At 34.9% G+C, this 144,179-nt stretch overlaps 1 protein-coding gene across 1 annotated transcript; it reads right to left on the reverse strand.

Moving 5' to 3' along the window:
* Positions 1–13,200: 13,200 nt before the first annotated feature.
* On the reverse strand, positions 13,201–97,382 carry LOC128992670 (mucin-3A-like). The gene is made up of 6 exons (XM_054416368.1): positions 97,355–97,382; positions 50,796–50,857; positions 33,088–33,119; positions 24,657–24,861; positions 20,579–20,697; positions 13,201–18,546 (listed from the first exon to the last, which is right to left on the reverse strand). The coding sequence occupies exons 2-6, from the start codon at positions 50,836–50,838 to the stop codon at positions 13,870–13,872; spliced, it is 5,076 nt and encodes a 1,691-aa protein (XP_054272343.1). The 5' UTR covers positions 50,839–50,857; positions 97,355–97,382; the 3' UTR covers positions 13,201–13,869.
* Between the last annotated feature and the right edge of the window lie 46,797 nt (positions 97,383–144,179).

Here is a 144,179-nt window from a genome sequence, read left to right on the forward strand (position 1 = left end):
TTGTGAAGGCTCATTTTGATGTAGATCATTTGACCCTGCTAACACAATGACAAAATCCTCCTTGCCGAAATTGTTGATCATACTCATCCCATCTCGAACAACATGTTTAAGTTTAGCTCCCGGCTTGGTATAGACAAAAATTTCAAAATCTTCCTCTAAATGTTTTAGATACTTGCCAAAATCCTTGCCTTGACTGTCAGCTAATAAAGTAAGGCGCCTTTTATTCCTTGGAAAATCAGAAGATCGATTTAACAGTTTTTTATTAGATTTAGCAGATGAAGTTGAAGGAGGTTCAGCTGATTTGTGAACTTGAGCCCGAACCTCGACTCTTACGCCATCACAAGGTGGTACACGGATTTCTTCAGCAAGAGCGGAGAATCTGTTTGTGGTAATAACTGGTTGTACATCTTGAGGATTTACTATGGGTTTTTTAACTGTGTTCTTTGGAAGTGCAAACTCTGTATTCCCAGATATTGATCCACTCTTATTCATTCCTTGATATAGAGAGTTACTCTCACATTGTAATATATTTATTACGGCATCTTTATCCTTTAAGTCTGCATGCATTTTTAACTGAACTTGTTTCAGGTTTTCAATTTGAAGTTTTAATAATTTTATATCTTCTTCTGCCTTTTCTTCCAAGTGTAATGAAACTTCAAAATTTTCCCTCCTTTGGGCTTTTTCTTTTTCCAGTAGTTTTACTAACATTTTATTTTCCTCAGTTAGCTCAAAAATATGTTTCTTCAAATCGTTATTGACGGTAGTTGATGCATCCAATCTATTTAAAGTACTCGTTATATCTGGTATTAAATCCACTATAGCTTCATTACCATACTTTTCTGCTACAACTGAAAGTGTCCCACGAAGGTTAATGGCAAGACCCACCACATCATCGTTTACCAATTCACCTCTAAGGCTTTCAAGACCATTTTCAGCTTCACGTAATAAATTCTCGCGACCACGACGAGTAATTGGCTTGGACATATTTTACTTCCTTCAATACTCTCAATGCAAGTTAGCAGTACAGCACTGTCATGCGGGTTAGTCTACAGTTGCGTTGAAGGCATCACCAGACATGACCTAGTTGCGGTGGTTGCTCGTAGATAGTGTGGGCTGCCGCGTATTGCAATTTTGTAGATGTCCCACGCAATTTCCCCTTGTTCAGTCCTTTCCCAACGTGGGTTGCAATCCTGCAATCTCAGTGAGCATGCGCGTACTTTCAAGCGTGACTTAACGAGCGTGTCTTTATAAACCCTGGATTTTCTTGCTAACCTAGCTTAAGAGTCAACTGAAAAACTAGCTATATAAATTAAGTTAATTGGTCAGAAATAAAGTTTATGCACTGGACAATAAGTTCCTTTTCTCAACAAGAAGATATTATAGCACTTGCTGGAAAATATGGCGTATAACTGTCAAACTACTTGAAAACTTTAAGAACAGTAATTTAGTGAACTCTCAAGGTAGACCAGTTCTACCAACCAGTCTGAATCTGATATCATATCAAATTCATTCAACAAATCGACATTCGATATGATCGATATGAAACCATTGTAGTGTGGTGAAAAGTGTTTTACTGTAAACCACATTTTTAATAGATATAAATTAACTTAAAAATCAAGATGTGTACTTTGTTTGATGTAGTTTTTAAGATCTAGGTTTCTCTGCAACTAAAGAAACAGTAATACTAATACTAATAATGGGCGTTTTTTATTTGTCCATAATATCAATGCTAAAGGAACAATTATTTTCAATCGAGTTTCGTCTATGATTACAATAAGTAATAAGTTGTTTATTGCCACAAAAACGTTTACATTATTCTGGTTTCCCCAGATGAAACAATTGACATTGTCAATTATACACATTAAGAAAAATAATAAAAACTGGTGCCTTGTAGGGACATAAGTCCCTAAAAAGCTCAAACGTAAAACAAATTATTGGAATATTTAAACAAACTGAGAATAAAATTATCTATGAGTCATGATAGATATCAGTCTAAAAAACAGTTTGTTGTTTGTCTTCGTTTGCTTTTGTTGATGTAATTTTCAATAAATAGTTTGAATGAACCCAGAGGTTTAACTCTGCTAAAGGCAGCAAACATGTTTGTGAATTAATATTGGTTTACTAAGGTAGCTTTGGTCTTTTGGTTAAGGATAATAAAAAGGCTTCCCTGATTGAAATATTGGAAATTGTCTTCTCTTCATCAAATATACATATAAAAAAAGCTTTGTTGACAAAAGCTTAGTTCTTGGTCAAAAACGCTAAATTAGCACCCCGACCCAGTTATTATTTCTAAGTTTATGCTCCTTTTATAATGGTTTGACAAAATGATTGTAAAGTAAAGGCACCCCGACCAAACCTAACACTAGTTTTTTTTCTGATCAACATTTTTAAAACTACTATTAGCCTAGTGTAAGTGTATGTGGTGGTATTCCTCCTAAAGGTGCGATTGACTTTACATATTCTATCAAAAAGGCCTAATCAACGCCTGATTACTAACTATTTTGAGACTGGTTAGGTTTCCATCACCTAGTTAGCGAAGCCAATCACGAAATGACTTTTTTCAGCTATTCTAAGTTAAATTCCTTTCATTGGAGCCATCTCCTATACACAAGTTTGCAAATTACACGATAAAACAATTTATTTCAACTATCTAAGACGTGAATAAAAAGTCTAAATTATTATAGGTAACGTTATTCCAGGTTTTATATAGTATTCAGTGCATTGCAAAATTGACTGGCAGATGAGTAATCCAAATGTAATATTGCTTACTGATAAATCACGATCAGCTGTATTGAAGTAAACAAAAATCAGGCTTCTTAATGCTATTCTTATGGAGAACATTTTACGTTATAGCAAATTTTGTGTTAACATTTTGGAGATTTCACTATTTTTCCCGCCGTCACGGGATCGAGACGAGACCTTTAATTTGAGCCCTCTCCCGTCTCCCGTCGTTCTATGACTTCCCAGTCGCCCACAATTTTGACACAAAGAATTGGCTTACGTAATCTATAAGTATAAAAGAGGATGTTTGTATATATATTTGTTTGGCAGTGATAAACTCAGACACCGCTGAACCGATTGCCACGAAACTTGGTACATACGTGTAGAATTTCATGGAATAGGTTTACACCATCAATACACAATCAATTTCGTGATCCGTCCAATCGGCTCCGCCCCAGTGGCTCTGGAGTTTCCCATGTTAACCTTATGAGAAATGGAATTATTGAATCTTAACAGCTGTTTCAATTAAACAAGTCGGTTCTGTTCTATGATGTTCAATAGCATTAAAGTTACAAGGATTACCAACAGGGCGCAGCACTATTATTTCTTTTACATTTATGACAACAGCTAATTTGCAACCAAAAGGTGAGTGAGCGTAGCGAACAAACTTCAACCTGGAGGCGAGTTAACATAGCGAACGAGCGAACCTGAAGGCAAGTGAGCGTAGCGAACGAGCTAACCTGAAGGCAAGTGAGCGCAGCGAACGAGCTCCAACCTAAAGGTGAGTGAGCGTAGCGAACGAACTTCAACCAGGACGTGATTGAGCCATGCGAACGAGATCATCTTGAAAATTAAGAAGTTAAACGGGGCAAAGCCCGCGGGATTATAAATAGTCAAAGGCAAGACAACGTCTGCCGGGTTCAGCTAGTTAATATATAGATAGAATAGATAGATAGATAGATAGATAGCCTACACTAACAACAACAAAAATTACTTTTATATTTTTATTTTATTTTTTGCCAAAGAATTGCCTACTGCCCGGGGTGCGTGGAGGGGCCAGGCGGAACAGTTATCACTAGTTTTCCAAAGTTGTTTGCGCAAAGCGTGTAGCAACTAGTCTTCCACCTTTTGATGTAAACTTTCTTTGATCTTTACCGACTATCAGTGGGAAACCAAAATTAAGTGGAATACAGAAAATAGCTTTGTTTTGTAGAAAAAGCAACTAGTTTCCTCGACTAGTGGAAAACTTAGTGGAAGACTTTGGTGTAAACACGGCTTTAATTCATAAAAAGTCATCGATAGAATAGTAAGTTATGGATTTGATTGTTTGAACTCCTTCAATCAATAAAGGTGGTTCATTATTGATTGCTGATTAACTCTTGAAATGAAAAATAAGTTTTGGAACAACTGAAATTGGAGCTACAACTGATGATCCTAAACTAAGGGTAGATCCCTTCAATCCCTTCACAAAATGGTTCATCTTGCAAATCTGTAATTTTCTAATTAGAAATTATCATAACTGTGCATGTGGCTGTTGAAATTAGAAAACTATATAAATATAAAATATGCATTAACAAACGATAACTGTAAACATAGAACAGTCAGTGGACATAAATATCTAGGCATCTGGCTTGGCAAAATCTATGAAGTGTTTTGAGACAATATTTCCTACCCATGTATGGAATGGCAAAGCAACTGCTAGATACCAAGGTCTCTTTGACAATGATCCCTTTGCTGAGGACACACTTCTAGCTGGTGAAGAGCTTATGTCATTGCCGAAAATCGCAAAACTAAGTGGTGTGATCTTGTGGAGAGTTTAGATATGCAGGTGAACAGTAGACAGGCCTGGAAGTTCCTCAAGAATATAAATGGAGATGCGACAAAACTAAAAGACAACTTTACAACAGTTACTGCCGATCAAGTTGCTACCAACCTTCTTTTTAATGGCAAAACCTATGGAAGGAAATACCGGGAGCCTTGTGCGTGATGTGGCAAGTGAGAATCACTTCCTGGAAGAACCATTCACCATGTCCGGGCTAACTGCAGTCATTACCAGCTTAAAGACTAATAGAGCTCCAGGTATTGACGAGATCAGAGTCGAACAACTAAAGAACCTAGGTAAAAATACCATGCAATGGTTGTTGAGTTTCATGAACATGTGCGTAAGCCAAATGCATATACGAAAGGCATGGAGGAAAGCTCGTGTGGCTGCACTGCTCAAACCTGGGAAAGATTCAAACGATCCTAAGAACTTTCGACCTGTTTCTCGCTTAAGCCACACATATTAAATATTAGAACGTCTGATACTCAATCGAATCGGCGATTTTCTGGAACAAAAGATCATTCCACAACAGGCAGGCTTTCGATCAGGCAAGTCTTGTTGTAGCCAAGTTTTAAACCTGACCCAGCACATTGAGGATGGGTTTGAGAGAAAACAGATCACGGGTGTAGATTTAACAGATTTACGGTACCGTAAACCATCGAAGACTCTTGGGAAAAGTGTACAGTATTGCCAAAGACTATCAGCTGACTTCAATGATAGGCACTTTTCTTCATAACAGGCGGTTTTTCGTGTCCCTTAAAGGCAAGAAAAGTAGATGGAGGAATCAAAGAAATGGATTGCCTCAGGGTAGTGTCTTAGCCCCAGCTCTTTATAACATATACACTAACGACCAACTGTTGCCAAACACTACACGTCAGTATATATATGCCGATGATACGGCGGTGGCGGCACAAGGTAGGAGTTTTGAAGAGGTGGAACAGAAGCTGACTATGACTCTAAATTAACTTTCCCAGTAATATGACGCAAATCACCACAAGCCGAACCCTGCTAAGACCCAAGTTTGTGCCTTTCAACTAAACAATAGAGAAGCAGGCCGTGAGTTGAATTTGAGGTGGCGGGGAGACCGTCTTCAGCATTGTCCTACACCCAAATATCTTGGTGTCATACTGGACCGCACACTGACATTTAAGGCGCATTGTATTGCGACAAGAGGTAAAGTCTCAGCGAGGAATTAATATCATCAGGAAGCTCACCAGCAGATGCTGGGGTGCTAACCCTAATGTCCTCAGAACCTCAGCTTTAGCGCTCAGTGTGTCGGCTGCAAAGTACACTGCACCAGTATGGAATGCATCGTCACATGCAAAAAAGGTTGACATTGCAGTCAATGACATGGCTCGGATTGTAACTGGGTGTTTGAAACCAACCCTGTTGTCTGATATCAATCAATTTAAAGCAGTACACAAACAAATGATAGGATACATAGGGATCGCCCCTCCATCAATCCGACGTGATGTCGCTGCCGACGCAGAAAGGACTAAGCAAGAGACAGACTCTCGTCAATGTATCAAGAAATAAGTCCATATGTTTTATTTATAACATCTGTCAGATGACTGTTTATATTATTATGTTTTGTTTACTTTTTAGTTTAGTCTGATTTGTGAGTTCAATAAATTGGTTTTATAATTATGTTTCAATATACTAAACTGGCGACGAGGATAGTTGGATAATGATGGATCTCAATAAGCCTGATAGTTTTGACCCCCATACGAATCCTGCAAGTGTCGCACAGCGTTGGGGTACGTGGATTAAGCAATTTGAGAGGTATGCTTTAGCTGCAGACATTACCAATGATGTAAGGAAAACTGCACTACTACTTAATCTAGCTGGTGAGGAGGTGGCTTACATTTTTGACAGTTTACCACAACCTAATGAAATAACGTACAAAAATGTTATAAAACTATTAACTGACTATTTCGCTCCTACCAAAAATGTCCTTTTTGAAATATTTAATTTTAGGAAGTGTCATCAAGCAGAAGCAGAATCGCTTAACTCTTTCTATTCTCGGCTAAGAACATTAGCTGTGAACTGTGAATTCAAAGACTTGGATAGGGAATTAATTATGCAAATTTTGATTGGATGTAGGAGTGATGAGTTAAGAAATAAAATCTTGAAAGAACCTACTATCAAACTTCAGGATGTTGTTATTGCAGCTAACTCAAGTGAATTATTTCAAACTCAAAGTAAGGAACTTTCTTTTAGTAGCTCAAGTTTTGCTAATGCACATAAAATTGACCATTCAAACAAGAAATTTGCATTTAACAACAATCCAGCTCACTCTGATACACCTAATGTTTGTCTTGGTTGTGGACTAAGACATTTTAGAAGGGATTGTCCCCATCTTCAGACTATTTGTAATATTTGCAAGAAAATCGGGCATCTAGCACGAGTTTGTAAGGAGGGAGACCACGCCCCAAAGAATATTTAAACCAAAAACACGGATCAAAGGGACAACGGGCTCATGAAGTTTTGTCAGAGGAAACCAATTGTGAACTAGATGAAACGTTTCCACCTCAATCAAGTAACGAAACAACTCAGTACGTCCAGGAAGTTAATTGCTCTAAAGTTCCAGAACTGTGTGTACAACTGTCAACATTGCACAACATTCTAATGGAAGTTGATACTGGTGCAGGTGTTTCTATCATAGGAGGGGAACTATGGAATAAAATTTCTCGTAAAAACTGCAAACTGCAACCTTCTCCCTGGAAACTCAAGGCGGATTACAGTGGTAAATCTGTAAGTGTTTTAGGTCAGACTAATGTTTATGTGAAATACGGTAAGTTCAATGGATTCCTTCCGTTAGTCATAACTGAAGGTAATAGAAATAGTTTATTGGGGCGTAACTGGTTAAAAAGTCTTAATATTGAAGTAAACGGGGTACTTTCACTCAACTGCCATGAATCTGATGTTCTAAATAAGCCCAGCTGGATGTTCAACATCTGAAAAGTGAATTTTCTGATGTATTTTCAAATTCTTTAGGGTGTTATAAAGGGCCTCCAATCGAACTGAAAATCGACCAGAATCATAACCCAATTCACTTAAGAGTGCGCCCTTTACCTTATGCATTGCATGCCCCAGTAGAAGAAGAGCTGAATAAGTTAGTTAATCAGGGAGTGTTAGAACCTGTTCAGGTATCGGATTGGGCCACGCCAATAGTTGTTTCAGTAAAAAGCAATGGTAAAATACGTATTTGCGGTGATTATAAGGCAACGTTAAACAAAGCTATCCAAGATCATCTGTACCCTATTCCCCCCAATCTCTCAGCTCTTAGCCAAATTAAACCAAGGGAAATATTTTGCTAAGTTAGATTTAGCCCAAGCTTATCAACAATTGGTTGTTGATGAGAAGTCGGTGCCAGCTCAGACACTGATCACACACAAGGGTGCTTTTAAACCAAAAAGACTACGATTCGGTATTAGCTCAGCTCCATCTATATAGGCTATTTCCAAATTTTATTGATGGTTTGCTTTCGGGCTTAGACAATGTAATACCTTACTTTGATGATATTTTGGTTAAAACAGGAACAATACATAAATTGATTACCACATTAAGACAAGTATTCTCTCGTTTTAGAGATGCAGGAATCACACTCCAAAGCGAAAAGTGTTCTTTGTTATCTACATCAGTGGACTTCTTGGGATTTGTTGTGAGCTCTGACGGAATTCGTCCTAACCCGGACAAAGTCAAATCAATCCAAGATGCTCCTAAGCCGACTAACAAGGAGCAACTGCAGGCATTTTTAGGGTTACTCAATTTCTATCACTGTTTCTTACCCAACAAAGCCAATGTTGCAGAACCTTTACATCGCTTATTGGACAAAAATATTAAATGGCGGTGGGAGGAAAAACATAAACTTGCTTTCAATGCTTCAAAGAAGCTCCTTTCTTCTGATAGTATACTGGCTCATTACAATCCCTCCAATCCCTCACTACTAACTTGTGATGCATCTCCTTATGGTATTGGTTGTGTGCTTAGTCAGGTTCGAGGGGAAAAGGAAGTTCCAATTGCGTTTTATTCCAGGACAATGAGTCAGTAGAACGAAGATATGCTCAAGTAGATAGGGAAGCACTTTTCCATCATTGGAGGATTAAGAAATTTCAAATACATGATGCACGGATTGGCCGATGAAATAGTCGCCTCAAAATAATCGCTCGGGTGCGCCTAGCCTAACCGTACAAAAACACTTTGATATACTAAATTGTTTGTTTTTTAAGCTCTTTAAAAAGATCTAGAGAGAAACTGTGAAACTCTGTGTTTTGGGGGTCAAAAATGAGTAAAACCAATTTATACCCCATAAGACCCCGTTCCCATGCTGGTTCGGGAACTGATTCAAGTTTATCCCGCATTTATCCGGACATATTAAAAAGTAAATTGGTCCTGGGCCTAGGTCTTTCCGTGCCACTCACGGTAATAGTTACTTCCCTATAGGGAAATTTATTAAAAAACCTCTTTGGTTCAAGGTGTGTTTATAATCAGCTGTTACATTTATTTTATTTCTTTTCTTTTGTTGATATTTAAGATCTTTGTTGTTATATTTCGTTGCCAAACATAATTCTGAAATCCCGTAATATTGAAAGAGCCCATTTAAAAAAAAAAATCCCCGGAAATTTTTTATAACACGGACAAATAGCAGCTACAAAACAAACTCCTACTCTGGCTACTCCCCGAATGCCACGGAACTCCTACAGAAGTTGGTAGCCCTGGCTCCAACCACTAACTTGTCATGGCAACGCTCGCTAGTGCTTGACGCTGCAGAGAGGTGTTCACCGAAACTACATGGCACTCCTATAGCGATGGATGCCCAGAATATATGCTAACCGCAGCGCTGCTGTCGATCTATATTTAATTATTTTGTCTATTGCTATAGTTTCTATCTAGTTTCTGGCTAAATGTCCACTTTGACCACACCTGTTACAATAAATTAAAATTTCCAATTCTGCACTTATTTGGGGAGCAAGCTGGTCTAGTCGTTAGAGCGAGGGACTTCGGTTCCTAAAAGGTCGCGGGTTCAAATCCCGCCATACCACCAATGGATTTTATCTGGACTGGGACGGTGGCGAAGTCCTGTAATCCAGCTACTAGGAGGTTACGAATTGTGGATATTTATAGGCATGCACTGTGGATACGGTACTCCCTAGTGGGGATTAATGTCCGCACTAGTTAGTAGTCAAGAGTCAAGAGTCAAGAGTATTTATTCCATTGATCTATAGCAATACAGAAATAGGAACAGTCAAATATTCTTACTAAATGCTAATACATTTATGTCTTTACATATTTATGTCCTGGGGTATAAATTGGTTTTACTCATTTTTGACCCCCAAAACACAGAGTTTCACAGTTTCTCTCTAGATCTTTTTAAAGAGCTTAAAAAACAAACAATTTAGTATATCAAAGTGTTTTTGTACGGTTAGGCTAGGCGCACCCGAGCGATTATTTTGAGGCTACTATTTCATCGGCCAATCCGTGCATCATGTATTTGAATGGAAGCGCGCACACAGGCGATCTTAAAATCTGGGTTTTGCTACAGATTCGTAGGCGAGGCGATTGTCGCCCGAAAATCTGTAACGTACAGATTGTTATCAGTCCACGCACATGGTCGTCTAAAAAATCGGCCAGTCGCTTTTTGTTCTCCACAGGAGTCAGTGAACTTCAGTGTGAGTTGTGTTGTTTTCTTTGCTAAAAAAGGCCACAGCTGTTATAATAAAAACTTAAACTTCCAACAGACATTCTATAGTAATTAAAGGACTTTTTACTGTCATCACGTAAAGTGTATAGTTTATAAAACTGTTGATTTAAAAGTCACTGACTTACTATTGGATGAACCCAATATTTAAGTTTTCTTCTTTTTTTCTTTGATCTAATTAGAATAGCACAAACAAAGGTTAATTCAACAAAGTCCATTTTAGGATAGCTTAAACGCACTAAAAAAAATCCATTTCTCGACTAAAAAATCGCCACGTGTGGGCCTAGACATAAATCAAGGGCGATTTATTTTTGCGATCGAAAAATCGACTGTGTGCGCCAGGCCTTATTGGTAATGGAGAAAATTTAGAAAAATGTAAAATTAAAATTCCCATGTTATTCTTATGGAGAATATTGTAAGATGTAGTTTGCTTGTTTATGGATATATTTTGATCAAACTTGGTAAACTTATTTATTTTATACTAAGCTATTAATATTTTATAAAAAAACACGCTTTATTAGTTTCCCTGTAGCAGCAAACCTAGGTACTCGTTAAACTTAACGTTATTTAAATAGATTTAAAATAAAGATTTGAAAGTAAATTTAGGTAGATGGAAATTCGCTTAGGCGGCAGGTTTGCTGCGGCGGGGGTATTGTTTATGACTGGAGGACAGTGAGATGCTATCCTTACAAAACTGAAGTTAGCGTGTAACAATAAACCGGGCGGCACCAGAGTTGTTATTGTCCTCCGGGTACTAATTTATTACTTAAGAATAGTGTGTTTGAGATGGTCTCTTCAGGCTGTAAACAAGCATTTGAGTTTATAAAGAGTAAGCTAGATAATAAAGATATAAAGATATAAAGAGATATAAAGATAGATATAAAGAGTAAGTAAGATGATCCAAAGTTGCCATTACAATCAACTACAGATATAATAGCTCAGGTTCAGACTAAGGGCTATAGGTTGTGTACTAAGCCAAGTCCAGAGGGATGGTTTAGAAAAACCAAGATGCTATTGCTTCCAGAACCTTTCTGTATTGTATCTAAGGCAGAGTTATAGGTTGTTCAATCATTGATAAGGAAGTTCTTGCAATTATATTTATGAAGTCAAAAGATTCAATACACTGATTGATACACTGGAAAGGAAAGTTTACACTATTGTCAGACCATAAATCATCTACTTCATGTGAGTTTTCTGAATTTTTAAAGAATAGTAAATTAAACATACTTTAGCATCCATTGTTAAAGTAAAGGATTAGAAAAGGATTCAGTCAAACAAGTATAGAAAAAATAAAATATCCTCTTTTGAGTAGTAAAAATGTTGAATTGTCATTAAACAGGTTTTTATACCCTTATAAATATTCTATTAATAGTAGTACAAATAAAACTTCTGCTAAACACGGAGGAGTTACAGAGAATACACGCTTATGGGATAAGCCTTCATCTCTGGTAAGCTGTGCCGAAAACATACTTGCATAGGGACGTGCAAGGGAAGGTAGAGTGCAAGCACTATGTGGACATTCCTATCACACAGGCATAGGGTATTGCTCTATCGTGAATGTTGAAGTACATGAGGGCAAGGAAGGAGGTGTTGGACTTTGCCCTGGACACCAGCACTAGTGCTAGACACCGCTTAAAAGTACCATTGAGTGTTTGATCCTCTGTGCTTTACTTCCCTGCCGTAAACCAAAGAACTGAAACCCAGAGATCATGGAAAGCAAAGAATTCATTCACAATAGGAGTTAAGACAGCACAAATTTAATGCAGATTTTAAAAAGAAAATCTGGTTCTATGATATGCTAATTTCAATATATCTGGGTATATTAATGAACAGAATTTCCATGTATGGGGGGTGGATGACAGACCTCACATCGTTAAGGCGATACCATTTTTGGGAAAAAATATAATACTTACCAATTTATAGTCCAGTCCAGGTAACACTAAACAAAATCACCAAACAAACTACCAAATTCTGTAGGAGGTCCAAGGTGAAAGCAAGATTAAAGTAGTTGTGGTATTTTAAAATTAAAAATAGAAAACTAAAATTGGATGACTTTTAAGTTACTTATTTCAAAACATGCCCCCTTAAGGGGGGGGGGGGTGCACTTGCCTAAAATCAAATTATAGGAAATGGATTTAATATTTAAATTTAATAATATTATGTATTAGCTACCCTCCTTCGTCTACAGTATACTATTTTTATTTGGTAGCTTTATTAGTTACCAAAGCATGTGAATATTAACTTTAAAACACCATATTTGCAAACATATATCCCGAACCTCCCAGAGATTCGTTATTCGTTATGTATTGCACCTCGCTGTTCCAAATCCTGCGGGCATCCATGTTTAAAAGGAAGTAGATATATGGAATATTTGTCAACAGCTTCTTCAACTGTAGACAATAGACAATATTCTTATTTGCATATTGGTAGAGAGAATTTTTACCACTCTACAATGTATTTGACTTAAATTGACCCATTTTACGTACTTTAATTGGAGGTTGAAAGCTATTGCTGTCCATGCCAGCTGTCATTGTCATTTAGGGACCAAGCACGTTTTTGCGGCCCTAGTGCCGAAAATCAGCTTAACCGGACTACACTCGGCTGAAATGACATCTCTTTAACCGGAAATTTTTTATCACCACATTGGTTTAACCGGACTAGATCGGCCGGAAGTGGGCGGTACTGAAATTACTGTTCTCGTGGGAAGGATTTGAGACCAATGATCACGTGTCTAAATACAATGCTCTCCTAAATTTAAGTCAAATACTGTATACAGAATGCATTTAAACGGTCCCTTTTAAAGAGTTTTCGGGGACGTCGGTTTAACCGGAAAAACCATTATTCGGACTGGCCTCGGTCCCGAGGAGTCCGGATAAGATACATACTGTGCAGCATATTGATTTATAATTTGATAACAGGAAAAATAATAAAAACAAGAGGTTTTACTTGTATTTATAATAATTACATATTTATATTACATAACACTTCATTTCACTCGTTCGACATTCATACAACTTAAAAATTATTAAATAGACAATGGCATTTAAAATAACAGCTTTCTTTACCGGGACATCATAAATTAACCAAACATAAGCACTAAGTGGGTTACGGTTTGTAACAACTCAATAATTGGCTTACCTATATTATCTAGGTTTACTTTCAATGCTTTTGTCATAAGAAATCATTGTGAACAAAGTACAAATGTGCGCAAGTGGTGTTACTCGCTAACAAGAGACTTTGTCAAACCATCTCGTTGTTCAAATACTGAGTAAAGGAGCATTTCTAGCTCAGACAAATATACAAATCACTTCATGTATAAGTAGGATAGGTACACAAACAATAAAATAATAATAAGGGAACTTTATGACCATTGCGAGCGGGAGCTTGGTAACAAATACTAACATAAATATTCACAGTTTCATTATTTACAATTAGGATATTACATGATCAGTAAAACTTCATCGTTGAAGTTCCAGTAATCAGGGAATATCCAAGACTTGATGATTGTTGTTGACTAGCCTGACCTTGGAGAGATTGGCTTACTTGGATCGTTCCGACTCATCTCCCATCGACGCCTCAGGCCCGAGGTGAGCAAATATTGTACCAATGAGGAGATACAATGTTCTTACCCCCATCTGGCAGCGAGGTGATACAAGGATTTGAGCAGTTCAACGGCGCGAGCGTCAGGATCCGAACCAAAGCTAGATGCTGATGGATTTTGTGGAAACAGATTTGGAGATCTTAAAAACTGAGGCTCAGGTTTGTTTGAAGCATCATTACTTGTGATTGTTTTAACATCAGGGTCCGTTCCTCTGTAGGATTTTGGATTTCTTGACCGAGAAGTGGTACTACTTTGTGTTGTAGTTGTTGAAGAACCTCTAGACCTGGTTCGTGTTCTTCCAGATTTTTTTGTTGTGCTCTTCTTATCCTCGTATTGAGTACTTTCTGTAATCCCTGCTGTTGTAGGTTCAGGTGCAGTTGTCTTCAGCAATGCTTGTATCAGCTGGTTCCTTGAGTCTTCAAAAGATTTATTTTCTTTTCCGTTGCGATCAGCCACTAACAGAAGAACAAGCCTTCTTACTGTGGTATTAGATTCAGCTTGGTTCATTACATTCATTAGCATATTAGCACTGGTTTCATTCAATTTGCCAAAGATTTCTTCTGCTTTTTTCTCGAGCATTTCTTCTTTGGCCGTTTCAAGAGTTACGTTTGGTGGTAAAAGGGTAGATGCAAAGGTGGAGAAGTCTTGGGGAGAAGATGCAAAGTTTTCATTGTTAAGAATAGTATTTATCAAACTCTCCGGGGTAGTAATATCTGCGTTACTAGAGGGTCTTGCATTCCACTGCCAGGAATTACGAAGTGATCCTCGGGGAGGAATAACATCTGGTAAATCTGGTTTGAGAGAAGAACTGGGATGATAAGTTGTAGCTCGTATTATTGATCTCGTACTTCCAGATGCTTGCAGTGGATGTTCAGTTGTTGAAACCACGTCATTAGATACAAGACTTAATCCCTCGTTTATTGACACTGGGTTAATATTGATATCTGGGGAGTATGTAGTTGAACGTTGAACATTTTGTATTTCAGGTGTGGAGTAACGAATAGTTTTGGTTCTTTCAAGTGTTACACCATTTCCTAAGTTTACATTTTGAAATGTTATTTCCTTGTTTGGTCTCCTCCTAAAGCTTGATATGTCAGATCGATCAGCAGTTGATGGTGGACCAAATCGAACGGACCCTCTACTTTTCATAGTTGTAGTCTTCTGAGTTGTAGTTGTTGGTTCTACCGGTCTGATACTATTTTCATTTACGTTTTGAACTTTCGAGGCAACACTATTCTTTGTATCAAATTCGTGCTTTGCCCCTAAGATTCTTACGTAGTTATCCCTTGATACAAATGACTGACTTCCAGACGCAATGAGTACCTTTTCTTGATCCGTTCCTCTTCCATATATTTCTTCTTCTGTTTGTATAAGAAACGGCTTGTGTTCTATTGAATCTGAACTTAAATGGTCACCATGATTATGTGAAGGGTCATTGCAGTCATTATGGTCCTCAACTAGTGCATTGATATCTTGAGCAGGAACAATACCCAACTGTTCAGGAATAGACTCTATATCAATTTGGTTTGAAGCAGCAGTCGAAACATTTTTGTTGGTAAAATACTCACTTTGCGCTTCATCCAATGTAGTGTCAAACGACGAGCCTTCTGTCACAAAAGTTGTTTCGGTTATAGGTCTTCCCGTTACAGTATTGGATACATCAGATCCATATGGTTGGTATTCTGAAACTACAGAGTTATTATGGAATCCCCCATATCTACCCCACCTACTTTTGTCCTCTTCAATCTCCACTGTTGGTAAATATGAATCTTCTGTAACAGAATCAAAAGTAACATTATTATTGTTACTCAAAAGGTAGTTTATATCAACAGCTAAAGAGGTAGGATTAGCAGTTGAGAAAGCTTGGCCTTCAGAATTTTCTTCTGCTCCTGCTTTTACACTAGCATCGGTTGATTGTCCCGTTGTGTAGTTTTCACGAGCAAGGCTATTGATTTCTTTTATATCTAAAGAGTTTATTTGAGATTGCTGATTTAGAACAGGTAGTTGGTTATTTGTAATTATCCTGGGACCACGATTTGATGCATCAGAAAAGTCTAGGACTTCGTCTTCATTTTCTTCTAAATTTTGTGTTAGATCAGAACCACTTGCACTCGTAGGTTCTGTAGGACGAACCTCTGATAAAATCCTTCTAAAAGAATCAGGATCTTCTAGATATGCTGACAAAGCTCTACTAAAAACCTGCGCCAACTCTCTAAGGTCAGTGGAATCTCTTAATTTTAACTCATCAGGAAGATCATCTACATTTGAAGAAAGCGGGATAAAAGGCTTTTTAGTTGACGACAATGGCTGAACAATACCACGACTTTGTTGAATGTCCAAATCATTTTGAACATCCTCTTTGAGACCTTCATTTTTCTCTGTCAATGCTTCTTTACCAGCATCTAGGTCATATATATCATCCCCAGTACAAGGCATGTCGTCACCATGTGAATGTTTCTTTTCCGTGTCATTAAAAAGAGAGGCGTACGAATCTTTTGTAGCTTTTGTCAACACTGTCGAGATATCTTTGACAGCATCATCAGTATCAACAGTGGATTTAACATTATCAATTTCAGTCTCATTATCTGGGCTACCAGAATGGGATCTCAGCAAAATTTCATCTGATATTTTTGAAACTTGTTTAGGGTGTGTTTTTAATATATCTCTTACTTTACTGTCTGATTCCTCAGAGCCAGTAGATGAGAAATTATAAAAATCTTCTGTGGATTGTGGAGGAAAAGTGTCTTCAGCGTTATATGCTGGTGTTGTACCTGAGTCTGCCTCTGATGTAGCATAATACAGAGCCAGTGTATGAAGTGCATTAGGTCCAGAAGAATCAGGAATCATCAATTTGCTTCTTGTCCCTTTATTTGTGTTAGAAGGTAGTAAATTGATCTCAGCTGGATCAATGTTACTAAAACTTGCCAGTTTATCTAGGCGGGAATCATTGTTGCTGTTTGGAACAGATGATGTTGTTTGTTTTGGTTCCAATCTAGTAACTAGTTTTTGGGAGGGAAATTGATCTGGACGATCTGGTATCGTTGGTGAATATGGTGAAGTCGATGACAACGTAGAGAAAGTAGAAATGCTTTCTTTTGTATTGGCAACAGAAGTAGGCGTATTTGAAGTAGAGTAGCTGCTTGTGGAAAATTGTTCATGTATGTTTTCATCCAATCCAAAATGCACATTTTCAACTTTGTTGCGACTATCTATTATCGGGCTAAAGCTCGCTAGAGTTGAAGAAGACTCAGTTGGCTGGGTTGCAGATTCCTGAGAAGTTTTTGATCGTTCTAGCTCTACGTATGAAAATGACTTACTCGGTTTAAATTTTGCAGTAAATACAGGCTTTTGAGTGGTACTTGTAAATCGACGTTGTTTTTGCCTTTGTCTAGGGCTGGCTGTTGTTTCTTGTATTGAGGGCAACGTCGTAGGTGACGAAAACCTATTTACTGAGGATTCAACCACTAGGCTTTTTGATGTTGTAGCAGTTCTATTTCTATTAAATTGAACATAAGTCTTACTATTCTGATAAATGTTTGCTTGAGCCTGAAGCCTTCCATTCTGCCTTGTTGTTGGACTTTGCTCTGGAGGTATAAGGTCAGGACTCGGTCTAATGAAATTCTTCTGTGGCACAAATGAGGGCGACACAGAATTCACGTCCATACTTTGAGGTGAACTAAACTCAGATTGGCTTGGTGTACTAGGGGTGTTAATAGGAACGCCGGAGGGTGTTTGTTTTGAAGTAGCCACATTTTTTGTAGTTGAAGTTTGCTTATTGGATCTGAAAAAGTTATTTCTACCTGAACTTTGCCTTAAATTACTATTTTGAGACGATGTGGGCAAAAGACGACCAATTGGTCTGAAATTTCTTGGTGGTGAAGGTTCTGAGTTTGATTTAGTAGAAGAGCCAGGATTGGATTGAAATGAACCTTCAGAAGACAAAGAAGAAACTGTGCTTGTTGGGAAGCTAAAAGAGTTCTCTGAAACAGTACTACTGGATAAAAGGTTAATACTTGTTTGAGGTTGTGGAGCCTTTGAGCTTAATTGAAGATCGTTGTCATTTGTCTGATAATTTGGTTGATTTCGCTGCTCAGTGGAGCCACTTTGTAACTGGGAACTTGGTGTGAAATAGTTTTCCTGATAAAACTGCCTTCCAAATTTGCTACCTCTGCTGCTGGCGAAAGAGGCTGTTTCAGACAGTATCTGTTGCTCGTTTTCTTCGTCAACTGGCTTGTTGGGCCTCGTGTCCTGTGAGTTCTTGTACTGCAGCTGATTTACATTTTTGGCTTCAAAATGGATATTCTCTACTTCAGGAACTGGAGTCACAAGTTGCTTTATTTGCTGTGAGGCCTGTTGCTTTCTTGCACTCTGTCTATTTTTGTAGTTGAGCTTAGCAGTTTCAAAGAATGGTGCATCAATATGAGTGTCTGGCTTCGGTGATGAACTCTCAATCTCTCTCTGAGTGGCCAACGTCTCTCCCTGCTGATCCCCCTTGTTGACCGCCCGTCCCAGCGCCTCCGCCCTCTGCTTGTAGACTCTTTGATCCGCAGCCAACTGCTCTGCGCTCTCCTCGTATAATTCCACCGACTTGCCGCAGTCCACTCGGAACCACCAGTCACAGATTAAATGAGACTGTCGAAAGATTGTCCCGTTTGGACACAAAAACGAGATCTTCCGCCCCCCATCACAAATGTGGAACACCTGCAATCATATGCACAATATGTTAATTCCAAAACAATCAAATAACCAAGGAAACTTTTATATTGGGCTAGCGTTGTGCATGAAAATGTAAATGTGTGCAAAGGAAAATTAAAGCAGCTGATAGAAGTGGTTTATGTTTCAACCATTGACTTTTGTAAACTAAAGAAGACATCCTATCTTTATCGACCAAAAAGGGATAAAAACTAACTTATAGCTTTTATTATTTATACAACCAGACATGCTATCTCCAATCCCCATATTCAAGTTGTCGCCAGTTTTTAATCAAAATCGTCGCAGTTGATGTGAGCCACTGACAGATTGTGCTGATCTGAATTACTAATTTCTGTCGAATATACAATCTTTTGTTCCAACTCAAACTCACGAAACGACTCAATGTGATCTATAGTAACTGTTATGACCCATAAGCAATAGAAAATAAGGTAAGAAACAAAAATTTTTGACGCTATAGCCCATTCTGTGACTGGCTCACAAAACTTTTCCTTTTTTTTATAAAATTTGGTGACAGCTTCTGGTCCATATAGATAGAGTTTCTACTTCAGTTTTCAACAGTCAATGCTTACAGGTAGATATACTAAAGTCAGGTGTTTATAACATAAGGCCATTCTCATTTTTGGTTGCCCAGGATGTCCTATGCCATCATTGTATTTACAAATAAGAGTGTTATATCTCTTCTAGCAGGGTGGTAGGGAGTGAAAATACTATTTTTTTAAATAAAGGTATTTTTTTATATAAAGTAACTTTGGTGTTATTATTATTATTATTATCATTTAAGATGGGGACGCCACCTACCGTAGTACCGGTACCGTAGTTATTTAAGCGCACACAACCAAAAAGACAGTACGCTGTACCAGTTTGTAAGCTGACAGAAAGTGGTTGTAGATTAATAAGATAACCAGAGAACAATTCTGATGGATAAACAAGTTCTTGGTAAGGGGAAAAGCTGTAAAGGCTTACAATCAACAAAAACGTGTATATTTGAAGTAAATGTATTAACAATGAAATTTAAAGTTTGCAGGTATGAATAATAACAAATACCTATAGAGGACGTGTTATATTATTATTAAGCTTGTCCGCTGGTTCACACTTCAATAAATATCCTTCTGAGGATTTAACAGCACCGCTTATAGAATGTTTATACTTTCGCCATCATTGAAGTGTTTGAAAGAGTGGTGGTGGTACAATGTGGTCACTATACCATGAAATACGGATTTGCACAGTTCACATTGCATTCTCTCCCTCAACAACAAGGTACATTGAGTGACGCGAGGTGAATCTGTCAAAGGTCCAATCATGTTGTCGACGATCTGACCAGTCAACAGGGGGATTGCTGTCAATGGCAAGACAACCTGGTGATTCGGTTTGTCGATTTACCTAAACAGCATTCTCCTTTTGTCTGAAAAATGTTAAGGTGGATACAATCGCAATACTGTTCCTTTAGTTGGAACCAAGGGCTAGGATACACAAATATCAAGAAGTTGCAGTTGTACAGGCACTGTTTTCATCACTCCATGATTTTAAAAACGTGAGTCAATTTTATAAAACTGATGAAAACTCAATGTTGAAACAAAACCAAATAACAAACCATAATAAATGCAATGTCTGAATTCAGTATTGCGATACCGTAGCTTTATTGTTATTGCTGCATGATTAAAAGACAAGCTAGTATTTTTGTGTTTGAAGTAAATACTCTAACCAAACAAACTGAATGATGCGGGGGCATGCTACTGCCCCACCTACTTTTTGTTTTTGGGATTGTTTTTTACATTACTTTAGGATAGACCTAGGGTTGCGGCATTATCACTTAGATAAAATCCATAGGTGATTTGATTGGATTTGAACCAGGGACCGAAGTCCCGCTCTCTACCACTAGACCAGCTTGCGCCCTCAATTGCCACACCTACCCACACCTACTAGTGATGTGAGCTACTGGGGGGGGGGGGGGGGGGTTTGGTGTTTGCTGGCTTTTGTGATGTTGATTTTTCATCATCGATGTGTTCATGTGTTCAAATACCTGGCAGTCAGTGTCCAAATCAGCGTAGTAGCCTGGCTTCTTGACGGCTCTGCAGCTGAATGCAGTAGTCGGGATGCTTGGTAAGACTGGAAAGTCCACTCCTGGTCTTCCCATCACCCCTGAAGAACACAAACACACTTTAAATAAGCGTCGTCCAGTAACTAAGTACGGTAGTCAAAATTATATTTCGTAGAACCATATAGAGAAGCAAACTCAGTATCTATTTGATTCTGTTCTGTTTAAAAACTAGACTAATCCGTTAGGGAGGAAGGGGTTGTATTAAAAGATGGCTCAGCTTTGAATCCTAGAGGTTGAAACCTATCTATCTAAATCTATAAAAGAGGAAGTATGTATATATATATATATATATACCGATATTTTGATTTGATTTGATTTGATTCCTTAGAATTTCCTTTTTACATTGATATATAATACTAAAGTATTTTTTTGGCTATCCCTAAAATATGAACATAAGTATGAAAGCAATGGTGAGTGTTAGAATGTAATCACCTTTTCTTTTCATAGATTTTCCGAAACACATTTTTCAAACCTTGGGGACACATATTTAAAAAAAACTTTAATCCGATTTAATCCGAATTACCATTTGAATTCAAGTGACTACAATTTACTTTGTGTCTTGTTTTCGCAATCACGATTGATAAAAAAAGGCACAAGGGTAATCCCTGACTATCGCCGGTTTAAATTTAGTAAATGCATGCTTTTCACACGGACAGCTGTATGTTACGTGCTTAGGTGTTGGTAGGCCCAAAACTTATATATTTATACACCTAATGAAAAAACAAAAAATCATTGTTTATCCCCTGGCATTTCAGTAAAATAAAATATTCAATTTTTTTTATCGGTATATTTTTTATTATATTTTGTAAACAACAGATTACCATTTGAAATAATAGTTGTTAAGCGCAGCAATGTGCGCTAGTAATGTATAAACAAATCATTATAGGTTCCAATTTTGTAACGTTTTATTTGGATTTGGTTTCACTATTGTTCCAATCGCCTTTAATTTCCAAATGTTCAAGTGCTAGAGACTGCATTTGAGCAGTTAATGTTTTTCTCGTTTACATATATATTGGCGATGTCTGCCTGTTTTTCCTTTATGATTAAATTATGAATCCGATTATGAATTTTGGTGAGTTTCTTTATATACAGTATACTTGGGATGGGATGGTTTATGTCTTTTCCAGATCTTTAGAGCCCTGCCCCATGGGCTTCATAAGTTTCAATACTAAACAAATAGCACAACTGTTAATTTACTGTTAATTTTTGGAATGAATATCTATATATTAATAGGTAAGCATGTTTCTTTAAAACCTTTTTTTCAGCTCTTGTGCATTGCAGGAAAATCTACGCATACTGTTAGAAAGATATTTGCCTGTAGATGTGCAGAATCCTTTAAAAATTTAAATAGGCTCAAAAATAAGCAGAAAAATTAATTTAAAATAAAAAAAAATAACATGAGCCTTATGGATGAGCTATGTTGGTGACGAAATTTTAACAAAGTATAACAGAAAATCAAAACAAATGGATGAAATTCCAATCACATGTTTTATTTACAGCGTGGGGTGAAAATAAAGAGGTTTGCACATTACATACTTTTGGTCGAGTTTTCGACCACGGGGTGAGCTCTAGTTATAAGGAACAGATGTAGCTTTGACTTTAGAAAAGTATTGGATTAATATGCTAACTCCGCTCAATACCTATTGCAAGCAGACATCTGCAACTGCATTGTACTCCTAGCTACAAAGTCACTCAATTGGAGACAAAATTCAGAAATTAAACTTTCCATCTCAGTACAAAAACTTATACAACCAATCGATTAGTTAAATTGCTTAGTCCGATAGAAAATAAAATAATAAAGTGGGAAAGCATGTGCTTAGTTTAGTAATGGAGTAATAGCACCTGCAATACTTTGTGACAGTATAACTCTGCCTGAGTGTCATGGTGGTTGCGTTGCTAAATGTGTAGGTACTCTGTAATAATACACTGTTGGCAACTCTGTGCTGGCAGTGGCTGGGTAGAATTCTCTAACTGGTAATCCTGAACATGGCTGTGCAATCGTAAACTTGGTTTCATGGTTATCATAACTTTGGCTAACAATAAAATCAATTTATGGCACTGATTTACATCATCTAAATTTATACTTAATAGGCCAAAGATAATATGAATTGTTGTCCGAAGCCTCAAAGGTGGCTCCGCCCCTGGTGTCGATGGTATCCCTTGACAACATTTCCTATCTTAAATTTCCATTACTGTATATTTTTAACAACAGTATTCTTCAAAATTGACGAATAGATCTTTTAATAAACATTGTCTAAATCGAGGAGATTTATTTACATTTTCTCAGTACTCAGTAGAGTCTTACTGTCCAGGTAAAAGTCTGGACCACGCCGGTTAACTTTTTAACGCATTGCAGTAGGAAAACCAAACTCGGCACATTAGGCTATAATGTTAGGTTATATACATCGATGGGTCCGATCTCAAAGAGCTCGCTCCGCTCAAATACTTAATCTTAAAATACAAGTAAGCATCAACATTAATCACATCGCAATAAGCCATTTATGATTAGTACTCCGTTGAACATTGTGCACGTTCCTCGACAAGGCTGACCTCTGAGACTAAACGTGGCCTAAACTAAAAAATGGTTTCGCCACTTTGTCATCAAAGCATTTTGTTTGGTTTTAAAATTTTCGATGTTTTGAAGGCTATATCATAGATAAAACATAGTATGTTTAACCTATGGTTATATTTCAAAAAGTGTTTTCGTATGCAGCTCTAGACAAAAGAAAAATTTAAACCTGTCCGTAGGCCTTTTTAGTAGTCGTGTGTCCGTAAATTCTTTTTGTCTATGGTAGAACGTGTTCATTGCATTTCTATAGGTACTCCGTTCACAAAATTTAGGTGGTTTTAGAAGAAAAATCTATCCCCTCCACTTGAATCTACCTTAAAAATAATAGCTAAACAGTTGAGGTTTGCCAAAACCTTAATCAGCTGTACCAAAAGAAAGTAGAGGGGGGACTTCCCCTCAAACCACCTAATTTTTGTGAACCTCAAATAAAAACTGTCTTAAGACAGTATTTCACCAGACTGTTATCATGCAGGAACCAGATATAGCTATCCAGCACTTATGTCATTTACTCGTATAACTCCCAGTTTTTCCTGGAAGACTTCAGTCGTCACTTTCACACCCTTTGTACAACAATGGTGCCTTTCCCAAAATTAGAGCCAATACTCTCTTGATATTCCCGGTCTTCCGGACATCCTACACTTCTTGCCTGTCTTCGATAGGTTTTAATATAAAATTTGCATACTTCAAATTTAAGTGTTTTACTGTTCGTTTATTGGTATGGTACGAACGAAAACAATAAATTATCATTCCAATGAATAAATTGCAAACTGGAGTTTAAGTTTTAGGTTACATTCTACAATGTGTAATTTATTCTATGGTTACTATTTACAGCTTTGTTATAAAAGCAGTTTGCAAATTGATCGTTATATTTGGTAAAAAAAAAAAAAACAAGAAGTAAATAGTAAACACGGAAAACGCTGTACTCCTACTGGACATAAACTTGCCTCTAGAGCTATCTTCAGCTAACCTTGAAAAGTAGTTCTCGTAAAATTATATGTAAATTAAATAGAAAATAAATCTGACAAATAAAAATAATTTCAGTAGAAATCTTGCCAGGCAAATAGAAATTCGCATAGTTTGCAGGTTTGCTGTGATCGGGATATTTTTGGTCTAATTTTTTAATAAATATTTTTCAACAACTATACTATCGATTCAAGAAAGATTCAGAATACGTGCCGGACGCAAATGTCTACTGCAGACTACGTCAGTAGCATTTTTATGTAAGGAACTTAAATACGTTGAAGGGACCTCTAAAATTTTAGTAGATATGTCGGGAATCGAACTCGGTCCTCTGGTACCGAAGCCTGACGAAAATACCAACTAGGCTTAAAACACGTTCAATTTTTATTTATGAAGCACAAGATTATCTCTCTCTCACCCTCTTGGCACTACCCAATTAGGCAGGTAACGAATACAGTTTTATTCACTCACCCTGATACTCCTGGTATTCCGTGTTGTCCTCGATGTCCTCGCCTCCAGTGATCAGCTTCCTCTGCACCCTCCGACCCTCAGAAGCCGCCGGTTCCTGGTCCTGCTCCTGGTCTTGTTCCTCCAGAGACTCCTGGAATGTCGCGGCACCCATCTCCCTGGCCACTGCAGCTATCGTTTCGCTCGTCGGCAACGACAGACGAAGCTTCTGTAAAATCATGAAACAATCAATGAGATAGACTTCATATCATTCACTGGTTTGTCACCATAAAAAAACTGTTTTAGGCCGAAGTTCTCCTAATTATTCAGCGTTTATCTCCAAAAGTAGGCTATACTTAATCTATGACCATACTTAATTTAAATTCTTAATTCACTGTTTGGGTTTATTTGCGCGATTGGTATTTTCACATTTTGTAAGGAAAAGGCCCCACTGAACTTTGACGAATGTACCTTAATGTTTCGTTAAATGGGGTTATTAGTCCATCGACAAACTCGATCTGGGTTACAGATTCGATCTCACTTGAAATAGAACTTGTAATATATTCTTTTACATAACTTGTCTGTTTGAGCTTTGAATGGAAGTACCTCAACCACCACCAACACCTGTGAATAAACAATTATTATACCTTTTAATCTACACATCAATTAGTCTTGTAGAAACAAACTAGTCACATTAATTGCGCTTAGGGCTCGTCGTTCTTGGTCCATTCATCTTGATCCTTTGCAAATGAAGTCAATAATAAAAAAATCAAAGGTTGATTACTTAGATTGCGGGTTTAATTTCCCATGACGACGAAGTTTGCTTAAACAAAACTATAATATAATTAATTTGTATGACGTGTAATTTAAAGATAGATGTACATTAGACTTTCTTGTACTAAATTAGGCTACACTGTGGAGATTTGCTTCTCTCCTACAGTTTTCATACCACGTGGAGGGAAATCGTTTGTTATGAAGGTTGTTTTCCAGATGACCAGACATGAACGCATTATAGTTTCACACATTTCTTCCCGTGACCCAAATATGGTGCGTCCGTGTTGAGCTGATGATATGCTCAGTGTTTCATCTTGACTTCAATATTTCGGCAGAAAATGATCTAATATTTTTTTATTTGGATTTTTTAAACATTAAATCTTTGTTGGTGTAAAGTGGTTCTTAGTTAAACACGAAAATCTCACCAGTTTTTTCTTTTAGTAAATTTCCCTATATTGAAGTAGCTATTACCGTAGGTGGTACGGTAAGACTTAGAAGGGCCGTAACCTAGACTCGGGACCGATATCCTTTTTCATTTTGATGTCCCTAAAGGCCAAAAACTCTATTCGTTCAAATATTTATATATTTTGGGTTTCAGCAGTTCTTTTTGCATGAACAATAACTCTCCAGTTCATTATTTCATTTAACATTTTGTTTATATCAAGTCACAAAGATTAGCCCAACTTAACAGTTTGCTTCATTCAGCTGAATTCTCGGGCATAGCCGTTGTACGTTTGTTTACGCTATTCAATGATGGGAAGGAATTGAAAAAAAAAACTATATAAAAATTTACTAAAAACCAAGACTGAAGTCAGAATATTTTACAATTAATTAATTACCTGGTTTAGTATAAACGAGAGCTCACCCCGTGGTCTTAAACTCGACCAAAAGTATGTATTGTGCAAACGTCTCTATTTTCACCCCATGCTGTAAATAAAACATGTGATTTGAAATTTATTGGAATTTATTTATTATTATTTATTGAGCAACCCACAAGACCCATGTTAATTTTTTTAATTTTAAATAATTTGTCGTGTTTATTTTTGAGCCTATTTTAATTTATAAAGGAATTCTGCACATCTAATGGAAAATATATTTCATTTGGTGCCAACCGCGTGTAATTCGGTGCAGTAATATGGCCAGGCTAGCTGTCATAAATTTTGTAAGTTTTTTAGTATTTAAGATAATCAAATTTATGGAATTTTGCAAAATATAACTACTGTACAGTAGAATTTTTAGATATGATGTTAATCCCTAAGTTGGTGCCGAGGCGTGACCGAAACGAGTTTTCAAGTTCAATACAAACGATTCAGCAGATATTGACACAAAAACGTATGAGATGCCAATGATGTACAAATCACAAACGTGTTCGAGAAATCAATCCAGAATTAGATTGACTATTGTGCTTTTATTTAGTATTCAAACCGATGGTACCGAATTTAAATTTTTGCCAAGACGTGATATTTCAATTTGTTAAACAACGTTTTAGCCAAAGCGGAACCACTCCTCAAGACAAGCTCAGATTCCCGATACTTTCTTGACGTTTAGTAGTAAGACCAGGGACAAGGGTTCCTACAAGGGTTCCTTTACAAGCAACCTTTAAAGATACCAATGGGGTTGATAGACATAAAATAAATATAAAATTAAGAGCGGTCCTAAGGCCAATCAGTTCCCACGAAAAATGAAGACGAAGATGAACGAATTAAGAAAAGATTAGGTCAGTAGGGCGTTGTGCAAGGGCCGTCAGGCTCCGGCGGGGCTGGGCCTGAGAATCCGGAAGGATCAAAACATCTCGGCTAAGACAATGCCTCTATAGACCGGCGGATGTTTTGAAACCAATCATTACGTGTCTATCCAACGCTACTTCTGGATCTACTTGGAATATGTTGCTTGTATACGTCTATACGGATTGCTTGCTGCACTCGTTTAAATTTTGGTTTAGATCATTATTTTTTCTGAGCTGACATTTGTTGGTAATTCCGTCCGTGGCCGCTAAGATCATGTTTTGTTTACAATTCGTCTCTCGGTATTTCAGTTATTATTATTAAAGTTTTGGCTGCCTCTTTTATTTTGCATTTGCCCATCCACATGGGCCTCTGCGCGTATCTAGCAAAACAACGGGGAGCCGTTACAGTACAAGGGTGAACTGTACTGATGTTATAGTTTTAGGCTTATAGGTTATATTAGTATTATAGGCATACTGTATGTTAGCCAAAAAAAATTAACTTGGTCCTGTTTAAAATTTCAAAGTGGCGTTCGTTTTATATTTTAGAAATCAAATTACTAAATGATGACTTAGTGACAATAGTCAGGAACGTCTTTATTTATAAATTTAAATTCCCTATCAAACGACGTAAAGTTTAAAAGGTTCGAGTGAAAAATAGCCGAAATATAATGATTTTATTTGTAAAATGATTTGCAACATGACTAACACATTTTACAACTAAAAATCGTAATATTTCAGCTATTTTCCACTCTCAATATATTAAAACTTCGTGTCCATTTGATAGGAAATTTACAGAATTTACCGAAACTTACAATATTTGATTTATAATGAAAGAATAAAACTAGAGATAACGTGATGGGAAAGGTATTATGACTACGTATCAATCATATACTTTAACACACTCCAATACAGTGCTGACATTTAGGCAGCTTGCAATAGATTATCGTGAATTAAGATAATCACGGTTCTTCAACATACGTGTGACCTTTTCTATGTCGATAGTCAACTTTGAACTGTAAGGTATGTTTTGTTGGAGAGGAATAATTAATCGCTGATTTTGTTTTGTAAACCTGTATAGAGCACCTGTATCGAGTAATTTCTCGATCGATTTAATCTAGATGATTGAATACAAAAATGTTTGACAATAATAATACATGACACAATTTTTTTCTTGATTTGATAAACAAATTTATTATTATAAGCAACTTCTGCACGTTTTGCCAAGGATTGATAGAATAAATTGTTGGCCAATAATGCTTATTTTAATATCAGTACTACACTAATCTAATAATTGGCCTTTGTCATGGAAATTCGCTGTTTCTGCAAGATTTATGGAAGAACAGTCCAATTTTTATTTTTGCGCTACTTTATATGCCGGTTTATTTTCTTGGCAGATATTATCTCTCGCTTCAACGTTCTTCTAGAAGGATACCTTTGATTTTCATATAAAGTGTGTTTTCTCATGAAAAAATGTTTTATTGCATTATACGGATAGCTTTTCTGGTCGTTTTGTATAAAAATAGTGCGTACTAATTCCTATTTGAATTTGTTTGCATAATAATTCTGAAGAAGTTAAATGGGTTCCATGGTTTTATCAAAAAAGAAAGGTCTCAATATTTCATATTTTGGAGAAACAAAATAATGTCTAACTAAACACAATATGAATGTACCTTATTATTATCACACAGATAAAGAATTTTTCAGAACATTTTTCATCTATGTATGTTTTATACAAATGCACTAATCCTATTCTAACTCATGAGAAGTTTAGTGATGACAAAGAGACGACGGCCTCGACTAAATCTTTGCGCTTGAAATTAACATTCACAAACGTGACTGGTCAATCAAGCTGACCTCTCGATGACATTTGAGTGACCGTTGTCACATGACCTTGGACCGATGTCCATACGTAAATCCGCACAGTAGATTAGTACATAAATACGCACAATACGTAAATACGTACATTGTATGAATACGCACTGTTAATTTTGATTGTTCACCATTTTAATTGACCACATCGTGCATCTTGACATTCAGGTTCATAAACTCATTATATTAATGCTTAGAATGTGTGTTTGGTCTTTACATAAATACGTTTAACACTTACTGTTACAATTTATTGTCATGCCATACTATTCATCACAGCTTGCATCTTAAAGCAATTTTTCAGATTCATACACTCATTCTCAATATTTCTTAGAATGTGTGTTTGCCTCGTACCTTTTCTCTTATATTGTATAACTGTAATATACCACTGTCTGAAGAATCGGTATACAATTTTTCTCCGTCTTTACTGGTCTTCAGATGAACAACACACTATAGTTTGTCAAGTCACCGATCATCAGACTATCGTTTTTCCACTCCAAATAATTTCTCATTCGTAAAGTAGTAGAGTAACTGGTAATAAGAAATCTTATCGTAACGTGTGTGATTTTTTCCTTTTTCATTTTACTAGCTTATTCGTTTCCTTCACTCCAACCGTGTGGTGAGCTATCCATCAAGATACTTTGCGTTCAGTATACATACAAACCCTACATAATAAACTGTCCTAACTTTGAGCAAAATAATTACGAGAGTCGTTATTAATTCATTGAAAACTCATATTGGAAATGATTTTATTAATGCTTCTATTGTAATACCTTTCTCTCTAACTCATAACTCTTCCTACATTTATAACAAATTCTCATGAACTTAGCACCATGAAAAAAGTCGTTCCAATTTAAAGTGTAAAACAGTTATGAGTACACGAACCGAACTAAGGCACATATAAAATATATTGTGCTGGTTTAAAATTCCGTATAGTATCTTTATAATAATTAATTTCACTATCTAAAATAATAGATGAAAGCATGGCAGAAGATGGGAGTTCAGAGTTGGTTCCCGATACTAGATTGCATTCCATTTTCGTTAAGTAATCACGTGCCATTAATACATTTTACGTTGCACCTTTCCCACAACTTCTGAATATTAAATTACCTGACTTGTTAAAGACTATCTCAAATCCCAAGGATTTGGAACGAACCCTTCTTCAACTGGTCATTTTCTCCTGAGCGCACAACATTGTTGAGTAACCTCTTACAAATCTTCTCTGGCCGTCAGTTGTTCGTATTATTCGCCTTCCGCTTTGATAACAGCTGTTCAACCTTTCCCTCAGTTGTTCTATATAATCGTCAGCACTTTGGAGCCCTGTTCACCGCAGAGGCATTAGACAGTTAATGATACGAATGGGCCTTTAGAACTCTCGTAGTGATGGAGAGTTGTTTTAAAAGTGAAGTAGAACGAGTAGAACAGGAGGAACACATTACAGTTACTAAGTAGCAGTTACAAAATTGGCTTGATGAAACTTTTAACCACTAACTTTAACTGCCATGTAATTAAATAGAATATTTTCGTGGCATGAAATTTACTAAATATTATGGACCCGCGTTCATTTACGTACATTTCGAGGAAATTAAAATATTATTAAGTGATCCATGTTAGGGGCATTATATATTCTTGAAAGTCTGTAACGATTGCGTTAATTACAGCACCTATATTGGAAATGTATTCATTAAACCCCGTTCTATATGTTGTTCAAAGGTTTATTGCAGACATTTTCCATAACGATTGTAAAAAACAATACACGACGTTTCGGGATCTCGAATCTGACCCCGTCCTCAGATGAAAAAAACTTAACTAACACATTACAACTAACAATACACAAATGCCCAACCTAAGTTGGAATACACTACAGAAGGTAGCAGTCAAAAATATGCACTGTATAGCAGTCAAGTCATGATACAACATGCAAATAATAACCAATCACAAAACACTATAATCTAAAAATGTGTAACGTAAAAAGCTCACACAATGGAACACTAATGATTATAGTGATTATAGTGTTATAGATTATAGTGTTTTGTGATTGGTTATTATTTGCATATTGTATCATGACTTGACTGCTATACAGTGCATATTTTTGACTGCTACCTTCTGTAGTGTATTCCAACTTAGGTTGGGCATTTGTGTATTGTTAGTTGTAATGTGTTAGTTAAGTTTTTTCACCTGAGGACGGGATCAGATTCCAGATCCCGAAACGTTGTGTATTGTTTTTTACAATCGTGATGGAAAATGTCCGCAATAAACCTTTGAACAACATTAACTCACCATCACCAACAATGAACTTCGAACAAAGAACCGTTCTATATATTTTTTATATGTTAAGGTGTTAAGGCGAAAATTATTGAAGCTTGGCGGTTCCGGGCCCATTAATGGTCAACGAAAGCTGGGTCTAGTTTTGAACCAAAACAAAGCTACTGACTTTTCTCAAATTCGAACCGGCAACCTTGTGATTACAAGACGAGCACTATGTTCACCTAGAAATCCTAGAATGTTTCACTATGTTCCCTTAGAATGTTTGTTGAGTATTCAACAACAATCCATTCCACTAAAACAATTCAATTATGCTTCTAATAACAGGTAACAAGATTGTATTCCCCAGTAAGGGAAAGATGCGTTATAATGGCAGCATGCTAATGATTGTATAACGCAATGTGTAAGAGTGAGTGAGAGAGAGAGACTGATAAATGGGTCAGTTCTCATCGATAAGCGATATGTTGGCCTCGAGATCGCTGCCTCAGCCTCATCGATAGGTCAGCTTTGACTGCAACTATACAGCTTTAGTAACAGGCTCAAATTGGATTAAATGTTGGTAAATCATATACATTACAGGACTTAATTGTTTTAAGAGTTAAATCTGAGACTTAAAACTAAATTACAACTGTTTTACAAAAAAATAACTAAACTTTTCAGAAAAAGGTATAGGAAAATAAAATTTACACTGTAAAATTTACAGTGTAAATATTTAATATTGAGCTAGGAGGTTTGGGTAGGTTCATGCATATTCAATTCCAGCATCCCTCTAAACTTAGTCTACCTATAAATAAAAAAAATAGTTTGAGCCATCAGGGAGTTTCAATTTTGAAGAATTTTCAAGGGTAATTAAAATTATTATTAAATTATTTAACATTTTCGAACCAATAAACCACATTGAAAATTGTTCAATTAACTGGAATGTTTTTCAATTGTGAGGTACAGGTTTAATGTGTGTTTTTTTAGTTTTTTTTCTGGAATTGAATTTTGGCTCTCCCTAAAAGTGGACAAGAAATAACTCGTGTTAATGTTTTATTAAAATATCTTTTGAAAAAGTTCTTTTGTGATTGGCTCCTTTGGTATCATTTCCCATCCTATTTCCAATGTTTATACCACCAATTTACATCTATTATATTATATTCAGAGACATGTCTAGCTCAGTAGCTCAGAAAGCAAGCTTCATTGTGCATCTAATTGGAACCATGAAACATATACATGTACACTAAGATAATATGTTGCTCATCAAAGAGACTTTAATGACTGGTGTGACAGATTGAAATCTCTATTTTTACACTTGCAGAATCACTATAAATATATCGAATATTGTTAGAAGACGTTTTATTTACGTTATAACTTAAAGGAATTTACTTTTTAGGGGCTCTACGTGCAATTTCAACTAACATTATCAGTTTAAGTATACTGTTTCCACCTAAACTAGTATATTTAGGTTTCATTGTTTAAGTAATTCATGCTAACCACATCGCAGAAGTAGGGTATGAGTTATGACACGCTAGTTAAGTAGGCTTCAACCGCATACAATAGCTTGGGGTAATTGTGAGAATCGAAGTGTGCAACTCTTACAGAGTAGATAAATATGAGTCTTACACAGAACGTTAGTAAATAACACTGCCATAGCTTAGTTTCCTCGCAATTTTTATTGTTGTAACGGGTAAAATATGCAATTAACCAATTTAAAGGTTTCCTTTGAAAGGTTACGGTCAAGAGTAGTTAGTGTCGTTAAAACGGTACATCCAATAGCGATTGTCTATCATCGGTATGTGCTAACTGGGTAATTGATTGCTAATTGGTAATTGTAGTACTCACCTTCACTCCGGCCAGGGACGACGTCCATAGACCTGAAACAAGGATGGGAGTGGTTAGCACATGCAGAGATTGCTGGTCAAATCAGTAGCATAACAGTGAGCTTTACTGAGGGTGAAATATTGCTCCAACCCACAAATTATAAAATTATAGCATGCCATGTTGTCTATTGTTTACAATGAAGCCAAAATTAAGATGATTTATTTTTTGACGAAATCAACTACAATATTGTACTGTTTAAAATGGAATAAATTACTATTCATTGACTATATATGTAATTAATTTACTTTTTATGTTAATTTTTCAAAGCTTGACTCCTAATGTGTACTTTATTTAGTATTATGTTTTAATGCAATTCATTATCTACATGGATAAGGTTTTGTAGCCGAGTGGTTGACTGTACTTGCATTCACATCTGAAATTCTCTAACTTGATTCCAAGCGAGATCGATGCTGGGCCGGATTTCATTCTTTGGACTAATATTAGCGATGCTATCTAACAAAACGTATAGTGAACCGTTCCTCTACACTAAAACGAATAAAATACCAAAGGGGTAGATAAACAAGAACACATACGAGAAGTCAGAGTAATCTACTATAGTGCTTCAATTTAGTATTTAGTTGGAAATTTTGAATAATTAGTTATAGTACAATTTATTGATAGCAGATTATTAATAGTTTTTACAACAATTTGTTTGGCGCGCGGCGTGAGACGAGCGAGGATTCCCAATGCTTTCTCTTTATGTAAGCGCGGCGCGGGTGAGACAATGCTGCTGCGTGAGACCCTGATTTACACAACTCCTCGGTTATTGGCCACTGCGGTTGTTTCTTGCAATTGAGCCTCTGCGCGTGCGTATTCAACGCCGCATTAGAACAAGCATGACAGTACAGCTAAACACATTGTTGTGTTAAGCTATCTAGCTATCTAGAGATGCATTACCTGTTAAAGTTGTAGTCAGTTTAAGAATACAAATGAACGCCGATGGCGGAGACATCAACAGGGTGCGCTGTTTTGAGTTACCGTACTGATTTCAAGTATGACAACTATTTTAAGCCAAACTGAAAAGACTTATTGTGAGCTATTTTACACACTTATGTAAGATCAACTATAACACCCCGTTATTCAATTAATTATGTTCTGTAAAACAAAATAGCCTCAGGTGACCCACACTACCGGGATGTCTACTTCAGTACTCAAAGGTTAATATTATTAACTATATTGTTATTAGCTAATATTAATTTGGGGTCTGCCTATAGACTGACTATTGAATTTGATTGTTGCATATACACAAACTAAGTAATAAATCTCCTAAAGGTGCATTTTATGTTAGCTAGCAGGTACTGGTTGGGAGTTTATTTTGGCCATACAACGCATGGATTATGTTATTATTGTAATATGGTGTTTTGTAGAGGGAGATCGTCAACAGATACAGTTCTCCTTGACCTGTCATTTTCAGTTTTGATATGTTAGCTAAAGATGCGTTCCAGACTACGGGGTCACGGCATTATTACACATCGAATAACCATATACAGTGTGTAAATTAAGTATTGAAACAAATCTTTATCTTTTAAACCGAAATAGATAGAAATATTCTGTTTGTGGCATTGATTGTTAACAAAGGATCCGTAATTCTTTACATAAAAAATGTTTTTTAACCCCTTTAACAGGGTGGGGTGACTTTTTTCCAAATAACAACCCCTATTGAGTGACCTCTCATTTTGAAGGGTTTGTCAAGACATAAGCAATGGTGCAAACCTGAAATCGACATGTCACCCCTAGTGAAAATGGCAGATATTAAAAATTTGGACTATGTGTAAAGTACCCATTTCACAAATTAAAGTTTTTAAATACCTACCATTTTGGCTCATACAACTAGAACTCATTTTGTCACAGTGCGTATGTGTGGACAATATTACTAGAATACTAAGTAATTCAGATGTCAAGCTTGAAACCCCACAACGTAATTTTAATCTTTGTTGAAATATTGAAGTGTGTAGTTCTTTTCATAATATTTTACAAGGTGTCCTCCAGAAACCAAGATATCTTCACAAGGTTATCTTCAGCAACGGGAACAGATATCTCACGAGATCTCCAGCGGCTGAAGGGCGCAGGAGGTAACTCTTCATAAGTACGCAGAAAGGAGGTCTATTCCAAGGTGTAATGAGAGGTCTACACCTTCACACAATGTAGTGTGACCATATTGCTCTGTATGTCGCATCCTTGTACCTTGTAAACACTGTGACACTATTTCCTGACAATTACAGTTATGCGGTGTCGTTCAAGTTTTTATGCTCCGCAGTCGAAGAGAAAGAAATGTGCCAAGGCTGATCTGTTCTGTGAACTTGCGTTTTTGTGTCTAGATTGGCTGAACAAATGTTTATTTCTAGGATGTATATTAAATGGTTAAACAGGACTATAGATATACTGTTGACGGTAGAGGGATGAATTCATTAATATTCTAGGGAAAATTACGTTTTGGGACGAAAATTCCGTTTTTATCGTAGCGACAATTTACCAATTTGAGTAAACAAAAGACTTGTAACATGTGTTTATACAATCCACAGTATAATATCAAACTACAATGTACAGTACAAAGGGAAAAAACGTCAGTTCTTATTATTGAGCAAAGATTAGCCTACACTGATGATTACTCGATGTGGGGGGGGGGGGGAAATAGTTCTAATCAAATGCTAATTATTTTACTTGGCTCTCCTCATTATTCAACAAAGCTTTCCTCGAAGTACTGAGACAATTGTTGGCAAACTTTGGTTTAACAGTACATTTCATTATGTTATACTTATTATGTAAATTTGAATTTAAACCAAAAATGTAACAGCGCATTTCATAATATTATAATTTTTAAGTAAATTAGAAGCCAAACCAAAAATTTCAATCAGCTGTTTTATTTTAAACAACCTGTCAAAACACTGTTCATACACAACACTGTAGGTGGACTGATCTCTAATAGAGATCGATGGTGGATTGTCAGGTTAAAATTGCCATCAAAATAAATTGAAATTCGACAGACACTAAAATAATAAAAGCCAAAATTAGTTGCAAATCAAATGTGAGTTTCCTTCATATTATTACTTTGACAATCGAAATAAACTATAGCGAGTTATGAATTGGTTCCCCGGTACTATGTATTTTAATCTACAAGAAGAACACAAGGTCAGTCTCGTGGACTCTCGTGTTTTTTTGTGTTTGAAAATATTCATTCAGCTGGAAAAGTAAACCAACAAACAAGAAAACTGTGCTTCAGAGATACGCAGATGAAGAGGGAAAGCTGGAGCCCGATACGCTAGAAAAACGTAAATGGTGAAAATAATCCGTGTTGATGTTGAGAACGATCGCTCTGGCATTGACACCTTCAGAGAACATCTCATGGAACGTGGTATGGAGTTCCTCATGGTCGACGGCGCATGACTGGGAGTTCTCGTGGATAAAAACTCAGTCAAAACATTCTGTACTAGCAAAATCGCATGCCAATGTATGATTTTGTGTTTTAAATCTAGTTCACAAAGGTAAAAGTTTTAAGTATTTCTAGAAACAAAAAACATCACAATATATTGTTGTTTTCTAAAACGTTTTGTAACCTTTATTTAGTAAAAAAATTGTTTGAGTCTCATGTGTTATGAAGCAACAGTAAAGTAACTTGTTCACAATTATTTTTTTTATTTCAGGGGAAATTAAAGCTTGTTGGTATATTTTGCTATCAGCAAAAGTTTTGAAAATTCAAATTGTCATCAGATTACTCTGTTCTGGTTTGATTCGGAACTTATTACCGGACTATATTGAAGCTACACTGTGAATTCAAAGTAAAATTTTAATACAGTATTTTAAAGTCGATCCTCATTTGATATCCAAATCTTATTTATTTAAAAGAATTGGTTTTTCTTTTCCAAGTTCGTTTGGCTCTTCTACCCGACCGACTTTAATGATTGAGGCCTCAAATTGAAGTTATGCACGCACTGATTTCATATCAATCATCGGCATATATTTATCTAAAGTATTTACTCGACCAAAAACATACATTTAATTTATGTTCGAATTCTTACTTCAATTTAAGATGTATTTCACCAATTATAATTATATAATCCCATAAATGTTGGTCTACGAACCTTCAGTGAAATACCGGCTTTCATTTAAGCTATTAGTTATTCAAATCGGACGAGTTTTAAGCAAACGCAAGGTGAACAACCAACTATTTAACAAATCAATAACTCCAGATTGTCTGCATGTTTGCTGTGGTGGGGTTATTTTTATATGTTTTAGACTCGAAATAATCCGTAAATTATAGGCTTTAATTTGAGCTATTGATAGTTAATAGTCCAAAATATACAAATCTTTGTAAATAATGCTGTTACGACTATAACAATAGTCGAAAGGTAAATAAACACCATGGATTGCAAAGGTAAATAAAGAGTATAAAACACAACTGTGCTGAAAGAATCATGGAGACTATGTTCAATCACCTAAGAAGACTCAAAGAATGGAAGAGTATGCAGCGAACCTGTCTCGTTCATCGGTGGTGACAGGGTTTTCTGTAAAACCGAAAGTATTGTCAACCGCAGTTTTGCCAGCACAACAGTAGTACCAACTACAGTAGTAACAAACACCACGACTCTCAGAATCTCTCCACGATGTTCAGTAGCAGTATGGTAGTGGGGGTGGGTTACTACGAGCGGATAAGGGTACTAAGGTCAAAGGCGACATAGCTGTGACAAGAGAAACTCCTGGTAATAGCTACCAGGAAGTTGATACCCAACACTATTGTTTATACATTACTTCATTGTTCGAGATGAACATTGGGTATTGTTTTGAAGAATCCTAAGGTGTGGCTGTTAAAGATATAATGATTTGGTTAAGCCGCACAATGCGAGATTGCAGTGATGAGTGTGGTCAGTTTTCTCTTGCCTACTTTGTGGTGAGATGACACAAGTGCTATGCCTGAAACATCTGCTTTGTTGTAAAGTGCATTGCGTAAGTTGCAAAGATGGAGCTCTTCGTTGATAACCTTAAATTGGTAAATGAAAGACAATATGTCAAGAGCTTACTAATAAATGATCAAAATTAGATATTCAAGAGCTATAACGCAAGAGCTATAACTAACAAAAATACCTGAAAACCTATTGGAACCTACCTAAGAATCTAATGTTACTATACAAGAAGACCTCCTCAGTTTATCCCATGAGCAGGATTTTCATGGTTGTGGTATATGCAAGACGTACCCACTTGAATAAACGTTTCAATTGCCCTCAATTTTGATTAAATCAATGCAAATCAACTCCAATTTCCCCCCTATTAGTTACACCAGCTTTACCCAGACATCATGGAAACTATCCCATAAACTTATAAAACTGTGCCGAATCAAATGGCGCAGTGAACTTATTATTTATTAGATTCGACATTCACGGACTCATAAATATCGGATAAGGTTAGCGGCACGGAACTTAAGACGACGGATGAGTCATGAGGACTCCCACAGTCCGTCACTAGGTCGTGGCTGAGCAAGGACAATCAGCTGATCGACAATACTTCACCAATCAGATGTTTTCTGTCACAGTGATACCGGAAGTGAACCTCAATGGTGCCATCCGGTCGCTGCCTCAGGCTTGTTGGGGCCCTGAAGAATCTTAGATTTACGACTCGCTCGGATGGTTGGAGTCGTGGTTGATGCGGTTGTGATAAGCTCTTCTGTTTATGCAACTTGCATTGCAAGAAAACATTCTCTTGTGTGTGTCAGGTCATGTTGTTTGTGAGTTGATACCGTCTTCAGCTAACCACCAAAGATCACTCAAGTTGTGAAAACCCCGTTGATGTTGGTACAAGGCGAAGGCATTAATTTATCTGAAATTAAATGGAAACCTACAATAAATAAAAAGAAGACATCCCTTTTTAAAACGTCAATTCCAAGCTATGAAACTTCAGTTCACTCATTCTATAAAGCCAGTTTACAAGATGAAACCATCAACAGACAATCTTAACGATGTGATTCGTCGTCTGTCCTTCTCATTTTAATCCTCAATTTATGTAAGTGTCAAAATGTTATATTTTGTACTGAAAATTAATATACGTGGTAAATACACGCATCAAAATATACGTAGCTGAATATATTAGCAAATAATATCAGGAGCCAAGTCTTTAATGTAGAGTTCTCAGTTACGATTCGTCTAATCAACAATCACACTAAAGTATTGGATCCGTTTGTAGATCAGCATCCGAAGGATCTTCAATGCAGATCACAAAGCAAGTGAATGGACAGTGTATCCTTGAGCTTGGCTGATGAGCCACCTTCACTACTACTTGACTACTTCAGTAACTCAGACAGAACACAGGACTGGTCTTCCCCAGTGGCGAAACCCTTCAGAATCTGGTTCTCTACTGACCTGCTTGCAAACCAGGATTGATACAACTCCTTTTACCTCACTTCGAAGGTTTCCAGTATTACAACAATGACTCTATTATGTGAGTAAGCGTGATTTGGCTGTATGGGATATCTCGATCGGTTTAGTTTCAAATAACTACCGAAAAAGAGTGGTGTGTCATTGGTAAGTTCTATGACACCAATGAGATTTCTTAGGGTTACTGTTCATTTATGAAAATTAGCATGGAAATATTCCTGAATTGCGACGGCTTTTGTTGTATAACCTTTTAATAAATATGTAAGCCATACAATAACAATTTTGAAATTTACTTTTTGAAAATACATTATCAAAGAGATTATACTACAATCACACAACAATAAAGTAAATAAGCGTGCACAATAAGTTTTAAAATACAGTATACATGATTTTAAGTACTGTAGTGACGTAGATACATATTTCCATATTTCCAAAGACTGTCCCTATTTAATCCAGCTGATCAGTTAATTATTTGTTGTTGTTTTTATTTTTTGTTTATGTGAAGTTATTCAGTAAAAAATATACACTACACAGTCAACATTATGTGCACAATTTAATTGTATTAAATTAGTCAAAGTACATAATATTGGCGACGAGGAAAACAAAATGACTGAAGAACAGACATTACAGAAACTAATCAAAGCAAGAACGGTGGTCAAAGGCCAATTTACACGAGCAAACAGATTATTAAAAGGCAACCCAACGGCGACAGAACTAAATGTAAAGCTCAAAACTGTTACCGAATACTGGACAAAGTACAAACAAATACAAGATGAAATAGATTCACACACAGTTTTGGATGGAAGTCAAATTAGATTGGGGTGAAATACAAAGTCTAGAAATTAATCAGACATCAATTCTAGGAAACATGTTGAGCGACTTTAGTGATGTATTCGATGGAAAAATTGGAGTCATACCTGATCATTTAGGACAATTAAGGGTCATGGATGACGCAAAACCGATATTTGTGAAGCCAAGACAATTGCCATATTCGCTCTAGGAGTGAAGTTGAAAAGGAACTCAAGAGACTAGAAGAATGTGGAATAATAACCAAAGTAGATCACTCAGACTGTGGCACCCCCATCGTGCCTGTTGTCAAGCCAAATGGTCAAGTGCGCATTTGTGCTGATTACAAAGTCACAGTGAACGAATTGATCAACGATGAAAACTATCCTATTCCTAGAATTGAGGACATTTACACCCAAATGAATGGAGGCAAACTATTTTGCACATTGGACATTTCTAATGCCTACCTTCATATGAGGATGGATGAAGAAAGTGCTCATATGCAAACACTTAGCACGCATAAAGGGATGTACAAAGTAAATCGCTTAATGTTTGGAGTCAAAGTAGCACCTTCCCTTTGGCAGCAGTTTATGGACAAAACCTTACAGGGGATTCCTGGTGTACAATGCTTTTTCGATGACATCATTATTCAAGGTAGACAGAAGAAGAGTTACTAACCAGACTACGGACTGTACTAGGGCGAATGAGATCCAAAAACTTAAGACTAAACAGAGACAAGTGCAAATTCTTTCAAACAAGTATCCAATATTTGGGACACACCATTGATGCTCAGGGACTACACAAAACAAAGGAAAAAATTTCTGCCATCATGAACAGCAAACAGCCAGAAAATGTAAATGAATTGAGAAAGTTCCTGGGATTGGCTAACTACTATAATCAGTTCATTAAAAGTTTGGCCACAATCCTTTACCCACTTAATGAACTGCTACGGAATGGGAAAAAGTATATATGGACAACTAAATGTGAAGAGAGTTTCCAGAAAGTCAAATCAGAGATAACTAGTACCAATGTATTTGTTCACTATGATCCAGATCTTCCCTTAGTACTTGCAACAGACGCGTCACCGGTGGGCCTTGGAGCCATTCTCTCTCACAGATACAGTGATGGAACTGAAAGGCCTATAAGTTTTGCTTCACGTACTCTGACTAAATGTGAACAAAAATACAGTCAGATTGACAAAGAAGCAACAGGTATATACTGGGGCCTCAAAAAGTTTTTCTCCTATTGTTACGGACGTAAGTTCATTCTAGTGACTGATCACAAACCGTTAGTATCAATATTTCATCCACAACAACAAGACTTTGCCATCAATCTCAGCAACGAGGCAGTTCAATTACGCACACTTCTTATCCGGATTCAACTATCAAATCGAATACAGGAAAACTACAGACCATGCGAATGTTGATTTTTATCACGACTGTACACACTTCAATCAATCATGTGGATGACTGTAGTCTATTTCAAAACAGCCAGCTGGACTCGTTTCTAGTAGACAGTCAAATCATATCACTAGAAAAATTGCTGAAGACAAGTTACAATCAGTGCTAAGTGCCCTTCAGACAGGGGAGTCTGTTGAACATCTGGGTTTTCATGACAATGAATTGACGCTGCAAGATGGATGTATATTTAAGGGTAATAGGGTAACAATACCAGAAGTTCTTCACCATGCTGTGCTTCAAGAACTACACGTTGGACATCTAGGTATGGATAAAATGAAAGCTCTTGCTAGAAGCTATTGCACATGGAGAAACATCGACAAGGACATTGAACAACTGGTACGCACCTGTAAACAATGCCGCTTAAAACAAAACCAACCTGCTAAAGAACCCAATCATCCATGGCTGACTCCTCAAGGTCCTTGGGAAAGAGTACACATAGACTTTGCTGGCCCAATGCAAGGACAATGGTATTTAATTATTGTAGACGCATTCACCAAATGGATTGAACATTGAAGTGATCCCAACTAAAAACACGTCTACAGAATGGTGTATCAGGGAACTTCGGAAAACTTTTGCTACATTCGGTCTACCTTTAGTTCTAGTATCAGACAATGGGAGTCAGTTTACTTCTAGCACATTCCGTCAGTTCTTGTCTGCTAATGGTGTGGTGCACAAAACTACTGCGCCGTACCATCCTTCCTCGAACGGGCAAGCCGAACGATATGTTCAAACAATAAAGAAATCATTAAAGGCAATGGAAGAAGAAGGAGGTAAACTAGATCTTAAATTATATAGGCTTCTCATGCATCTTCGTCACTCCCCTAACTCAACCGGGTCAAATGCTTACAGTTTAATGTATGGAAGAGAGATAAGAACGCACTTAGGATTATTGCTTCCTCAATGTAAAAAGTCAGCAAGAAGTGCAATGGCTGTGCGCAGACAATTTCAAGTGGGGGACAGTGTACAGGCTAGAGACTACTCAAGTCCTAAACGGAAATGGAGCTTTGGAACTATCATTGGAAGAGAAGGTACCCTCTTATACCAAGTCAAAATGGAAGACGGAACTGTGTGGAGGAGGCAGATCAGCTTCTAAAATGTGAAATTTAGGCGGGGAGAGTTGATACATATTTCCAAAGACTGTCCCTATTTAATCCAGCTGATCAGTTAATTATTTGTTGTTGTTTTTATTTATGTTTATGTGAAGTTATTCAGTAAAAAATATACACTACACAGTCAACATTATGTGTACAATTTTCAAAGTACATAATACATAATACAAGTTGGATGATGTAGACTTACATAAAGGAAATCTATATATCCGTTATAATTGTTGCATTATAGTTTATGTAAGCAGTTCAATAGACAAGAATGAATTTGAATTTGTAAATTTTCTTTTTAGATAAAGTCAAAAAGTTTCATTATGTAATGCAATGTATTAACAAATAAACTAGTCAGATTCTTAAGGTCAGAGTTATATTTCACTGTTACTTTTTCTCTACCTAGGTTTATATTCCCCATTCCACAGTTATGTTTAACGGCAAAGCAATCAATTAATTATCCATAGCTTATGATGTTTTTAGATCAACCATCAATGGTTCTGTTATCTATTTCAAAGTGTTCCTCGCTATTCAGGTATAACTGAATCATAACATGCAATTTCAAAACTGCTCGCAGGGATGCAGTTTTCCCAGAATGCAATAGCATCGCTAAGTGTATATTGGCAAGTCTTGCGTTACTTTCAAGCTATCACTCATTCTGACGGGAGAAACTGCAATTAAAGCAGCATGAACATCGGCGATCGCCACCAGGTGCGTTGGCCGACGCTTTGAAGTGTCTGTTGGAGTTATGTTCGACAGAAACCTGATTTGTTTTTAATTTCACACCGAAGCAAAGATTTATTTCTTATTTTTAGTAGGGATTTTTTTCTTACATATCCTAGGGCTAATGATAAAATACGACATGGTTTGCATAGGAAGATTTGTCAGTAGATTACGGATAGAACAAGTGAACCTACGTCGAAATGTTATTTTGTTGGTGAATACAGCAGAAGTTTCATTTTCCACAAGAATTATTGAAAACATAAACAGCTGAATCTGTTAGAGCTAACTTCAAGATACTATTTGAACGGATGATCTATACTATTATATAAAAATCTAATGGTGTCTGTCTGTATGTGTATTACTAATAGGTGCAAAAACTACTAAACCAACTGGGCTTAAATTTTACAAAAATATACCTACTATACCAAGGACCATTATAGGACTATTCACATTTCGATACTGACCGTAGGCTTTTCCCCTTTGGCTTTAAAAGCTCTGAGGTGAACATTTTAAAAGTAAATATTGATAGGTTTCCATGGCTGCGATGAGAACACTAACAATGTTTGTTTACATTTGCTTTGACATTTAAATGCAAACAAGAAGAACTGCTAAACTGCATATCACAATTTCAGACAGCTGATACAAAGAAATTAAATATAATATTTTCCATAACTATAAGGTAGGTTTATTTTAATCTAACCTTTTATCATGGATTATTTATTCTAAAACTATGTCAATGATTATATAGAAAAGAAAAAAAATTCTATAACCGTTGCTGTATCAACTCCGGGCCTACTTTGAATTTTTTAAAGCGTCTAAGTTATGAAAATAATATTATTGATATGTTTTCATGGAAACAGTATGAATATTACAATGTATAGATGTTTTGTATGAATTTGGAGGCTACTTTAAATAAATCCTAACTGCTTAACATTTGTTGGATTAACTTAACATAACTTGCACATCACTTTGTTTTTTATATGTATATATTTACGTAAATTAAGTTATTGTGTTTTGCTAAACCTATGCTTTAATTTAACTAAAGAATATCGATAACTAAATTGTACGTCGTTGATTTTTGTTTTCTAAAATCTGTTGTATATTTGTAACTATATTTAATTATCAAATGGTAATACAAAATACTCTTATTTTATCTTAACATAGCTTTCAGTTCACATTTACGTTATTTGATACTTTTATTATTTGTGTTTTGCCACACCACTGATTAAATTAAACCAAGGAAAATATCATAAAACTAAGCAGTACACAGTGTTCTTTTGTTTCAAAAATTAATGAAATATCTGTTACCATGTTTACTTAATGGTAAGTGTGAAAATGTAAAGGCAATGGACGATGGAACTGATTATAAGAACTGGTTTAAGATGTTTGTTTATATTTTTGTAGAGTAGAATCAGAGATGCAATGAAACATACTGTATTTGCTATTACAATTTTTAGTCATTGATGCTTTGATAATCATATTAGTTTTGTCTGCTGTCTTTAATGCTAAATTATTTGTTTAACATTTTTTATAGTACCTCTAGATATAGTTCCTTTAATATATCAAAAGACTGTATAAGGCACAGAAATATTTCTAAAGCTTATAACAGCTGGCTTAGTTTTGCTAATGATTTATTGTGAGTGAAGAAACTGAAGATGGAAGAGTTTGTGATTGAATATAAAAAAGTGTGAAAAAAAATCATTTAAATTTAATAGTTAGTATTTTGCAAATTCCAAATTGAAATTTAAAATGTCAATAATGAATTAAAAGATATGTTATTAAGGGAGATGAAGGTAAATCATGTATGTCAAAGTTTTATTTAAAGATTTGGTCAGTTTTTCTCATACAAGATTTAATATTAATCAAAACCAAAATGGTGGTATCCACTACTTACCAGATTTAAAATTCACAACTTAAAAACGTTTCTATTAAGGCTATAAAAGTTAAATTTCGTTTCTAAAAACGTTGGCGGATGTGTAACTATTATATACAACAGATGTAAATGTTTCTATTTTGTGTCCTCTTCCCGTTGCAAAGCACGGGTAGAACAGCTAGTAAATACATAATTTAAAAATCTCATTGAGCAAAGACTGATCTTAACAGTATAAATTATAGGCCTGCAGTATACGATAATGGTATACGACAAACCTCAGTCGTAATGTATAAATATAATGCTTATTTATTGAGTTAAATTTTGTTGTCACTTGTAGAGGAAGAGCTGACAGATAAGTTTTGCGATAGAAGATATTTGTAATTACCAGAGAAAGTTGCTGATCGTGTCCGTCTGTCTGCTACTGGCAAGGTTCTAGGCGACCATTATCTCAAAACACTCAAAATTGACATCATTACACGTTTACTGCGAGCTCAGTTGCTCAACTGAGGAATTCCACTAAACTGTTAACTTTATTTCCTCTCTATTAAGTTGTACTAGAATGCTAAGTAACAGATCCCATGACATTTGGCTCTGATGTTAGATCTTAATATGCGCATTATGACACATGTTTAAGTTAGGAGAAAGTTGAATTTTTGCTATAGTCGTAGCCTACATTCCTGAAGGCTTGTTAAAATGATTTTACTTGTATAATACCATAGATAAAACATACTGATAATACTGATTTATTTTGTATGTGTCTTAGGAATTGATCTTTAATACGAATTAGTGGGAACATACATCAAACTAGGGAGCATGATTCGGAAAAGAAACACTGATTATATTCATTAAACGATTGTTATTACAAGTAAATGTAAAGATAATGGTATTTTCGAGAATTTGTAAAACAGGATTTTGAAAAGGAGTGTAAAAGAGAATGTGTTAGAAGTATGAGTTTTGAACTGATGAGACAGCTCTGTTACTGACTAAGATAAGCTAGTTCTTCATCATGACCAATCATTAAGGTATAATCAATGGCCGCTGGTTTACTGCGTTTATACCAATCCTAAACCCATTCTGCTGCTGTACAGTGCAAATTCACAAACGGGTTAATTTCACCTATAACCCTCAACTTGTAAACATAATTAATAGAAAGTAAATCCAAGTAAATACAAATAAATCCAATTTGGGGGGACTAATTTGGGTTGAATCTTTTCGAGACTCCGAGGTGTGTTAGAATGAGTGTATAAATGGATTATGGTACTGACTGAAATCAAATGGTTCATTGACCAAGACCATTTAAAAGTCTGCTGACCAAGTACAGCTAACCAGCTAAGCACACGGTTACTCCTCTGAACGCCCATGACCTCTTCATATCCATCAGCTTGCTGTACATTCATCAACTATCAGCTGGATCGTTTCACCGATCACCACAACTTGTAAACATAATTGATAGAAAGTCAAATCAATTCGTGGTGTCCTCAGGTATCTAGCCGAGACTCCTAGAGGCGTGTTACAACGTGTTACGCGATTCTCCGGTAGACCTGGGGCGAAGGTCAGGTGACTTCCCTGGTGACCCTCGCTCTCGCCAAGAGTTCACCCTCGGGCCAGAGCGTGCGACGACGCGGAAGAGCCATGACATTCCCCATCTTCCTCCAGACTAGTTGAATAATTCGCACCAGCATTGTTAGGCGTATGCAGATCGTGCATATGAATAGTTCGCTATCCTGGGAAACCTAATCGTCGATAATGTCAATTGTCATGGGGTGGAATTGTAACTCGGGAAACAATGGGTAACCTCATGAATTGAATTTGTAAGTGAAGATGCTGAAATATGATTACGTGAGCTTCTAAATGTGATGGTTTCTAAATAATTGTGAAAATGTTGTCATTGTATTAAATATGAAATTGCCATCGTATGCGTAGGGTATGCGGACTTATTTATACTATGTGCAATGCTATAAACATTGATACGTTCATTTATTCAGTAAGAGGATGACTTATAATTCAAATATACATAGTAAAATACTAGATGTTCTAATTTATTTTTTAGGGCAATCTTTAAAATCTTGGGTTTGTTTTAGTGAAATATAATTTGTTTGAACTAACAACTCGATGGATAGCAAAATATTCTATATAACTGTGAGGTTATTTCATTTAGTCTATGATTTCGTCATTGATTATATAAAATAAGTAAGATTAGTAGAGATAAGTAGACCACAGAAATAAGTAAGACCATTGTTGTATACAAATCGAAGCTCTGCCCACGAGTCTTCAAAGATGAAAATTATTGTACTGATCTACTTTTTGAGGAAAGATTAGGAAAATAACAATGTATACATGTTATATTCTTCTTGGGAGCTTTTTGTTTACAATAAATTTTTGACTGCTTAAACTTTGTTTGGATTAGGCAGGGAAATATTGATGTTATAAGTTCGTTTTGTCTACGGACTTCATAAGCTCAACACATATCCTCTTTCCGGGATTCTGCTGGTCTGTTGCCAGCCGATGCTGTATGCAGAGTGCAAACTTGTTGTCTCATCCATCGGGTATTATCTCACAGAGAACCAAAATACCTGGTGGAGAGACTTGTGACACGTGGAGCAATTGCTCGACGGGGCACTAGGCAGGACACCCTCCTCCACTTTCCAAAAGTTAATTTGGAAATAGGTAGGAGGGGGTTCTCCTATTTTGGCCCAACCCTTTACAATGACCTCCCCTATCAGATCAAAAGCCTTTCGGCCTTGGCTTTCAAAAAAAAGGTTAAAATACATTGTAAAGCAGGCATGTAATTTTTTGTTGATTTTTTATTCTTGTACATAATTTGTTTAGATATTTGACTTTTAAATGTTTAGTTTTAGTGACGTGAGTTATTCTGTAAACCAATATTGTATTGAGAAGCGCTCAAGAATAAAGGCATTTTGATTTGATTTGATTTGATTTGATAAAACAACGAGATCAAGGATGATCAGGAATTACGATTTTAAATTACTAGGCCCTACTACAACAACCTCTGACGGGTTTTATAAAGATATCCAGATGGATGACATAGATTAAACACAATGTTATCATTGACGTTATGTTGTTTGGTGGTGTTCATATGTGGTTACGTTTGGGTGCGCTGATGTAGGCAAAATATTACTTTTTGAAATATTTTATAGTGTGAATAAATGAGTATGGGAAATTAGAATGTACATAGATTCAACGAGAGTGAGTAATTATCACGGATATTCGAACGGATAATGGTATGGATGGTAAAAAAATAGAAAAACTACGTCACCAGCTTACTAGCGTGTTTTACATTTTTATTTAAATTCATTCCACAGGTGGCAAGTTTTCTTTTCATATGAATATTATTTAACTAAACAGCTGTTTCCAAACAAACTATCTGTTATTGTTTTTACTTTCTCCCCCTATACCATAGTATATGGAGAAAGTATTGTTTTCGTCAAACTTTTCGAGTTTGAGTTTTGAGTGGATATATTCGTTTTGGGTCCCCCTGGACCCAAAAAAGTGGTTTTCGAAGTGATGTCTGTGTGTGTGTGTGTGTGTGTGTGTGTCTGTGTGTCTAGATGTGTACAGAGCTAGAGACCACACCTGTGGTCCGATTTCGATGAAATTTGGTATGTAGGTTCTAATCCATGGTATCTCCAGGCGTTTTTTTCATTTTTTTGAAATTTTTATTTTTAATGGGGATTTTCCCATAAAAACCCATAAAAAACCGGAAAAATCGGATTTTCTCGAAAATGGCCCGAACGATTTTAATAAAAATTTAGTATGTTGTAGCCCTTTAAATTCGGAATAAAATGGTACAAATCCCATATCTGTAAAAATTACGGTTCAAAAGTTATGGTCAAATATGTTATTTTCCCATAAAAACCCCATAAAATAACGAAAAATAGGATTTTTGAAAAAAATCCGGTTTTGATTTAACATAGTATGTATTTATGTATTTACAGTTTTGATAGTTTTTTTTAATTTTTTAGAAATTTTTATTTTTAATGGGGATTTTCCCATAAAACCTCATAAAATAACGGAAAAATATGATTTTCCCAAAAATGGCTCAAACGATTTTGATAAAAAATTAGTATGTTATAGTCCTTTATATTCTGAACAAAATGGTACAAATCCCATTTCTGTAAAAACTACGGTTCAAAAGTTATTGTAAGTTATGTCATTTCTCCATAAAACCCCCATAAAATAACAGAAAAATCGGATTTTCCAAAAAATGGCCCAACGATTTTGATAAAAATTTAGCATGTTATAGTCCTTTAAATTGTGAACAAAATTGTACAAATCCCATTTGCGTATATTTACTCTCACCACTTACATATGATAAAGGTTTTTGACAAACTTATGGGAGAAAGTATGTGTCAGAATGCTGATACCGTTTATTTTCTTTTCTTTGTTTACTTATTTATTTGACAATTAATGCAGTGAAATTGATATATTTATTTTTGGTTGGTAATGCAAATGTCAACTGGTGCAGTAGAGGAACAGAGAGCTAAGAGGAATGTTTCAACACCCTGGGTGCCTACTAGAAGAAAAAGGCTCGGATGGACAGGATATGCGTGGAGGAGAGAAGACACATAAACTATAAAAAATGTATTCCAAGGAGTACCACAATTAAGACGACCACTTGGAGGACCTAGCAATGAAAGACTTCTCCAGACTGGGATCAACATTTGGTAATATTGAACTTATACTACCTACTTATGTTATATTGATTTTTTGCCTTATCCAACAAAATTAGACTATTTTAAGCACTTTTTACCTTTGGCTTTTTGGGGGGGAAGGGGGGGATCCCAATTTCACCCTGAAAATCGCGTTTGAAAATTAAGAAAAATGCTAGAAATCGGCGATTTAAGGCGGTTGTAAAAACCTCATTTACCTTAAGTAAATGGCATTTTTTCTTTTTATTTAGGCCATTTCAAACACATTTTTCCTCTTCCACTTTTCTGCAAACACCCAACTAATAAGTGTGTTTACAAGATGATTTTCCTTATTAAAATTGCCAGAATTTGTCTTTATGCGTGTAAACTAGCTGTTTTGAATTATATTCAGTTTTAATCGACTACTTGATTCCCGTACGTAGTCCAACATCTTGTCAATATTTCTTTACAAAATAGCCGATTGAACCAAATCTTCGAGGTATATGTACAATATTTGACCATGGAGAGAAGTAGCCCATGTTTCCTTTGTTAGAATTAATATTGTGTTTATAATTTAGCTTACCAGTATAAAGAATTACAGTTTTTGTGGACATGAAACAACCAAGGTTATAATCCATTATAGTCCATGAATTCTTGTTGAAAACCCCCCTAAAACATAGCAAAACCCTAGAGTAAAAAATAAATTAAATATTACTTACAGAAGAAAAGAGTGGCCCACAGAATGGGCCTGGAAGGTCTCATGTTGGCGTTTATTAAAACCCTGTAACAAAAAAAAAAAACTATATAGTAATGTAGCAGAAATAAACCCAAACCATTCTATATTCTTAATGTAGATTTTGAATGAATTGTGGAAACCGTTTAAATAAACAATGCATGCATACAGTTAAATCACACACTTGCCTATTTGTATACACAATTCATTGACCCAGCTAAACTGAAAGACCAACTCAGCACACATTGACTTTAACATATTTCATAAACTATCATTGTATCAAAAACTAAGAGGGAAGAGTAATATTTACAGTAGCCAATTTGTGACTGACCCCCAAAAATTGGCCACAGCTCCAACTTTATATCCTATAATCCATATTCGCTATAAATACTTGGGTTGGTTGGTATTGGTTTGGCATTTAGAACGATTTAATTCTTTTTGTCTATGATTTTACATATTTACCAGTTACTGTTTGACTGAAAATACAGATAAGAGAGAGGATAATTTGTTGCCGAATTTCGATGAAGATCAAACATGATGGTTTTCGTTTTCACTCTTCCGAATCTCTCCGAACATGTGTGATAGGTCAGGCATATCGAGTACATCTAGATAGTCGGTCCCGTTGTGTGCCCCGGACAGTACTATTGCTGTAACATGCGCTGAAAATTAAAGAAACACTTATTTTACGTATTTTTTGTTACAACTATTTTTGTTAAGATGAGGGGATAGTGCTCCCACATCGGATCTTTGCAGAAGATTTGCACTTCCATGAAACTCTCTTTACCGTAAATGCAACAAATATTGATTTTAAGGAGAGTACTCGTAACAGGTGCCCGACTATGTTTGGCAAAATAATGTCTAGTTTTTTTTTATCACAACATAATTCTAGTGTATGTTTATTATCCGTTAACTTTAGTTAGTTTTTTGTTAAACTGATTATTGTTCAACTAACATCTAATATCTTATATGCCTAAGCTGTCTAGGCTGCATTTCTTGGTTACTCGGGTTTGGTTAAGTCGAGCGAGTAGTCAGTACCCAGTAGGCTACGTATGATGCGTATTGTTTTATTTTGTTTTCAATACTGAGGTATCTAATCTTATGGAAATTTACAAAAACTTTAGGAGATCTTCTGCTAAGATTATATATACCGTGGAATTATTGGCATTTAGTCGGTCATTACAAAAACTACGGTAGGCTACCTCTTGTTTTATCGATACAAAAATAAGAAGTGTTGTATTATTATTAAGGGAAACTTAAAGTAGATTTACTTGGTTTTCACACCGGGGTGGTTTCGGTTATAGTGTTTAGTGTTTGATTGCTACTCGATGTTTTATTAGACTAGGCCCGTTTTAAAAAAAAAGCAATGCAAGAAGCATTTCATGTAACAATTGAGGAAACAGCGTTTTTAGGGTATTTCGACTCTGCTGAGTACGAATCTGCCTGTTGCCAAAGCGAAATTTGAACCGGAAGTGCGGTATCCAAGATGGCGGCCAAAACTCTGTTTTCCCTATATCTCCCTTGTTAGTTGGCCTAAAATAATGGTTTAAACTTGTATATAGGGAGTTTTCAGATGCCAAATACATTACAACACTCAAAATTTACTTAAATTAAGTTTTGAGGGCATATCTTCCAAAATGGCGCCCAAGATGGCCGCCAAAAACTCTTATTTCCGTATATATATATATCCCTGTTTGTTTGTTTAAATGAATTATTTTTAAGTCTAGACAGGTATTTTCTCGTATGTTAATCGCATTGCAACACTCATTATTTACTTCCTTTGAGCTTTGAGGACATATGTTTCCAAGATGGCAATAAAAACTTTGTTGTGCTTACGTGAGCTCCGTGCGTATTGTATTTAGTGAAACCAGTCAGATATATATTAGTGGCTGAATATGTTGTACTATTTTTGAAGTGTCAATTGAAATTTTGCATTTAATGTTAAAGGAGAAGGCAAGTTGTTTTGTACTCTGGTGGCACCATAGATAACGCGTAGTCCAACAGAATATATAAAAATTATATTTTAGACCATACTAAAAATCCGAAAGAGGTGGTGCATGTAATTTAAATTAAACAAAGGTACTTTAAAACATATTAATAAATAATAATAAACAATTTGGTTATAAAATTAATAATGATATTGCACTGTTAACTGTTAAACAGTAAACGCAATACGTTATTTTCACATTTAATAATTAAGAAAACGTAACGAGTAGCGTTTGCCGTGATTATTTAACGAATGGTTCAAATTCTTCCTATTGCTCTAAGTTTGAATAAACCTAGGATTGCAAATTGTACTTACCTCAAATAATTATTTCGTAGCAATGCATAAAAATGTTTACTTTCTCTTCATAAACAAACTTTTATAGACGGTTGGAAAACAAAAGATGTTACCTTATTAACAGTTATTTTTGTATGTATGTATACAATTTCCAGTTCAAGCTTTTTTAAATTTACAGCAACATCTGAACATAATTTCTGATTGGTTTAACACATGGAGATTCAAAATTAACAAAAACTAAATCTGTCCACATTCTTTTTACTCTAAATCGAAATTCTTGTCCTCCTGTCACAATAAACAACACCCAACTTCCTGAAGTAACTGAATTTAAATACTTAGGTATCCATTTAGATAGGAAATTAACATGGAAAACACACATTTGGAGAAAACGGCAACAACTACATTTAAAATTTAATCAGTTAAATTGGCTCTTCGGAAGAAAATCAAAACTAAGCCTAGAAAATAAATTATTGTTGTATAAAACGTTATTGAAACCAATATGGACATACGGAGTGCAACTTTGGGGCTCGGCGAGTACTTCAAATATCGAAATTATACAAAGATACCAATCAAAAATGCTGAGACAGATAACTAATGCACCTTGGTATGTCACCAATAGAACGCTACATGAAGACCTTAAGATCCCTACAGTTAAGGACGAAATCGTTAACTTAAGTGAAAGATATATTTCGAAATTAGAATGTCATAAAAATCATTTAGCATTGAACTTACTAAACAACAAGGATACGGTTTACATGCCATCAATTCTGGACCTGCCCTTCAGAATTTTGAAAAGTGTTTTATCGGAAAATATTGTTGCTGACAGTGCTTAACAGCTATTTTTAATGCTCAAAAGTTACTTTGTTGTATTGCATGGAATTTACTTATTGTTCAACATATTGTAGGCTGTTGCCGTTTTCTCCAAATTTGTGTTTTCCATGTTAATTTCCTATCTAAATGGATACCTTACCTAAGTATTTAACCTCAGTTACTTCAGGAAGCTAGGTGTTGCTTATTGTGACAGGAAGACAAAAATTTATATTTAGAGTAAAATACATGTGGACGGATTTAGTTTCATTAATTTTGAATCTCTATGTTTTAAACCAATCAGTAATTTATGTTCAGATTTTGCTGTAAATTTAGAGAGGCTTGAACTGGAAATTGTATACATGTGTACAAAATAATTGTTAATAAGGTAACATCTTTTGTTTTCCAACCGTCTATAAAAGTTTGTTTATGAAAAGAATAGTTATTTGTACAACTAGTGAGCAATGTTAACATTGTCTCACTGATGAGCGAATTGGCCACTTTCATTCCTTCACGTTGCAAATCTGGAGTGAGACAAAGTAATTAGACTGATGAGCGAATTGTCCACTTTGCTTTCTCAAATCAGTGAGAGAACATGTACATTGTTTGGTAACTGTAGGAAAAGTAAACATTTGTATGCATATTATAACCGTATAACCATATCATATTACAACCAAATTGTTTATTATTATTTATTAATATGTTTTAAAGTACCTTTGTTTAGTTTAATTTACATGCACCACCTCTTTCGGATTTTTAGTATGGTCTAAAATATAATTTTTATATATTCTGTTGGACTACACGTTATCTATGGTGCCACCAGAGTACAAAACAACTTGCCTTCTCCTTTAACATTAAATGCAAAATTTAAATTCACATTTCAAAAATAGTAGCACATATTCAGCCACTAATAGATATCTGACTTGTTTCACTAAATACAATAATAAGCACGGAGCTCACGTAAGCACAACAAAGTTTTTATTGCCATCATGGAAACATACGTCCCCTAAACTCAAAGGAAGTAAATAATGAGTGTTGCAATGCGATTAACATACGAGAAAATACCTTTCTAGACGTTAAAATAATTAATTTAAACAAACAAACAGGGATATATATATATACGAAAATAAGAGTTTTTGGCGGCCATCTCGGGTGCCATCTTGGAATATGCCACCAAGACTTAATGTAAGTAAATTTTGGGTGTTGCAATGTGTTTGGCATCCGAGAAAACCCCTATGCAGATGTCCAAACAATTATTTTAAGCCAAAAAACAAGGGAGATATGCGAAAATTAGAGTTTTCGGTGGCCATCTTGGGTGCCATTTTGGAAGATATGCCCTCAAAACTTAATTTAAGTAAATTTTGAGTGTTGTAATGTATTTGGCATCTGAAAAACCCCTATATACAAGTTTAAACCATTATTTTAGGCCAACTAACAAGGGAGATATAGGGAAAACAGAGTTTTGGCCGCCATCTTGGATACCGCACTTCCGGTTCAAATTTCGCTTTGGCAACAGGCAGATTTCGACTCAGCAGGGTCGAAATACCCTATAAACGCTGTTTCCTCAATTGTTACATGAAATGCTTCTTGCACTTTATAGAGAGGGATTTTATAATTATGGGCCTGCTCTATATATTTTGTTGCTACTTCCAAAAAAACATATTTCTAGTGTTTGTTTATTACAAGTTTAGCTTTTGAAATACAAATGGATATAACTTACCATATATATTATGGATATAACCTGTTCAAACTGCAAACGTGAAGTTTCACAACCCGTTTGTATTTACCAGTTACAGTGTTGGATATAATTTGATCCAGTTTAGTAGCACGATCGCGTCAAGATAGAGGATGAAAGTATGAAAGTGAGTATGTTATGGGAAACGTCTGATATCGCAGGAAAGTATCTCAATCGATGGTCATAGCTGCTGGCAGTCCACCGTCATGGTCAAGGCGTACATGACACACAAACGTACAACATGTTGTGAAATTCTACACGTGCCTTGGTAACAATTGAAATGACGACGCAACTGAAAGCAGTCTTTAAGGTTAATAAGATGCATGTTTTGTGTCCCGCTACGTATAACAACTCTACGTACTAGTCTGTGTATAGTCAATTGTACTAGCAGCCTGCGTCACTTCGTGACTTCAAAATCCGTGATAAAATATTTGACATATAGTTGATAAGGGTGAAAACGATTATTTCTCATCATATCCCTATTATCTGCATTGCCTGCCCTATTATTTTCACTGCATGTGCGATCTCTTCAAGGCATCTTAGTAAAATTACAAATGCTAATGAAGCGTACTATGATTAACACTGACCTCAAAACACAAAATCCGGTCACAACACAAAATCCAACGTAAGATAACCCCATTTTCGTATGGATGTAAACAAAGTTGTATTATGGACATTTGTTTTGAAGTAAACAAATGTGAACTTGAAACAGTTCAGATGATTGACAACAGAATTCAGCACAAACTCTGAAATTTTAAAAACCTGTAGGACGAAGGGCTTTCACGAGATATCAGCCAAACCCGCCAAAGGCACATCTAGAAGATAAGACCTTAAATTGATACCCAATAAATACAAATATACAAATAATAAAAATCAATATTTAGGGGTCGATTAGCTGCACACAAAAATCCAACAAACTCCCTTATTTTCTCTTAATAATATAGATAAATCATAACTTGTTTAGTGATTAGTCCATTGTTAGAGCTCTGATCCAATGTCTGGGTTTAAACACACTTTGAAAAGTATTTGGGTGTTCTTCAATGAAAAGATTCGTGTATGCTGAGAGACTACTCTTTTTGTGGCTTGGATTGGAGAATCTGCTTAAGGCTTTCTCCAAACTAGAGGTTTCTGAAATTATCGCGTAGTTAAAAAAATCTTGGTGTTTGACAGTATTTGAAAAAGGGCCAGAACAGATTTCCATGATTTAACATCTAGGCTAGTCTCATCTCATCCCACCAATTACTGGCAATTAGATTTGTGAAGATAACGTGACGCAGTATTTGAAGTGGCAATTTGTGACCGGTTGCTAAGGCAGGTGCTAACTAGATAACTAGAACGTAAACAATTCAAGCATTTCTTTCTGTTTAGGAGATTCATTCATTTGACAATAACCTCTTAAAATTTATTCCATGCGACTCTTACGGTATGAAGGACAGTAACGTTAGGAAACGTTTAAAGTTGAATGTCACCGTTGAGTCCGTTAAGAAATAACTATTTTCATTGGTAAAAATTATATTGTTTACGTACAAATTGTCTATAAAGAACTTGTCATATATTACCAAACCATTTATAGCTCCCAAACCTAAAAGAGGCGACACATCTAGCACAAGGGATCTTACAACATAAACGTTGAAAACTCCCCTTGTGTACAAGCATGCATCATATTATATTGACAATTTTCCTCTCCCGTTTGTTGTGTTTTTGCTATGCATCTGACAACTAAGTGGATAAACAAGCCCGTGTTGCAAGTTCTGTAGTCAATGGGTTCTGTCGCCACCGCTGGACAATGTGTCATTGTGGTTTGCAAATGCACGATGGGCTGACATTTGCCATCAGAAGCGATTTATTACACATGAAGCAACCGGGACGTAAAATCTCTTTCAGCATGGGAACTAATTTTGTCCAAGGGTTTTTCACCTTTTTAGGTTTAGTGCACTTGGTAATGTCTCTGGTGCGTCGAAAATAGTCTTGATAAATAATATACTAAAATGTAAGGTACTTAGGTTAATGTTATATTCACTGAATGAATGTTTACAGTTATGACTTTAACTTTTGGATACTATTGTGCAAGCTATAAGAAAAAAGATACAACCATGTCCTTCAAGTAGTGAGACTAGTCGATCTCAAATGTTAATGAGGTTGTATCTAAAATTATAAGTACAACAGAGTTTTGCAGATGATTCAGGGCTCGCACTTTCTTGAAATATTTCATACTACGTTAGAGTTGTGACACTGATTGATTTAGAAAGGAATATTTCAGAGGGATCATTTACTGAATCAAGAATATTAATCAATGGTAGTATCTACTAATAGAATAATATTTTTTTTTGTCCTAGGACGGTAGGCACGAGCCTGGGATTGTTTTTCACATTACTTCAGGCTAGACCTAGGGGTTGCGGCATTATCACTTAGATAAATCCATTGGTGACTTGGCGGGGATCGAACCCGGGACCTCAGGGACTGAAGTCCCGCGCTCTAACCACTACGCCAGCTCGCTTTCCAATAAAATAATAATATTAAAACTAACTGTAGTAACATATTTTACAGTTTGTAAGTATTCTTTAGATTTTCGGACGCCTAAATATTCTAGGTTTTCATTCTCGATAAATCTATCTATTTAGTAAGGTTTAGTTTAAATAGGCTCAGTTTGTTTATTTTCACTACCTAAAACCATTTTACAACCGTTTCCAGATCTCTAAACTCACATAAAATGTTACAGAAATCAAGATATCCCATAAAAGACCCTAAAGTAGATCATGTCCTTATAAAACGTTGATCGATGGATGTTACACAAGTAGGGCGATCTGTTCCAGTCTTCTACAACAAGGAACCAATGAATCCCAATCTGAAAGATGCTAAGATGCGCTCGTTATAAAAGCCATTTAACCGACTCGTGAGTCGCGTTGCAACACGGAATGTTTTTATCTTCACGACTCGTAGCTTGCGTTGGCTTTATCACACCACTCGCAGGAAACTGACGAAAAAATCGAAAAACAAACTGCTTTACCCTTACTATCAGCTGAGGCAGGTTGTCAAGTACAGAAGCACCCGTCACAGCTGCGATCTCACCCCAAGACATCCAAACCAGTCAAAGGATTCGTATACTGGAACATAGTAGTCGTGACAAGGCAACGCAATGAAAACGACAGGCAACTATAGACAGCATTGATTCAAGATAAGCCTTGTTTAAGGAAAATTAAGTAGTAATAATAATATATGCGTTAAAATTAAAAATTATTGATTAGGTTAACAAATAGATTTGGGTCTTTAACTGAAGGTCCCTGTTTTCTTGAAAACTGTCTCTAGGCACCTTTTGTTGTGTATTGATTGTTTTCGTGTTAATTGTACTAAAGTGCATGGAAATAAAAGTGCTTGCTTTAAGTGTGCAAATTTGTATAACACACAGAAAAAATTATAGATCAGAGTTACTCGTCTATAATTATTTTACTTTACTAATGCATTCATTATTAAGGCTCCTTTCCACAGTTTATTTGCTGTTTTAACAAGGTTAAACATCTTGTGTTTACACAGTTACATAAATTTTTTTTCAGTGTCAATTTATTCATAGTCTTATGAGATCGTTAGGAAGTATAAAGAAGTTTGGGCATATTCTGAAGACTCGATAAACCGTTCAGGCCGAATAATAAACCAGAGCTTTGATCACACCTATCATTGTCAACATAACTCCCCTTACATCAACGAGCAATTCCAACCTCTATCATACGACGACAATTACCAGCTCAATAGAGAGTACCAACCGTACAATGCCAGCTGATCATATCGAGAGGTAGATTGGCGGGAAAGCCTGCCTAGGGTGACAATACTGGCGGGAGAAAGCACCAGTCCAATGCTGAGGAAAGTCCAGAGATGCGAAGCTTGCCCCGCTGACATTGGACACCGACACCGGCCAAGAGAGAGCAAGGTTGCGGGTTACCGTTGCGTCAGAGGTTATGGAGAGGAAGGTATGGGTTCGACCAGTTTGTTTAGGAACTTGACAACTGGTAGGCTGAGAGTTAATGTTTCTTCAACAAACACATTGCATTTGACTTTCGTTGATAACTTGTAGTAAACTTGAGAGCTGTCATTGGTTTATCATTTCACCACATTAGTCATAATTTTTTAAACTAACTTAGGTTGCGTATTTTAAGGCGAAAGGATAAAATGTGAGTGTACAATGAAGTGAGATGATCTAAGCTAGAATATCAGCTGCTTCAAGCTACGACTATTTATTGAAAGTCCAATAGGAAAGCACAGCTGCGCCCCTCAAAGAGATGCTGACTCAAGAACCATCAACCATCTGATTGCTGTGTGGTCAACTGATCAGCTGCAATACATATTATCACTATAAGAAAATTGGAAGGTATAAAAGTCTTTATTGTACATTAAGCTTTCTCGGTTGGGAGGGTGAGTGATAATTAATCAATGTAGGGTAGAACGTGCTGGGATTTAAAAAATGCACGGACGTCTATAGTAATAGTAATCTGACTTTATGTGGAAGGAGGTATACAATTCTTAGAGTCCTCTAATTTTAAACTTAATAATATTTTTTTAAGAGAGGTAAAGCTCTCTCATTTGGTAAACTCTCAACCAACGCTTCACAACATTATAACATAGCACGATCATAATTCAAATTGCAAATTAATATTGGTGACTGGCGTAATTTGAACCCGGCATCTAATGCCCCTTGCTCTATACCCACTAGGCTGCACGTGGCTAAAATAACTGTCCATAAATAATGACTGCAGCAATTTTAGTACACAACAATGGATCTGAAAATGTTGAATGCATGCAAATTTTGTAAACTCAAAATTAAAACACTAGCCCACATAAAAACCAGTTTTTTTTCTACATACATATATTTTATACGTAAAACAGTTACAAATCCAGTGGCATCTCTTTGACGTAATTAATTCTCAAAAAAAAAACTCGGATCCCAAGGTTCCTATAACTATTAAGCCGTCGAGCCTACAAGAGGTTAATTGCTTCTGACGGCGCGTGCTCGTACAATACAATAGTACTAGGTAAATACCCCGCCTCCGCCCCCTCGCAGTGGCAAATATAACAATCGCACGTAAATTACAGTTTTGTAACGTCCGGAGCGCCGCCGGCCTCAAAACTGGCCACACCGGTGCACCGGTGATGATTCCACCAGCCTCTCCAGCTAATGACTTCACAGTCGTGGTTTATTGATTGTTCACAGCTGTTTATCATTCGGTTGTGTAATTTGGACTTGAAACCAATTTGAGGACCTGCTAGAAAATTATTTTACTATTGGATAAAATTCAGTCTCAGTAGTTTATTCCGTTAGGAGTTGGGAATCAGTATATTCCTACGTTAAACACTCCTTTAATCTATGGTTAAAATTGTTGCGAGTTGTAGAGTACAAATAAACATCAGTACCAGATATTGTGCCAGTGACTCACTCAACAACGTCAGTTTATTACACACATATTCAAAAGGAATCATCTAGTAAACTTTTGCGATTGTTATGTTTACAGGCATTGTATACTGAGTATTAAAAAAAATAAAAAGGAAAATAACTACAATGATAATAACTCACTATGAGAGGCTTATTCAACCATTGTGTGTTTTTTTTTTACAAATAGCTTTTCTCTAGAGATGTGGTGCCGTTTCAATTGTTAAACGTTGATGCCATTACTCAAAATCTTGATACCGAAGTGTCAAATTACTTTAATGAAAATGTGTATACCGGAAAAGTTTACAACTTATTGTTCCCCCAAGATTCTAGGCTTGGTTTTAATTTTAGCTAGGAGAATTTCAGTTGAATGATGTTTCTTTTCGTAAAGAACTTTACTAAGAGATGGCGAGATCGAGTGGATAAGATAAGTTCAGTAAAGAACACAATGCTCTAACATTAAGAGAGATGACCACGTAAGTTAAGAGGACGACAAAAGTGATGCGACCAATTAGTCAATGTTTTACCAACGATACAAAGAACTACTGTTTTACCTCACTCAAGGATTCGTTGGGTCCACGACTCTAATTGTGCCAATCTGTACACCTGTAGTTCTTAGGGGTATTTAGTCAGTGGGCTTTCTTTAGTATCAGTAAATTCGTCAGTAATAGGTGAGTAGTCACCACCCGTACTTCCACATCCACTCAGGCTTTCGCTTTAATTTTCAAGGTCCACAACCTCTATTGCTCTTCATGAGTGTCCGTAGAGAAGTAGGGTGCCAGACAATCCATCCTCCACGTTCCAAATGACCAATATAGAACAAACGTCACTTTCGCCATGACCTTCCCTCGGCCCGTGTGTGAGTTAGTTAGTTACGGGGGGCTCCGCCTCACTGGCGCTTGTCACTTGTAATTGTACTCGCGTTAGAACCGACTCTCGCGCATCCAAGTTCCCACGATCTGTGGTCCTGGCAAAGGTGAAGGCGCTGAAGGAGGGAGATTGGTAAACACGCTGAAGACGTACTTGAATGCAAGGTGTTTGAAATTACCGCCTGTCTTTGTCATGAGAATAAATGTAGCTTCGGACGTAAATTAATAGTTACGATATTAATATTTTTGTCTATTGGGGTTCATTATGGTCTTGGTAAAGGTGAAGGTGGCGAAGATAAACATGTTGTACACGTACTTAAAGTACAACATTTTTTAAATTACTGAATTTATTTGACGTAACTATAGTATGACAAGTATGAAAACTGTAGTTATATTACGTAAATTAGTATGATCTATTAACATTGATGAAAAACATATCCGCAATTGGTGTGATTTTTACAGTTGGTGTAATTGGTGTCAAATCACAGTTATATAACTTTGATCAATTACTTTGGTTTTGGTTTGGATCTAATTTGAATACACCAAGCAGACTTCTTGGTTGCGTGTAAGTAAACTTAATTATTTTCGCATAGTTTAGCAAAAATTTCGACATTTTTTATTTTTATATACCAGAAGAAATCCATTAGTTGACCAATTCCTCAAATAGTTTTTAATGTCGAAGTTTCTTTTAATTTTGTTAATAACAAGAAATAAATAGGGAAGGCAGAATGGCCTCCCTTTTACAGGTTTTACTATATATACAGGGTGAGTTTTAATTGTCCCCCCCAACTTTTTTCTACATTTTTTCAACTATTAATCCCAGACCACTTCCAAACATTGTTGGGTAGTAAGTACTTCATTTTGACAAGGTGATCATTTCCGGCCGCCATCTTGGATCCGCCATATTGGATGCAAAATATTTTTTTCAAACGTAAAGGTGGGGTTATGACCCATTATTTCGAACTAGATTTTTACCCTGATTACAATGCCGCAAACTGTTTTTAAAAATCTTGATTCATTCTAAAGTTATGAGGCCTTTTTAAAACTTTATTTTTAGCCCATTTTAACATTGTGCTTGTACAAACTAAGACCATAATCTCAAAATAGTGCTAGATAAAGATAAGTATACACTACCAGTCATTGCCAACCTATTTCCACTTATTTATGACTGATGTATTTTTTTCGGCCGCCATCTTGGATCCGCCATTTTGAAATGGGATAAATTATTTTAAATATGAAGGGGGTGTTATGACCCATCATTTTGAACTACTTTTTTAAGCTAAACTCAATGCCGCAATCCATTTTTTGTTATCAAGTTTTATTTATGAAACATTGCAATATTTTTGTAAAAAATGTTAATATTTCAAAATCAAAATATGAAAATAAAAAAATAGACCATGGAATTGAGTTCAGCTTAAAAAAGTAATCCGAAATGATGTGTCACAACACCCCTTTTATATTTAAAATAATTTATCACATTTCAAAATGGCGGATCCAAGATGGCGGCCGAAAAAAATACATCTGTCATAACCAAGTGGAAATAGGTTGGCAATGACTGGTAGTGTATACTTATCTTTATCTAGCACTATTTTGAGATTATGGTCTTAGTTTGTACAAGCACAATGTTAAAATGGGCTAAAAATAAAGTTTTAAAAGGCCTCATAACTTTAGAATGAATCAAGATTTTTAAAAACGGTTTGCGGCATTGTAATCAGGGTAAAAATTTAGTTCGAAATGATGGGTCACAACCCCACCTTTATATTTGAAAAAATATTTTGCATCCAATATGGCGGATCCAAGATGGCGGCCGGAAATGAACACCTTGTCAAAATGAAGTACTTCCTACCCAACAATGTTTAAAAGTGGTCTGGGATTGATATTTGAAAAAATGTAGAAAAAAGTTGGGGGGGGGACAATTAAAACTCACCCTGTATAATGCAAGTATGTAGTAAGTAGCCTTGCTCCTTATATACAGGACGGAAATTTTTTTAAATTTGGCTCTAGTATATCCATGAGGATGACAAATCTACAAGGGTAGATTATTGAATTGTTTAATTTATTTAATAGAAAATTGTTCAATCTATATATAGTTGCTTGCTCGTCTTTGCTCAGAGAACAAAAGAATGAAACCTCACGATTTTGTTAAATCTTACCGTTAAAGCTTTTTAGAATTAATTTGAAACTAGTGTACCTGTTGCTCGAATTCGAGAAATTGCGAAGCATTACAGGCGACTCAAATATTATGGAAATACTCACGATCTACACAACAGTTAGATATAATCAAAATCTTTTGTAAATATCTTATTTCTTTTCGTAAAAGTTAATCTTGTTTTTGAGCGTTTTCAGTGTGAAAAAAAAAACATTATTTCTATTTCTTCTACTTGGTTGAGTTCTATGACTTTTTTATGTTTCCATTGTTTGCAAATCGGTTATTTCAATGATTGCTCAGGAAATGTAGCATAGTGTTAATTGAGTTTAATTTTTAGCCTATATCAAATTGTCCAGAATTTCTCGCTCTTTTCCATTGTAATAATTACACCAACCAAAGTTTCGTCTACAGATGCAATATGCCAAAGAATATCACCTACGTACAATCTCCAAGAAGTGGTAAAAAGGCAGAAACCAACCCATACAATAGATATAAGTTAACTCCATAAGAAATAATTTCAAAATCTACTGTGATATTAGGATTTTCCACTGATTTGGTAATAGAACATTGTATTGCAAAACATGACACGATGCAGAAGAAAATCAATTTTAAAAACGGAAAAATCCATTGCAAATACTCTACTTCATTTTGACAAATTCAATAAATCACAATTTAAATATTAACAGCTGTTGCATTAAAAGGTAATGTAGAATCATGCATTTGGTCATAATGTAACCAAATCTGAAGAGGCAACTTTAAAGGCTTCTGGGGCAGAGCCCCAAGGGAATTGACCTCTTTCCTCTTTTGATGGCTCATCTACAGACCAAGACCTTTCTTTAGAGACTCACCAAGTTTCTACGCCCAGTCGTTCTCTCAAATTAGCTGTGACAAAAACCCCGTTTCCCTCCATAAGAAAAACATGGGATGGAAATTTAAAGGCCACGGGGGCAGAGCCCCAAGGGAATTCACCATGTTTCTCTTTTGATGGCTCATCTACAGACCAAGACCTTTCTTTAGACACCTCTACCGAGTTTCTACGCCCAGCCGTTCTCTCAAAATAGCTGTGACAAAGAAAAACAGTTTCAAATTAATATATAGATGTTATTTTTACAGTACTTAATCGTCAAAAGAAATCCATTTCAATCGGCCTTAAGTCAACAGATTACTTTTTTTTGTAAACGACCAACAAATATCTTACTAATCTTACCAATATTATAAATGTGAAAGTTTGTGTGTTTGTTTGTTTGTGTGTTTGAAGTTCAATCACGCATAAACCACTGGATGGATTGGGCTGAAATTTGGCATGATGATAGCTTACATTCCCGATTAACATATAGGCATATTCTTATCTCAAAAATCCTTTCGGGCTCCACCCCAGTGGCTCTGTAATTCCCCATGTTAACCTTATGAGTATTCATATTTAAAGGGAATTAAAGAATTTAGTCAGCTGTTTCAACTAAAAAAGTTGGTTCTATGATATGGAAAAGCTTTAAAAAGTTCTAAGATTTACCAAAAGGGTGCAGCACTATATTTTTTTTGCATTTATGAAAACAGCTAATTTGAACTAAGCAGCAACAAAAAACTGTGATTCGCAATGAGAACTGTCAAAGTAGGATTGTTTACAGTTATGTTTATGTTTTTCATTTCATGAATAATTTGTGATATTTTGCGAATTGTTGATAATTTATTTTTCTCTATTGTTTAGGTGAAGGGGTAGAATATTATGGCTATGGTAGATGTGTAATACTATAGAATACTGTAAATTTAAAAAGCAAATTTTATCAAACGGTGTCCTCCCTTATTGCAAACGCAAAGCTTAAGTATAACTGCAATAAGCATTTTATACTTATATTCCAACCCCGTACGAAGGACGGGTACTCAGCTAGTATTATAATGTGAAAGTTTGTGTGTTTGATTGTTTGTTTGAAGTTCAATCACGCATAAACCACTGGACGGATTGGGCTGAAATTTGGCAGATGATAGCTCACATTCCCGATTAACATATAGGCATATTTTTATTTCAAAAATCCTTTCGTGCTCCGCCCCAGTGGCTCTGTAGATTCCCATGTTAACCTTATGAGTGTGCATATTTAAAGGGAATTAAAATATTTAGTCAGCTGTTTCAACTAAAGAAGTGGGTTCTATGATATACAAAAGCTTAAAAAAGATTTACCAACAGGGTGCAGCACAATATTTTTTTCTTTCTAAGCAGCAACAAAAAACTGCGATACGCAATGAGAACTGTTAAAGTAGGATTATTTATGATAATGTTTATGTTATTGATGTCATAAATAATTTGTGATTTTTTGTGATTTCATAATAATATATTTTTTTCTTTATTGTTTAGGTGAAGTGGTAGAACATTATGGCTATGGTAGATGTGTAATATCATTAGTATAACGTAAATTTAAAGAAGCAAATTTTATCAAACTTTTCCTCCCCCATTGCAAGCGCAAAGCTTGAGTATAACTGCAATAAGCATTTAAAACTTATATGCCAGCCCCGTACGAAGGACGGGTACTCTGCTAGCAAATAATACTTTCGCTTGTATAGACAGATCCAAAGCAGGTAATGAAACACCACCATCAAAAGATGAACTTACTATCAGATAAACATTAGGGTTTAGTGGTAAGTTGTGTAACAGATTGCTTCGAGTGAAAGACTAAAGAAAAAATAATACAGAATATTCAAACACACACTTCGTTCCTCTTAATGAGAAAGAACATTAGAAACGCATAGTGTTGCCATATGTCCCTCATTCTTTAACATAGAGGTCATCAGCTGACACGAAATCATCTGGTAACAATAACAATCAGCTGACATGGGGTCACGTGATGGGTGTAGCCATCACGTCATCAATTAACAAAGAAAGTAAATGGCAACAGAACGGATCTGAGAAAACTAATGACTAACGTTTTCCTAGACGTTTCGTAACGATGAAATTCTTTTTAGACGGATTTGTACTCGGTAATGAGACTTTAAAATTGTAAATTTGTCTGCTGCTTTAGAACCTGTGAACCTGTGGAACCTGTGAACATTAAATACTGTTATCGCATAAACTGTGAAATAATTCAAAATTCATAATGACAAATTGTTTTTAAAAACATTGGGATTGTAAAAGGTGGGTTTCTAGTAAAACGAAATCCAACACAATTAGTTATGGTGATATAATTCATGGCACAATCCGTATTTTTAAATATATACTTACATTGAATCGTTAGGACGAAGTTAAAATGCTAAATTAAATATACATTTTAAATGTTATTTACTAACCATTTTAGAAACGCAGTACCAGATTCTATCTCTTTACTTTCTCCGAAGAATCAATACAAAAATATTTTGGAGTGGAAGAGAAAACTTTGGAAATAAATTTAATTTGTTTTACCTTACGACTTAAAGGCAGGGTGTTTTATTAGAACGATACTTCTAAATTCCGAATCGTTTCTCTTTTACAAGTAAAACAAAATAATGAAAAATAGTCGGTTAGTTGGAGATACAACTAATTTTCTTCAATAAATACTTACACTGAAACGTTTTGAAAGGGAGTATTTCATTTGGTCCGAAATCGTTTGGTCCAACAGTTGTAAAACAGTTCGTTTGGTCCAAAATCGTTTGGTCCAAAATCGTTTGGTCCAAAATCGTTTGGTCCAACAGTATGAACTATTGCGTCCCTCACATTGATGGTGTTCAAATAACCGCCGTCACGTCGTCAACTCAACCGCCTGCCTTCCGAGGCCTATTTGTTGTTTTGTGTTATGTTTCTAAATAATTTATACGTTGGCATTTATATACACGTACATATACATATATTTATTTATATATAATGTGCTTGTGTCCTGTTTACTTTTTATCCCCAGTCAATCTTAAAACAACGCGTTTTAATTCCCTAGATTTGTGGATAAACATTGACTTTGCTTTGAGTGTGCATTTAATGTTAAACATATGGTTTATTTAATCCTACTAATATTATAAATGAGAAAGTTTGGATGTATGGATGTATGTTTGTGACAAGTGAACGCGAAAAATACTGGTCGGATTGGGCTGAAATTTGGCATGATGATACTTATGTTATTTGCCAAGTTGAATGTACATAATAGGACACGTAATCGGGAATGGCTCACATTCCCGATTAACATATAGAACATATATTCTTATTTCAAAAATCCTTTCGGGCTCCACCCCAGTGGGTCTGGAGTTTCCCATGTTAACCTTATAAGAAATGGAATTATTGAATCTTAACAGCTGATTCAATTAAACAAGTTGGTTCTGTTCTATGATGTTCAATAGCATTAAAGTTACAAGGATTACCAACAGGGTGCAGCACTATTATTTCTTTTACAATTTATGACAACAGCTAATTTGCAACCAAAAGGTGAGTGAGCGTAGCGAACGAACTTCAACCTGGAGGCGAGTTAGCGTAGCGAACGAGCTCCAACCTAAAGGTGAGTGAGCGTAGCGAACAAACTTCAACCAGGACGTGATTGAGCCATGCGAACGAGATAATCTTGAATATTAAGAAGTTAAACGGGACAAAGCCCGCGGGTTACAGCTAGTTGATCTATATATTAAATTCAATCTATGTTTGTTGTGTGTTTGTGATGGTATTTGTAACAATCATTTAGTTAATAATACAAATATATAAAATGAATTTCTCAGTGAAGATATATCCTATTTGTAAAACTTCCCAAAATGTTGTTTACTCCCCATGAGAACCAAGGAAAAATTATTGAAAAGAGAGTTTATATTTGTTATGTTTGTATGCCAATGGTATTACCTTAAACCATTAACTCTATCTATAAATAAAAAAAGAAGGATATGTATTTTTATAACACTGTATTAATAGTGATTAATAAGTGAATAAATAAAACATAGAAAGTCGCCATGTTTAAAGCAAAAATTTTACAGTATTAATATTATTATTGTATACAACGGCGGATTTTTGAACGCCTTAAAATGTGAGGGACGCAATATTTTATACCGTTGGACCAAACGAACTCGTATTCAAGTGTTGGATAAAACGAGTTTGGACCAAATGAAATTGGATAAAACGATTTTGGACCAAATGAACGAGTTTTTAACTGTTGGACCAAACGATTTTGGACCTAATGAATGGCAATATAAACGTTGGACCAAACGATTTTGGACCATTTGAAGATGATCCTTTTGAAAAATGAATACTACCTTTTAAGATCAGACCAAACAGAAATCCATTCAAGTTCGCTTGAGTCGCTAATCATGGTTAGAATAACAATAGAACAATCGAGTATCAATGAAAAGTTCTTCAGTAAGATTAGCAGCAATTTGTGAACCATTGTGAGGCCGAGTCTATTGAATTAGCCTGGTCGCTAACGGCAATTTAAATAGTAATCATTACTCATTGTAGAAACTACTTTTACCTGCGATGCTTTCTCGAAAGAAACAATGGTAAAAAGATTAGACACGAAGAGACAACATAACAAAATAAATTTGAATCGTATTTACTTTTCTATTTGGGTGTTTTAGGGTGACGACTATAGAATTCCCAAAGAAGTGTTTTTTACAGATTAAGACCTTTTGTTTATTTAGTCAAGACCATGTATGAAAAGCCAAATGATCAAGGACAGCTGGGTCCTGTTTTGAACCTTCAAAAAGTGTCTGACTTGTCTCATTATCAAACCGACAACCTTATAATTGCTAGGATAGTACTATACTATAAGCAGCTGTCCTACCACCTAGCTATCTCTTATGACTTCAAATTTCAAATTCAAAGGTTTCACTTAGCAAGAATTCACTTGTAAGTAGCTGTTCAAGTTTGCAGTTTTCTTGGCGAATCTTGTGTGACTTTACCACTATAATATCGAGGGCCTACGCCGGAGGAGCTCATGGCCACAGCTCGGGTAAGAGTGGAACATGACTGTTGGCGATACTAATCGGATTCCAGTGATTGGGGGAAATCGGCGATCAGTGCATGGACTTGGGATTGCAGGAAGAATACCTACTTCCTCTAGTTTATGTCCAGTGGTCCTGGAAATGGTGAGACTAGATTGGACACATTATATAGTTTTAACTTGTTGCTTGTTGGCATTATAGGTATAGCATAGCTGAGTGATTATAGAGCTCGCCTGGAAATGAGGAGGTCACTGGTTTCATCCTGCGAAAATTCAGAAGATTATTGATGGTTCAAAACTAGCCACAGCTAACCTTGGCCGCATAGTTTTCGAATTATTTTGGCTTCAGATCCGACCAATAAGTAAGTAACAAATCTGTAATCTTATTTATACAAAACTCATTTTTCATACATCTTCGTCTTATTGGTGGTTCAGTGTTAATAAATCTAATCTAGTATAATCGAATATACTTTATTTACTTTATTATTTACGCGTTTCGTTTACAATTCGCAAATATACATCATGTCGAAAGTGCGAAGGACTGTATATTGCGAGCTAATTTTTTCAAGCACTAAAGACTTTACTACTGTTTACATCGTGATTTCCAGTTTTCTTTAGATCTTTGTAAACCACTTCCACCCTCGTTACCGTGTTTTTCCGTATTTTATATTTGGAATGTACATTGGAGAGGGAGATGAAATGATAACTTGAAACAGACTGTGGTGGAATGGAATATGTTCACTGCTCCAGTTAACCTTAAAGATGTGATGGTCTCAGATAGAGAGTGAAGGTAGTGTAAGAGAGAGGAGCACGACCTACATGTATTGTGGATGTGCGACCGGCGCATGGCATATGGCACTTGGCACATGGCACTTGGCACTTGGAACCACTGTGGATGATGTATACACACACACACATATACAGTGCGTGAGCTGACTCCACGCATCGCCTCAGCACGATCTAGGAGATGCTGCACGCCATGACAGACAATGCTGAATCTGTGATTTGTTTTGATATGTTAGCCACGTTCTATTCTATTGAATGGTTTCAGAAGTCTTTGTTGTGAAAACAAGTTTTACATTGATATGACATGTTTTTTTGAGAGGGAGAGAGAAAAGGTGGTGGAATTATTTGGTGTAGCTTAACTAAATTAACTGGTAGTTTAAAATACCGATGTCGCTGATTGCACCATTTACCTATATTCACGTTTTGGCTAATGATATTTCTAGTGTATACCTATTATATCGCCTTTTTACTATCTGGTTGACAGTAATGTGGTTGTTCCTGTACCCGATTGCACCATATCTTCCCAAAGGTCCCACATCGCTAAATCATCGCTTTACCGATAAAGTGTTCCTCCTAGAATCGTTTCTATGCCGTCAGATTGGTCTGTTTTTGTTTTTTTCCTGCATCGAGCTGTTTTTGTATCAGATCCTTCTTACGTCAAATTATTATTACTGCATTGTGTGTGTATGTTGGGTCATATTATCTGATTACATTAACACCTGATTAATTCCTATGTTACACAATGCTACCAATAGTTAACCGCCTTTGCCTGAGGTCCCACTGTCTTCCTTTTACACGCCGTTTACCTGTGTTACCAGTGTTACCAGCAACTGCGTGTACAGTCTCATCCCGTCACAGGCTGACGACCAAGCGTGTTTGTAGCTTATTTCACCGCGGTTGCATCATCGCTACCCAAGTACCCGTGAAACCACCTCTACCGGATAATAGACTTTTATTTACTTTTGTTCTTCTAAGTAATAAGCTCCAGGCTTATGGAGGATTTTTACACTCTTGAAATTGAAGCGTTCCCAACTCACTTTTTAATTTGTATGCCCTATTTTTTCATCCATAGATATTCTTTATCCCAGAACCGTGCAGCACCTTACTTCGGGCTAGGTAGTAGCATTACACGCATAAAATCCGTGAGATTTGAAGCCGGGGCATCGGGGCCTAAGGCCACTAGACCAGGTCAACCACCCTAATTCAAGAATAACAAAGGCAAACGTTATTTTGGTGATTTTGAAAATTCAGCTTTGGCCGTAAATAAGGAAGAGGAAAGTTATGGAGGGTAAAACATTTTGGAGTGTCTAAAGTGCATACTCGTTTCAATGATATTTGGCTAAATAAATACTGCAATATGTTAAGACATAGTCCTAATTACTGAGAAAAATTCTATTAGACTATTTTAATATTTAAATTATTAGTTTTATTGAAATTCGATAAAAGTAAATCAATCTTCATGTTTGTTGAATCAGCCTTTTATTAAACTTTTTATAAAATCTGTGTTCTATATCCCTGTGGCTTACGGAAAAACTGAATTTAATAATATGGTAATCTATATTACCAGCACTTGATAGATTCATTGCAGGGGTTTCCTGGAAGAGACGAGTCGAGGTACCTTGGTGCTTCATCCATATGTTTTCTCGTGCTTTCCCGAGGGGATATGGGTACTAAGGATTAATTCGTACGAACAACTAGACCACCAAAAATAAAGAAAATGATTTTAAGTTATCAAGTATAATTACCAAACAAATAATGAGACGCAATCTCAAACGATCAACCACAATGTTCACCTTTGCTCATGTGCAACCGGAAAACAAGCGGCAAAGTACAAACGCTTAACACAATTCGAGCGGGAAGATTTAAGGTCGTTGCAGAAACAATACGGAACCGGGGATAAATGTCACAGGGATGCGCCTGGTAACCTTTACACAGAGTAAACATCCCGCACGAGCATAGAGTAAGCAAGCGGAGAAAGTCAATGACATAGAGTAATTAGCAATTACCACCAACTCGGTGGCCCTCGTTAATGATACCATTTCAGCGGTACGCTACCAGACAACCTCTGGTTAGTTGGGAAAGTACATGAAGGTGAGTTATTGTGATTATGGGAATCGGTGGGAGGATTTGAAAATTAATTAATAAACTATTAGCTATCATAAGTGGTTATTTATGGGTTATTGTTATTGTACACTGACACTAATTTCTTCTTAGGTGAAGGTTATATGTGTTTAGTTTTAAAGTCAAACATGAGTAACTACTGTTCAGCAAAAATCATTCTGTACCTGTGATTATTGCTTTTTGAGCAATATCAGAGTCAGAATAGATATTTTCACAGAATCATTGACTTTTTAATGCTGGAGTAGTTTTCCCGTCAATATGGACCAGCTGTAACCAAGTTTTTGTCCATGAATTTTCTATACCACTGGTTGGGGATAAGATAAAAGATGCTACAAGAAGTTCTCCTTTCAGTTTGGTTTGGTTAAAAAGTTTGCGTATTCGTAAAACATCGGCGATTGTCATCAGTCGACATCACCCAGTGTTTGTTGATCAATTTTTGATCGTGTGACTGTCAGTGGATCAATTAATTTTCAGTTTGTTATTAACTAGCAGCTGCATGGGAATGCTGGCACAACCCAGTTAGTTTATTGGATCAGAACGGTCAACGCGTTAAAGAACCTGCACTAATAGCAGTTGATTGGAATAAATAGAGCGTTACCGGTTGCGTCTATTCATTTTAACATTTCCAACTTAAAGAATGTTAATAAGGAGAGATTCAATATTCTACTTTAAAATAATATGTAGGCTACTACCTCCAAAAGGGTGTGCTTAAAAGTTTGTGGAACACATATATTTAGAAATGTAAATACATTGAGCGTTTTGTTATCTCGATTGGCCAAATAATAATACTGTAATGAGAAAATAAAACTAAAGCCAGATTTTTCTGGAACTTCTGAAAAATATGACCCACTGACACTTGATGTTTTTAATAACAAATAGAAACCAAACCGGTTTCTTCTTCGTTAAAATAATAATTGCTTTCTACTTCACTTTGAAAAGATGTGAACAGTTTCTAACAGTGAATTATTTTAAATTTTTTGAGCGTTTAAACGGTAAATTTGACTCAAATAAGCTCTCTTACATTACATCACTTAAGATTTTTAGCTGGACCAGCTAAAATTGTACATTATTTATCAGCTGTCTAAATGTAGTGGAAATGTGGACAACGTTTTGTAAAAACTACTGAATTGATGATGTCAGAGTTTGTGAATCTAGAAAGCTCGAACTCATCTAGTTCGATTTTAATTGGTTTCCCATTTGTAGCAATTGTTGAATATAAAGAGAAGTCTTACTATAAACTCTAGTTTACTAGAACCGCAGTCCAATGAGATGCTATGTAGCAGGTGAAGACGGGAGAGGACAACCTTTCACTTCGCGATCTGACAAGAAAAATGTAAATAAACTTTGTAAATGTTTGACCTGTCCTGAGTCCTGGTCAACCACTTTCTTCGACATTAAGACGAGATATGTGTCTCTTGAGAGTTTGAAACTTAATCCAAAGGTCAATCCGATTAAAACAACAACTGTCAACCATGAAAACTCTATTTACCGTCAGATTTAGGGCCGTTTCAAAGCTTATAAGAAGCGAAATAGAAGTTTGATTTTTGTGTAAAATTAGGTTTAAATGAATTTTCTTATTTAAGTTTAAAAGGTGTCAAGGAAATATCAAGTCTCCATATACAGTAGTTGCAGATTTGGCATATATTGTAAAAGTTCCTCTCCCTGCCTCAACATGTGGATATAATCTTTCTTGGTTACGGAATAATGCAACAATACATTATTATATGACTGGATATGAAACGCATAACACATAATTTTTGATCGTCACGTTAAGATAATAATGTGGAATTAATTATGTCAATCGAATTATAAATAAAAAAATATAAAATTTTTTAATTATACTTACTCGAAATAATAGGTTTAAATAGGTGTACTTTTATAAAATGAGCTCTTAGTAATTTTTTCCCCTTTTTAAAACATTATAATATTGCATTTGTTGACCTTGAATTCTGTAACTGTAATGTTCGAAATTTTCGATTAGTTATCCAAACCTATCAATTTAAATATAAATCCATACATTCGTAGAACAGTTATTTTATTGGGCATATTTGTTTTGTTGGATTTGGTTACATATCACGATGGATCAATGAGTGATGTAGGTAGGTGGAACAATCATATTCTTGATTAAAGAGCATTTATATTCTCTTCCCAATCAAATATAATTAACTGTTTTAATTTATTTTTTGGTATTAACATCTAGACAAAATAATAATATTATATAATTTTTGATGACAATAAACTCCAAAAGTCAATAATTAATATTTAGTCAATAATTAGTTTAATAATTAATTATGTTAAAAAACGATTGCCTATTTACTACATCACGAACCTTAGCTTATTGTAGTAACATAGGTGAATTGGCGTTAAATACACAATTAAAGAACAGGATTTAACACTTTTCCAGTATTTGTTATCAGTGATAAGATCATGCATATAGACCAATATAACCTGTTAAAACATCTACAATATTTTAAAATTCAGTTTCTCGCCTGTCTCAACAGACTTTGACTCACAAATAATAAATAACACGCAAACGTATTTATCCAGTATTTGATAACGTATCTAGTTTCCACCACAAACGTTAAAACATGAATAGTTTAATTTCTAAGTTTACAATTAATTAACATCAAATGCCGAAAAACTCACGCGCTTTAGTACTTGATGGTATGAAGAAGCACACCTAGCAACATGAACACAACACTAGACATTGTCAGAGACACGGTCGACTACGGAGTGAGGGAGGGAAGATCCCAGCATCTCACTCAGGTAGGAAAAGTGTTCAGAACACGACAACGGGTCTACAGTCTTCATTGTATAGTCTCCGTCTACAATGTCTTCAATGTATGTGTTTATGTTACAATGACTGGACACATTATTTACACATTCCTTACGCTAAAGAGGAATACTGATGAGAAAAAAAATCTTACTCCTCATAAATTATCTATAGACGAGTTTCATCTGATAGAGCAATGGATTTGAACATGTTGAAAAACACGACTATGTATTTACGATTGGTCTATGGTCGTATAGACCAATAATAGTACATACATAGTAGAGCAAAATGCCCAGTCGTTGTCCCCAAGTCTACACACATAAGTCATAAACTGTGTGTTTCGTAATTTTCCGTATCACCATGAAAACACAGTTAAATCACATTTTGTAGGCAAACAATGGTTGTTAACCGTACCACGTTATCAGCAAACAATCAGCAACAATCAGCTGGTATCAGTGGGGCATCAGCTGTTAAGGAGGCGGGGGCGTCACCTGGCGGACTATAGTGGGAACCTGGAGCACTTTCCCCACTACTAAAGGATAAGAAGGACGAGGAGGTGAAAGAAGAGAAATGGAAGGAACGGAGGGAAGTTGCAAGAGGAATATGAAGATCCTGCGAACACCCAAACTCTAGCTACAAGTTGATATTCAAAAGTAACTCAAATTGCACAACATAAATGAAATTTTATAACGTAACGATTACTCAAATGAGCATAACTACGTTTGCAACCATGCACTACTTTTTAACAGCAATTTTACCAAAAATCGACTTCCTATTTGAAAATGAAGTTTTACTAATCGAATCGATATTAATTTTTAATCGATTTTAGGGTAACCCAGTTAAGAAACTGTACCTGGTCTCCGTTACATCCTGCCCACTACACCCCCTTCCACTAATACCCCTCTCATGAATCACTATTACGCTCTGTTGAGTCAAACGGCACTCTGCCCTATCTGACGGTTTTGGCCGTTTATAATCCCCACGGCAAAGAATAGAACGGCACTCGCTCCGTTTCCCTAGTAATTATGCGAGGGAGGCTCAGTAATGTTGAAGAGGTTCCAATAGTACATCGAGAGCTATAACTCACTTCATCACAGTACATCCTCACGCACATTTAGGGGTTGTGATCGATAGTAAATTGACTTAGGCTCCGCATGTTCAATACGTCAAAAACAAAGTACGTAAGCTCATTTACGCATTCACGCAGCTTCGGGAGGTGCTTTCGGGGCAGCAGTTGCGGACCGTGTACTTTGCATACGTGCAGTCGGTGTTGCAGTATGGTATCCTGGCTTGGGGTGGTGCCCTTCCTACGGTTCTGGAACCACTTTCTGTCGTTCAACGATCTGTTATCAAAACTATTTTAAATAAAAACTCTAGATTTTCTTCCTTGCAACTGTTTTGCGACTTTCCAGTTTTAAACATTCGACAATTGTTCATAAAAAATCTTCTTATTTTCATAAAACTTAATAAATGTTCGGTTTTTTTCTCCTGTTCAACATCGTTATTTGACTAGAAGTAACATTAACTTCGGCTTTTCTTTTCCCAGACTCTCCCATTCAACCCTTAAAACTATACCTTATTATGTTTGTCATACATTGTATAGAAACTTGCCTTCACATATTCGAGAGGCGGAGAGTGACAGCGTCGCTGTGTTTAAGCGTAGAGTCATGAGCTGGCTTTTAAATATCGGCAGGGAGCAATCAGAAGGATTACTCAAATCGTTGTACTCGTAAATTTCTGCAGTTTCATGCGTCACCAAATCACTTTTTTCCCTCCATTGCTAAATACCACTTACAATCACTAAATTTTAGTTTTGGATGTTTCGATGCAATTAGGTTTTTTTTTCTCTCTTGATCTTGTTAATATTTTCTTATTTACTATCATCATTAAGTGTCTAAGTACTCCTGAATGTTTATGGACCTGTGTATAGCTGTATTAGCAACTCATTCCCAAACACAGACGGATAGTCTACTTGGGAATTATTTTTCCTGTACACACAATTTTTAACAAACATGTAAATTAATTCAGGAATAAAGAGATTTTGATTTTGATTTTGATTTTTTGACATGAAAGGTATTTTTTGACATGATAAGCCCTAGTAATTATGCGAGAGAGGCTCAGTTGAGGAACTGCTGCCAGTAATGTTAAAGAGGTTCCAATAGTACATCGTCAGCTACAACTAACTACATCACAGTACATCCTCACGCACTTTAAGGTATTGATAAGCCATGGTAATTATGCGAGAGATACTCAGTTGAGGAACTGCTGCCAGTAATGTTGAAAAGGTTCCAATAGTACATCATCAGCTATAACTAACTACATCACAGTACATCCTCACGCACATGAAAGGTATTGATAAGCCCTAGTAATTATGCGAGAGAGGCTCAGTTCCGGTGGTCGTGTGAGACACCTATTGTGCCGCATCACGTAACAGAGAAAGGCTCATCCTACCTCTCATAGCCTCACGTGATCAGGTTTGTCAACGAAACCGCAGCCCACGTTGTAAATTATGTAACTGTGGGGGTGTGATGTATCTTAACTGGGCAAGTATGAATTGGTCATGGAAAAATACAAATGTAGAATTAATAAGGTTGGACAACAGTAACTTGTCTTTCTGAAAAATAGCGTGAGAAAAGAGTGTGGTTCTACTATATTGGGGAAAATTGGTCAGCAGATGATCATCATCAAACTCATTTCCCTCCTGGCATCCCAAAATTTAAGGATTAGGGTGGCCTGTAGTTGTAGTTTGTCATTCTGAAATGGTGAATGTGGTGTATGAAGAGTAGTGCACCAGACATTCTGCTTTTGTTGAAGCCTTGGTTGAACTGGTTCAGTGGGTGTTGATCATCACACTATTTTCTCTTCTGAAATGCTGAAATGACACCCCCATATCCACTCTTCTCAATTAAATGGCTCTTAAAACTTGGGCCTAGAAAGTCTTAGAGGTTTTCGTATTTCGGCTTGGTTATAATTTTATGAATCAGCGATGGATGAACCCTTGTTTTCCTCTTTCAATCCTGAAATCTATAAGATACATCCCCAAAGTGCCCTCGTCCCATAAAATGAAACTTACGGACCCCTCACATAGTTTTCCACCAGTTTTGTTGTAATTCTGTGAAAAAGGTATTACAAATGCCAATGGGATCTGAATAATTGCAGGTGTGCTTATAAACTGGCTTTGCTACGCCTAGCCCAAAAAAGGGACTAGGGAAAGGAACTACCCGTATATCTACAAGTTTTTTTAGCGATAGTGAAATACCTTATGCGCCGTCAGGGTCTAAGGTGTATTTTATCCTGATATCATCCACTAAATACCTATCGGTCCAGGCAAGGAAACCCTCTCGGAAACGCTAAACCACAATTGAGTGTCTCTTGGAAACGCTTCGTCAACGAGAAAGGGCATTTCAGCCAAATCAAAGTTACCCTCAAGATTTGGCAGATTATTTCCTGCAGTAGGTGATCTTTATTTTGCATGGTTCTAAAATTGGTTTGATCACAAAACATGTTGAAAAGTGTAAGATAGCAAATACTGTTTCCTTGTGAAAAAGAGCATTAAGACAGGAATATTTAGTCTAACCATTTTACACGTTTGGACAAAAATGTATAGTAATTCGGGCAACACAACACATTTCCCTAAACTTGGTCATCATTTCATTCGAGTAGTTGTAAATACTCTTGATACTTTTAAAAGCATTTTTGAATTTTCTTATTCCCTCAATTACTAACGGGAAGTTGAAAACAGATGTACATAATGATCTTAATAATCTTTGCAAATACCAGTACGCGGAACCAAGTATGAAATGTTCATGCAACCTCAAAGAACAAACATCCAAGATGTTATCACCAGATGAAGGAATCTCTTTTTGATTACCTCTGACCCTGAACGTAACAATGCTCTTCCCACGAGACTTTCTTTTCGTCACAGATTATGCTAGTGTTTAATTGCTCTAGATATATTTTAGTCAGACATTCCTCGACCCCTCGTAACGTTACCTGCAATCTTCAGCTTACATCAGACTGTATAACCTCATCTACTTGCAGATTTGGCGGGTGTAATAATAAGTTAACCATTTGTGTTTTACGGTTCGGTGACTTCATGCAACTTCTTCACTTTCATCGCGGTTCTGCGAACTGTTGGCAAAATTATTACTCAGGGTTTTCTCTATCCTGGATTTAACACCCAGTACCGTGACAACAGAATGTCAGGGGTGTGAAAGTGACCTTTAAGAAGATCTAAAAGGCAGTGTCTGATTACATACACAGATATATTCATTTCCATTTCAGCATGTTGCAGTGTATATTGATGATATGCAAGCAATTTTAGTTCAACCGTATTTCATATTACTATTACTAATATAGTTATGATTAGTAAAAATGGATTACAAACGTATTTTACTGATAGCTTTCATTGATTTTTTTTAAGTTTCTTGGGGTTTTATACTTAATGAAAGAGCTATATTAATTAATTTATATTTATTTATTGAGCTATAACATATTTGTTCTATATAAGACGTAGAGGACCTACATTATAGAAGGAAAGTCTCCAATTAATAGATTTTGCAAACCATTTTGGTTTACTCAAAATAGTCCAAATATATAGTGCAAATCTAAGAGGAAGGCAGCTCACTAAACCAATCTTTCACAATCTCAAAACTTATAAGCCTCCAGTGCCGGCAGTGCCACAGTGGTATTTCATAATTTTAAATGTGTGTTAAGTGAAACACAATATCACAGTCACTTTCGAGGACGATAAAAAATTAATTGTAAATTTTATGACAGTAATTGACAGTCCGGTAATTACACTCTAAAATTGTGTTTGTTGATTTAAGCGAGCTGTGGAAAAAGATATAGGAAAATGAGTAAGTAATAACCTAGGCTACATACCATTAAGACACAGAGATGTCTGTAGATTTGTCATTTTATTCCGAAGAGGTTTGAATAGAGTGAAAAAAACAACGTATTGAAACAGTACTATAAGGACAATTAGTTAGTGTTTTACGTAATCTTTTTTCATTCGAAATAGTCGGCAAAAATACGGTAACGTTTCCAAATTTCAGCCCCGAATCAATAATCAAAGCAACATCGAGGCAATAGGCATAATTGGAATCCTTTTTTGGCGAGAGTGATCTATAACCAGGCCGAATCAGAACGGACGGAGCGACGCGGCGGGTTGAGCTGGCAGAGTTTAGCGCGTGGGAACGAAAGATGAAAGTAAATGTGCGAGTTGGTCAGACTAGGGATGGGAGATGCTTCAAGGACGGCATGTTGCAATGTGCGAGGTCGCCGTTGGAGCGCATTCTTCTACGTCAGCTGATCCTGGAACAGCTGAGAGCTATGTCATTGTAATCAGCTGACTGTCCTGATGACGGCTGGTAGCTCATCTTGATAACAGTCAATTAAAGCCAGCGCTCGTCTTCACCAGCTGATGACTCTGGATTTAAATCAGTTACTTGAGTGATGGGTTGGATGATGTACTATTTGAAGTATCGACATTTGATTGCTTGTTAATGTAGTTCACACTTGCAAGTAATGATTCCCATAAGTATCAATTGATTAACGTCTCATGTTATTAATTAGTATTTTCTGATGGCAGTCTTAAGATGGCAAGCTAATAGTTACAGTTTTTGTTTTATAGGACGTATTATTTATTACGAATTATGTATATAAATAACTCATAATTACAGTTCTTTTAATAAGGGTTCAGATTAGTTTCAGACAAATTCTGAAGATGGTTTGATGAGTATTGAAATAGAAATACTGTAGTACCTTTAAAAATATTGTTTAGGTATAACAGGAATCATAGAGAGTTCCTACGGCGACAGACGTTTTATCTGCATGTTGTTTTTTGTTGCATGTTGTGAACTTCCGTACGGTAATGTGCATTTTAGCAATGGATGGAAACATTCATAAAGCTATGTTTGTAAATGAAAGCTTGACCTTTTACTAAGGAACACGAAAAGTACTAAAAACATGTCATAGAGACTGTGTCAACCAACAGGATGTTGGAACTCTCATACGGAGGAGAGTGGTGGGTGGTAGATAACGTGGTAATTACTATTGCCAGAGTTTACAAGTTATCTGTTTACCATCTAAGGGCAAGGTTATAGCAACAAAGACACAGGTGTGAGGAAGCCCTTGGGAACTCGCCAGGAAGCTATGGATTATATCAGTGGGGATTCGTGAAGGAATAGCGTGTATCATCAGCTAGGTGTGTTTATTATGATATCATCATTAACTGTCTATCTGATCATATTAGAAGAGGTGGGGGCCTTATAATATTGTAAGTTAAAACTTTAGATGTAGTGTAAACTTAATTGAATCTGTGACAGAGAATCTAGTATTAATAGCTTGTATCATCAGCTCGCTCTCTGTTGATACTACAGGAGGGATTGGAGATTTTCAATCGTTGACGTTTAAAAAATAGATGCAAGGTAAAATAATTGAGAACAGAATCCAGTTAAGAACTTCACGCGTAGCTTGGAAAACGTGTACGCTTCAACTAATATAGTGCGAGGTCGCAAAAACAATGTTGTATTGCCATTTATTTTACGTCTGTCCCTTATTTCTGACCCATATTCTTTTAAAAGATATTTATTTTTTCGGTTAAATAATGAAAAGTTTAGAAAATGTTTTATAAAAATGGAATATATTTTAATTACGATAATAATAACTGTTCAATTAATCTTTATCTTTAATGCTTCGGTCAAACCTATCGTTGAAGTCTCTAATACAATAACGAGACCACTTTTTACAGTGTATGAAACGAGCTCAAAAATGGACAAACGGTGATCATAGATTGAAGGAACACCAAAAACCTTTACTTTATCAGTAAATCTTATGACGTATTGTTCATAACCTATAAAATAAATGCACATTTCACTTGCTAACATCTCAGGTTAATTTTATAAAAAAAGTTGTTACCTCCTGTTAACACATTGCATTATCTATTCTAATGGATTATTAAAACTATTGTGAGTGTTTACTTCACGAGTAATAAATAACTTTTCATTGCAGTTGTTCATAATATTGTAATTAGCATGGTCCCGCGGGCCAGGTATGAAAGGGTAGATTAGTTACAGTAATTAGAGTAGATTAGTTTTTTTAATAGTCTTTGTATCGTATCGTTGTTCGTTGACTGAAATTATTTGCACTTGTTAATAAAGTAATTATTATCCAAAGTAAAGGCTTGTTGCTAAACGGAATATCAATGATATTTTTATCACGCTTCATTTAATAAATTACAGTAAGTAACCTAGTTATTGAAGAGCAAGTTTTTTATTGTTCCGAGTTAATTATAACTACTCAAACCAATCAGGTTATGAAAGATAACTTTTTTTATTTATCTTTGTTCAGTGTGTAAAGTAAAATGACTTTAACAATATATTCCGAATTGATAATATGATGATAATATAAGAAAACAATCATTATGCTTTTAGTTCTGAAAATTACCTACTTCCTTGTTTAATTAGAATTTTTTAAATATTCTACACGCCACAGTAGTTTTCATTCGGGAACCTATTATCTTTGTAGGGAATGGTAGCCTAATACACAACAGGCAGACAGATATTTCTCCCATGGAGCTCTGCAGTGTTGTTGGTTATGTTGAACACTCCTAATAGCCAGGGATAGTATGGGAACCTCTGCTTCAATTAAACACTTGTAAACGACTCAATGAGTGATTAGTTTTAATAGCTGCTAATTTACTGAGCGAAGTGACTTAAATAGTAAACCGGGTCCTACTCGTAAAGATGTCGCTTCCTTCGTCTGTAATTGCTGTTACGTATTGCGAAAGAATAGACCGAAAGAGTATTCTTGTTCTCGTTTTATAACTATACAACTAGGCATTCGGAATCAATTTCATCCTTTGCCTGAAGAACACTATTCTCACTATTAAAAACGTATTTTCTGAAATATTTTGTACAAGCCATTACAGTTCTAGTATTAAGATAATATGGGTTCTAAAGTGTTCTGATAGTTTCCTTCTATTAAAATTTTTTTAGCAACAACACTATTTCTTTGAAATTATTACGTAAAATTAAAGTCTCAAATAATATGATTTTATATAATTAATTGGATTACCGTGTGAGTAATACTGTCTTAATACTTTTGAAGAGGTTATATAAATAAATAAAATTTATAATAATTATAACAAAAATGATCAATCAGATTAGCTTATCTGATGGAGCAATGTAAGGGGTTTTATTATTTTGAGTTTATATTAATCTTTCATCAACTTAGCATAGTTCTATTATTGGCTATTAAGAGAAATCACACGTAATTTCAGCCAAAAGTCAAAGTCTGTATACTTTATCTTGTAAATGTCTTATAAATGTATTTCAACTCCGTCCAAGGGTTTTATAAAAAAAAAACCACTCACACAATTAACTCAAAATGAAAATCGCAAACCATTCATGGCAAAATGTACATTTACCATGAACTACCGCCTAACCTTTTTAAAAAATTCGAAGGGAGCGTTAAATTTACTCAAAATAATACTGTATCATACAATTCCAAAAGAATTTAATTTTAAAAAAATCGAAGTATTAGTGACACTGAAGTATTTTTGCATACTGCATAATTGGACATATAGACGGTTCTCAATTTAGGTAACTTGTGAAATATATTTGTAAAATATTTATATAAAGTTTTAAATGTTAAATAAATTATATTGAACCTTGTCCATTTTGTAGTATTGTGCCAAATTTGGCTCTTGTTTTATGGTGTTCGAAAGAGAAATGGAAAAGAGAAAGAAGAAGAATGGAAAAAGAAAAGAGATATAATTTTTCATTACTTAAAAGAACCATGGTTTTTTTATGTATCCAAGTATTTTAATCGATTCACTTAAACTTTTTAGTAATATTTTATCAAAGTATTGCTAGACAAAGTTTATATGAATAAAATATATTATTTATAAATTACTGCCATAAATGTAATAAAGATCGTCTCGACGTGGAGGTCATGATCATAAAATATAAACACTGCCAGAACAATGTTTCAAACATAAGAATCTGACATTTATCTCTCTCTGCAACTATTACAATGATGAAACACCAATTTTGCAGAATATTTTCAACTCCCATCTTTGTCACATTGACATCATCCGCGTTGCAGGAATATTCCTCACCACTGACGGTGTCATAACTGGATGCTTTTCTCATACAGAGGTTAGCTCTCGGAACTGTAATGTAAACCTGTCCTGTTACTGTTCACTCAATGGCAATGTCTTCATTTTACGCGTACCGATGTTGTTAGCATCGCAATTTGATGAACACAGGACAGTGAGGGTTTTTATACAAGTATATTGTTTTTTTGAAGCACTAAACATTTCAGTAATTGCATTGTTGAATCTGCAAAGTAGATTTTTCCGTTTTTGTCAGTATTTTTTTCAGTGTCCTGAAACGTTTTGTAATATTTATATTAGTAGATAAGTATGTTGATGCTATTACTTGACAAAGTATAAACCTCAACCTTATTCGAACTACATTTATATTTCTTTTATCTATTTTTATAATTTCGAAAAACGTGATTAACTAGGGATTTCGTAGGATTTGTTTCAATCTGACGACATAACGGTTTGTTACATTTATATAAAAAGATGCCATTTTTTATTTGATAAATAAATACACTTTAGACATTCTATGTTTTAGACACAATCAGGATTTCATTGCTAAAACCCCTATCTCCGGAAAACCTTATTAGCCTCATTATCCTCACCATCTAAAATGCCCTTATTGCAACGCTTTACAAAACAGCTCACCATAATGCAGTTTGTTGCAAAGTTATTTCGCTTATCATAGTTAGCTAGCACGAGGAAGTGTTGTTGCTCCATCTGGCCTAACTGTTGCTGCTTTGCCTATGTACTAACAGGTAATTATACAGGGTCACGACAGGCGAGAAGACCTTTACAGCTGCCGGGCTTGTTCATTAGATATGGGCAATAATTGGGACTTCGTCACGATTTGGGGGGAGGCGTGTTTGGAGGAAAATTAAAATTTGTTGATGTAAGGAAGCCATGAGATAAAAGTTGTCGAACCGCGATGCATTAGAGTTACTTACGAGTGTAAATCCAAATAATGCCCAAATGAAAACTTGTAGGCCTAGATAATTGTTATTACTTATTTTTTGCTATATAACGTTTTTGAGTTTGAAAATAAAGGTATTCGTGATGAGGATAAAAGATGTTCTAGTTGATGACTCAAAGGTTAGTGTAAAAGCTTGTTTATTTGTTAGAATTGTTTTATATAATTATTATGTATATCAGTCTAATTATAATTCTTGGAAACAAGTTTTACAGGTACGTTAAACCAGTGTCACAAAAGTGAACCTAGATTCATTTAGTTCGATTATATTTCACTGTGGCGAACTAATTAATTTATGTAATTAATAATGTCTAATGCACCATGGTCGTTAGTCATTATTATGAATTATAGATGAAAAGGCCTACAGTTATTGATGAGGTAGGATACACTGACATACTATTTAATAGATTATAAACGCATTATATGATCAACTATTGTTGTAGTTTATTGGGACTATGTATCTTTACTTCATGTTCTCGTTAGGGGTGTATTTGCGTAAAAAAAAAACATCAGGGGTTAACAATATGTAGTTCATATGACTTAAACCCATACTACTGGATGCTGGTCATTAGTCTTAGCACAATATCAACCTACCTCATTCCCTATACTGAAACTAGCCTATAACATCACTGTACTCTTTACAAAGCTCATAACGAAACTCAAGTTATACAAATTTAACCGCAACTCTCCACGACCCATCTCGTTTAACACTTTTTATTCAAATGCTACAAACTTAAGAAATCACTATGTCCAAATCTCTAATCGCAGGAAACCCCAGTTTTTGTATCTCCGGAAGATATTAGTACAATGACGCAAGGTGCTTCAGTCCGACCCATAACCAGGTCACCGCAGCCGCAGTGATGATACATGGGAGGGAGAGAGAGGGAATGACAGGTGGTTCGCACCAACCCGCAGGAACAGCTGATTAATACGAATATGCAATCACGTGACTTATATCAGCTGACTGGTCTGTTCCTAGTTTTATAGCGTGCTTTATTGCTAGCCAGTACCACTTTCATCCTGGAAGAATTTCAGCTCATCTTCCTCGTTCCTGTGTTGTTGTTATGAAAGTGAATGATGGTTCTAGGTGTGAGATTTACGATCTTCGTGTTATAATGGAGCGTGTTTTCAGGTGAAGATGCTGTCATATTTAAACAAAGTTGTGAGTTGGTTTGGGATTTAATCTTATTCAACCTAACTGAATAAAGTTACGGAATCGGCCTTTGATACTGAAGTGAAATAATACATTAAACATGTTATACCAAACGCCTTTTTATGTGGTTTTCGTTTCTGTTTACGGGTAATTACGATAATGTTAACATAATGACTTAAATAACTTATGTATGATTTATTGCCAACATAACATGATTGACCCTTATTGGGACAACCTAGGGCTTTACGCTTTGGTTATTTAATCAAAGTAAAAGTAATATATTAAAAATTGTTAAATAACAAGACATACACGAACACGAAAAACACTATATTCTTTTTTGTGTTTTTCGTGTTCGTGTATGAGTTTTAAGTGTATCGACGAATTTAACCAAATTGGTTAGATGACCTATTGACGTTTTTGTTAACCTGAAGATGGACTTATTTTCAAGTCCGAAACTATAGTAGTGTAATACTGAAGAAGGATCACTTGACGAAGCCAGGTAACTTAAACCATTTAGCTCATCATTAATGATTATTAATTTTAACACATATTTTTATTTGTTTATTTAGCTGCATAAGGACAAACTATATACTAGTTACAAACAATAATTATCCAATGTCAGCATAGCCGGTAGGTGAGAATGGCCTCGTATAGTGTTGTATTGTTGGCCAAGTCCTCCCATACTGCTGGGATTAATTTTACCTATGAGTTTTCATATTAATTATCGTAACTTGGCTGTTGTGCAATGCGTGGAGTTAGGCAGGATGTGTTAACAATGAGTCGTTGTTGTGTTCATAGTTGGTTTTGAATCTTGTTAAGTAGGAAGTCTTGTATACGCAATCAGGGGATGTAGCTTTTATACATTTCTAACAAAAGTATTCGTGCATTACAGCAATATTTTTCATTTTATATAATTTTTATGTTATATAGTTTCTAAAGCCTAAGCTGTCTGTAGATGAGGGGTTTATCTGTTCCATCCACTTTTCGCTCGTCCTACTTAACCGATTTTTACAATTGGCGTGTCATTTAAAAATCACGATCCAGCGCATAGACGAATGGTTATAAAAATTGTAATTTCCTTTAAAACTTCGCCCCTTAAGCCTTTGCTTTATTTAGAGGGCACTTTCAGAGGTCAAGTGTGCTTACTTACTTGCTTTATAACTGTTTTAATTGTGAGCCCCTATTAAAAGGCTGATTAACTTTACTTTAATTTCAACCATAGCCAGATTGTAAGCAATCAACAAACAGTATATTAAACTTAATTTTAAATATACAAATGTATTGAAAACTATAGCCTGATCGAGGTAAGAAAATCACTCTGTAAACTATTAGTCTAAAATTAAAATGCATAATAGTACATTATTCTTATTTTCTATAATTTTTGTATACATATTAATATTCCGTGATAAATCTAAAAAAAACTTCGAAAGTAGAGGCTATGTCACTTATTTCCATGAGATAAGTGGAACGAGTAGGCCTATCCATGAATATTTGATTGAGTAAATATAAGTTAATTTCACGAATATAGAATAAAATTGACATGTATTTGTTGTTAATTTTTAACAAACTTAGCCCACTGTTAAAATTCATATCAAAGAATGAAAAAGTAATGAAAATAAAAACATATATTCAACTAGGCATTTTCATAATGCATGAGTTTAGGACTCGTCGCGCCTCCAAAAAGAAACTAGGCAATTCTGCAACAGTACTCAAATTGCAACCTATTTGATAATAGCCCAAACAGTTTAATTGACTAAGGATTATCTTTTACAAAATAACAATTTATCCAAGTAATATTACAATATCAAGTTTCAAGGCCAAGTTGTTAGCAGTATTTTGAAATTTCTGTATATTCTGTTTTATAAAATTTGAAAATATTTTTATTTGTTTGGTGGATATGGGGTAAGTAGAATTTATATTGTCTTTAATCAGAATCATTACAAGAATGTATGTTACAATACCTTAAATTTTCTTATTTGGTAATGAGCTAAACTTCATTTGGGCATGATATATTGTGTGCAGTGTTGAATTCAATGAAACGAGATTTCCTGTACTCACATAAACGTGTACCCTGTTAAATGAAAATTGATATTTGTGAAACATTGTAAACCACTGATTCGTCCAAATCCCCTTGAACCTGAAACACTAACAAAGATCACGCAACTTATTTTAACTGCATTTTAAATGTAAGCTGTGTACTTTGCACCCGTAAACTGTAATCTGCATCGACCTTCAATTGGAAAACTGCAGTCTCTTCAATCCCGCTATAAATAACTTGAAAATCACTGAACGCTGAAAGGTTGTCTCCCTAATTAAAACCTCGCATAATTGCTGCAGTTATTTTTTATGACAAGGGATGCGTAAGAGTACGGCCATGACATTCTGTCTCAGGCTGGCAGGTTAGGCAACTGTGAGGGTTCTTTAGTTGTTAACGTCAAGTAGTTAGGGTGGCAACACTAATACTGATTGTATCTGCAGCTGATTAACGATAACGGTTGCGAAAAGTTAACGGGATGTCTTCATAGATACATCTACGATGGAAGGGGGAAAGGACTATATTGAATCTGGTGTACAAAGTGAGAGATAAAAAAATTCTTGAGTAAAATTATATACTACCGATCTTTTCTTTCATCAATTGCAATTTGTTGGTTGCAATAGGATGTGGAACCCGTGAAGAAAGTTTTTATAATTGTTTTGTGGGTTTTTACATCTTACATGGGCAACTACTGATAATTTTATATACCAAAGTGATTAAATTTTAGACAAATCAGAGAACATTACAAAACGGAAATAATAATGATTTCAAAACAAAATATAAATACCCATCATATTTTACTAGCTTTTTTTGAAAATGTTGCTGAGTGAAAAGTTATGATTTTTTTTAGAAAAAGGTGTTTATCTTTTTTATTTGCTTCATTGCCTACAATAAATTTACAAATAACTTACTTACCTTAACCTTACCTGAAGTAACGTAATGTAACCTAATTACAGCTCCCAGTTCAATCTGAGATAGTTTCAGGATAACTTGATACAGAATATGCGGCAATATATATATATATATATATATATATATATATATTGGAAATGGTTAGTAACTGCTGTCATATGTCCAATATGTAACTAAACTAACCATTCAGAAACTAAAAACCTAACTGCAGTAAACTGTAGGGTAAAATCCTGTTTTAATGCCCTGTAGGAAAACTGCAAAATTTCAAGCTAAAAGAAAGTGGAAACAATTCAACAGGAAAGGTCTAATACATGATTAACTAAAACATCAAGCCTTATACTATGCATTTGAAGCTACTAAAGATAAAAAGACGATAAGAGAAAAGTATATATTTCAAGAACCTTACAATAATGATACTATTAGAGCATAAATTATAGGTACCGGTAATGTTATTTGCTCAGTTAGTCAGACACCTTTTCTGTAATATTTGTCAAGATGGAACACGAAACAACAATTATAGCAGTGGTAATAACCTAACAGCAGATAATGACTTGCTGCTTCCGCAAACAGAGCTTTCTTCCGTTAATACGAAAGTCTTCTTGGTGTTCAGAACATCGGTTGACTTTACACAAATAATTTTCTTATACACTGGTTTATTTGCGTTATCATATGTACTACCCGTTAGACCCGTGCTTCGAAACGGGAAGAAAACGCAAAAGGAAATAATTATTATGTTCCATAGATCTGCTGTATGAAAAGTTAAATAACTCATAAATATATGTCCACAATTTTGATACCACCAACCAAATAATTTTCAAAAATGTGAATCTAAATTGAAAATCGTTTTACAAATAAACTTTAGGGTTATTATTTCAAATATTTCTGCTGGCGAATATTTAAATTTTCCTATCACTAACTGAAACGAATTTTGGAGAAATCTCATTAGGAGAAATTCTTTCATTGAGCATCCAAAACGTTTTCTTACCAAAACTAGAATCATTAAAACTTTGTGTGTAAATCAGCTGTAACCAATGCTTTATTTAATTAGAAAATAGTTCAATGAGATTATCAGCGAGTGTGCTAGTTTAAAAAATACTATCTTCTGTTTTCGTTACCGAACCGATATTTTAAAGGTGTTATATGGCAAAAAATATTATATTATGTACAATTCGTTGGTAAAAAATTCGTGGTTAACAGATTTTCGCCATTTACAACATCAAATTCTGATGGAGGCTAAATTCAATTACATTAATTTTCATTCTAAAATTGGCTACTACGATACTTAAAAAGGTATATGTTTCTATGTCTGTATAGTCCAAGCTAAGAGCTAAAAGTCAAATTACAAACCAAAAAATATTCCCACAAATTTAAGACTCAGAAAAAGCAGCTCACACCATTGGCTGCTTATTCCTAATTGCCTCTAGAAACCACACATTGTTTCCATACAATTGACAACAATGATGTACACACTTAAGTGGTCCTTGAGGGTTCATATTCGACAAGCGGGTCGACAATTAACCATCATTGTTTACACGAGGTGGACAATACTTGATTATATCTGCGCAGATCTGCGCTGTGCGGTCAAGGCGGCGTAGCAACACTCTCACGTCGCGACGCACGCGAGACAGTCCCACGGGCGTGCGCAACCCACGGGGTTGCAGCCAGTCGGAAACAGCGGGGGGAATAAACACATATTGTTAGGTAGAAGGATTATTTTTAGGTACATTTTCTGTTACACAATAGCATTGTATTGTAGATAATGGAGTAGACGTCTTGTCTATAGACCAGCTAAAGCCAACTTTTTTTCTAAAAGAACGTAATTTAATGAGTCATTCACACTGTATCTCAGTCCAAAGTAGTATTTCTCACCCTTAGCTTTAGTAACTGTGATAATTTATGAATGAAAAATACGCTTACGTTAATATAGGTTTGTTTAAATTTTAGCATATTTGGTAGAAAAAAATAATTTTCACCAGCATACTTTGTCGGTGGCTTGACTTAATCACTTTTGTCCAAAAGTGGCTACAACTTTAACATTTTGCCTCACTTTCCACATTTATTTAAGGTTAATGGTCAAAAGCTTCCCTAGGATAGCTTGAGAGACTATAAAAATATTATTAACAATATGATAAATATTTCGTAGCCTTTCGTCAAATACGTAAAATCTATTTTTTTGTAAATACGACTACAAAGAAAAAGTAAACACCGAGCCCTCAATATTATTTTGTAGACATACAATTCTTTGATCAGATCATACTGCAATAAATGGTATTGAATATTTTGAATGTTTTCTTCAGTTTAACTCGTTACCTACGGATGTAACCTGTTTTAAGAACGGGAAAATATTTACTACAATAACAAATCAATATACACAATAATTAAGTCCATTTAAATACCCTTGTAAGTTAATTTTTCACACTAGAAGACTACACCTAGGCAATGAGCCCTTTTAAAATCCCTTCTTAGCAATTCCCGATGTAAGTTGAAAAACACTACATAATTATTTTAAGTATTGGGGTACATTGTGTGAGTTAAAATCTAAATGTGTGTAATAAAATTTCAGCAGGATTCATTTTTTCAATGATATTCAAATTTCATTTTTGACGAGGATTGAAACATCAGTTTTCTGATTACCAGGCAAGCGATATATTTTCTCAGAAACCCAGCTACATGATTGCAAATATTTAAGAACGCATGATTCCTAGGCAAAACAAACCGGAATGGAATGAAGCGGACAGACCACTTATGCTTTCCCCCACTAATTAGTGTAGTTTTGCCACTGCACAAGGTTGTCTGTAGTCTGTAGTCTTGTGTTGTCCTAAAAGGCAACAAGGGATTTCACCGCATCGTTTCCTGTATGTTAGTTAATTGATCTCATCACAAACTGCAACTCGCTTACTTAATATGTAGTTTGTCATTGGCTGATTACCACTTGTCAATCGTAATTTGATTCTTTGATTACATCATTTTATTTATGCTTTCGATCAAATTTTTTTTTATTCATAATTCCGAATTTCGTTCAACTCTCTCTCCTTCTTCTTACCAGCCACTAGTAACAATACTTTTTGATTTTGGTTCAGCAACATCGATCAACTCACTACGTTCTACTCTTATCTTGTTTTCATATACAGTTTATAATACGCATGGTGTGCCTCGCTGTCTTTAAGTTATGATAACGATAAATTATACGGGAGTTACTTTTCATAACAGAATCTAGCTCTTAAGTTTCATTTGATTGAGCTTAAAATACTGTAAAATTACAGCAATAAAACTACTTATGTGTTATATTGCAAAGGCAATGTTGCTACGAACCGATCTTCGATTAACATAGGTTGTATGAGTGGTTAGTACAAATCGCTCGGTTATATTTGTGACAAAGATGTAAGACGACCTTTATGACGAAACCAAAAATATAGCTTAGGGCTAAAAAGGATTTTTTTCTATAAAGCCAAAGGGGGATTTTAACAGTTTGAAATCAACTACAATTTCACGAAAGAGTAATTTAATACCCATATGTTGCCTAAAATACTATATTTAGATACACAGCTTGGTAAATGTCTTACATCTCCAGCACCGCATATACAGGGTGATTGTTAATTAATTATTGTTACAGTTTTGAAACTTATCATCTCGGGGTGAGAATCAATTGAAAGAGGAGATTCTAAAATTTGTTTGAAGCCGTTTTAGTAAACATAGCTGCAAAATTAACCTATATCCGGGCATTTTTAGCGAATTTCCCATATAGGGAATAAGCTATTACCGTAGGTCTCACTGTAAGACCTGGTCCCGGGACCGATTTACTTTTTCGTTTTGAGGACCCCAGAGGCCAAAAACGCCATTTGTTCAAATTCATATATTTATATATGTGTCCATTATCACTCATTATCACTCGAGCAAAAATGATCCGATATTGTTGAAATTTGATATAAACGTGTAAACCTACATTCATTCGAACGAGTTCGCGAACCACCATGATCGGACCATGGGAACGGGGGTTTATGGGGGGGGGGGGGTAAAAATGGGGTTCTTCCGGACTTCTTTCGAAACCGTTTCGTAGAGCTTAAAAAATAAATAATTTAGTATATTGAAGCTCTTTTGTATGCCTAAAGGTTACAGAGAAAATTAAAAAAAGTGTAAGTTCAAAATCTCCATGTTATTTTTATAGAGAAAAATAAAACTGTTGTAGTTTACTTGTTCATGGATATATGTTGATACAATTTGGCAAATTAATTTATTTCCTCCTATGCTATTCAGTTTGGTCAAAAACACTTTTTACCTCCCCCATAGCAGCAAACCTAAGCACTTGTTGAATATAATGTTATTTAAATTGGGAATAAATATGTCTTATCTATGAATATGTTTAAATACAAATTTAATCATACAAGTTGAAATTCGCTTAGTCTGCAGGTTTGCTTCAGCGCAAGTGTTAGATTTTAACTACGATTTTAAATTTATAAAATACGCTTTTACCATTTCTGAATCCCAAAACTATATATACTATGTTGAATTATTATCAAAAGGTTTAAGTAATACCACTGGCGGCACATAGAGCCTTTATAGTTTTTGGCCATGATTTTGTTCATTTTTGTATTAAATCCTCTTCTATTGTGTATATACTTTTCCCACCACAAGATTAAAATACGTTCGAATTCAGCGTTTGTAACACAAATTCAGCATTTGGATCAAATTAAAAGACATACTAAGGGTTGACTTATTTATACTACGTGTAATGCTAAACATTGATACTTTCAATCCTTCGATAAGAGGATGACGGATTATGTAAATATACATAGTAAAATACTAGGATGTTCAAATTTTTTTAAGTAATCTTTGTAATCTTCAGTTTGTTTTAGTGCAATACCATTTGTTTTAACTAACAGCTGGTTAATTATAAAAATGCCCTACAGAACTATGAGGTTATTTACTCTGATGTTGTCATTGATTATAGAAAATAAGTAAGATCAGTAGACCACCAAGATAAGTAACACCATCGATGTGTACAAGTTGAGGCTCTGTACACGAGTTAAAAAAAGATATGCAAATTATTTTACTGCTCAGCTTTTTTGGAAAGGGTAGGAAAATCACAATTTTTACATGTATTAATTCATCTTGGCAGCTTTTTTTATAATCAATGTTTTTGAATGCTTGAACTTTGTTTGGACTAGTCCCGGAAATATTGATGTCATAAAGATGGAGATCAAGAATCCTCAGGAATATGATTTTAAATTAACACCACAACCTCAGACGGGTTTTATCCAAAGATATACAGATGAATGACATAGATTGAACACAACGTCATCATTGACCTAGGGTACTGCAATTAGACTAACCATCCTTTTATGAAATCTAAAAAGTTGTTTGGCGTGTGTTTAGTTGTGGTTACGTTTGGAGGCGCTGAATATTTTATAGTTTAAATAAATAAATATCGGGAATTACGATGTACATTGATTCAATGAGGGTGGTTTAATTATCAAGGATATTAGAACTGATAACGGAATGGATAATAAACATATATACAAATAATTACGTCACTAGCTTTACTAGCGTTTTTACTTTTTAAATTCCTTCAACATGTAACTAGTTCTTTTGTTTAGTTGAATATTATTTTATTTTTGAATCAGCTGTTTACAAAACAAACTAATATGTTGTCGTGTTTACTTTTCTTTGTTTACACTTATTTATTTAGCAATTGATGCAGTAAAATTGACATAAAGGATGTGTGTGGACGATTCGTTTAATGATGTCAGGACACCAACGTTATAATTATGTGTACTGTGAATGTTATTGAATGTTTTCGTTTTATTTTAGGGAGTTTCTATTCAGACCTACTGGAAATTGTGTATAGTATGAGTTATTGTATTGTAGTGATATTGATTATGGAAGAGGCAGGTATGCATGGAAGGTGATATCATTGACTAGACCTATACTCTTCTCAATTGATAATTACTCTTTCTACTGTAGGCTGCAAAAAATTTGTCTTTATACATGTAAACTAGCTGTTCTGAATTATAGGCCTACACAGTTTTAACTGACTACTCCCGTACGTAGGACGGGCTAACACCTCGTAATGGTTGAAGAAAAAATGTTTATTATCAATTAATTACTGCAGCAAGTGGTTTCTACTTTACTTTACTTTTCCACAATCATTGAGTAAATTATAAAAGATAAATCCTTGATAGATCATAGCTGGTGATTTTACTGCCCCTACGTAAAATAATACACCATCGCCAGTGAGCATAAAACAGCTATTAATTAGTTATGTTATTAGGCAGTTTGTTAAGCTTAGACAAAATAAAAGAATTTTTCATTTTTTTTAGCGTGTTTTTAATGCTATACAACAATTTAAGTGTGTATTTTATCTTACGACAAAATGTTTCACTATTTAATAGGCCTACAATATTTTGCACTATTTGTTATTATTATTAAACTGTAGTTATAGTTGAAACTGTGACAAATTTGTATATTAGTTCTATAAAGTAATGTTTTTTTAAAATTGACCAACCACTCGAAAACATTTTTTGTATTGTACCATTGTTTAGTAATATTTATTTGTGTTATAACGTTTTCACAGTTCAAAGTTTGAATTAATTTGTAATATTTAAACCAAGATAAGTACTAATTGTATTGCTTTTTTCGATATTTGAATACAATATTTGAAAGTAATTTTATCTATTATAAAATAGTCAGACTTTAAGCCAAATTTTTCTAATACTCTAGTTTAATACCTTTACCACTTTATTATACGAAATTGTAGTTGATTGCATTTGAATTTATTAATTTGATTCACTCTTTCGTAACTTGGTCTAAGCATCAACCGGTTGGTCTAAAATAAACCAAAGAAATTAAACGTAGATTTGCAGAGACTTTAACGAACGTATAATCTTATTGCGCTTTCTTATGTCAGCAGCATTAAAGCTCACACAAAAATAATGAAGACATAATCTCTCTTACTTAATTCATTATTAACTTGTACACAAGTTTGTGTGCATAAGTTTTCTTTTGTCTATTTTACTTAGATGTACTCTATTTTACGTATTTGTTCAGTTAAAAATGAAAAAGATTTAAACATTATAGAGTGGTTTTAATGTTTAACTGACTTGTAAATCGTACAAACACATTTAACGCAAAATACCATTCAAAACTATTTAGGTAGAGTAGTGGTAAAAATGTGAATTATAAAGCAGTGGTTGGAAATTCGCTGGTTTTATTAAAGTGGGATTGATTCTACACCTAGATGCTATTTATATTGGGGCTATCAATAATCAGTATTTAACAAAAGGTCGCCATTAAGAAATGCCATTGGAACTCCCTTACAAAAATCTGTTAAGTATGGAAATCGTGGATAAACACAAAATGAAATAAACAAAACCAAAAATAAAACAAGAGGGATCTTAAGTCCAACCAATCCCCACGAAAAACGAAGACGACGACGGAGAAGTGAACAAAAATATTGTTATGGACATAAATAAAATACAGAATAAGTTAAAACATTATCGAATAAGTATAAACTAATATTAAACTAGTGACCCCTCCACCAAGAGACCAAGAGAGCATGGCAGACTCACCAGCCCCACTCCACAGCACTAGACACTACGACGGGCACACTGTAACTGACTCCAGCTCTTGCTCCAGCACTCCAGCAGCGCCGGCCCCCGCCCCACTGGGTCAAGGATCACCAGACTCATCCCAATATTGATATCTGCACTTTCAACTCAGGATTGGCTGCTGATTACTTCCTCGTGAGCACGTTTTGTGATACGCTGCTCAATGTGTCGGGGATCTATGGGGCGTCGGGTGTTTTCTTGTGATTAAACTTTGCTTCGAAATGTGTTTGTAGTAGTATAATATTGTGTACAGTGAACGAATATTGGTATCCATTTGTAATACAAAAAGAAATATAGCCCTTATGGAGTTTTGATGCGTGCACAGTCTTTGCCAGCATAATAACCACCAGATAAAATTGAATATGCTTCTGTCTGTCATTAATGTATTACCAAACTGTACATCCAATAGCCAAAACGGTGATGGGAGTTATTTTTTTATATTTTTTTACTTACCTTACTTAGAACATTTATGTCATGATTTTGAAATCTCTCAAGCCTCTGCTGAAAGGCTTTCTAAATTCTACATATACACTATAGTCATGTACATTGATATCATATAAGTATCATATAAGTCTTATAAGTGGTTATATAATTTTGATAACAGTTATAAAATAAAAATCGTTACAGTACCGGTATTCGAAAACATTTTTACATTTATACTGCCATAAGGCGGAATGAAATAAATTAAATAAAAGTAGAATAATTTTGCAATGATTAGGGTTTCCGTTTTTATATTTTAATGTTCCGTAATTAATTAAATCGAACATGTAAAAAATAATAGACAAAATATGTTGCGTAGTCAATGATATCCATAGCAGTTTTGTCTGCACTTGTACGATACTTTTTCTTTCTTGGCCAATACACTTAGGAAGGTGAGATGAACAATTTATGGATTGAACACAGTTATACCAAGTCCCATTTTTTTTATTAACTATTCTATGCACAAATGGGTAATAGTTTATACCTTTAAATAGGTTTGGAATAACTTGTTCAACTCACATTTGTTACTTACTTGTAGCTCATTGAAACTGCTACATTTTTACATGTTTGACAAATATCTAAATCGCTTTGTCTACTTATCAATACGCAAATCATCTATTGAGTATTGTTTGACTTTGCGCAAATTATATGTGATGATGAAAAAGCCCCAATTAGTGTGACCAGTTAAACTTTGAATTCAATCCAAACTTAAGGGACTAAACAAATATTTTATTATTAAAGTGTCCAAGTTTACCCGTCACAGTACAGATATAACTTTTACACACTATACTTTAATCGAATGCTATTTAAGAAATCGCTGAAACAACGCTGAAATTCCCAACAACACCTTCGAAGTGGTGACCTCCAAACTGATAGCTATAAGGAATGCTCGAATCATTGTAGTATGACAACGAAACTTTACTTTTACTGAACATCAATGAATTTGTCTCGTCAGTGGCTTCCTTGACTTTTCAAAATGTCAAATATAACATTTGTGTTCAAAAGATACTTAAACTACTGCACTCATCCTAATGCACCGAACTGTATCTTTGCGTGTAGACCAGTCATTCAACTATTGAAGAAAAAATTGTTATAGCTGTTTATTCTTTATCCGTGTTTTATTAATGTATTGAATTGATTTTCTGTAACAAGTACATTATAAGGTGCTCATATTTCAAATACTTATAGGTCGAAGTACACGCTCTGTTGGGCATGAGTTCAAGTGTAAGGCTTAAATTGTTATTTACTTTGAATACACATTTTTAATGAAGAATAAAATTATTACGCTTCCTTTCCATGTTTTATTTGACGCAAACTTGTTCAATGTAAAGTGCTATTTCATAAGCTGTAGCTTCTAAGCCCACAACCAAGATCAAAACAGCTTAATAAATTACAAAAACTGCTTCGTATAAATGATTTCAGGTATGAAGTGTACTTGGTGAAATCCATAGTTTCCCCAAAACAAACTAACTCTAGATATTTAGCTACAACTAACATCCCAGCAGACATCCCATCCATATGGATCCCTTTTTCATTATTAAAATATTGTATTTATATGAGCCGATCAGAAGAGTACACTGTTGAATAAATTCGATTTAACCCTTTAGTCTTTGATACTAATATTTAATCTCACATAACTGGTGTTAACAATGATTTATCCCTTTAATTTGTTGGTTAAAAGGTTGGAATATTCTACATAAATCTGTTATTAACATAACGTTGGTGGTTCAATTCAAGAAGTATATTTCAAATATTTAGGTGGCTACAGCTTTAACATACAAATTAGATGTATCAATTCAAACTTACTACAATACAACTTTGCATATAACATAGCCCTGTCTAAAGTCAACTCCGCAGTATAGTAAGAGAACCATTCTGCGCCGTCATCCGTGAGATGGTAACACTGGTAACAGCTGATTTGCCATATCAGCTGATCGAATTCCCAGCTGCTTTCTTCAGTAGATCATCCTGTGCGTGGGACACTCTATCGTCATGTCATTGCTCGTTTAATACCCGACAGATCGTTTAGTACTGCTCCTGGAGCAAATTGGTGATCTAAACCGTCCTCTAAACGATTCATTGTCAATCTAAACGACGCTCCGGCATGATTTCTCTCACCCTCCTATTTAGAACTGGCTCAATACACTTCCTGGACCTTTTTGGAGTCCATTTCACTCCGTTATTAAGTGATCCAATCACTAAAAAGGAATCTGTTGGTGCAATTCTATTAGACCGTGTTAGTATAGTGTATCTAACAGAACTTATGTATATTTATTTGTATACGTTTTACTTTGTTCAGTTAATTAGTGTGTTTCCAAGATCAACGTTTCTTAAAAACCACTTAAATGATTGTATAGCAACTATTTTTCTCAAGTTATAGCTGTTATTTTTTACTTCATTGGGCCTTACGCAGATTTTGGACGAAGTACGCGTCCACTGATGTAATTTGAAGGGATCTTCGCTCCTATTGATTAAAACATTACTTTAAAGCATTAATTTTCTAAAATACATATTTTTAAATATACTTCATGAATATAACTTTATCCGTATGGTATCATTTTATTCTTCCATCTTTCGCTTAGGTTGTTCTAAAAGTAGTTTGTCATAACCGCCAATAATCGAGTAATGAGTCAAACATCGTTTTAATTAAATGATGAGAATTCTTCTTCCTTATTCAAAAATAAAATAAATACGTTGTCGGTAAAAATGTACTTTTAGAGATTGTTCTTATCTAAGACTATATTATAAGATCATAGAAGCTTACTAATGTAATTAAAACTAATCCATTCTACTTCAACTGAGTCGAAGAAGCATGACAATTTTCAGTTTTAAAATTGTCTCAAAATGTAATATGCAGCTGGTGGTGTTTTTACAGCTGATGCGGTTGTGGGACATGGTCAGTCAGCTGGTTGCCTAATATGATCCAGATCAGGATGAATAGGGCGGGGTGGTCGTTTGAACTTTACAAAACCGAAATTAGACGATCTTTGAGGTCACCTCACCCACTGGCACAGAAGCAATACAAAGTGGAGCTGAATTGGAACAATCAGTACAGATCTTCATACGTTGAAATCGACAAATTTGTGTTAGATATATTATGTTAGTAAACACAAGCTTTCACTACAGATACAACTAGATATTACATTCTCATGTTTATGTATTAGACAGTTTATGAATAGAAATAAAGGTTATTAAGTTAAATTGAGCTATTACGGAGTGCTTGAAAGTTCAATAATAGTTATAACCAAACCATACTGAAAGGTCAACTAACTTAATGTAGACTTTAGAGTCTTGTGTTCCTCGTCACAGTTAAAATGTATGGTTAAGATTTAATTTTATACTGAAGCACACTCTGCTGGTTGCTCACTCAACTATAAGTTTTCATTTACCGATAGAGATTTTTCTTAAAAAGGTTTTCGAAACCATCGTCCAAAAACCCATCTATTCAACATAACCTACCACAACGGAGGTCTGCACAAACTAATTCTATTGTTGCAAAATACATACCTCTCTTCCAACTCAATAAAGTCTACAATTCTTCATAACTCACGATTTATAGAGCGGAGGCTGGCGTTTACCCCCCCTCCCCCCCCCGTGGGAATTTTCGACATATACATTTTTTGGTTTGTATTGACATGTACTTTAAGGTTTTAGGTGTTTGCCACTTGTGAATTACAGCATGTTCCGGAAAACACGAAAATATCATGAATATATATATTTAAAAAAATGGTTTTTCTTTAGCGAGTTCGTTTGGCTCTACAACCCAACCGATTTTCATGATTGAGGTCTCAAATTGAAGGTATTAACGCACAGATTTCACATCAAGCATCGGCATATAGTTGCCTACAGTCCCACTCGGCTTATACGTAAACAACATTTTTTCCCATGTATTTCTTATGGGAGTTAAATTTGGTTTTTCTTTTCCGAGTTCGTTTGGCTCTTCTACCCACCCGATTTTCATTATCGAGGTCTCAAATTGAAGGTATGCACGCACAGATTTCACATCAAGCATCAGTATATATTTATCGACAGTCCCACTCGGCTTATACGTAAATTAAATTTACCCCCCATGTATTTCTAAAGGGAGTTAAATTTGTTTTTTTTCCGAGTTTCTTTGGCTCTTCTACACGTCCGATCTTCATGATTGAGGTCTTAAATTGGTAGTATGCACACATATATTTCACATCAAGCATCATCGTATATTTATCTACTTTATTACTCGACCAAAAAACATAGGTTTGATATATTTTTTAATTCGTATTTCAATTTAAATTGTACATAATTTTACCATTTGTAATTATATAACCCTATATATTTTGGTCTAAGAACCTTTAGTGAAATACCGGCTTGCATTTAAGATATTAGTTATTCAAATCGGACGGTTTTCAAGCAAACGCAAGGTGAACATCCAACATAAAAAAAAATTATAAGGTTTTTCTATGATTGAATATCAATAGCTCCAGTATTGTTTAAGTTTTTTTATATGTTTTAGACTCAAAATAATCAGTAAATTATAGGCTTTAATTTGAGCTATTGATCGTTTGATCGTTTGAATCAGTTAAGTTTAAGATACTGTATTACACAATAAAAAATAATCAATTTGATTATTTCTCGGATATGATATTTATTTTAACGCCACAGTGCAGCATGGGTCCTTTAATATAGATTTTTTAGTTTGTTTTGATTTGATTAGTTGATTCCTGTGCGTAGGACGGGCCCACAGCAAGTTAGAATTTTAAAATGCAAGTATGGTGAAGTCATCAGATTGTTCTCAGTGACATGCAAGCAAATGAAATGAAACGAAGTGAGCAAAGTATTTTGCAAGTACTGTATTTGATGCTTTTGAACAATGCATTATTCTGCTTGAAGTTGAAAACTGTGATCAGAATTCCTAGATAGTCTGTTTATCAGCTGGAAGACCTGTACCCGAATCGGTGGAAGACAATTTACTCAATGTAGATAATCTAGGGAAAGCTGCATGCAAACAGATTAGTTGAGATAAGAGCAATAAGAAATATTTTTCTGGAGTTTTACTGCTGTCCCAAGAACGTGATATTAACCTTGAGAAGCTGATGACATACCCATTAGATCCAGTACCATGGGCATCAGCCACTGTCGATGGATGCCCAACCAAAACAGAAAAGGCCAAACTGCTCCATGCTTTGGAGAACAAGGGTACAGACGAACCTCTCAAGATTGAAGAATGTATGTATGTAAATAAATAGATAATTTATTACCACTCACCCATTTGACACTTGACATAATGATACCGGAATGAATTGACGGAATGACTTACTTTTAGGTTCTTACTAATATTCCAGAAACCTCTGGTGAACTAGCACAGATTGCCTTCAGCCGTTTTCCGAAACTCAGCAGGATATACTTTATTGCGGATACCTATTTAGATGTAACTATTAAAACATTGAAAGAGAGAAGAGGATTTGGAGAAACGTTCTTAATGAGATGTCCAAAATCAAGATCCCACGGGATTGGAAAAAAATCCTAGCTATGTAATGGTAAAAATAAGGAACAATGGGTTAACATGCTAAATAATGAATGGTCTCAGCACAAATATTCATAAATTCAAACAAGCTTCAATACACGTTTCTAGGGTAATGTAAGGTTGTTTTTGGTGATATTTTGAAATTCACCCCCCACCCACAAACAGGGTTGAAATTTTTTAAATGGCAACCCATATCAATCAGCACATTATTTTAAAGAGATTTAAAAAAAAAAAAAAATATTGCCGCAAATCCGATTTTGATACGAGGAAAACGAAGTTTTAGACGTTAATTTTACTGGAACCTTACATTCCAGTAAAATTTACGTCTAAAATGTCTCAAATAAAATTTATTTAATTTAATTAGAATCTCTTAAAATCGCTTTCCTAGAGGTACTCTTTAAATCTAATGTTATTTAAATAGATTTAATTGAAAATCAATTCAGGCCAATTTGAAATCCGCATTGCCTGCAGGTTTGCTGCAGCGGGGGTATTTTTTAAACCTTTTTTATTTTCATTTAAAGTCTTTGGATATATACTGAAGAAGTCCATAAAGAATATTGCACCAGTAATTAAGGCAGGCTACCCTTTTGTAATTTAAATAAAACAGTTTTTTTTATTTAATAGTTTTTCTTTATTTTTTGGAATACGCTGTAATTTAAAAGAAGCAAACAACTGAATTCTTAATCTGGTAGGTTATACCAACAAAAAAAAGTATAAGTCATAAATTCCCACGGGGGGGGGAGGGTTTCATATTGGTGGCTCATGGTCTATTAGTTATGCAAATCCACATTCGAATCAGATAAACAATGATGCCTTACTTCCGTGGTTATCGCTGGCTAATAAGGAGAAAAAGTGTTCTTGTGCCGTGATTGGTCCGAAATTGTGGTTATTACAGCTGATCAGCCACGATCCAGTGACATTAGAACTCCGGGAAGTGGCGGGACAGTTCCGGGGATGTTCACGACATTGAGGACGTCATCGTCCGCCGTGACCCGCGGGCTTCCCACGGCGTTAGGCAAGAGAATCCGAGGATCTCCTAGGAAGAGTCGCGGGCATCGGCGTCGGTAACATTCAGAGTGTAGTTAGAAGAGGAAAGGGGTGGAAGTTTTAAATTAACTGATTATCGACTCTATTCCGAATGTAGTAAAACTATACATTAGCCATCGAGTTTCAGATACCAAACATACAAAATACAACTCTATGGATCAGAGCCAATTCTACATTCAAATAGAATTTGGTTTGATGAGCTACACATTGAGTTTTCCTATTGTTCCTTTACTTTTCATCTAGTGTTCATTGTTCTGCAAATTCAAAATGTCACAAAACCTCTGGAACTTCATAAAATCCAAACCAGACGTTCACACGGATAACAGTTCACACTACCAGCTCAGTGCTGTCGATACCGTGAAAGGAGCACAATGTGAAATCGAAAACGCGTTAAATGGAGATAAATATGACAAGTTGTGAAACACGTTTTGTTTATCTGGATCCAAATTAGTCTGCTACTGCTGCGCGACGTGTTGGGCAACGAGACTATTGTTTAGCAACTGGAGGCAGTCCTGGATGATGGACCGACTTGAGTTGCACATCCTGTATGGTTTATGATCGGTAATGCTGGTAGCCCTGCATTGTTGTGGAAAATGTAGGCTGAAGTGGCGTTGATTTAAACATGAGTAATAGAGGAATGTTTAATACTTTAAAGAACTTTGAAGAATTTTTAAATTAAGTTAGAAGTTGAAATTTACCTATTACGACGTGTAGTGGTGCTGACGCGTGTTTAAAAATCTTACTAATATTATAAATCTGAAAGTTTGTGAGTTTGTGTGTATGTTTGTGTGTTGCTCAATCACGCATAAACTACTGGACGGATTGGGCTGAAATTTGGCATGATGATAGTTCACTTTCCCTATTAACATATAGGCATATTCTTATCTCAAAAATCCTTTCGGGCTCCACCCCAGTGGGTCTGTAGTCCCCCATGTTAACCTTATGAGTATCGGTTTTAACTGACTACTGAATTCCCGTACGTAGGACGGGCTAACACCTCGTTCATATTTAAAGGGAATTAAAGAATTTAGTCAGCTGTTTCAACTTTACAAGTTGGTTCTATAATATGCAATAGCATTAAAAAGTTATAAGGTTTACCAACAGGGTGCAGCACTATTATTATTTTGTTTATGCACATATGACAACAGCTAATTTGAACTAAAGCATCAACAAAAAGCTGTGATACACAATGAGAACTGTCAAAGTAGGATTGTTTGCAGTTAGGTTTGAGTTTTAAATTTAATGAATAATTTGTGATATTTTGCGAGTGTTTGATAATTTATTTTTTTCTATTGTTTAGGTGCAATGGTAGAACATTATGGCAATTGTAGATGTGTTATACTATATCATACCGTAAATTTATGAAAAAAAAATATCAAACTGTGTCCTCCCCTCATTGCAAACGCAAAGCTTGAGTATAACTGCAATAAGCATTTTATACTTATATGCCACCCCTGTACGAAGGACGGGTGCTCTGCTAGTACTACATAACTATAAGATTCAAATGGAAAAAAAAACCTCTTACCGTGCTTAAAAGATTACTTTCGAATGAGCCTCATTACTCGTCTGTTTCAGTTGGCAAACAATAACTCGTCTGTACTATTATTTTGATATGGACTCATGGAAATTGATAACAAACTTTGATTTACGTCATGAATAAGCGTCTAACCATTGACAAACAGATTTAAATATAGACTGTCAGCCGTGTTGCAGATACCATTGTTACCATAGGTTCTGGCGCACACCGCTGAGAGTGCCGTGTAGTTACGTAGCGCGTGCGCCGTAACTACATGGCGCTCCCAGTGGTGTGAGCCAGAACCTATGGTAACCGCAGCACAGCTAACGGTCTATATTTAATTCTTTTTGTCTATGGTCTGACTGTCCAGAAATTTTCTGAAGACGATACTACAAAGAATACCTGCGTTCTCTTCCCGTTGTAAAGCACAGGGGTGAAGAAGTAAATCACGGGCCTAGTGTAAATAAATAACCCAGTGACAAATTTCACCAGTCTAGAAGAGCACTTAAACCCCTCGGTTTCCATCTCAGTCTCAATCTTAAATTCCAAATGTTTTGATCAAAAGTGTAAATTATTAACAGCAACAAATCACACAAGAATAATTTGCTTTTCATTAATGTGTTATATCGTGTGGTGGGTGGTCGTTCCAATATGTTTCCAGAACATGATTATTGTTATCCAAGAACGTAGCCGTACGTAACACGAAAATGCCTGACAAACATCAATAACCTTCCACACATTGCATGATGTGGCAGAGCGGAACTCATGGAGAAAACTGATAAATGTTGTAATGTAGTGTTAATTGTATAGTTCCATGAAGAGAAATTTCAGTGTCAATAATATTACGTATGTCTATACAGCTTCTTGAGACTGATAACTTATTATCAATGGCATTTTTCAATTTTAAAATTAAAAGGTTAAATACCTGTTGTACTGTCAATGATCCTAGTTTTAGTCTATCACAAAGTAAATTTTCCTGATAGAAAATGTTTTTGGGCATATACCACTTTGACACAATATTTTAGACATACTAAATGAATTTGGGAAACATTCTTAAACTGCACATACATTTTTTTATATTTTATACATGTTTTCACAATTTATTTATCTTTAAATTTAAAACACCAAGTTGGATGTTGTAAATAGAGGTGCAAATAGGTTATTTATTATATGCCATACAATTATAATGCTGAATTCAATTGATCTATTGCACTCCTATATTCACACCATAGATCAAGTTAGTCTTCAAAATTTAAATTATTATTTTCAATCCCAGCCTCATCAATTACGTCATCCAAACAAACACAACGAGTTACAAAATGTATTCATGGTAATGCAACATTCTTTCTGTCGACCTTGCCCTTGCTAAAACCAGCCGAGAAACTGGTATTTGAAATTTTAAGCGAAAGTTTTTGAAGAAATTGTCTCCTGAACGGGACTTAGCAATCTTCCGCAATTAGAAAGAGAGACCTTGAAAGTGTCAGTGTCACTGTCGGCCTTACATAACTTGACACATGTGAAAGGATACCTCTAACTGCTAGCTTTACTAGCCTTAGGAACATCTTAGGTATTTAAAACTAGCAGGAGTTTTTTATTTATTCGTAGTGAAAAAATGGTTTATCATATTTTGAAAATCACATTTGCTTAAGATAAAATCAATGGTCAACATGGAAAATCATAGTTGCGATGAATCATTAGATTCAATTGAACTCTATATTGGCCTGTACAGTATGAAAAACGGCTGCTCGTACACAAATTAATTAACAATCGCATTGAGGCTGACATACAAATTATAGCTTAACCAAATTAATGTATCACACTATATCGTAGTCATACAGTTATTATTATGAATGTATATTGGATTAAACATTTAGAATAAAATGTCAAACGTTAACGCTGTTTACGGTATAAAAATTAAGTTCAGGTCCGTACGGTTCAACTTTACTCTAGTACTGCACCGGTCCACCCTTGCTTTGCTGGATACGTTTCTCGCTCGGGGCTGAGGAGTATGTAGACGTGCAAACGCAATGTTTAAAGAAGTTACCGACCTCTAACAAAAGGTTGATGACTACACTAACCTTTGAATATATACCTAAAGAAACTAAAAGGCAAATTTCACACCAAAATGACATGAAATCATATTTGCAAACAATATTTCAACATTACGTTTCAATTGCAGCATTCATCATTCAAATAGCTGGCTGTCTATTAAAACAAATCACTTTGAAGAGGAAAGCAGTGGAATGCTGTGGGAAAGAGGAGTAAGGGATTGTACAGTGACAGTTACTAAGTGCAGCGCTGAAACGCTGCAACTCTGATGACTCATCGTGGTTAGTGCGGTTGATAATTACTTATCAATGATCAGCGTTTAACCGTTGAAGATTTATCTGCTCAAATAGTTAATAGTTTGACCTTCAGAAATTAAATTTACTAAAGCTGATTATAACCTTTAAAACCGATTTGAATATCATTTAGTACCAGCAGTTGACGAACCAGTCAACGTCAGGATAAACGCGACTATGATATATCAGTATTCATCAGTGTTATTTTTTTAACTGCTGACAACATAATACAATACCATACGCACTAACTAGAACAAACATAATATGGTGGAAGAAACCTCGTGACCTTTGACTATGACGAAAGTAGGTTAGATTGAACACTAATAGAGATTGGTAGAGGTAGATATTTATTCACATGCTAAAGTTGTATCCAGTTAGATTGAAAATGAGTGCAGTTTTAAGACGACTTTTTAAGCAAGCGTTACTACTGTGCCACTTTTAATAATATATATTATATGTTATGTCACATCAACTATCACAGTGATACAAATGAGAGGATAAAAGGTAATTTTGTACTGTAACACACTCTGTGATGTGATCATTCAGTATTATGTTCAATTTGGTAAACAATTGTATAGGTGAGATGTCCATTTCAGAGTACAAAAACAATGCTATATGATTACTTTCCCTATCTTTGCAATGTTAAATAAACAGCTCGTCGATGACGTGACAAAACGCAATGAACAGCCAATTAAACGCTGCATTTCTCTTTACGCTCCATGTACGTCCGTAGCTTACGCATGTCACTTACCGTAAAGCCATTTTAGGTAAGGCACCAGTATTGTTGAATCTGTTGAAGTAGTAAGATGGTTAATCAGTGTAAAGTGTTCAGTTTTGTATATCTCTGTAAATATTGACGTAACAGTGCAGGACTTGCAGTATCTATCTTGTGTTTGGTGTTCAATTGTGTTCTTTCCTAACAGCTGATTAAATTTATAAACTATTAGTACATTTTGGTACCTACAGTTGATGACCGATCAGTGTTTAGAAATCAACTTTGTTCATCTAACAGCTGATTAGTGATTATTAGTGTTCAATTTTGTAGAGCGCGGGGCTTTGGTGCCCGAGGATCCGGGTTCAAATCCCTCCAATCGCAATTGATTTTATCCATGTGATAATGATCTAGGACTAGCCTGAGGTAATATTCAAAACAGTTCCGGACTAGAACCTAGCGTCCTAGGATGTGAACATGGGACTTTAAAAAAGTGCTCATGGTTCTTCGATCTGACCGACTAATGAAAGTCTGTTATATGTCCTTTGACGATGAAAAAAGTGTGTTATTGCCAAAATATAACCACCCAGTGTTTAACCCCACGTACTAATAGGGATTTGATAATGATTAACTGCAGCTGAAGATTAAGATCTCGTACAACAGTGAAGCTCGCGCCGAGGCGACCTATCTTAGTTTAGCGTTTAATCTGACATTACAACCTACTTGTTGTGAAAGGTTAAGGCAAGTTTGGGCTCTTGCTAACCAGACAGTTTAATTACACTCGTGTCCTGATGGTGCAACGTCACTACTATGTTGTCTTCACTGCAGGATCTTCTCGCTGACAGGTCACTTTCCTCAAGAACGCAGTCAACATGGATTTCTAAGGATTCCTGGCTGTAGGAAGGTGTAACTTGATATTCTTGAATACGATTATTGTTCGAATACCGCATAAGTTTCTTCTCAAAATTAAACTAATACTCTAATAAGTCTGTCATGCTTAATGCATATATTGAGATATACAACCTGGGTGAAAAATACATGAAATCCTTATTTAGCTTTTTAAAATAAACAAGCTCATCTCTACTATCATACAAATTTAAAATTTACAAAAAAAACCACGTAAAACCATTATTTTAAGCGTAATACATCTGTACAAAACTAATAATATCTCCATCGTGGATATATTTTCTATCTCTCGTTAACATACTGTGCGTCATCCACCTTTTCCTTCAAGGTAGTTTTCAACGTGTCTTTGAACTTATCACAAGTCAACAGTCGGTGTAATCTCGGGTGCGAAAACCACGGCAGTTATACTACAGATGATCTCGGTATAATCAGCTGTTTGGAACATCACGACGACGGCCAATCAGAAACAGCCTTGGCTAAATAACAGCTGACTGGAGCTCGTGGGAACAATACCGTTACATCCGTCTAACATGACAGTCGTTGTATTTTATGGTATTGTGGGAACAACTAGACATTCTGGCCAATTTATTTTATTCATTTTTCAGCTGCACGATGACTGCAGTGTTATCAGGCTATCGGTGCATTAACTGGCTAGGCGTGCTGCTGCGGATGAGGAGAATTTACTAGTTATTTCGTTAAATATGAATGACAAGAGAATATTTTATTTTATAGAGCTGTTTGATTATTAATTTCAATTAGTAAAAGTTGAAGTAACATGAACTGTAATATGTAGCACAATAGCGTAGGAGTTTTTGTCCAAATATGTGTTACTGTGATATTTAGGCATCATGAAAGAGACATTCCTGCAACCTACAAGAGATTATAATATTTTAAATACTTTAAAACAATCCACTTTCAACTATCCCACATATTATATCAGTCATATTATGAATTTATTCTGAACTAGCTGTGTGCCCGTTCTACGCACGGGGATCTTATTGTAGTCAGTTATTGAAACCTTTTTATTAAGAACAGAATTTGGTTTGCATATTTTCAGATATGCTGGCAAAACTATTATATAAATAACTTCTTGATCAGCATTGTACGTGTTATTATTACTTTCCGTAACTATTATATATAAACCTTCTCAAATACAGTATCTGACAGTTTCAAGCCAAAACAAATGTTTCGAAATTAAATGTAACCTGGGTCGTGTTGGTCCATATGTTAAATCCAATGATTAAACTAAAAAATGCTTTATAGATCTATGAGGCATAGCCCTAATGTAGGCCTATAATTGAAAGTTACCTTCCACAATGGTTAAAAGTATTTAAGGTACTACCTCAACCTCCCAATTTAACACTTTATTCGTGTTGACATTTTCATTATAAAGGTACTTTTGTCCTTTCCGTGAAACACTGAGAAATAAGGACATTAATTCTTTACTAACAGACATACACACAAAAATACAGAACTTAATTAGGGGATTTGCTACGCTTCAAGCATAACAAAGTACTTGTAAAATTAGTATCTGAAATATTTTGTTAATGTCATCAAATTTCATCATAACAATGTATATTTGCTTGGACCGATGATGACCCGAAATGACGGCTTACTGTATGAAATGAAGTACTATAGACGATTGGTAATTTATAGTAAATATTACCAAAATAGGCCACGAACTATTGATACCTACATAAACAACGTAAAGCATTTAAACAATTCATTATGGTTTGCTGAATAAATGTTTTACTAAAATGCGTTATCGTTTTCTTAGCATAAACTAACATTTTGGAATCAAGAAAGAAAAAGCCAAAATTGTACAGTTAAGACATCAATCAAATTGAATACGCCTGTAATAATAAATAAGGTGCAACACCAACGATAACTAATTTGTAAAGTACAGTGATGTGTTGGTACTTAAAAATGATTCTTGCTACTACCAACAGTACCAACGGTTCTAAGGAATAGAACCGGTACCAAAAACCAACGTTCACAGTTGAGAACTATAGTACAGCCGACCAATTATATGAGAAGTCCCGAGGTTATTGATCTCTTGGTTTTGGATATTCTCGTAAAACGTTTTAAAACGGCAATCAAAGTTATTTCCCATCAATTGCTTTATTTATAAACAACTTTTAATGTAAACTTATCGGTGTCAGTTTGAAAAAAAAAACAACCTCATACAAACAACTTTTTGTTATTTAATAGATTACGTACCTATTCTCTAAACAATGATTGGTAAAGGCTATCTAATAACATTAGAAGGAAATGTGACAAAAATCACACAACGTTGGGTTTTTGGACGTTTGTAATTTTATTTCTTAAGTAGGTAGGCCGTGTATTCTAGGGAAAAGTACCGGTATCAAGGATCGTCGTCGAACAGTTTGTTATGAATAATTGGGTAGGCGTACGTACCCAAGAGATGGGCTATGGGCCTATTGGCTGTATAGTCCAGCGATTGCATCACACGGTGAGTAGGTACTATTGACTATATATATATAGTCAATGGTAGGAACAGAAAATAACACATTAGAAAAGCGAGTTTAGCATCATCCGTAAACCTCTGTTACAAACACCCACTGCAGTTGTGATTTTTTACTTTAGACTTTACACAACCGCCATTGAAGCGCCGTGTCAATGAGTGGAAACCATATTTCTAAGCCATTTGGCGACGATCAATATTAAATTTAAAGTTTCCCAGCCGTATACAACACTGATTCAAGGTCTTCTTTCTGGTTATCAAAACTCAAGAACAATTTATACACAAAGAATCTCTGGTTCCTGAACTGGATGATGCCTAGTTATTTAATTTCATTTACACGGTTACACTATTACACTATATTATTGCACTTTCGATTAATTAAATCCGTTATGTAAGAAAAACGTTTTTAATCACTTGGGATTTACATTCAAAATGTGATTGAAAAAGGTTGCGGTATTTGTAAACAACATTTGTAAACATATCAGTGACAGCTAGGAAAAATAATCTTGATCCGAACAGCTGTTCGTTATTTCATAGATGATTATGCAATAAAAATTGGACGAAAACTTGACATAAATCACACAAAACTACATTTTTGAACGTTCGTAATATTATTTACAAAGTAGTGAGGCCATATTTTAATGGCTAAAGACAATCTCGCCAATCCAGTGAATACATTAAAATGACTTAGATCTTGATAGGTACTCTCGTTTTCCAGGAGAAGATAGCGTAAAATGCCAATTTGAGTGTTACAGACAAAGGGAAAGACAGACAGACAGAGAGACAGACAGACAGACAGAAATTGAGATAAGACTCGTTTCTGCTTATTTAATGTATAAGACGTAAAAATAACCTAAACATATATAATTCTGAGCAATGTACAGACAAAACTCTAATTTTATTTATATAGATAAAACATCTCTCTGTTCTACGAAGAACCCATAAAGGTTAATCGTGTGCAATTCTCAAATGGATTGCCTAATTCAGCCCATATTGTCACTCCAACTCACTTAAGGATGAGCGATCTAATTTACTTGAGGATTCAAGATTTATTCAGCCGATCGGTTTTTTTACAATTCGCCAAGTCACTAATACTAAACTAAAAATAACAAAACATATATGCATTTCCTATTGACTCACAAAAAAATCCAAAGAGCACACCATGCAAAATAAAATAAATAAATAAAACTGTAAAACATGCAGAGGAGTTGGATAAGCTTTTAGGTTTTGTTGTTGCTATTTATTTTTTCACATAAGTAAATTAGTCACTGTGTAATATTTTTTTACATGTTGGTAATTTTAAATGTAGATTATTAACACTTTTTGAGTTGCCTATGCTAAATTTGAAATCTTGTAATGCAAAAATTATTCTTTTCGTTAAATACATTATTCAAACAACCTTTTCATCTTGGCCATGTCAATATTTATATTATTATTACTTACTTCATCGACACACTGAACTTAAACAACACCTATTGACCTGTTGACCTAACCTATTGACCTGTCCAATTCCTGCCCTGGACTACGGACGGAAACTTCAAGTATTACAAGTAAGTAAATAAGTAAATGAAGATTCGCTATTTGAATGTAGACCTAGTATATAATAATACCCATTGAGATAGGAATGTCCCTATGGACACCCGAAAATGAGTTAAGAATGAAAGAAAGAAAAGAAAGAAAGAAAGAAAAAAGTGCTTTATTCTTCACAACTTATTTACATCTTTTACAATAAAAAACAAAACACACAAAACAATGGTTTATTTAAACCGTCTGTTTGGTTGGCACCTTGCTGAAAAATAACATATTTTAAAACTGTAACATGTAAGTAACTATTTAACTAGGTATACTTATATAAAAAAGTACATTTATAATTATTTTTAAATTTATGTAATACAGCTCGTAAAAAACATAAAATAAAAGCAACATTAATTCGTTTAAAAACGTGGTTCCAAGCGAGTCTCATGATTTTTAATTATAATTGAAGAGAAATAAATAAAGAAAGAAATTTTAGCTATAAATTGAACTCATTAATTATGTCCCACCTATATTTCCATGCCTTACTTAAATACTGGGCTAAAGCTCGCCAATTCCACCCATTTAAAAAACACTCATATTCTGTTTCGTTTAAAGTATTTTTTCCAAGCCAAAGACGTCTGATATGTTTTAAAATAGGGCAAATTGCAATAAAATGATATGCAGTTTCATTTTGTTGAAGATTACAGAGAGTGCAAAGATAATTTTGTTCAGACCACGGCTTGTAGTTTAGATTTATCAGTTCTGCTCTAGCTTTAATAGCCCAAGAAGCGATATGCGTATTGTTGAGCATTATTGGGCTCCTATCGCCAAGTTCAAGGTCGAGCGTCAGTAATTGCCTGTGGTGGACAGAGGTCCGCGCTCGGCCTACACACTCCTCCCTCCACCTGCCACGCAACACTTCCGCCACCGTCCTCAGCTGGAGGCCCAAACCCTCTGGATCGAGATCTTGGAAACTAAACTCAATATTGCATTTTTGTCCCAAATACTCCCATTCTCTACACCAAGATGTTTTTTTCTCGATTATTTGTTTTGCTAAAAAGTTTGGCAATCTTTTGGGTGGCAAAGTTAAACATCTCAAAATATAGTTAATATTTAAACTTATAGTGTAAAAATAAAGTTTATCGAAGTATGTTTCAAGGTACAATACATATTTTGGCGTATTATAAGGCAGTGCAAATATTCTTTTTAGAAAAAAAGTTTGTACTGATTCTATTATTTCACTTTCTATGAAACCCCAGGTCTGTGCTCCATAACAGATTGTCGATCGCACAACAGCCTCGAAACACGATATTTTGGAAATCATTGGCACTTTATTGTTTTTAAATAAAGAATTCCATACAGAATTGATAACAAATTTTCCTACTCTGGCTTTTTCCTTAAAATGGCTGTTCCATGATAGGTTGCTTGTAAATGTAACCCCTAAATACTTATACTGATTTACCACCTCGATAACGTTTCCTTTATACCTCCACTTATCACCTGCCTTTAGTCTTCCACCCTTTCTGAACACCATTATCTTAGATTTATTTAGATTGACAGTTAGATTCCAAGTGTCACAATAGTTTTCTAATTTTTTAATCATATGCTGCAGCCCAGTGCTCGTTGGGGAAAGGAGAATAATATCGTCTGCATAAAGTAGCACATTTATTTTAACCCCATTGATGATACACCCCCCTTCCACCACTTCTGGCAGATCATTTATAAATAGGCTGAATAAAGTCGGTGACAGATTACATCCTTGTCTTAAACCTGTATTAGTTTGAAAATAACTGGTTATTCCGCCTCCACACCACACACTAGAACTTGTTTCACTGTAATAACTCTTTAAAACATTCCGCATTCGCGTGGAGACACCTAGATTTGCCAATTTGAAAAGCAATGCTCTCCGATCAATTGTGTCGAAAGCCGAGCTAAAATCTACAAAGAATGCATAAAGCTTTTGTCCCTTTTGTAATAGACGTAAATTAATTATACATGTCAGATTAAATATGTTATCGATGGTGGCGTATCCTCTTCTGAAACCTGCCTGAAATTCTGTTAGTACTTCATTCTCGCACATCCACGTTTGTAATCTAATATTTATAAGGCTCGTGAATATTTTCGTAATGCTATTAATAAAAGACAAACCTCGGTAGTTATCAGCTAAATTAACATCGCCTTTTTTGTGTAAAGGAAAAATAATCGATTCTTTAAATGTTTTTGGTACTGTTTCACTAATAAAAATGTTATTGTATACCGTTAGTAACATATTTAAAAATTCATCTGAGGCATTTTTGAAAAATTCATAAGGTATTCTGTCTGGTCCAGGTGCTTTATCGGATTTCACTGATTTCAAAACATTCCTCAATTCACCGAAAGTGAAAGGATTATCCAGCTGGTCGTTATCTATTAGCGGTTCTGCATAACTTATCGACCCTGTCAGAAGTGGTGGATTCAATAAATTCTTAAAATGATTTAACCAATTAGTTGCAGATATATCTCCCACAATATTGTCATTTTTCCTTTTGAAGGTGTTAATGGCCCGCCAGAATGACTTGCTATCACTTTTGCTATCATTTAGATCTGATATAATTTTATCGTAGTAAGATTTCTTTTTACAAGTACACAGTTTTTTATAGTTATTGAATTGTGTGAGATAGCTTTTCTTTACTTCCTCTGAATTGGTTTTCCTGTATAAATTTAAAAGCCTAAACATTTTTTTCCTTTCAGCTAAACATTGAAAGTCAAACCAAGGATTTCTGTTTATTATTTTATTACCTTTAGCAACACTGTTTGGTTTCTGTTCAGCAGATTCGTAAACACACTTAATTACCTGATTAATATTTTCTTGGTTATCATCAGAAATTGTAACTAACTCTAAATTTAAATTAGTACGTTTATGATAGTTTAAAGTGTCACTGGCGGTCCATTTTAGCTTAGGAAGTAAAGGTAAGATTTTACCACACTCCTCCCCTCCAGCGACCCTAGGATTAGCAACATTTAACCTAATTTCACATGGAAGATGATCTGAGCCTGGGTACGGCACTACTTTGAAATCATGTTGTTGAAAATGAGTTAAGAATGAAAAAGAATAAAGTGAGATGCCCCGTACGGTTTTTTACTTAGACAATGCATTTTACACCTCCCTAAAAAAAAAGTTCCATTTAAGCAATGTTAAATAATGTTTATTTTCGGGCCAAAAACGTAATTTGTTTATGTTTATGATCCATACCGGTATTTTTATAGTAATCGTGATAGGCGAGCATTACAACCACTCAGTTAACTGGATCAGTGGGTTTGCAGCCTTCCCTAGTGATAGACTCACCGTGTGTGTGCGGTGCTGACCATAGACCGTCGTCGTCCTCAACGACCTTGCCCTACACTGCAAGGTCGCCGCCCCCGCCGTCTACACCTCTGGATGATCATCTGGAGGCTGTTCCCCCGTATACGGAGGTAACACTACTTCCCTTATGTTTACGTTCCAGGATGTTGGAAATAAATTGCAGCAGAGCTGTTAAACTGCTCGTTCACGAGTACCTTGGCATACTCCTCTAAATTAAACCTAATCTTTTCGCAATAAAAATAAATTCTGTTTTGCCAAAGTATTAGCTGCAGTTTTCAATTCTGGTAGCCAGTCGACAATGCTGGTAATAAAACTGATGTTTGAACAATAATGCAGAGTGCAGCTTTACAACGGATATTTAGAACTTATAGTGGATTTAGTTTTATCGGTTGAATAACAGCACAAAATTCAAACTTTGGCAAATAAATTCATAACGCATACGAAAGTAAGTTGAAAACATAAGATATGATAGTATTATATGGGCCACTGGGCTTGTAACTTTGCGACTTATATAACTTGAGATCAAATTATTAGTCGTATCAGAGAACACACAAAACTTAACAATTGATTGTTGTACTTGCTTTAAAACTATTGTGTATACAGTGTTTTGAATGGGAATTACTTGTGTTTTGTATTAAACAACGCGTATTATCATAGATCGCCATTCAAGACTAGATTGACACTTTAAAAATTACAGCACTGTAATGTTTTATGCTTTCATCAAACTGAGGTATCTTTCAGTCGTCCATCACGCTCAAGCCACTGGACTAATGCTTAAATCTGTTCAAAAATATTATATTTTATTTTTACTAGCTGGCCTGAGAGACGACATCCTGTCTCATGTGGTTTTATGCCAAATGCTCGTTCATTTTCAAGATGAGCTCGTTCGCATCGCTCAATCACGTCCTGGTTGAAGTTCGTTCGCTACGATCACCCACCTTTTGGTTGGAGCTCGTTTGCTGCGCTCACTTCCCTTCAGATTTAGCTCGTTCGCTACGCTTACTCGCCTCCAGGTTGAAGTGAGTGACCTAATGTAAGGCAATTTTTTATTTTTATTTTTAAAATCAAATTGCTGTATACTGTTGGATGGATTATAAATTTACTTACATAAAAATCATCTAAGTCAGTGCACTCGTTCTTGAGTTATAGAATACCATCAAAAAAGGGATTTATTTTTATTTATATAGAAGTAACGAGGAGTGTCACAGCCATATCATCGTTTTTAAATCTTAGTCTAAGGCCTAAGGGGTTTCCCCACGTCTTCAAAGATCTATATTAAGGCAAAACGTTAGAAATGAAACAACAATCTTTTAACTTTTTGTAAGATCTTTAAATGCTGCTTATTTTACGTATTCAAAGAGTTGTTTCCAAAACACGAAGGAATATAACATATTGTGAAACTAAGAACTTTCTTTTATCCCATGGCGATTCCATTAATTGCACACACTAGTTTATGTTCTTTTATCCGCGGGGATACTATAAATATCTTCTCTAAAGCAGCTTTTCAACTTTTCTATTCGGAAACATACTTCGTATCAAGTACAGACAAAACTACTTGCAATGCATACAATTTCTAAGGAAGTTCGCAGACATATAAATTGCATGATAGTGCAATTTGTATAATGAAATATACTAGATTACCCAGATATGCGCTGAATTTAGAGTTCTTAACGCGGAAACCCGCACTAAACGACTTATGATGACTGCGCAAGCGAGGCGCAGGCGCGGTTACCGCTCATCGCAAAACAACGCAGTTGCGTCAGCGCGCAAGCGACAACGCGCAACCGCGCAACAGGCTCGTTTACCTGAGTCTGCTATCGGGACGACACTTTCCTCAATGCGACATCTACTTCATCATCATGGCAATTTGGATAAAGAGAGTTGAGAGAGTTATTCAACCAAAGTTGTTTTGTTTCTGCGGTGTTCGTTTGTTGTACGCTTATAGACATCCTAGATTTACTTTTTATAGGTAGGTTTATTCCTATATTCCTATTATTCTACGTACACGAATTATATTGAGTGAATGAATCTTGTTATGTTTTAGGAACACATCTGAAGACAGGATCAGATCCAGAACCTGAACATTCGTGGAAAGGTATTTGTTATCAGCCATGATAGACAATTTCCACAATAGCCTTTTAAATAACCAGTGTTGTTACTTTTATTTCAATGTTTTGAAGAAGATGTATAATAAAACTATCGAAACCAATCACTTTTGAGCACAATTAACTAACACAACTCGTTGACAAAGAAACCAGGTCAAGTATTGTACCTTCACGGAGAATTTCTCAAGATTTATAGAGTATTAATTGGTAATAAATAATAATATATCCGTTAATATATAAGTTCAAAGTTGTTCACTGCATGCCTACTAGTTAATGTCCTTATTCCTAATATCGACTTGATATTCAAGCATCGATATTTACTAGGGTACTGGGGAATAACTATTAGTATTTTTATTATAAAATCACTTTGTCACACTCGTTCTTAACAACAATAATAATTATTGAAAAATCCCGAAAACCCCAAAAATTATATACGAAAATGGGTGTTTGTAGATAAACGTTATTGACGTTTGACTATCCAGCATTTAATAGTTAACCTTTGTTTCCCTTGACAATATAATCGCTGGGATTTTGTGGGATAATCGGTGGTCGGTGATCCACCTAATCGATCCCCAGTCGAATCAACTGATCGCGGATCTTGCAAAAGCTCATCAGAGTTGCGCATGCGGGATAAACCATCAACAAAGGTCAGTGATGATTGTTAGTGGTTAGTCCTGGTGGAATTAGATCAGGACGTTCAACTTACTGTTTTCATTTGTGGAATTTCAATCCCAAATATGGGGTTTTTTGGTGGACATAGGGTCGATTTGTTTGAGCTCCAAATATATAGGAGCTCATATATAGGACCGCTCTATATATAGGATCGTCTTTTTGTCTTTATTATGTGAGTGAATATAAGTGGATAGTGTTGACAGTAATTCTTCAAAAAACTATAAGTGACAATTAATTACACAATAAATAAAGCAACAGCATGATTATATGAATTAATTGAAATCTTTTTTGTGGAATAGTAAAATACCAAACAATCCAAAATAATATTAGGCTAAATATATTTGTTGCCTGCTATGCCATTTAGTCAATAAACATCATAAAAATGAATGTGCAGAAAGGTGTAAGAGAGCATCATTACAAGTAACATAAAAGGGTGCATGAAATGGGAGTTGCTAAAATTTGATTAGTCAGAGAAATGGTAGGAAAACTACGAAAGAAATTTGAAGACGTCATCAAATAGGGCCTAATACTGAAAGTAAAATGTAGAAAGTAAAATGTGTTTTACCCTCTGTAGAGAGGGTGGAAGAGGAGAAAAAATCTACAGGAAAATCTTATCAGCACACTAGACTAGAGTTGATTAAATCGATGATGATCCATATTAAGGTGTATTTAAACAAAGAGTTGGTGAACGATGTGGGAATGGGAGGTTTCTGTGCTAGAAGGTTCTTACCTTTTAGCATAAATTGTTAGATTTTGTTTTGTTGGAAATGTCATTTTCCTCCTCGTGAGTCGTGGGAGGCTTGTCGTGAAACACCCGAGTTCCTCTTGTTATGGACAGTGGACAGATACTCTCCTCAGACGAACAATAAGTAAGTCAGCCAACGAGCACATATATATTATGTGCTCGTTGAAGTCAGCACGCACAAGCACGAGGCACTGCCACTACCCGCAGAGATAGTATGAATAGGCCCGGAGAAAGGACATCTGAGTAAAAATTTCTAAGTTAATTAGAATGTAGACCTATTTGGATTGCACATTCTAAGGTTATGTTTTTAACAGTATTGCCTTTGGGGAAATGTTTGAAAATAATGTTTACCTATCATTAACGTGATTAATTAAGTTATTTTGCATCCAAATAGAAGCAGGACTTTTAATTGTATTCTTGAACGAAGATGGAAAATGGTGCTATCTGTAACATACAGTAATTATATTTTGTGATACATTACTCCTTTATGAACTATATTTTCGAAAACATAATGCAGTTTTCACCACAAACCTTTAGAAAGAATCAACCCTTTAACTTGGACAAGAAGTGTCCTGTAACCCAATCTTTTTAGCGGCCATCAGCTGAGCACACTGCCATCAAGATAATGAATACCTTGGGTCCACATGTTGCAACTGGCGATTAATGTGGCTGTGGCACTTCCTCTGTTACCAGAATTGCTTAACCCTTCAGCGCGTCTTGTACACACTACACACATCGTATGGATGTCCACCTAGATGTCCGTGGATTTCTCAACATAGGGGCACTCAAGTTAAATTGTACCATGCAACTACTGCACGGTACTTATATTGCTACAAATGGATTTTAAAAGTTAAGTTTTGTGACGGGTAGTCACCAAAAATTATTTTCTAAATTTTGGGATTATATTTCAAAAGTAAAAGACCTGGTAAATGGATTTCACAATGCATATACCAGTGTCAGAACATTGGCATTTAGTAGACAGAATTCTTGATGACACGTAGCTTGCTCAATCGACCGACCCACAAAAACCGTAGACTTAGCAATTGTACTTTGGAGAGACTGAGGTCGGAGTTGACCGAAAGGAAGACACTTGGCCCCCAGACTGTCAAAGGGGACACTTCGCCGGTCTCCGGGTTTTTGGTAAGGCGATTACTTTATTAATATTTCAACTTTATAATTTTTGTGATTGTCCAGGCTAACTTAACTTTTTAAATCAGTGATTGATTGATGTTAATCGTAATCATTCTTATAATAATTGATTTAATTTATAATTTGTGTGAATAAATATAGCTACTATTAAATTCCTGTTTGAATATAATAACGTGTCAAAAAGAATTATAATTATTAGAGTTTTATATATAAATTTCATTTGCTTAGGCCTACTTAAATAAAAGGAGCCTGTAATTATTTTATTACTGTCTGTTCATTTTTATTATTGTCTTTATTATTATCTTTATCATATTGTCCATCCATTTTATTTGAATAATGGTTAAACATTCTTTTACCTCTCACTAAAGTATTCTTATTATTTAAATCGATCCCGGTTACGCCCCCGGTCACAATTCCAATCGTGGCAGTTTGTAGTTATTAATGTTTTTTTATGGTTCTCTACTGACCGCTGTTTGTTCTTAATCTTTTTCTGTCCCTAAATGACTACCTTCGGTGGCCCTGCTTATCATGGTAAAAGGTCTTATAGGGAAGACGAAGGAGTATCTGCATCTCGGTCCAACATCTGACCACCTCCTCTCCCGGGGGAAGGCCCTTCAACTGACACTGTAACTGACCATAAAACTAACTACTACAACTTAAAATAACATGAATGCCGAAAATGAAGTAAATGAGATAATATTCGAGTCTTGCACTTAATGTTTGACCTTTTCATATAAACCTCATAACTATTGCAAACCATGTCCCTTAATGTTTTACTGTTTTGAAGGTTTACTTGAAGGATGAATCTAAATCCTTTAAAGATGCAAGAAACAGCTAAGACTAATGCAGTAATTATGTTTAACCTCTTCTACCGTACTGAAAAAAATCTGTCAATCTTCACATGGCGCAAAGACCACTTAACCAAATTATGATGATTTTCATATTAACCCAGGATTACTTTAGGTACCCAGGATTTTATAGGCATTTCATCATTTCGTTATCAATCTTAGGGCTCTGCACGGGGCTTCAAAAAATCGGATTATGTGCTTCAGGAAATTTTGCTTTTGGTTGGTTTTTGGACACCAAAAAGAAAACTCACGATCGTATTTTATTATACTTTTTTATCTTAATCAAATGCTGCTGATTTTACGCTACTAACCTACTGTTTGAAAATGCTTTGTAACTACGAGCTATGATTATTTTCCTTCAGTTACCTAACATTGTACATGTTCTCTCACTGATTTGAAAAAGCAAAGTGGCAATTTGCTCATCAGTAAGACAATGTTAACATTGTTTCACTCTAATTACTTTGTCCCACTCCAGATTTGCAACGTGAAGGCACGTTTCTTTACCAATTTATTTGTTTTATGGTAACTGTAGGAAAAATATAATGTGCAACTCGAGTGAAAAGTGCAATCGCCTCACTCGAGAAACCATTCCTCACTCGACTACGGCTCGTGAGTAAGGATTTCTCTCGAGTGAGGCAATTGCTCACTTTGCTCACTATATAGTTGCACAAATAACTATTCTCCTATGAACATCATGAACTAAAACAAAACTATGATCAATCTGTGCTTTTATAAAACAAATATGTAGGGTATTGATCCTAGATGTTTTCTGGTGTTATAAATTTCTTGGATTCTAAGTCTATTCCTAGTTTCTAAGCACGAGTTTAAGCTTCGAATAAATTACCTATAAACATCTGGGTCTTCCAATGATAACCTTCTCATAGTCTACAAACTTACTCTATCAAGTTCGTAATAAACTTTATTACGAGTAGAAACAGTCCAATCTTCGTCTGATGAACATTAAAACTGCTTCAAATATTTGCTTTCAGGTACACTCCTAGTCATTAATTGTCCATTACCGATGACAGCAAGACCCACAAGTTGCAATCTTTACACAGAATTGCATCGTGACCAACTTCTTTTGTCACTCGAGACTGTCGTGGATGTAACAGATCCAACGATCATTTACAGGTCTGTGGACTTCGTTGGTACATTTATCATTGTGACTTTGTAGGTCTTTGCATTGTTCACTAGTAATAGGCCAGAGAGGTCAGTAGGATTAGGTGTTGATGTAGGTTATCTTACAATTGGTGATTTGCTCTTTAAAAGGTGCTTAAATTGCCTCATTGGTGTTTAGAAATGTGGATTTGTTATGTTTACCAGGCTTAACGGATTTGTTCAAAGATTAAAAATAGAAACTAAATGCAAACAGGAGTTTGAGTTTGGTTCAAATATTTCATGACGGGAACATACCTTTCTATGTGTATAAGTTCACATTAGGTCTGGCTTATTTAGTTTCTAGAGTCAACAAATTATCAATTGCTTCAATGCGACACCTTGGATAAATTAACATCTTACAGTTTCAAACCAATAATTGTTTTCTTAGTATTTAAAATGTACTTTGCTCCTATATAAGTGTTATTTTTAGCCTCACAAGGTCAATACTATATCCCGTTGTTCCCTCTCATCTTGAACAACAAAGAGGAAGGATTGACAACAAATATATCATACATTAAAGAATCTTCCAGATAGTTACGTAAGTTAGATCATATCAGATTCAAACGAGACGGCTCTCTTATATCCACTTAGCAGCTTCATTGTTATATTGACACCTTTTAGGCAGTGATTGTCATCTGTTTCGTAATCGGCAGTGGAATGTTCGTATGTATGATAAAGCAAAAATATTCCCAAGTATTTCCACACGCACATTATTAACACACAATAGTTACGTCAGGTTTCACAGCTCCTGCAAAATCCTAAAGCCCAGTCTAATTGCCCAATTGTGTACAGAAGCTGAAGGGCTAATTATGAATTTTTGATTGGTCGATCCTCATTGTGTTTTGAATTACGGAGTTGGGAAACCGAGGATTCATTGGACGTGTGTTTGATTTACGGACAGTTGTAAGTTGGATTAGGTAAAGTTTAATGTAAAATGTTTCTGTAAGTTTCATGACATGATATTAAAAGTATTGTTTTGTAAATAATCAGAATCAGAATCAGAATTGTTTATTGCCATAAAGGTTGTCTAGTATTGTTGTTGTGTAGTATTGCCATAAACTACAGTACTATTATTGGTTTCGGGAAAAAAAACTAAAACCCCCCTATCGAAGGCTAGGAGACGTTAGTGTTGTTAACATGTTTATATGGGTTTGTTAAATACATAGGACAGTCAGGTTGGCGAACAAAATATGTTAGGTGTTTTGTAGAATGTATGGAAAACTAAATATTAGCATTATCAACACCTCAACACGTTATGAAATTAGGTTTTTGTCTCTTTTAATAGCAGGTCCGATAGTTTTTTTTTTATGAACTCCTGACTAAATAGTCGAGGTGAGCTACATCATTTACAGTCAAACCTACTAAGCTAAAAGAAAAAGAAAAGAATAAATATACTTAACCACCTGGCGATAGAGTTTATTACGTACAAACTTACGAGTGAAATTAAAACAACAAAATGCAGAACTATTTTACTCTTTCTAACTATCATATATTTCCTATGCCCAGCAACAATTTTATTAGATTATTTTAGAAGTGATTACGGTTCAATTAGTATTATACCCTACAATTTTGGTTTCTCGGAATTACCCCTCAGATGATACAATTTGACAGGCTTTGTTCAGTAACACAAATTATTGTTTATTTTTTTAGGGATCGTTATCAATTTGATGAGTATGTATGTTGGGTCTTATATTATAAGGGATTTAACCGTTATAACTCATCACTTCTTACCTTTGTACCCCTCAAAGCACGATTTTACAGAGCGTTTTACAAGCAGCTGGCAAATTATTCCAGTGTATTTGCCGCATTCGCTTGATAGCTGCTAATTAAAAAGTACTGGAAAAGGTTGTTTCTGCCGGCAACTCACACACGACTCACAATGTTTTGAGCGAACAAAGTTGTAAAACCCCCGAAGTGACCTCACAGCTGTTTTTGTGTACAAGTGACGAGTGATAGGGTTAGTCCTTATGACGTTGTATGATTTGGTTAATAGTATGAGTTGTATGTTTTACTCACTAAGCCTTTGCTCTCGATCCTATACCACTAGCTTAAACCCCTTGTTAGCCGTGGCTGGGGAAGCAGTTTACGTAAGTAACAAGAGGTACTGAGGACAGACTCGCGTGCGAACACGACAAGGGAGAAAGCAGTTAAGTGAATGAGGCCTTAGGTTGGCGACAATGAGGTCTGCACCGAGCAGCAGCTTTGAAGATCTGTCAATCTCGCATACCTTCCATGTGACGTAATCTGTGTCCCAACACAATTCATATAACCCCAACAGGTATAGGAGTAATAGCGGAACACCTAGCCTATCTGTGGGCATTATGCTGTATGACTACTGTACATACATTTTCGTCTTTTTTTCGAAGAGGTTAGCGTCCTCCTATAGCCCTACATTTGTCCGTACCCATGCACACATTTAACCTATACACTAGACCCCTAGATTTCTAGATTTCACTAGATCACTTCCTTGTTTTCACTAGGTTCACTAGATTTCTTGGTTATGATTGTAGTTTAACAGCTGGTTAACATCAGTTGGTTGTCAAATGCCTGTGACAAGCAAAGCAACTGTAGGCACTGATAAATGGCGGCATTTGGATGCAAACCCAAAACATCGATGCTTGTTGTATGTCGCACTATCGTCTGACCAGCTGACTCACTATCAGTGATAGTTTTATCAGTGCATGACAGCTGGGACGTTTTGGAGCTCAAATGATCTCAGAGTTTTTTCTGTTGCAGTCATGGGTTTAAAATTCAAATTCTGCTAATCTCTCAATGGATTTTAGCTATGCCATATTGCCGCAACCTAATGTTTCGAATCCCTTCAAGCTGCACTACAACTAACATTTATGGAAACCATTAGGATACATCTCAACTATTTGATCTCTTTGAAGATAGGAGGAAAAAGAAAGAGGTTTAAATGTTAATGAAAACCGTTATGTTACAACTTTGCCATTTGAACACTTAAAGATAGGATGAAAGACAAGATAATGAAAACCTTCATAACAGAAAGTCGAGACTGTTTAATATCTGAACAATGGTTGATAGTGAAACTAGTTGATCTTCATTGGCCGAGCGGCCTAACCTTTGATATAATGAAGATGACTTTTGCCCAATCAAAGGTCTGCGTGCGATCGTATAATCAGTGTATACGATGTACACTGTACAGACCTACAACGGAGGTTGAATATATCGTTAGTGTAATCATGCGGCCTTCTAGGAACAATTCTTGAATGATAAAGGTGAATGGATGGTATTTTGTTTGGTATGTTACTTGTATGTACACAACTTTGGTCGATTCATTTCTGTATTCCATGTAAGTTATCTGGGCTAACCACAAGTTAGGGATCGTTGATTTAGTGGAATAAAGCACGGGACCACTGAACTTAACGTTCAGGGTTCAGATCTCGTTGATTAATTGAGTTTGCCTGTGATACCACCGTAAACCATGTTTTGCAGCCAATCTCAAACTGCTATTAATTCTAGAAAATAAAACATGGTAAGTCCCTCTGATGAAAAAGGTTCACAAGCTTACTGCTTGGAAACATCCCTTTAGTGAAATTCACACGAGATTTTAATTGATGTGAAGGTTTTTTACCTTAAAAATTTACCTACAGGATTTAGGACTTTATGTAGACGAAAAATATCTTGGGTAGATTTGACCTTGCCAACCTTAGTAAGTAAAATTTACCCCCAAACCCAGCTCGCTGACCATGGTTGGATGGTTCTACTTCTGCAGGAGGTGCAAGCTCATTATTGCAGTCAACTGTTGAGAATATTTAGACAATGTTCCATTACTGACAGCTGTAGTGTAGAAAGCTCGGTCGCACGACAACTTCCGCATCCGCTACACACAATGCTAATCCCGCAATGCATTTATATCAACTTACGTCATAATTGTCTAGTTCAGAAATACATATTGCTGTTAACAGTCCATCGATAAAGTATAACGTTACATGCTTTTTGCCGTTTTTTACAGGTTTTGCGAGTCTAAAGTAGCTCTCTTTCTCCATAGGCCAAGGAGTTAATAGTATATAGTATTTCGAAAATGAGGTTTTGCCGGCTAAAGATAGTTTATACGATAAATAGCTGCAAAACCATTTCGGTCCTTGGTATAAACGCTATTTTACACCTCACTCTACCCTTTTACCACTATTCACCAGAATAATAATAACCACAGTCAAGAGACTAGGTGTGTAATTAAATTAATTAATCAACAACACTAGGCCACGGTGAGAATAAAACAAGTGTATTACAATGCTCGTGGATACTGATTGTGTATTTAATATGCAAATAAACGAGCAGCTGATTTTTGGTCCTAGGGGTGTAAAAATCTGCCCGGTCCCCATACGTAGCTTTCGGCTCCCAATAAACGTTTATAAAACGGCTAAAAACATCGTAGTGTGGTGAATAATCTCAATACATTATTTACTTCAAAGTGCTGTCCAAGGCCCAGTGTTGCTGATTAAATTCCTTTAACCATTTAAAATGAGAGTTAATTGTAGTTTAACAGCTGGTTAACATCAGTTGGTTGTTAAACATCAGTCAGATTGTAAACAAGTGTAAAAACAGTGTATGAAAAATTAATGTCAAATAAGCTTCTTTGATTGATATGGGGAAAGTAAATAATAATCTTTATGCTATCGATCTACAACACACATATAATTAAAATTGGTAGTGTTACTTATATCATCAGCCTAATTGTCTTAAAAATCATTAATATTCCATAAATTCTCATATCATGATTTTTTTCAACTATAAAGTCATCTGTAAAACGTAAAAGTACATTGTATTAATCGTTATGCCTCGGAGACAAATGTTCAATTCAATTTAAATATTCTTTATTTATACATTTGTACAATGATAATAGAATTTTTAATTGAAACTAAACAAAAAGATTAAGTAATTAACAAAGCAATTAATAGTTAACGTTGTAGCCGTGTCAACATGATTCACTTTTAAAGGGGCCTCATTCCCCTAAAGGCCGAGTGTCATGATAGTATCTCAACTCCAAACCAAACAGTTTTTATAATACTTTGATAAAGGTTTTTATGTTTTAATATTTAACATTGGAGAATTCAAACGTCGTTAAGTGCACAGGTGTGCTGCGATTGGGGTTTAATACATTTGAACTTATTCAAAAGTAAAAGAGTTTTCTGTGCTGCACTCTGTAGAAACACTGTGGCACTATTTCAAATCATGACGAATGCTAATACAGAATGTTGTGATTATTCAAACCTACAAAACAGTTGGTGAAAGTAAACATCTGCTTTATATTTATTTGTAAACATTGTAGATAAAAAAGTCTGACATTGGCCCACTTAAAACCCTCTGGGACAGAGCCCTTTTGACGGATCTACACCAAACTTCACTCGAACCAACCTTGAAAGATGCTTAATAATGCCTGAAAGTTTCATTACAATCTGTTAAGCGGTTTTGGAGTCCATTTATCCAAAAAAACAAAATAGGACGACCACTAGTAGATATAGATAGACACGTTTAAGTTATGATTTTTAAATCTGGTAAGTAGTGGATTTGTTTTGATTAATTTTAAATCTAGTGTATGCTGATCTATTAGAAAATACCCCCGCCTCAGCAAACCTGCAGACTAAGCGAATTTCCATTTGCCTGATTGATTTTACAATAAAATGTCTCCTTAAAAATATCACATTTATTCCCTATTTAAATAGAATCAGTTTAACACATACTTAGGTTTGCTGCAACAGGGAGGGTAAAAGTGTTTTTATATGTAAAATGTTAATAGTTAGTAAAAATAAAACATTTTCCAAATTTGAGCAAAAAATTTTAATAAACAAGCAAACTACAACAGTTTACTTATTCTCAATAAGAATAACATGGGGATTTTAAATTTACAATTTTTTGGAATTTTCTCCGTAACTATTAGGTGAATTATAACGCTTCAATACACTAAATTAATTTGTTTTTTAAGCTCTACAAAATGGTTTGGAAAGAAATTACAAAATTTTATGTTTTTTGAGTCAAAAGTGGGAAAGCCCATTTTTTACCCCATAAAACCCCCCATAAACCCCCGTTCCCGTGGTCTGATCATGCTGGTTTGCGAACTCGTTCGAATAAATGTAGTTTTACACGTTTGTACCAAATTTCATCAAAATCGGATCGTTTTTGCTCGAGTTATCGCGCTAACGGACACGTATATAAATATATTTATATGCATTTGAACGGATGGTGTTTTTGGCCTCTAGGGACCTCAAAACGAAAAAAAATCGGCCCCGGGTCCAGGTCTTACCATGAGTACTACGGTAATAGCTTATTCCCTATATGGGAAATTCGCTAAAACTGACCAAATCGTTGAATAAAACTTTTACATATATGATTTATCTTCATCTCCCTTAATTACATATCTTTTTTCTTTATTTTTGACATTTTAAATTACAATTTTGAAGTGTATCACAGTTTTTTGATGCTGCTTACTTCAAATTAGCTGTTATATATAAATACTAGCTGTCGTACCCGTCCTTTGCAACGGGAAGAGGACACAAAATAGAAACATTTTAATCTTTACATCTGTTGCATATAATAGTTACCGTACACATCCGCCAACGCTTTTAGAAACAAATTAGTTTTTTTTTGTCTTAATGATACTTTTAAGTTATGACTTTTAAATCTGGTAAGTAGTGGATACCACCGTTTTTGTTTTGATTAATTTTAAATCTTGTGTAGGCTGATGTGAGAAAAACTGACCAAATCTTTAAATAAAACTTTGACATACATGATTTACCTTCATCTACCTTAATTATATATCTTTTAAATTATTATTTTAAATTTCAATTTTGAAGTTGCAAAAATACTAATTATTAAATTTAAATGAACATTTGTTAAATTTCACTCTTCTTCATATTAAATCACTAATCCTTCCATCTTCAGTTTCTTCTCTGACAATAAATCATTTAATTTGCAAAACTAAGTCAGCTGTTATCAACTTTAGAAATATATTTTTGCCTTATCAATAATCTTTTAGAATATTAAAAAAAACTATATTTATACTATAAAAAATGTTTAATCAAATAATTTAGCATTAAAGACAGCAGACAAGACTGTAATTTTATGTATATAGATATTTTGATTTCCTAAGAAATATATGTCCATTGAATGTTTTAAGAATGCTATACAGTATTTGAGAGATTGTGTACAAGAGTGCGCAGTGTGCGGTATAATAGATAGCGCCGGATTAAATGACGATACCATCTGCTCAACATTCCTGCGGCTAAGCTAGCATTGCCAAGTAAGCAGGCATTTACAAAAGTAGTAAAATATTTTTCTTCATCAGTGTTTTAATACATGCTTTTTTGCGTTGCGGTTCTTATAGTAGCATTTTTAATCCATAGGGAGCAAAAAGAAGTTTTTGTCCTTAGGGAGTAGTGTAATGATCAGTGTACAGATCAATCAGTATAATTCCTGAATCAATTAGTGTAATGAGCAGCTGTTGTAAACAGTTAAACATCTCGTTTGTGGCAATCGCATGGATCGAAATGATTGATCAATTAATTATTGATGTATTAGATAAGGTTTTAGTTTGTACAGCTTGTTTCATTCTTGTAAAGTTAGCACTACTCTGCAGCGTTAACTGAAACTACGCGCAGCCCCGCTAGTAGTGCCGAAACTGTCCGTGTATTGGGTCCAAGATTATTTTTAATTTATATCTTATATTTAGATCTTTGTAATGCGAATTTGAAAGGTAAACTAACGTGCTTCGCTGACGACACTGCAGTTTGCTACTTAAAAGACAATTGGAGTTATGTAGAAGAAGCAATAAATTCAGATTTTAATGCCCTAAAATGGCCCAAAAAAAACAACATTTATAAATTTTAGTTTAATTCCATTTGTTACAAATGTGTTGATTGTCTTTGTACTAATTCACAGTGTTCTTCTATGTGTGCCACGGTGGAACAAACAAAAGATATCAAATATTTGTGTTTAATCTTGGATCAAGAATTAAATTGGAAATGCCACATACGTGTTAAAGAATAAATTTAAACGCTATTTAAGCTGTTCGTTAAATAATCAAATGTAATAGTAAACATTAGGAGAAAACTTGACAAAAATCGCACAAAATTGGGTTTTTGATGGTTCGTAATTTTATTTCCAAAGTAGCGAGGCCATATTATAATAGCCGAAGACACTCTCACCAATCCAGTGAATACAGAAAAATTATTGGAATCTTGATTTGTACTCTAGTTTTCTAGGAGTAGGCCGCGTACATTGACATTTTGGCATTACAGACAGAATGATAGAGTGACATACGGACAGATAGAAATTGAGATCAGACTAGTTTCGGCTTTCTTAGGCTATGAAATATAAAAATAACCAAAAACTGCATGATTCTACGCAATGTACAGACAAAACTGTAATTTTATTTATATAGATATTTTTATTTCCTAAGAAATACATGTCCATTATATGTTTTAAGATTTATCTCTGGTACATAGCAGAATTGACTTTGGCTTATTTTGCTGGGGAGGGGTGCATGAAACCAACTTGAAATCTGTGTTCAAACTTCCAAAATATTTTGTCAGGATGATTAAAATAAAGGCAAGATGAAACAATCTCGTCCATTATTTGTTAATTTAGAAATCCTTCCTCTTAAACAGAATACTGTATGTTTGTTTTTAAGGTGTTAGGAATTTTCTATGGTAGTACTGAACCTATAATACATAGCTTGTTCAAAGACAAATTAAGAAGTAAGCAAAAAGTAGTACAGTACCCAAAGCTAATTCAGTATTTTTTACAAAATTTTTACAATTTCTTAGGTCTAAAAATGTTTTATGTTATTCCTGAAGTATTAACACAATGTAAAAGTTGAAGTTTGTTTTCTAAACGATTGAAAATGAAGTCTATACAGTACAGTACTATTCTATTCTATAGAAGCAATCGCTTCCTGTTCCTCGCTAAATATAGCTAAAAATAGCTAGCGCTGTGCTTCTGTAGCGGACATATTCTGCACTATTGCTGCAGGTAGTTCCAGTAAACGCCGCAGAGTAGCGCTAACAGTTTTAACGGGATGTTGAATAAAATTCCTGTATAAATGGTTAAAGTATTACCATAAACAATAAAACTATCTTATAATACACTCATTTCACTTAAATAGGAACACAATGTATTACATAGAGCAATACTTCTAATAGTTATATTCGCATGAACGTGTTAAAAACAGATATAGAGTCTTTACACTCTCGCTAGGAAGTAAGAGTTTCAATACATAGACTTCTTGTTTAACCACCCTTATTCAACAGCGTTGAGCAACGTGTATTAACGAAACTTTCTCAAGGACGGATCGGAACGTAACGTTCTGGTCCACCTAATCCTCAAATATATTCGCTTGATGGCGTTTAAAGTCAATGGTTGGTAGTTGTAACGTAACGTAACTCTAAATAATTATGCCTATTCTTCCCCTTAGACATTTTGAACTCAATTGCAATTCCCCCTACTCTGCTGCGACTGCGTCTGCGTCTGCTACTCTTGTGATATACTTACCAAAGTTCACGTACGTACGTAGGCCTACCGTACGTTAATTGCAAACTACTTCATTAGTGATAGATTACCGTAGAAGTGAAGTGGTTGCATTATTAAAATATAGTTTACTACATTTCATAACCAGGTCCCTAGGACGTAAAGTGACTATTTTCTACCCGAGCTCAAGTTTTACGATTGAGGTGTAGCAGAGGTCGGAAAATGAGCGAGGGTTGAAAAGAAATATTTTGGGCCCTTGTGATAAACCATATTTTTCGTTTCCTCATTGCAATATTAATTAACAAACTAAGTTAGAAAACTAAAATATTTTACATGAATAGACAACATCTCAATACTACTTCATACAGTACAACTTCAATAATAATTAAATGTATTATAAATAATGTAGGCCTACTACTTTTCAAATTTGTTAATGCAAATAAACCTGCTGTTTAGTAAGTGATCGATAATTTCGTATTACCTCAGAGTAATAAAACAAAAGGTTTGTATTTTTTCGGATGATGTGAGTCATTATCTAATTTTATATTACAATCAAATAGATTTCCAACCCCAACATACTCAGCAAATGTCTTGAGTACACTTGCCCAAAATACACAGACTCGTACCTCATTAGGGGCTGCTGCGTTGCCAACTTTGTTACGGGTTCAATAAATTTTAATTTGTAAACTTCAAGATATCGTAAAAGATCTTTTAGTCCTGAACTGTCATTAAAACTGTTTACTGGTAGTTCACTTCAAAGGACAAATTTTTAAGTTTTTTTGTTGTTGATTGATATCGTTAAAAATGTATTAAACTGAAATATGACATTTCTTAGGATACTAATGCACAAAATTGTATTTGTACATTTTCTATTTATTTCTATTTATTATTTTATAGGTAATGTCTTTTCTATTTTGGCAAATCTTTCAGTCCCTCTGGGCAACTTTATTTGTAAAACAGGATTGGCGGAAGTTAATTAATTATTAGAAGGAAAAATATATCCAAAAGTAATGGTTTTAAACAGTAGTATCTCGATTAGTAAATTCATTTTCTAACTGTCCTAAAATGTATCCATCCGTTCATTACAAAAAAATGTAGGTCATTCTGTTGGTCGTATTTGATATAAGAATAGGTAAGTTACCAACTATTAAAATTGTCCTGAATGAGAATAATTTATCATCCTGAGAATCGGGTTCGATCCCCGGCACATCCAAAAAACTTTAATAGCTTTCCCTTAAAAGTATTTGACATCATTACAAAAATGCCACTGGCGTAGATACGAGAAAAAAATCGTATCTACGCGGTCTCGTAAGTATCAAATTCGATTTATTAAAAAAAATATTTAGGATTCACAGTTTTACGTAAATTTTTGGCAGACCAAATAAAGCGATTGGTCTTTCATTTAATTAATCTACAAGTCAAATTGTAAGAGCACTTCTGTTGACGTAATTTTATGTAAATATCTTTTCCAGCGTTTCGGCTCACAATATTGTAATTTACATTTATGAAATTAAGATTAAATTGTAACTGCGAATACGTAGTAGGAGCCTATTTTACATTGTTAGAATTAATCTGATCCTATTACCGTATTTTGTTATTGTTTTATCATATTTTGCAAACACTATCCTCTGATATGCCAAGCTAATGTTGTAATATTGGAACTTCGTTATGGCCAATCGTACAGCAATCATGCCTATGAAATTTGTAATTTTTGTTGTGTTCATCCTACTTATAAAACTCGTTGGAATCTTTAGGTCAACGAACTTTACTTCCTTTAATAAATAAAGAATACTAACAAAGTAAAACGATCTGTAAAATAACACTTTCAGTAAAACGCACAAAGCCTAATTTTTAGCCTAATTTTCCACAAAGTCTTTTAAACCAATTAAATAACACACAATTTATTGAAATGACGTTTTACATGAAGATGAAAAATTTTAATCAAATATAGATCCTGGAAATCATGTAAGTCACACCCTAAACGTATTCTTTACCGGCAACACACGTTAGCGCAAGTCCTAATGTCTGCAGATAAAACAAACATTATCGTTATCCAGGGTCGCGCCGTGCATTTGGAGCGTAAGCGAGCATTACAGTAAATCGTAGCTGATTGATACAGCTTGAATGTTTGCTTTTATCTGTTAACTGTCAACTTAACAGTTAGTTATCTAACTTAACTGTTGTCTTAACTCCTGACTTAATGTTAAATGGGGAATCAACATAATTGAGAATTAATGGTAAACATTTAGGTGTTTAAAATCATGATTGATAACTAAATAGTTGTTAAGAATGTTATGTTTTAGTACTTTAATACTTTACTTTGAAATGACGACCATACGAAAGTAGGTATCTTAAGCCAAGTATGAATGGAGACGAGTGTAGGATGAGTGGCGCGATCTTATAGTCTTGTTAGTAACTTGTAGCTTGTGTTTACAATCATAAACACCACAAATTTACCACGATTAATCGAGCATAATTTAAAAATAACTAACTAGTCGTACAGAATATTAGGTGTTGTAATTATAACAGCCATGAATTCACAGTTATTGCCTCATTAGATTTTAAGCTCATTTATTAGAAGGATAAGGTAAGTATTGCTCCAATGATATTAAATTCAAGTTAAAATAAGGTATCCAAGATATACATTTTTAAAGCAATAATTTTCTAGTATAGATGTGGCTGGAATATGTCACCTGAGCGCGCCATGGCGTTTTCTCATTAACTTTGTAAACTAAAGAAATTAAATGAAATTAGTAACAATTTTGAAATTTTTCAGAAATTTCCTTATAGGGAAGAAGCTATTACCTTTCAAGAACTAGACCCGCAACCAATTTCTTTTGTTCATTTTCATATTCCTATAGGCCAAAAACAGTATTCGTTCAAATGTTTCATATGTATATCGTGTCCATGAACTCGAGTTATTTTGGTCTCAACTCGAGTTAGTTTTGATTGGATCTGGCATGAACGTGTGTGTAGATATATTTGAATGAGTTCGCAAACCAGTAGATCGGGTAATTACCACGTGGAACTATAAAAAAAAAATCTTTTCGTTTGTTGATTTTTTTTGTTAGAAAAAAAATGGTCGGAAAAAAACTGTGGTGGTATTATACTTACTTTTACCTCTCCTAATAATTTTCATATAGCATTAGCTTTTCATTGTTGTTGTTACACAGTACATTAAGTATGCTGATGTAAATTTGTATATTATAGTCTACATCTTAACTGTTTTTTGTAACATACACATAGTTTTGCATTCTGTACTTCATTAATAAATAAAAAATAAAATTTGACCTCCAAAGATTTTTATACAGGGCATTAAAAATATCCATAAATTGATAAAATATTAATTTCTTGCCTGAAAGCATATTTACATGAAAGGCTTGCGTCACATTTTACAAATAAAATGCACCACGAGGAAATGCACTAATGAAATGACATTAGTTATAATTGTAATCCAATTTTATTTATACTGTCCCTGTTTCAAAATGAACGTGGTATTGAGGAAATTTTAGAATTGTTGAGATGAGATCCAATAATTCTCTCTTGCTGTCAATGTACTGTCAACGTAATACGAATATTACCCTCCTTCTGATAAAAGTATTTGAAATATTAATATTCTATGCAAATCTTTCATATCAATGTCCATCTTTTATGGTGGTTTTGACACTGTAGGCTTTTTGATGTTTCTTCTGGTCGTGACAGGTGATGAAATATCTCGATAAATTATTATTCTCTAAACACAAGTTGAAAATAATGTTTAGTTAAGTTTACTAATTTTGTATTTATGGATGTTATTACAAACTTGAATATTTGAAAAATCTGCAATAATTGATGAACATTTTTTTGATTTGAATTGCTTCTCACAAATGTAAACGCAAAATAAAAGTTTTAGGTTACTAAAAGAAAAGTTGTCTGATACCGAGGTCGTTTGTTAATGAATGTTTAAAGTAAATGCCGAGAAGAAAAACATAAGTTGCACCAAAATGTATATAATTCAATTAACATACAAAATGGCTTTGGATCTTGAAAGTAGACGTTTCATAATACTGTAAAGTTTTACAAATGAAGAAATAAGCTCTGTCAATAGTTACAGTACGTAAACATACAGTACCTTTAAACGGTCTTCAGCAAATCAGTAAGGAAGATGAATTTATGAGCGAGTGTGTTTATGTTAGATCGTAATACCCCAGTAAACTGTTATACACCGAAGACTTACTGTACCATTTGTCCCAACTATCTAGTGACCCGTATACGTCTGATTGGTTGATTTACTACCTTCTCTAGCTATTAAACGTCTCAGTGACTTCAGACATACGATACTTAGTAAATTGCGACTCAAAAATACTTTAAATAAAGAATTAAATATATACAGCATAGTAGAAAAGTGTAGAAAAGTGTAGTGTGTGTGTGTGTGTGTGTGTGTGTAGTGTGTGTGTGATTCTTGGAAATACAGTTTAAGAAGTAAAATATCAACAAGTCAATTACAGTGATGTAAGTAAATAATGTAGTAATTATATTTTACAGTTTGGTCATTAGAATCCGTCAACACTGAAATTAAATTGTTTAAAGCATCAAGCATATTAGGAATTAATGTTAATGATTGATAAAATTAGTCTAATTATGAAATAATGTAAGTGAAATAGCTCATAGTGATGGCTTCAGTTTCCTCTTTCAAAAATAAATAATTTTAGAATTTTTACTAAAACCCAAATAAGAGTCTTTTAGGGTTTGATAACTTTGCTGCCAGGATAAAGGACAAAGAGAGAGTGAGAAAGCAATAAGTTGCCGGGAAGCCTTTGTAAGCTGTTGAAGTTAACGATGAGACATCAACTGTTTGCAATAATACCCTCTGTGGAGACGAATACTTCATCTTTACTTACTTATTACGCAAGGGGTTTAGTAGAAATTTCTCGGTCTGAAAAATCTAAGTATAGGCCTGCCGAAAAAGGATTAGCTTTGTTTGATTTGGTTAGTTTGAGGCAAAATTAGCATTTTACATATGCGTAATAACTTGGTAGACCGATTAAGTTACGGTTGCATTCGTATTATTAAACTGATTAAAAATTGGGATGACTTTTTAAATTCTACCTGTAGTAAAGTGTTTTAACAGCCCGACGGCTGATCCACAGCACAATAGGTAGTAATATTTAGTCTCAAGGCTGAAAACAATGATTTTGGGCTCCACCCTGCATATTTCTTTCTTTCTTTTACAATAGCAATATTCAAAAATTTTTTTAACATATGTTTCAGATGGCCAAAAGATGAGACAACAAGTTTGTAGACCAACAACAGGGATAAACTTTGAAAATAAAATAACATTTGACAACAAATTGATATGTAACAAGAATGTAAAATAAATATATAACAAGTATAACAATTTAAATATCAAACATTACAACAAAACATAGTACATAACAAAGTCTAATATTTTCATGTAAAAATCTCGTGGTCAGAATCAGCCGCAGAACGCCGAATCACTCCCAAGGTAGAAGTGAAAATGTCTACTGAGTTTCCAAGCATAACGCTTCCTTTAATCATCGAACAATGTTGAATACAGTGTACGACATCCTTGTAAAAGCGATCTTTGTCTTAATATTACACTTAATTATATTGTTATGCAATGATATTGTATGTATATAGTAAACTTCTCTCAGGATTGTGAGGCAGATGGTCACATCTCTTAGGAAATACGGCAACACATTTCGTGATAGACTATAAACAACTGTAATGAAGCTTGGATGAAAATCAGTTCCAAGTCAGATTAATATTAGCAGGTGAGAATTGGATGGATTGCGACACAAGAAAACATCTCAAGAAATCAATACTGACACGGTGTAAGCTACTGTGCCAAGATATATGCTTGGTTAGAATTGTAGTGGTTTCCACAATTTGTTACCTACTTTTACTTCATACGGTTTTAAATAATATTGCATTTCTAGGGAGAAAATTGGGTTTATAAAGGCTAATCTAAATGGAAATTTTATGAAAACCTTAAATGGTGTTTATATATTGTAAGATAATATCATATGAATGACACTACACATATCAAATACATGAACTGAACTAATGAACAATGTAGTTAGTAAACTAAATTGCATCTGTCCTTTACTATCCTAACAAAACTTGAGCCAACATTGTTGTCATGTTTATTGTTCTGGATGAACAATCAATTAATTGTATACACTTTATGAATAAACTCGAATTATTATATTTATTTAACCTTTTCAATTAAATTGCACAAGTAACATTAAATGGGTTGGTTTTAATTATCCTTCTAAGTAAGCTTTCTTAAGATATTCTTGCACAAATGTTAATCACTGATTATCAATAATTCCGTTGAAATAAAAATAGCTTTAATATCACTTTATAAAAGCAGATAGTTTATTTACCATTCGAAAAAATGTAGTTGTCTAGCTAGAAATTTTACATTCACTATCTTTTAAAAAAGGTTTGATATGATTCAGGACCGTTCTTTTGAAATGCAGTTAAATTAACTTCGAATGCCCCTAAAGATCTTAAAATGAATAATAGGATTTATAAATTAAAATTGCACAAAACCATTTAACTACCTCAGTTACACTATGAGTCAGGTTTAGGCGATACAAAAGGAACATTGCGGCTGGATTCATTGGTGTACAGCAAAACACATTACCGCTCTTATTTGGTTCACTAAAAGTTTATTACTGCGATTTTGGATTATGCTGATTTCAACACTGTTATCGGAACAATTATCAAATTTAATTGATCTCTACTTCGTAATTTAATTTGTGTTATGCTCACATAATAAAATATTTAGCACAGCTTAAAATAAGAAGTTGAAGTCAATAAGTTGTTACAAATGAACTTGAAAAACACATAACCACAAGTTATGTGACTCCAAATTGGTGGTAGGCCTAAATGCAGTTTTAAAAAACCATAAGTATTTTTCTGTTAACAACCCAATGTTGAGAAAAATCTCATCGTAAAACATAGATCTTAGTAAATTTTGTTTCATCTGGAATTTTTCATTTGTGTGATTACAGCCGATACACAAAACCATTCACACATCCTGATCACATTATGGTTTAAAATTACAACATATCCACTTAAGGAACCGAACTGAACTTCTATGGAAGTAACTTTTCTTGTAATCGGAACTAATTCTTATTATACCTATTACGACTAATCAAAATATATTGAGGTTATTAAAATAACGGTTTTAAGTCCATTATATAATTATATAACCAAGCAAATAGTATAGATATTCATTAAACAGATTATTCACGAACAAATCTTCAACCTTTGCTAATGTTGAGGAAAACTAATATCTGAAACATAACAGTGCAAGCATACATAACATCCGCAAGTCATAGAAGCTAGAGCAACATACAACAATGGGCGAAGTTACACCGTTGTTTGTGAATAACATTGTACTTACCGTAACCTCATTTCTCCTTAGTGTTTGTTAAACACTGCAACTATAATTTCTGAGAACGTTGTGAGTATACAAAACCTTTGTGAACAAATTAAGCATTACACACTAATGAAAGCCCATATTGTCAAAGTTAAACTTTTTTATATAGTAAAATATTAAAACTCGCTAGTACAGATTTAACATTTTTTAATTGTTGACCACACAGTACATCCTACTATTTATATTTTGCTACCTACTCATGAATATTGTTAAGGATTGAAAGTCAAATAAGAGACGGGGCATTAGTTAAACACCTAAAGAAATTCCACAACCTTGGACTTTATGTAAGTAGTAAGAAAAACTTATAAGGTGTTTTTAAGACAACAAAAGAAAACACACATTTTTTCAAGGAATGTAAGAAATATTTAAAAGAGTAATCATTGGTGTACAACAAAATGCATTACAAGTAAATCTGTATCAGTTGGAATGTAATCAGTTACACACAAAGGCTTTGTCAGCTGTCGATCGTTACAAAGCTTGGCCTCCAGCAGTGTGAGATATAAATGTGTAGGCAGTGATTGATAATACTGGTGAGGAATTACTACACTTGTCGATTATCTATATTTACTGTTCTCACTTCTGATGTGTTTGACACTTGTGAAACGTATTTAATTTGAGTTTTAAGCCTCATGCTAATCATGAAACAATCGATGAAAAATGTATACATTTAAAATACTTAGTGATATTAAAATGTTATTGTGTATCACAAATGTGCTTTTATGTCACGCAAACCAAAATATCATAAAATCAAATTCCATAAACATCATAATGCTCGTAGCTTAGTGTCACCGACGATGGTCATATACAAAGCCACTACTAAACCAATGTAGGTCACTAACACTGCATAATCTGTTGGCCTTTGTGGACAGTGTTTAGAAATTGTGGCCATGAGAACTATTTCAATCTCGTTTATCTTAAACTAATATATGGATTAGTAAATATAAATGGATAATGATTTGAAACGGAACCAAAAGATGTATTAAATTGGTATGGCAATTAAATAGTTCAGAATTATAATATCTACAAGAAAACTCTTTTAAAACTGTTATTTTTAGTATTGGTGCTGTCAATGATTAACCAGGACTTACTAGGGTTAAACCTTAACATTTACAAAGTGGAAACAAAGTATCAATGGGAATGAATCACTAATGCTACAATCACTAATATTGTACATGATTAACAAAATTAACACATACAGCTTTTCAAATTACACGTTAGCTAGGTTTGCTCTCATTGCTATTAATGATCCGAGTAGTTTTGACTTTGACCTGGTGCATGACATTTTGTGCTGATGTTTTAGAAATAAACAGAGTAAAATGTATCATAACTAAATGAGTGAAAAGGATGGAATTTATTGACAGATGACGAGAGCCCGTGACAACCCTATCAATCTTTTTTTGTTACCGATTATTGAAAAACGATTCAGCGTGAAGTATTTTGCAATAAATGTCAATCAGTTATCGTAAAACACCTCCTGTCAAGTAAAATTATTTACAGGGGCATTATATGATATCAACTAGTTAAATTACTCTTACATGTATGAGTAATTGATAACAAGTTGATAACAAGTCTCTATAATTAGGTAAAAAAATATAATATTAACAGAGTTTCAGGCACAGGGTTATCATGGGATGTTAAGCGATACAAAACATTGAGACAAATCTTACAAGGCAGGACTATTTCCCGCACCTAAGCTACATGATGCTGAAAGTAGCTAAGTAGCTATGTGGTAGCAGTGCTTACCCAATTCTCAAAAGACAGAAGGTTCGATCCTGAGAAAATACTAGGTATTTTATAATTAGACATTTGACTCAGATATCCATGATTATTAGGCTTTTAGGTACTGTGAAGGCAAAAAATTAATATTTACTTAGGAAACTGTCATGACTAAAGGAACAGTTTGTTGGATCTTGTTTAGTAGCAATGCTGTCATCTCATACGCGCTAATCATTCTGTTTTGATCTCATGGATGTACAATCAAACTATGCGGACATTAAATATCGTAGACAATTTGAATAAAACATTTGTCTTGGTGGTCAGAGGAAGTAAATGTACTAAAAAATGGTTTTAGTTATCTAATTTAATACAATATTTAAAACCACTTACTATATATATTATCTTTACCGTACGTAATCAATTTAAAATAAGTTTGAAATACAGTAGATCTATAATATATAGTGTCAATGTCTCCATAAAAACGAGGTTTTTGTCTGGCCGTCGTCCTTCTGCAAACTGCTAGCCGGGAATACGCCTACACCTTTGGTTATGCTTTTAGGAATCTGCCACTAAGATATTTGTTTATTAATAATAAAATTATATTTTCTATTCCGAACTTTATCTGCAAGCTATAGAGAAAAATTTTATTTTGTAAGCACAGACAACTAAGTAATTCTACTATTAATATCAGTGTAAATGCACTGTCGCATACTACTGATATTCAATTATTATATGACATTACAGAACTAGACAAACTAGATTACAATTTGATTTCCTACCTAATTGTTAGAATTGGAACACTGTAATATGATTTGGAAACGATGCACTGAGCAAGTCTGCCTTTGTGTTTGGTTGCCATATTGCATATCTTTCTTAACTCTCTGCTTAAAATATAAAAATAGTGATATGTACTCTAATAACCAATTATTAACTAAATTATACGTTTCATTTCAATAAAGTATATTGCTTATAATATGCTTAGTTTAGAAAAAGTAAGAAAACGAGATTTTACAACACAGAAGTATTTATTTTCCAATAAAAGAAGCAATTGTTCACGAGTTTATATCTTGTTGGTTAGGCGACGATCGTAAATAGTTACAACTTTGTCATAAAACTCGAAATGTTAAGACAACTCCTTGACAAGGATCAACCACCCTTAAAGTTTGATATTACTTATCAATAACCAACAATGCACGACAAAGTCAAGTCAGAGTTTGACAGTTACAAATATGTCACACGAGGTTAATAAGTTTCTATTATATTCAAACATGACACAAATTGACAGCGTGACAGTAACAAGTGATTTGAAACTTATCACTGTTCCACAAAATAACAGTTTGTTGTAACAGTTGCATATTGTTTATTAAATATCAAATGTATTTCGTTGTTTCAATTATTTGCTATATTATTGATGACAGGTGTCTTAAAGTAAAATACTGCAAGTTTATTGAAAATCTTCATTCATGTATAGCATTGGGAATACCTAAATATTAACACGTTTACAAATTATTTAATATTTAGAGCGTTTTCTTAAGTTGGTAAAAGTTACAGTCTATTACCAAACCTCTTTCACGGGAATAATACGTTTTAAAATTGTAATGAAAT

Source organism: Macrosteles quadrilineatus, unplaced genomic scaffold (assembly GCF_028750875.1).
Source record: "Macrosteles quadrilineatus isolate MER2022 unplaced genomic scaffold, UCM_ALF_1.0 Scaffold_4__1_contigs__length_99947679, whole genome shotgun sequence".
Lineage (NCBI taxonomy): Eukaryota > Metazoa > Arthropoda > Insecta > Hemiptera > Cicadellidae > Macrosteles > Macrosteles quadrilineatus.

Excerpts from the sequence above, each read along its gene's own strand:
- LOC128992670 (XM_054416368.1), bottom strand. The coding sequence starts at position 50,838 with ATGAGACCTTCCAGGCCCATTCTGTGGGCCACTCTTTTCTTCT. Across the intron at positions 24,862-33,087 it reads CGTCCCTGGCCGGAGTGAAG|AAGCTTCGTCTGTCGTTGCC; the intron begins GTGAGTACTACA and ends ATGATTTTACAG. Across the intron at positions 20,698-24,656 it reads GGAATACCAGGAGTATCAGG|GGGTGATGGGAAGACCAGGA; the intron begins GTGAGTGAATAA and ends TGTGTTCTTCAG.